Genomic DNA, 144,179 nt, shown 5'->3' with positions numbered 1-144,179 from the left:
TGGAGCTAGGAAAACAAGCATTTCGCTACAACCGCAATACCATCTGCTAGATATGTTTATCTGACTAATACAATTTGATTTGCTTTGTTTTGACCTACAAGACTGTTTGAATGGCAGCCAAGCTACTTGTACAGATTGTCTCTCATGTCTGCCAAGCAGTAAACTGGAGAGCAGATGGAGTTCCATCATCCAGGTCTAATAATTAAGGAATGTGATGTAATTATGAGGATTAGACTACATGTCCTGCGTTGAAGGGGTGTCCAAGGCATATAGCAAAAAGATACATGTAATCTTTAATGTGCATTTTCATTTCAAGAACAACCTCGTAGTTCTATTCAAAGCGAAAGATGACAGTTCGTATAAGGCTTCTTGAGTAAACAAAAACCACAGTTATGTGCCAAAGGGCTGCTTCTCCAAGAAATCACCAGCAGGTCAAAGTCACTTTTCTCCTACAGGAATTCCACTGAGCCTCCAGAGAAAAAGGGGAAAACACTCCTTTCTGGCTGTGTGCTTGGTGTTACAGCGCAGAGTGCCAGAGGGGCTCAGAGTACGGGAAATGTAGATTTACTGCATCGCAAACCCCCTGTCAACAGCTGTATCAGTCACACATACTCACCTCGCTGCAAACTATGGAAACCTGGGGGCTTGGCGAGTGCCAGGAAATCACTTTTCCCGAACGTTGGGATCTCCTGGAATATCTCTGGTAACAAGTGTCTGATAACAAGGTGCAAGGGTCAACCAGCAGAGTGAAGTACAACGGTAAAAGAAGATATTCCTGCTATCCTTCAGGAGATCCAAGCCCCACACACAGTGAATTAACACATGGCAGCAATACTGTCCACATGTTCTGCTTTGTTAAGAAAATAAGCTGAGGGTAGGAAAGCAAATAGACGAAAACAATCGTTTTCTGGGGAATACGTCCAATAAACTGGAAAACAGATCTCTTGAGAATAAAGTCAGACATTCACCAATACTATACAGGCCTATTAGACTATGTCTTTTTCTGGTCTGTGGGAACCTCAACCAAACTGGAGTGTAGAGTATGAACAGGCCACTCTACAGACAACCTAAAAATCTGTATTTAGGTCCATACATCACATCACAACACTGAGAAACAGACAACCCACTATGCTACACCACCTTTAGCATAATACGTCTCTGAATGGGCCTGTAAATTGGTAACATGCTGTTGTTTGCTGGGACAATAACATTATCACTGGTAATCGCCCTCAGTGCACAAACCATTAGAACGAGAGCCAAGTCCATCCTCCAGGTGCTTATTAGCGTCTTAAGCCTGTAATTGGCTGCTAGCTGCCTCCAGAGGAAAGCATTCAGCATTCCCCTTACTAAAGCAGAACACGCGGCCTGTAATAGGTCAGGGGGGGTTACAGGAATGACATTAGCACAGCAGGTCCCCAAACTCTCTCAGGCTGCACTTGTCTGGCTAAATAAATCATTTGGAAAGTGTGGCAAGATATTTAGGTCTAGCAAACCTATAATAGGAATCGTCAACGGCACTGGTCTAACAAGGAAAAGACAATTTCAGATCCTCCGTCATATGCCAAACATGTCCAACTGTAGCAAACCCTCAAATCCTGGGGAAGTGTTACAGAAATGAATCTACGTTGTACACAAGTTGCAGATGCACACTATGCAATTGCATTAATTCCATTACACACAATTAAATGACTAGCCTTGATTGTATTACCGTCCTCCTACAGTACAGTCTGTTGTTACACTGATTGCACAGTGATGTAAAATAGCTATCCCCACCCTTCTCCGAATGAAAAGGAGGTCCCATGGTAACACTCGGTGCCAAGTCCCTCTGTTTTTCATTAATCTGTCATCTTAGCCAAACAATCCATCCGAGGAGGAGTCAGACCTGGCCAAGTGCACAGCATCTGCTGTAATTGTTTATGAAAATATGCCCATGACCTCTCCACTACTCCCCTGAGCCCCATAAGAACAATACATTCCTGCTACGAAGGAAAGACAAAAGAGTGATTCCTTTAGCAGAGCTGACTATTGCACTCTTAGAAGAATGCTTGTAGCTCGTAGCACACACAGAGCTGGATCTGGATGCCTTAGCAGATTCATACGCAGTTTAAAAATAATCATTATGGCCCCTTCAGTTTCTCTGGAAACCGAGCCAAAAAGGGGATATCGAGGTTTTGTTGAATACCTGTTTCCGCGCCTGTGTGGGTGTCTTGGGATGGGGGGAGCTGTATTGGTAAAACAGTCATCATAGTCACTTTCCAAGCGACTTGAGGATGAAGGTACATTGAGGACGCCGCCTCTCATAACACACGCTGCAACATGATCTCACCGTGATCGTTCTTCCTAACCATCCCAAAGGGAAGGAAAATGATGCACTAAAAGTCAAAAGGATGAAATTAAACTGTGCCTTATGATCAAAGCTGCAGCTATAATCAGGTCCATTCAGGATCGGAGTGCTATTCCGTATGTGGCTTTTGGCTGGTTTTGCTACTCTCATCCACACAGTTAGCCCCGGGGCCTCTTCCACTGATGAGTCAGAGGGGATGCCGTCACATTAGGGCCTGCAAGGGACGATAGAAAATCCCCACCACAGGTGTGTGTGTGTGTGTGTATGCCCAAGTGTATGTATGTCTGAGTGTGCACGTAACATTAGGGCCCATTTGGGACGGCCAATCACTAGTACCGTCATCAAGGAACGATTGTGGATAATTGCCCAAGTCAGAGTCCTGCACACTGCTCTGCTCTCCTTCAAAAACAGAAGAGATGGGGGGGTAGAGTGAAAGGAATATGGAGAAACAGAGAGAGAGAGAGAGAGAGAGAGAGAGAGAGAGAGAGAGAGAGAGACGCTATGATCAGGATGTCATGGGGCCCCTGCCAGAGCACAAATCCATGTGGGACTGATTAGGCTGTTACACCAGGCTGGGGAACCCCACTGGACTGGATCAATGTCAACCAAGAGTGTGCTTAGCGGAAAATGCAAAGAGGACCCCAGTCTCTTTGCTGTGCTCAACACACACACACATGTAATGCACACACACTCACGCACACGTGCAGATACAGACATACGCACGTTCACTTGCACATGTACACATACGCACGCTGGTCCAGCTGCCTGCGTTAAAGCGAAGGGGAGTTCCCGTCAGCTGGCTGTAGTGTGGATGTTGACCTCAGTCTGATGCGTTCCTCTCTGGCAGCCCAGCAGCCTAACTCACCCTGACAACACTGCGGCTTAGGACAGCACTGACGTCTTCTACACAGGAATCCCTCTCCCCACTTTATTTATTTACATTGCTATTTACTGTGGTTTGGCATGCAGGCGCTGTGACATTTAAGCCTGTCAGTGCCATTGCGCCATAACAAGCTCAAAATAAATTTACAGCCGGAGCCTATTTGTAGGCCAGCCAATCTAATAGACGCAGAGTGATTGGAAAATACCCTGGTTCTGCTGGAAACCTTCTTCTGGCCACGCCTGGCCTCTTGAAGGATTTGGAATCGTGAGGGTGCCCCTGTTGTTACGAAGATGTGAGCTGGAGGAATGGACTGTGTGTCAAATCTCTTTTCCCGTGTTTGGGTCTGGCTCTCCCTGGCAACAGCAAAACAGGCATATTTTTTCATTGCCTCTGAGATCCTTAACATATGAGCCGAGCAAGGAAATAATGTGCTATACGTTTCCTGGTGGTAATTCATTTGCTGGGGCGTATATTCTTTTCGCCATCGAATGCGCAAGTTTGTGCGTCTCACGTGGATTTGTGCGTCCCTGTTCCTCGTTCATGTAGGAACAGGCTGAGATTATGATTTAGGGCATTGGCAGTAAAATCACTCAATAGCTTGGGCCTGCCTACAAAATGATGAGAGCCAATGATTTACACTTAGAAGCATAAAACTGTCCCATTAGCTTATCCTGGTGGCTAGCAGTGCCATTCTGGCCTCTGCTAATACAGCGGTATGTATAACTGTTCTAGGGCCAACCCTGATGGGTTCCTGTGGAACACAGAGTCCATGTACTGTACTGTACGGTACAGTTCTGGCGTCAGTGGCTATCCCTCTTTTACACCTTCACTCTGTCAGATGAGTCCCTATCGGCTGATCACAGATATCCTGTGTTAACACACGCTGCCTTCCCTGGGCTGGACTGTTTATGTTAGGGGGAATGGGACTGGCAGACAGCGGCTGACGCAGCTCAAGGCGTAGAGCTGGGCGTAGTGTGTGTGTGTGTGTGAGTGTGTGTGTGTGTTTGTGTGTGTGTGTGTGTGTGTGTGTGTGTGTGTGTGTGTCTAGAGCACATGCCCAGAGGAAGCCTGTAGGGAGAGATGGTACTCTCTATAGAACGGAAACAGCAGGGCCGCTGGTGTCACGTATGGAAGAGAGCTCAGGAGTCAAAGGTCAGGGGAGGAAAGGTAGAGCCACACCACAGTCCAGCTGTACACTCTCATTACCAGGTGCTGCTGCTACTGCTGAGCAAGCAAAAGCCATGAAGTTGAGCTCCCTCACGGATACGCCTGACATACAGTACATGTGGCCCTGAGCAATATCCGACTACCATATCAATCATTTTCATTTGACAATTAATTATTATTATGTTTTATAAACATGGTTGACATGGTCCTCATGAATCCATCCACAACACATCATCTCTCCAAATAGATTATATTCAGAAAGCAATGGTACCATCATAGGTAGGCTTTCAGCAATAATAAAATGTGAAGTGAAATATGACTCTCTGTAAATGAGTTATGATAACAACATTCAGCTTCGCTCAACGTAGGGCTTCTTTGACGAGGCATTTTGTTACTAAAGTACAACACAGACTTGTGTTGTTTGGAACCAGGGAAGACAGGACGATAGAAAGTGCCAAAGAGACGCCAAAAAGGAAGACAGACTGGCAAAGTTTAAATTTAAAGACAGACTGGTACAGTGAAAGACGTACTATAGTCTGTACTATGCTTTAATTAAACCTGCGTCCAGGAATAAGAACACTGTCTGGCGTTTTTTCCCCAAGAATATTCAAAGTTTGGATACAGAATTCAAACGTGAATGTCTCGGCCTAGGAATATGTGAGGATACATTTAGAGTTTACTGCTCTCTTTGTTTTATGGGAGGCCAGGATGACGTCAGAGAGGCTTAGGGATCTCACACAGTCAGCCATTTCTAAATTCAGTCAAATACAGAAGAGGGTGCAGCTTTTAGGTCTAGAGAGAGCTGGGGTGACTACTTCATCTAACCAAATGATCTTTAAATCTAACTGGCATTTCTTGAAAGAATTAACTTTCAACAAAAGTAGCCACTCATTTTCTAGGCCTATAGGAATCAGGAATGGAAATACCCTGTTTCACCAAGTCAACGTTTGAGTAAATCTATGTACTTTCTGATCAAACCCCCAGTCATAGATACACACAGTCGGAGTTGTGTTTGTTCTCACAGTGTTGTTACAGAGCACCTGTCCCTCTAGACTTCCTATGATGTCACAGTCTGCTGACCGCAGGCCAGAGTGGGTCTGGAGGAATGCAGCCAAGGTCTGGTCTGCTAAGCACCGTGACCATTCATATCATATCCCCAATAGGCTACTCACACCATACAGGAGAACACTAGACAGACAGGGCATAGCAGGTTAATGAGGAAGTGTATTGGATGGGTAGGGTTTTTTGGTCATTTGTTTTTTGGAGCTAAGTATCCTATATCACTGCTTTCACTGGTCAAAAGGGGTTGGAAATAACATGTTGGAGAGTGGATGGAAACTCTGACCCATCAGAGCCCTTTTCACCAGACAACCATGGATGCAATTTTACTGTGAGGGACAGTTTCAGGGTCAGGTGCACTTCAGTTTCAGGGTATTAAGGGCCTACTTTATAGTCAGCTGGGCACAGTTTGTACTGGGAACCGTGGCTTTGAGAAGTCATCCTCTGCCAATTTACCTAATAAAAGGAGGGCTTCTGCTATTTTCAGGGCCTTTTTGTGAGTGGCGTCTCCAGTCTGTCTGAAAGCTTTGGGGTGCAAAAAACTCTTAGTGGGCCTAATCTCCCAGTATTACAGTGGGGCAGTTTGGATCGGAGCGTCTGATTGGTCTATTCCTGGCCGTGGGGAGATGTTATCAGATGGGAAAGAGCGCGGGGGTTTGTTTGTGTGTGTCGGAGGGGAATCCTGATTGCTCAGTATTTACCTACAGTAGCTCCCTGGATAATTATAGAGGTCAATCTGACGGACTACTGGTTACAAATCACCATGGTGATCCCATCGGCTTTCAAGTTCTCTTGGTCATTGCAGAGCTGAGCTCCCAATTTCCCAATGTTGTGAGCAATGAAGGTGAAAAAAAGACATATTTGCTCTTAACACAGAAGGCCCTTCTAATAAGGTTAGTTCTATTGCATTTTAAAACACACTGGGTCTTTTATGTCACTTGAGCCCCTGGTCTTCCTAAAGCAAGCAGTTTGAAAGGGAATACAGTGGAAATCTATTTTGCGGCTTGCAGACTGGATTCTCTGAATTCCTGGGTGGAATAAGAGAGTGTTGTTAGATTTCAGCAGGCTCTACAGCAGGTAAATCTACATGTGGTTTGAGAACATTAACACTGGTTTGAGTTGAACTATGTTCATTAAGCTTCCCGAAGTAGCCTTATTGTTGCCTCTAATCATAAGAGCCCCCCCCAGCCATCGGCAATCATGTAATTATACACACGTGGATAGTTTTGTTAACCTGCACATTTTATCTGCTCCACATCTTTGTTAAGTAACCAATGGGTATCCTATTAGGGGCTCTGTGAAAGGTTAAAAGGTGCCATTAATGGACCTAAACTGACAATGGATATATTTTGTTAAGCTAACAGGGCATTTTCTGAGGGATTCTAATGTCAAATCCACATCCATCAATCTAATGCATATGGTTTCACAGAATAATGACAACATGGCTGGATTAAGACAAGTAAAAGACAAAGTATTTGTGGTTTCTCAAAAAAATGTGTCTCCATGTGTATTTAGGAGGTATGTAAAAGCTAGACCACACACACACAGCAGAGTAAACCAATTCCAACAGAACGCCATGAGAGATCGCAAATACATAGTTTCAAACTTAACACCGCTATACATAACGGGGTGGATATGACTCCAACATTGGCCTCTTTCCTGTTCTGTAAGTGTTCTTCGGGAGTTCCAGAGGTCCACCAATACCATTATAACAACCCAAAGCACCAGTGACTCATTCACTGAACAGAGAACAGACCACCTCCTCGATAACTGCCTGATCCCCCACTTCCAAATCCTCAGCAGTCTACTATTCTATTCCCCCAATATCATATTTCAAACTGGACTTAAACCACTGGCACACATCTGTAGTTTCTAAGCCACTGCTTTGCTGACTGGCTGGCAGTGCTGTGTGTTTGTTGGTTTCTGTCAAATCTGGGCCAAGCTGCAGTCATGGAGTAGAACTTATTTGATCAAACATTCCAATGGTACACCGAATATGGCCACCGGCACACCCACCAGACAGCGTCGATGTGAATTACTATGTCAGATCTATCCGTTTTTATTCTATAGCTGCGGTATTTTTGTCCATATGTCTGTCTCTATCTATTATTGTGTCTGTCTGTGCGTCTGCATGGGTTTGTACCTAGCCAATATCGTTGTCTGTGTCTATGTTCTCCCATTCCTCTTTGCCGTCCCGCGTGCGGTTAAACCTGGACTACAGCTCTGCCATCCCTCCCGATCTCCAAACCAAATATTTTCCCCTCCGCAGGTTTCCAGTTGGAGTCTGTGGGAACCAGGCTGGAATCAGCTCACCAGGAATGCACTGTCTGCTCTGCACACTCCCCCAGTTTATTGTCTTAACCTGAACACTCCACACAATACCCTCTCTCTCTGCCCCAACGTTATCCCCCTCACTCCCTCTTCTCTCACTCTCCATTTCTTTCCACCACCTCTCACTCTCTCTATCTTTCTCTCTCTTTCTCCAGGCTTTTCTACCCCTGTCTCTAGTATTAAGATTCAGATCTCTCCTTTGCTTCACATCACCACCGAGCCAGTATCAACAGGGGAGAAATGGAGGAGGTTTGGGGATTTTGCTTCTCATCAGCAAAACACTTCCTTGAGAGCAGTGAATGTGTGTGCGCAGGTGGGCTTCAGGAGACACAGACATTGACCCATAGGTCATATGACCTCACACACCGGCCTGAGTCAGGTAATCTGCCGAGTGCTGAGCACAACGTTCCTGTTATAAAAGGACGGCCCTTCCCAACCTCAAATGTAACATTTCTAACACAACCTGGCACTTTTTTCTTCCTTGTACAACATCACTTTGTAACAACTGTATTTCCAGTTTGCATGGCTAATACTCATAATTACAAGTGTTCATGACATGTTTCAACTCAGTGAACAGTGGCATTAGCTTCGAAATGAGTCATAACTATATCAGGAACATAACTCCTGGGGCTGAGGAACAATTACACAGCTTCATTCCCTTTTCTCTCCCTCCAACTGTCATTGTGGCTTTCATGCATTTTTCTCCTGTAATTTCCAAAAGGTAATTTCTCTGACTTTGAATGACTAAATAATATCATGCCTTCCGTGTGTCGAGCTTTGTAGTCAGTTTAGGTGTTTCAGGATGCACGGGACAAAATAATTGACACACCATGCAAAAGGATCACCCTGTTCTCATACCACCCTGTTCTCCCTGCGGGTCAAATAGCAATCAGATGGGTTATGACATGGTTTGTATTTTTTTTCCATGGCAGCAGCACGCTATCAAGCAGCACTAAGATTCTACCAGCTAAGTCGTTAGGCATAGATTTAACTATTGATCTGCTTTAAAAATATAGATTTAAAAAACGTTGTGCCCAAAGTCACATGAAAGTGATTTATTGCATATACTAAACACTTCCTGCTCCTAAAGCATAAATAATAAATGATTACGCTTCCCTTGAAATCAAATCATATTTTATTAGTCACATGCTTGGTAAACAACAGGTGTAGACCAACAGTGAAATTCTTACTTATACTTACAGGCCCTTCCCAACTATGCAGAAAGAAAGAGCATAGAGAAATGATAGAAAAGTAAAACGCATAATAATAAAAGTAATAATAGATACACAATGAGTAACGATAGCTTGGCTATATACAAAGGGTACAAAGGGTACCCGTCCCGAGTCAATGTGCAGGGGTATCAGGTAATGGAGGTAGATATGTAAATATAACTAGGAATAAAGTGACAGATAATAAACAGTAGCAGCAGCGTATGTGATGGGTCAAAAAGGTTAGTGCAAAAAGGGTAATGCAAATAGTCCGGGTAGCTATTTAGTTATTTATTTAACTAACTATTTAGTGGTCTTATGGCTTGTTCAGGGTCCTGTGGATTCCAGACTTGGTGCATCGGTTACCTCTTGCCGTACGTTAGCAGAAAGAACAGTCTATGACTTGGGTGGTTGGAGTATTTGACAATTTTTAGGGCCTTCCTGGTTTAGAGGTCCTGGATGGCAGGGAGCGCGGCCTCAGTAATGTACTGGGCCGTCCGCATTACCCTCTGTAGCGCCTTGCGGTCGGATGCCAAGCAGTTCCTATACCAAGCGGTATTGCAGCCAGTCAAGATGCAAAATCTTTTCTGCCTCCTGATGGGGAAAAGGCATTGTCGTGCGCTCTTCACGACTTCGTTGGTGTGTGTCCATGGTGTCTGGGCAGGGGTGTTGATGTGAGCCATGACCAGACATTCAAAGCATTTCATGGCTACGGGGCGATAGTTATTTAAACAGGTTACCTTGATGTTCTTGGGCACAAGGACTATGGTGGTCTGCGTGAAACATGCAGGTATTACAGACTCGGACAGGGAGAGGTTGAAAATGTCAGTGAAGACACTTGCCGGTTGGTCAGCGCATGCTCGCAGTACACATCCTGGTAATCCATCTGGCCCTGCGGCCTTGTGAATGTTGACTTGTTTAAAGGTCTTACTCACAATGGCTGCGAAGATCGAGATCACACAGTCTTCCGGAACAACTGGTGCTCTCATGCATGTTTCAGTGATATTTGCCTCGGAGCGAGCATAGAAGTAATTTAGCTCATCTGGTAGACTCGTGTCACTGGGCAGCTCTCGGCTGTGCTTCCCTTTGTAGTCTGTAATGGTTTGCAAGCCCTGCCACATCCGACGAGCGTCAGAGCCGGTGTAGTACGATTCAATCTTAGTCCTGTATTGACGTTTTGCCTGTTGGATGGTTCGTCGGAGGGCATAGCGGGATTTCTTTTAAGCTTCCGGGTTAGAGTCCCGCTCCTTGAAAGCAGCAGCTCTAGCCTTTAGCACAGTGCAGATGTTGCCTGTAATCCATGGCTTCTGGTTGGGATATGTGCCTACGGTCACAGTGGGGACGTCATCGTCGATGCACTTATTAATGAATCAATCTGTGCTAGTAAAAGAGTCCTGTAGCTTAGCATCCGCTTCATCTGACCACTTTTGTTATGTGTGCTTACTTCCTGTTGTAGTTTTTGCTTGTAAGCAGGAATCAGGAGGAGAGAGTTATGGAGGGCGAGGCAGAGCTTTGTATGCGTCTCTGTGTTCGGAGTTTGGAGATTTTTTTTGCCTCTAATTGCACAGGTGACATGACTGATTTCAGTTTCCCTGCATTAGAAATCCCCAGCCACTAGGTATGCCGCCTCTGGATGAGCATTTTCTTGTTTGCTTATGGCCCTATACAGCTCGTTGAGTGCGGTCCTGGTGCCAGCATTGGTTTTTGGTGGTACATAGACAGCTACGAAATATATAGATGAAAAGTCTCTTGGTAAATAGTATGGTCTACAGCTTATCATGAGGTATTCTAACTCAGGCGAGCAGAACCTCGAGACCTCCTTAATATTAAAGATTGCACACCAACTGTTGTTAACAAAGAGACACACACCACCACCCTCAAACTTACCTGATACTGCCGTTCTGCCCTTCATAGAAAAACTAGCTGGATTATTATCCATATCCTTATTCAGCCCATTTTCCAAAGATGTTAAATAGGAATGTTGATAAACTGCTGTCAACGTCTGACATAAACCAGCCAGTGCCGAAGCTGGTGTCCATAAAGTTAATGTAGTGGCTGGTTTATGTCCGACGAACCATCAAACAGGTGTTTTTTTACAGATACAACTTTTTCCCAATCAATCTTTTCCAGTAAGATTTTTGTTCTGCAAACATATCATTCAGCAGTGATAAAGTATAAATGGTGCTATTTATACTTTATCACTGCTGAATGATATGTTTGCAGAACAAAAATCTTACTGGAAAAGATTGATTGAGAAAAAGTTGTATCTCTAAAAAAACACCTGTTTTGGATTTTGGTGTCTGTCTTGTGTCTTTGAAGCTGTTTGTGTGAATGATATTACCACATCTTCCTCTCTTTCGCCTGGTACAGGTTTATTAACAATACAATCAGAGCAGTATAATGAATCAGGTTTCCCAGTGGATAGGTTTCCCTGTGTTCTCATTCCCATGTAATGTAATTCCTCACACACAGCAGTGGCCCTGGTTCTTTCACATTCATAATGCTGGAGGACTGGAATATCTGCTACCTGAGACACCAGAGGCCTTACTGCTGTCCTCCATGATAAGGAAATAATAAACATAACATGCACCCACTGACCAGCATTGACTTTGCTTATTCACCTCAAATAGGTCACAAAGTGCTTATACAGAAACACCGCCTCGAACCCCAAAGAGCAAGCAATGCAGATAAAGAAGCACGGTGGCTAGGAAAAACTCCCTAGGAAGGAAGGAACCTAGGAAGAAGCCTAGAGAGGAATCAGGCTCTAACCGGTGGCCAGTCCTCTTCTGGCTGTGCCGGTGGAGATTATAAGAGTACATGGCTAGATGGTTCTTCAAGATGTTCAAACGTTCATAGATGACCAGCAAGGTCAAATAATAATCACAGTGGTTATAGAGGGTGCAACAGGTCAGCTAATAATCACAGTGGTTATAGAGGGTGCAAAAGGTCAGCACCTCAGTAGTAAATGTCAGTTGGCCTTTCATAGCCGAGCATTCAGAGGTCAAGACAGCAGGTGCAGTAGAGAGAAAGAATTAGAGAGAGAGAGAGAAAGAATTAGAGAGAGAGAGAGAGAGAGAGAGAGAGAGAGAGAGAGAGAGAGAGAGAGAGTGATGGGTACAGAGATAGGGAGTGATGGAGAGAGAAATGGGTACAGAGATAGGGAGTGATGGAGAGACTTTTCCAAATCTTGCCATAGATTTTCAAGCCAATTTCAGTCAAAACTGTAACAAGGCCACTCAGGAACATTCAATGTCGTCTTGGTAGGTAATTGCAGTGTATATTTGGCCTTGTGTTTTAGGTTATTGTCCTGCTGAAAGGTGAATTTGTCTCCCAGTGTCTATCAGAAGCAGACTGAACAAGGTTTTTCTCTAGGATGTTGCCTGTGCTGAATTCTATTCCGTTTATTTTTATCCCCAAGAAAGGTCTTGTCCTTGCCGATGACAAGCATACCCATAACATGATGCAGCCACCACTATGGTTGAAAATATGAAGAGTGGTACTCAGTGATGTGCTGTTTTTGGATTTGCCCCAAACATAACACTTTGTATTCAGGACAAGATGTTAATTTCTCTTCCCAGGTTTTTGCAGTTTACTTTAGTGCCTTATTGCAAACAGGATGCAAGTATTGTTATATATGTTTTATTCTGTACACACTTCCTTGTTTTCACTCTGTTATTTAGGTTAGTATTGTGGATTAACTACAATGTTGTTGATCCATCCTCAGTTTTCTCCTATCACAGCCATTAAACACTGTAACTGTTTTAAAGTCACAATTGTTCTCATGGTGAAATCCCTGAGCCGTTTCCGTCCTCTCCGGCAACTGAGTTAGGAAGGATGCCTGTATCTTTGTAGTGACTGGGTGTATTGATAAATCATCTAAAGTGTAATTAATAACTAAATGTCAGCTTTTTTTACCCATTCTACCAATAGGTACCCTTCTTCAGGAAGCATTGAAAAATCTCCCTGGTCTTTGTGGTTGAATCTGTGTTTGAAATTCACTGCTCGATTGGGGGACCTTACAAATAATTGTATGTGTGGGGTACAGAGATGAGGTAGTCATTCATATGTCATGTTATACACTATTATTGTACACAGAGTGAGTACATGCAACTTATTATGTGAGTCTTCAGTCACATTTTTACTCCTGAACTTATTTAAGCTTGCCATAACAAAGGGGTTGAATACTTATTGACTCAAGGCATTTTAGCTTTTCATTTTGTATTAATTTGTAAAAATGTCTATAAACATAATTCCACTTTGACATTATGGGTATTGTGTGTAGGCCGTTGACACAAAATCTCAATTTACTTAATTTTAAATTCAGGCTGTAACACAACAGAATCTCAACAATACAGTGTCTTCACTTATTGCTCTATGTAAATTGTATACATAAACATAACTTTTCATCAAATAGTATTTGCAGCCTTGAAAACCTGCTCATAAATGATAGCCTATCTGTTAAATTAATTATCACCATATAACACAATAAAAACAGGGTCCAATGTAAACTTTTTTTTCACTGGCCCAGTATTTAAAAGCTGTGTAATATAATTTAGCAAAGTAAGACATTACTCCATTCTTTAAAATTGCATTGTATGAATATCATTCAGTTTTGTTTCCAGAGTATCATATGTCATTCTAAAAAGAATCTTTCTACATCTCAAAATAGGACGTTGCCCCTTTAAGACAGAGATATTGATCTGCCTACAGTAGGCGAGCCAGGACAAATGCTTTTTGTAGCTTTCTTTTAGCAGACTATCAACAGTAGCCACTAGCCAGCCCATTACTAGTATGTTCCCTATATATGTTATTATTAAATCAATTTCCCTAAAATAAAGAAGCTCAGTGAGTGGATTGATGAGAGCTTCTTTTTGGACATCTTGTGTGTGCCGTGTGAACGCATCAACTCATGTACTGCTCAAGTGCTCAAGAAATTGTGACTTGGGGGAAGCGTGTTTGAATGAACGGCCAATCATATTAGTCAAATACAAATACCTTTCTGCGTGTATTCTTCAATGGTCTTTAATGGTAAATGTCAAACTGGAACACCAAAGTGAGCTGAGAAGTTACTAATGTCGGACCATGAAATGCCTTCAATAGTAGACCTGTGGGACATAGGCTATACGGTAGATGACTTGATTTTGTGGTTGTGCCTGCCTTACACAATACCTACTCCAACCTCCTATACCTACTTTATACCTGTCCTCTATTCATCCCTGTGCCAGTGGCCTGTTTTGGGTCTGTGTGGTCTGGATTCATCCCTCCCCTCCCTGCTGGGATCTCCCAGGCTGCCCCAGGCTCTCTCTGTCTGGGCCGTCTAAGCCCTGGGGCCACCCTGACTCTCAGGGGTCAGCCTCCACACACTGTGGAGACAAGAGAGCCTGACAAAGCTCTGGAACTAAATAACAGCCAAAGCAAAGCTGCTGTCAAATCTGGGAAAATACCTACAAATCCAGTTCACCCGGAGAGAAGCCCCTCCTCCACCTCCCTCCCTCTAGAACCAGTCTGAGAGATGGGGGGGAAGGTCTGAAAGCCAGACAGTACTAAACCACCTCCAGAGCCATTCACAGTCTACAGGGCTTTTGAGTGGGGAGATTATCTTAAACAGGGATTGGATCCATCTTTTGGAGCTTGGACACTTTTGGGGACGTTTAGCCACAGAAAAATGATGTTACCTCCATTCTTCATCAGTCAGAAGACCAAATCAACACCTTGAGGTCCAAATAAAAGCTGGGAAAATGATTTAAGCGAGTCGTCTGGCTCACTGCATAGAAGAGCCTAGAAGTTTGTCATGTCAGGCTAAGCAAAAACAACTGCTCCTGACCCTACAAACACAGTTTTAAAATAAGTCACTGGGCAGAAATAATATGGTGCCCTGTTAAGAGAGCTGATTCTATTTCTGTGGATGTTTATGTTTGGATAGCTGTTTTGATCGGAGTTATCTATGCTACTGGGCTGAGAAACAGGGAGACGACAAGGCTGGACAGGCCGATAGTCCAACCTGCTGACAGCACAATAATTAGTGTTCATGATCGCCTGTCATGCCTGCCAACCAGGCTGATTAATAAAACAATAGACTAGACATGTCAATAGCCTACTCTCCAATCTCAATATCAAGAGTGATGAACTTGAGAGGTAGGGTTGACTTAATATACTGTGGAGGAATTAATGAGATCCATTGATAATATTTGTTACAGCACTTAGAAACTCAAATGTGTCAAGTCATCAAACAGATTGAGAAAGTTCTATTTAACTCAATGTTACATTTCAAAGTGAATCAAGCTCTACTATCAATCCCTACTATCAAGCCCTACTATCAAGCCCTACTATCAACCCCTACTATCATTCCCCACTATCAACCCCTACTATCAACCCCTACTATCATTCCCTACTATCAACCCCTACTATCAACCCCTACTATCAACCCCTACTATCAACCCCTACTATCAACCCCTACTATCAATCCCTACTATCAACCCCTACTATCAACCCCTACTATCAATCCCTACTATCATTCCCTACTATCAACCCCTACTATCAACCCCTACTATCAATCCCTACTATCAACCCCTACTATCAACCCCTACTACAAACAATTCCTTCTACACTACATTATTACATGCATTATACATTTTATAGTGTTCCTTCCTCTCATTTTTATTCAAACGTAAAGACTATACCATGCAGTGTTGCACAGAATCCAGCAAAGCATCTAATCACGCCACAATGTTCATACCTCTCATCTCTTTGTTCCAGCAGCATGCCTTTCATTTTAGGGAGCTACATCCTGTCTGTCTCCTTCTGTGGTTTTCTCTGCCTTTCATCCACTTTTATTATTATTTAGATGCACAGGAGAGAAAAAACACTAATAGCCACTGGAACGCAGCTTCCCCCCTCAAAATTGGACCCACTTAAAAGGAAAGACGTTAGGGTCTGTAACAGGAGACTGGTGCATTGAGTCCATACAGTAATTATGTGTCTACACCTGACTTGAGAAAGAAAGAGGAGACAAGGGGTGAAGAATTGTTTCCAGAGCCCACCAAGGTTGAAGCAGCAGGAGAGAGAAAAAAGAAAAGTATAGATAGAGAGCAACTTAAGAAAAAATGACTTTTTTTGCTGCAGCAGACAAGTTGCATGAAAATGTTTGCTCCACTGTCGGGTCCAAGCATAACATCTCCATATTACAACATTATGGTAATTACACTTATTTTGCTAAATGGAGCTATCACAATCAGTTACTTAGAGAGTGTATGATGATACTGGCTAGACGACTTCAACTCAGTGAGGCCATCCATCTTGGCTCTGGGTAATCAGAGAAAATAACTACCAAACAATACGAGTCATTGTGAACTTGTTGCTTTCCATCATCAGAAATGTGATATGGGACCATATTTCATCAGAACTCAAAACATTACCCCTTTCACAATTCAACCCACAAGTAAAGAATCCTATACGTAATTTCATTGCGCTCAAACTCTCCTTGAGTTCAATAATTATTTCAAACATGGCAAAAAAAAAACTTGATCATATTAGTCCATATCAATCAGTCAGTAGGACAGATTTATCAAGATTAGAGCTCAGAGGCAGTGTTGACTTAAATTCATGTGGTTGCCATATAGGGAGCTCACATTTGGCTGTCTCAATATTTACTCCATTTACTCTGGAGGTAAATTCCTTTCAGCACCACTCCAAAGCCAGAAAACTCTCCCACCTCCATCTTCTCTCTCTCTCTTCCTCCTTTGCTCTCTCTCTTCCTCTGGCTCACTCTCTCCACCTCAGTTAAAGCTGGAACTGCAAAATAAAAGCTTTGCCAGTTTCTGAGTGAGACCCAACATTCTCTAGTGAGGTTGAATTCCTCCAGCCCTCTGTATAGTCTGGGCTTCTTTCTCAGATGGAAGGGAATTCACTGTGGCAACCCAGGGCCCTCCTGGGGCTCCCAGCAGGTTTTAACAGAAAAGCCATTAACCAACAGGGTCCGGTATAATGGGCCCCATATGAGCTGAGGACAGTCAGTCTGGTCCTGGTCCTAGTTCATTCAGTTCACTGCAGTCCAGGGTGCTCACTGCAGGGATAGGCCTGCTGTGGATTGGATGTTGTATTTAGGGTATGGCGAACTAATGCTTAGGAGCTGTAATAGATCTTATCTTGGCCTCTTGAGAACACACAGGTAGGGGCTGTCTTCAGCACAGGCAAAAGGCCTGCTAATGCTCACAGGATTACTATGGGTTATTTACAGCACTGGTGGAAAAGTCAGCAGAACGTTGGAACGTTAGCTATAGACGATAAGCCAAGTTTGGGTGCTCTGAAAGCATCTAAACATTATGTGATGACTGCAATGATCCCGTTGTCCAAAGAATTTGCCCTGTTGCATGAGCTGTCCTTAACAGGTTAATGTCCTATTTATCTGAAGAAAATGAAATAAGGCCATAATCATCTACTCTCCTTCAGCTTGAGACAAACAGGGAGTTTATAACTGTCTAGGTACGTCCTACAGACAACGGATAACTCCAAGCAGAAGGTAATGTACACGATAACGAGACAAGACATGAAGCATTTAACTGCAAAACAATAAGAAATATCAAGGAGATCAGATTTAATCACAATGGCTCAAACCTGTCTAATCAAACATTTTGCATTTACCACATAATACATCCTAAAGCATTACCAAATTGATACAATGAAAAACACAGCACGGCCTTAGGATATCTGATACAGAATACGACACTGAATCCAGCACTGGGGCAAATCCATTGCACAGTCGAAGGCCATGGTTGCACTTAGAGTCCAGACACATTGAGATCTAGTGATGCACCACACAATCTCCATAAGCATTTAATCATCAACCCTAAACCATGCAGGTGTGATCTGCAGTGACTTGTAAATATTTATGTTTGAACACGTGCCATGTGACACATTCTGTGTAATCCTGGAGTGCTTGCTATGAGACTATGGTGGGAGTGGGAGAAAGGTATGGCTAATGTTGGCCAATGTGATTGTGGTTTCAGGAGGGCCTTGATAAAGAAACGCAGATTACTCATGGAGGAAGGCCTTTCTGAAGCCAACGATAAGTCTTTGAGAGCACAAAGGCTCAGGTGCAGTAGATGATATTGAAAGCAAACACTTACAAATGCTCACAAAGCAGGCACACACAGGCACACACACTCACACACATGAAAGCATGCACACACACACTCCCTGCCTCTCTCTCTTATATCAGTTACCCTTTTACCCTGCTCCACATTATTATGTCTGCAGCACTGTGTCCTGGAGGCTACTTCATCCTCCCACAGGACGCAGTCCACAGGACGCAGCCCACAGGACGCAGCCCACAGGACGCAGCCCACAGGACGCAGCCCACAGGACGCAGGACGCAGCCCACAGGACGCAGCCCACAGGACGCAGCCCACAGGACACAGGACGCAGCCCACAGGACGCAGCCCACAGGACGCAGGACGCAGCCCACAGGACGCAGCCCACAGGACGCAGCCCACAGGACGCAGCCCACAGAACGCAGCCCACAGAACGCAGCCCACAGAACGCAGCCCACAGAACACAGCCCACAGCTCCAGTTCACTTCAATAGAGTGTTTTACTGAGGACACTGTAGACAGATATAGTACCAGTCAAAACTTTAAACACACCTTTTCATTCCAATTCTTTTTTTGTTATTATTATTATTTATTTTTTTACTGTTTTCTACATTGTAGAATAATAGTGAAGACATCAACACTATGAAATAACATATGGAATCATGTAGTAACCAAAGAACTGTTGGTTGAGAGAATGCCAAGAATGTGCAAAGTTGTCAAGGCAAAGGGTGGCTACTTTTAAGAATCTCAAATATAAAATATATTTTGATTTGTTTAACACTTTCTTGGTTACTACATGATTCCATATGTGTTATTTCATAGTTTTGATGTCTTCACTATTATTCTACAATGTATAAAATGGTAAAAAGAAATGAAAAACCCTTGAATGAGTAGGTGTGTCCAAACTTTTGACTGGTACTTTATATAAATCTACCCTATAAGATGGATACACAGAAACACAACTATCATGCATGATCCTCTGCTTTCCAGGGACACATGTATAGACAATCTTCCCAATGCACTTGAGTGTTCCTGTATCCGAGAGAGGACGGAAATATCACATTTACATAAGTATTCAGATCCTTTACTCAGTACTTAGTTGAAGCGATTACAGCCTCGAGTCTTCTTGAGTATGACGCTACAAGCTTGGCAAACCTGTATTTGGGGAGTTAATCCCATTCTTCTCTGCCAATCCTCTCAAGCTCGGACAGGGTGGATGGGAAGCGTCGCTACACAGCTATTTTCAGGTCTCTCCTGAAAATGTTCAATCAGGTTCAAGTCCGGGCTCTGGCTGGGCCACTCAAGGATATTCCGAGACTTGTCCTGAAGCCACTCCTGCATTGTCTTCACTGTGTGCTTAGGGTCGTTGTCTTGTTGGAAGGTGAACCTTTGCCCCAGTCAGAGGTCCTGAGCGCTCTGGAGCAGGTTTTCATCAAGGATCTCTCTGTACTTTACTCCGTTCATCTTTCCCTCGATCCTGACTGGTCTCCCAGTCCTTGCAGCTGAAAAACATCCTCACAGCATGATGCTTCAACGTTGAGATGGTGCCAGGTTTCCTCCAGAAGTGACACTTGGCATTCAGATCAAAGAGTTCAATCTTTGTTTTATCAGACAAGAGAATCTTGTTTCTCATGGTCTGAGAGTCCTTTAGGTTCCTTTTGGCAAACTCCAAGTGGGCTGTCATGTGCCTTTTACTGAGGAGTGGCTTCGGTCTGGCCACTCTACCATAAAGGCCTGATTGGTGGAGTATTGCAGAGATGGTTGTCCTTCTGGAAGGTTCTCCCATCTCCACAGACGAACTCTGGAGCTCTGTTAGAGTGACCATCGGGTTCTTAGTCACCTCCCTGACCAAGGCCCTTCTCCCCCGATTGCTCAGTTTGGGAGTGCGGCCAGCTCGAGGAAGAGTCTTGGAGGAGGCCACTGTGTTCTTGGGAACCTTCAATGCTGCAGATTCTTTTTTTTATACTTCCGAATGCACATATGGGTTGAGATAAAGTGACTACGCAACAGAATAGATACTAAGCAATAGCAGTCAAAAGGGGGTCAATGCGGATAGTCTGGGTAGTCTTGGGTGGTCCCGTGTGGCTCAGTTGGTAGAGTATGGTGTTTGCAACGCCAGGGTTGTGGGTTTGATTCCCACGGGGGACCAGTATGAAAACAAAATGTATGAAATGTATTCACTACTGAAGTCGCTCTGGATAAGAGTGTCTGCTAAATGACGAAAAATGTAAAATGTAGCTATTGGGTTAAATATTTAGCAGTCTTACAGCTTGGGGGTAGAAGCTGTTCAGGGTGCTTTTGATGGTCGAATACCAAGCAGTTGTCATACCAAGCCAAGTGATGCAGCCAGTTAAGATGCTCTCAGTGGTGCAGCTATAGACATTTTTGAGTTTGGAGGGCCCATGCCAAATCTTTTCAGCCTCCTGAAGGGGAATAGGTGTTATCGTGCCTTCTTTCATGACTGTATTGGTGTGGACCATGTTAATTCCTTAGTGGTATGGACACCGAAGAACTTGAAGGTCGCGACCCGCTCCACTACAGCCCCGTCGATGTGGATGGGGGCGTGCTCTCCCCTCCTTGTCCTGTAGTCTAAGATCAGCTCTTTTGTTTTGCTGACATTGAGGGAAAGGTTGTTGTCCTGGTACCACTCTGCATGGTCACTGACCTCCTCCCTATAGGCTCTCATTGTTGTTCAGGCCTACCACCGTCAGCAAACTTAATGATGATGTTGGAGTCGTGTGCGACCACATGATCATGGGTGAACAGGGAGTGCAGTATGGGACTAAGCATGCACCCCTGAGGGGCCCCCGTGTTGAGGGTCATTATGGCGGATGTGTTGTTGGCTACTCTTACCACCTGGGGGTTGCCCATCAGGAAGTCCAGGATCCAGTTGCAGAGGGAGGTGTTCAGTTCCAGGGTCCTGAGCTTAGTGATGAGCATGATGGTGTTAAACGTTGAGCTGTAGTCAATGAACAACATTCTCACATAGGTGTTCCTCTTATCCAGGTGGGAGAGGGCAGTGTGGAGTGCAATAGAGATTGCATCATCTGTGGATCTGTTGGGGTGGTATGCGAATTGGAGTGGGTCCAGGGTGTCTGGGATGATGGTGTTGATGTGACCAGCCTTTCAAAGCATTTCATGGCTACAGATGTGAGTGCTACAGGGCGATTTTCATTTAGACAGGTTCCTTTGACGTTCTTGGGTACAGGGACTATGTCGGTCTGCTTGAAACAAATAGGTATTACAGACAGGGTCAGGGAGAAGTAAAAAATGTCAGTGAAGACATTTGCCAGATGATCAGCGCATCCTCTGAGTACGCGTCCTGGTAATCTATTTGGCCCCGCCGCCTTGTAAATGTTAACCTGTTTAAAGGCCTTACTCACATCGGCTGCGGAGAGCGAGATCACACAGTCATCTGGAATAGCTGTTGCTCTCATGCATGGTTCAGTGTTGCTTGCCTCAAAGCAAGCATAAAAGGCATTTAGCTCATCTGGTGAGCTCTCATCTGGTGAGCTCTGGGCAGCTCGCGGCTGGGCTTCCCTTTTTAATCCGTGATAGTTTGCAAGAGTCACACTGCAGGTTCAACCAAAATGTTTATGCTGTATAGGAGGTGTTAGCGAAATAAAAAAATGACAGAACCTGTTCTTTCATATATTGACACAAATCCACACCTATCCTGAAAATACAGTGGAAACATTCTGAGTGAATCTGCAGTTCTGTTTTTCTTTACCTGCAATTGATTGGATTGAGTTCTAACACTCTGCCTGCCCTTAAGGAAATACCCCATATTTGCAGTGAACATTTCTTGTTACTTTTGCCAACTCTGCTGTGTTCTGTTTCATTCCACATTTACAAGACCTTTCATGACATTTTGAAAGCTGAATATGTCTACACTGTAAACTGAACTATGTCCCTTCTAAAGTACAGATAGACCTTTCAGTGTGCAATGTGATTCACTGTACACAAAGGGGTTTACACTGCGACTCTTACATCCTATGTCAATTTCTGAAGAACTATCTAGATATTTCGTTTTATTGGAATTCCAGGTGCTCTTCTACACTATATATACAAAAGTATGTGGACACCCCTTCAAATGAGTGGATTCGGCTATTTCAGCTACAATCGTTGCTGACAGGTGTATACAATCGAGCACACAACCATGCAATCTCCATAGACAAAGTTTGGCAGTAGAATGGCCTTACTGAAGAGCTTAGTGACTTTCAATGTGGCACCGACATAGGATGTCACCTTTCCAACAAGTCTGTTGGTCAAATTTCTGCCCTGCTAGAGCAGCCCCGGTAAACTGTAAGTGCTGTTATTGTGAGGTGGAAATGTCTAGGAGCAACAACTCAGCTGCGAAGTGGTATGCCACACAAGCTCACAAAACGGGACAACCGAGTGCTGAAGCATGTAGTGCGTAAAAATTGTCTGTCCTTGGTTGCAACACTCATTACCAAGTAACAAACTACCTCTGTAAAAAATGTCAGCACAAGAACTGTTCATCGGGAGCTTCATGAAATGGGGTTCCATGGCCGAGCAGCTGCACACAAGCCTAAGATCACTATGCGTAATGCCAAGCGGCGGCTAGAGTGGTGTAAAGTTCGCTGCCATTTGGCCCCTTGGTCCAAGTGAAGGGAAATCTTAACGCTACAGCATACAATGACATTCTAGATGATTCTGTGCTTCCAACTTTGGGGCAACAGTTTGGGGAAGTGTGCGTAATGAAAGTTCCGGAGGGACTGGTCTTGAGGACAATCTCAGGAACACAGTGCGGGTCTATCAGGACCCGATGCAGCTGCCGAAGTCGCATCGCCGTCAGACGGGCCAGTTGCCGCTGCCGAAGTTGCGGCGGCGTCGGACGGACCAGTAGCAGTGGCGTCGGACGGACCGGTTGTGGCGTCGTCGGACGGGCCAGTTGTAGCTGTTGAAGTTGCGGCGGCGCCAGACGGACCAGTTGCAGCGTCGTCGGACGGGCCATTCCCGCTGTCTCCCTTAATGGTCCATTATTCTGTCACTCTGGTATAAATGATTCGGGAGACAGGCGCAGGAATGCGTAATAGTTTTTTTTATTAAGCCCAAATTACAGCGTAACGTGAAAAGGCACAGGGAGAAGACCAAAAAAACAAGTAACAAAACACAGGGTAGAAACCCCAAACAAAAGAGCGTGTACCTCGAATAAATAACACACGCGCACAATGATTAACACACGGGACGAGACCCGTAATCATCTGCAAAATCCACAATGGCACGAAAGCCAAAACACAGAGCACAGGTACTCACACGCACCAACGGACATTGTAACAATAATGGACAGCCCAATGGAAACCAAAGAGCACACTTATACAAGGTACTAATCAGTGGGAATAGGGGACAGGTGTGCGTAATGAAAGTTCCGGAGGGATCCGTGACAATGAGATGTTGAACAAGCAGGTGTCCACATGCTATTGGTCATGTAGTGTATCTTTGCTGCACATGCCACAGTTATAGTGTTAGTCCCAAATAAGGGTATTTTATGATAATATAACCTTTGTGCATACATTGCTACTTACATTACTTTCCACTCTATCCACGTTTCTATGAAGTTAACTAGCTCAACAGATCCCAGGAGATTGCACTGATCCTCTTATAAAAACCACAGTGGCAAATAACAAAATGGTTTTACTGCTGGCTTTGAGGAGTCGGATATCGGATAAAACTGCTGTCAGCAGGCTGTAGTCTGTTAAAAGGTCAAACGGAGGTTTAAAAAACATTGTTCTCTTCAGAAAGACCACTTTAAAAGAATACTCGGCAGGCCTTCATGTGAGTTCTTATCTAAAATGTATCAAGTGTTTGGGAGCAGAAGGATTTCTCATCATGAGAATACAGGTGTGCCAAGACCAAGTTCACTGATGAAATGTAAGATCTGTGTGGACTGGCTAATGAATAATAATCTGTGAGCAGGCCTTAGGCCTAGATTCAATCAGATCAAGCGTTAACCGGTGATGGTTGACTCTCGCATAGCTGATGTTTTGGCGGTGTTGGAGGTGTAACTGCATTGGAGCTGTCAAATCAGAGAGTAGCGGCTCTTGATCACTGTCACGAAGCCCCACCCATCGTACTCGAGTTAGTAGTTCCGAACAGAAAAGTAGGCTATATAGAAATAATTAAGCTCAAATTGAAAATCATTAAATGAAATAATAATCGAGGTAAAGATTACATCTCACATTCCAGTGTGCGAACTTGTAAACAAGGCTGCATGTGATTTCTCTTAATGTGTGCTGCCAATGGTAATGCCCGCTTTCGGTGTAATACCAGGAGTCGTTTGTGGTCACTTGGAGTCACTTGGTATAACATTGGGAGTCATATTCACCTGAAGAAAATTAAAACGTGTGGAGATTAAACCAATGCCCAACGGGCCAATGAATGCAGAGCCTGCCTTAGGAAACCTTGCCTTCCTGGTTATAACACCGGGGCTCTCATTAATTTCCTCAATTCTTCGCTCTTCCCCTCGCCTGAAGGAGACCATGTCACGCAATTTACAAACTTTTCAAGCACACGAAGACTACTGGATTCGGAGAGAGTACTCGTCACTGCAGATTTTGCGAGTTTTGGGTCTTTGTATGGTTTTTTTGTGTTTGCTAAAAGCGAACTATCTTCTGCTGTGCTTGTGCAGCTAATGCTTCCTTGTTTGGGTAGGATTTGTGTTTGCTAAATGCCTACCACTTCTTCTCTGCTTGTGTAGTAAGATGGCTAGTGGTAAGAGTAAGTTCAAAAACGGTAACCAGATGGATTTGAACCTCCAACAGTGCCTTAAGGCATGTGGTTTCACAATGGAAATTAAAGATACTCACAAGTGCTGTACGTTTTGCCTGGTGTGGAAACACACTCAGGTTGCCTTGACTCGGACTAGTTTGTGTGACTGGTGTCACCGGCTGAGTTCAGGCTCTCTTGTAAGGCCCTCTCTGTCATGTGGGGGACTGGGGTTCAATTCTCTGACGGGAATCCCAGCCAAGCCATGGCTAGCTGGCTGGGTTCTCTGCTTCCCTGAAGGTGTTCGGGAATCGCATTCTGGAAAGGATGTGGTGTCTCTGACTGGTTCTGTTTTTTGGGAGGAGAAAGAGATGGATGAGCTAGCTCCTGCAGCTTCATGTCTCTGCCGCGGATATTGCGTTGGGCTGCAGAGCAGTGGCACGGCGGTATGGCTCTCCTTCGCAACGGAGGTAGCCGAGGTTGGGGAAAGTTTTACCACCTGGGATGACTGTGGTAAAGCGTTGCTTGACTTTATTTTTTTGCATGAATATTTCTTGCTGCATTTATGTCATGTTGGGAACTTTTGCAATATGATCTTCCTTCTGGGAACATGCACGTGAACAACCGTCCTACTCTGGTTTATGACTCATAGACTCTATGGTGGCGGAAGCAGCACTGACACAGAGGAGGGTCGCATTCAGGCTCTGTCTGGCACGGTTTCAGCTGGGGCACTCAGTGCCTTTTTCGCATGTGCTACAGATACTGTGTTCTGATGGCCTCTATAATAGCTGTTGTTTCTCTGAGAATTCTGTTGATGCATCTGTTCCAGCGCTGGGTGATACCTACGCGTTTGGACACATCTCGCCATTGCCATCGGTTGGCTGAAATTGACGGCTATGGGTTTACCCTCTAACGTGATTATGACTATATACTCGCTGCGAGTGCCCTCTACGAGAGGGTTGTATACATACGTATAAATGGCAAGTGTTTAAGGGTTGGTGTCAGATTACAGGAGTTTCTCCTTTTCAGAGTTCTTTGGTGGATATTTTGATGTTCTTGCAATATCTTTTTGAGCAGGGATTTTCTTTTTCTACATTGAAAGCTTACATGGCAGCTATCTCAACTTGTCATGTAGGGATTGACGGCTCTACCCCAAGCTCTCATCCTCTGGTGGTGCGGTTCCTGAAAGACGTGTTGGCTCAGACCAGTGTCTAAGCCTATGGCACCAACCTGAGACCTGGCTTTGGTCCTGGACGCTCCGTGTGAGCCTCCTTTTGAACCTTTGGAGTCTGTGGACCTAGAGGTCCTTTCCTACAAGACTGTCCTGCTCATGGCCTTGGCTTTGGCCAAGCGCGATGGTTTAATCTCCACACGCTATCAGTACACCCTTCCTGTTTGTAGTCGGCGCCTGGCGACTCCAAGGTGGTGTTATGTCCTACTGCAGATTTTTCTCCTAAGACTATGCCAATATACTAAAGGGTTCTAGCTTTCGAGCTGTTCGCTGTCTCACCTCCTCCGTTTGCTTCCAGTGAACAACGGAGGTTGCATGGCATGTGTCCGGTGTGCGCTTTACACATGTACTGTATATGAATAGGACAAAGCATATCCGCATTGTGACTGTTTTGCTAATAAAGCTTGGGGTAGGGCACTTTCTAAGCAGTGTCTTTCTCATTAGATTGTGGAGGCTATCTCTCTGGCATGTAACAACAAAGGACAGGGGTTGCCAAGTGTTGTGCGTGTTCACTCCACTAGGGGTGTGGCGGCTTCTTGGGCATTGTTCAGGGGCATGACGATTGGCGATATCTGTACAGCAGTGAGTTGGGGTTCCCCCCATGCCTTTGTAAGGTTTCATCACTTGGACGTAACTGCTCCCAGCGTGGCTCATAGTGTTCTTATGGCTGGGTTCGGGAGCGGGTGTTAGGCAGCATGCAGGTTGCACATTTATCCGGGTTACCACAGTTCCCGTGTGGTATTGAGCCTTGGGCTGCCATGGCAGAGTGCATGTCACAGTTTCCAGGTTACTGTAGGTTTTTTGTCGGTATGAGAAGTGCACGTGTGTGCTTTACCAAGTCACAACAGGTGTTCTGTTGTTTTGGACTTATGGTTCCTTGTACGATTTCTGACATTTCAGGCTCGCAAGGTAAATATTGTACTTGGAACTATGGGGTCTATGGACTTGGGCTGTTGTGGCAGTGTGTCAGTGTGCATAGCCAAGTTACAGCATGTTCTGGTTCCCTATATGGTGCTCTGACAGTTCAGGCTTCTCAGGTAAGTATTAAGGAAAAAGGTGGCTTCTGTAACCCCTTTTTTTTGGAGCCGTTGGAACCGTGTGTGCTTGGGCTGCCGTGGGCTTCCTAGTTTGGTACCCTCTGAGCCGGCTTGGGACAGAGTTGTATGACCCCATAGTATGTTATACCAAGTGACCGACTGAAAGAGTACAAACAGTTATGAATATAACCAGCGCCGTCAGGGGATTTGGACTCGCTGAAGAGCGGTACTGAATTGAGGAAATGAATGCATGCACTGGTGTTCTAACCAGGAAGGCAGAGCTTCTGAGGGCGGGCTCTGCATTTAGGCATGTTTTTTTGTTTTCTTGCGGTGAATATGATTGGTTGTTGACTCCCCATAGTATGTTATACCTTGTTCCCTCCTTCAGTGAACAGTAGTTATATTCATACCTGAAAAACAGCTTCTATCTCAAGGCCATCAGACTGTTAAACAGCCATCACTAACATTGAGTGGCTGCTGCCAACATACTGACTCAACTCAAGCCACTTTAATAATGGGAAAATTGATGTAATAAATGTATCACTTGCCGCTTTATATGATTTATATTAGATAATGTTTACATAACCTACATTATTCATCTCATATGTATATACAGTACGCCATACCATCTACTGCATCTTGCCATCTTGATGTAATTAGATGTATCACTAGCCACTTTAAACAATGCCACTTTATATAATGTTTCATAACCTACATTACTCATCTCATATGTATATACTGTACTCTATACCATCTACTGCATCTTGCCATCCTGATGTAATGTATCACTAGCCACCTTAAACAATGCTGATTTATATGTTTTCATACCCTACAATACTCATCTCATATGTATATACTGTACTCCATACCATCTACTACATCTTGCCTATGCCGTTCGGCCATCACTCATTTATATATTTTTATGTACATATTCGTATTCATTCCTTTACACTTGTGTGTACAAGGTAGTTGTTGTGGAATTGGTCGATTATTTGTTAGATATTACTGCATGGTCGGAACTAGAAGCACAAGCATTTCGCTACACTTGCATTAACACCTGCTAACCATGTGTATGTGACAAATAAATTTGATTTGATTTGTACAATTTCACAGCTCTTACTCAGTTCCACCTCTGACACCGTCAAAACAACCACTATGCGGACGTCAGCTAAAGTGGATCTGATTGAATAGAGCCCTTACTCTATGTATGTTTCTCAATAAATTAACAAAGCGAGTCTCATAAGTGATCCATAATCAAACAAGTCTTTCCAATTACAAAAATGAAAACCTCTTAAAGAATTTGTGACAGTAGGACAAGGCTGTGTAAAAGTCCTGACAAAAATCCGTCTCGTCTTGAGGCTCTCCACACCCACATCTCTCTAACCAGTGAACTTGACCTCAACAGAGGGAAAGCAGCCCAAAAGTGGCCGAGCCTCATTTCAGCTTCACTATCTGCCAGCATAAAAAGCACACAACAGATCTGAGGAGAACATCTGCATTCCACAGAACCTTTCAGTTAGGGAAAGCCTTCCCATTCACAAACTATCAGGCCACATATCACTATTGCCGCTAGAAAAACACTACTGATGTGAATGGCCTTTGACAATGAACCTCAGACTGACACAGAGATGTTAAGCAATTATATTGTAATATCCTTCAACATAGCTGAAAACATACCAACCCGAAGGGCAAGCCAACAACACTATGCACTTGGGCTGCTTCAGAAGAAAAAAAAAGATTTGGACCTAGGCCTATATTTTCTGCACAATGTTGAATCAAGAACCATGTCAATCATCTGTAATGTCTATGTCACATAGACTCCAGTCTACACAACAAGTTCCTAAAAAATTGGTGTGTTTGCTTGAGCCTAAACTGTAATTTGACCAGAAACTTTTTACAGTTTGGCATTTGCAACTAGACTAAAATGTGGCCTTTTACACTTCATTAAAAAGAGCTTTGGCTCATGACTGGTTGAATGGCCCCCTATCTTCTTTGTTGTTTATGAGTAAGTCAACACTAAATTGCCACCGTCAGAGTGTGCCCTAAAACTGACCCTGGAGCATCATTTATCCCCACGGGCGTATTTACACAGAGCTAATGACAGATCTGAGTACAGATGAAACAGTACATTAGAGACACCAAGAGACCAGAGCTTTTATCACCTGGGGGGTAGGCTACACCACTGGACATCTACAGTACAGTAACTGAACATTTGAAAAGGATACTTTTGAAAGACGACTTTTGAAAGAGGAAAATGGCTGAGTATTACTTTTTGAAGGGTTGCCACAGTGGGATGTGTTCAAGTATTAGTGAACTGTAATTACTCTTTAGTTGTTTTGTGTGTTTGAGTCAGACTGTCTCACATTCCGAGTGGTTGCTATTATCTAGGGGGCGAATCCTAACTTGAGAAATGTGCAAAATGTGTGTAGAATGTGCACTGACGTCCATGGGAGATTTTAGTTTTAATTGTGTGCACATTTCTCAAGTTAGGATTCAGCTCTATCACAGAAACTTTTTAATTGTGGTTTCGAAAGCATTCCCAATACATAACATGAATATAGTGTTTTTCAGAAAAAGTTGGGTTTTCATTACTCTTCAGATGCCAAAAGATTTCCATGGTGATATATATAAAAGCCCAAGAATGTTGTGCACAAGTCAATCAGTCTTGGGAAAGTCTTGATATACGACTGTCTTTAGCTCTGACTCACAGTGCCTGCATCATTCTCCATCTGTTTTGCTTTAGAGGAAATATTGTGTTATGATGAGAAACTGGTTTAGCGTGTGTTGCAATTGAAGATTGTTGATGCAGTCGACTTGGGACAGCCAAATCCTAGATTAGTTATTGTGGTTTCGTCCTGGCCTAGGGAGAGAAATGTGATGTGTCACTAAATTAAATCCATTGCCCACCTCTGACTCACTAAATCTACAGTAAGACAACTACGATTCCTGGGGGGAAATGAATTTCAAGCAGAGCCACAGGAAAATGTTCAGGTTTTTATTAAACAACCAGTTATGAGAAACCCTTCAGCAGTATTGGGTATGACTTTGCAATAACCATACCGTTACATGGTTATACTGTTTCTACTTGCTAGTAGGAAGGGCCAAAACACAAAAAACATAATAACATGGATAGTCAATATTCAGGAATCCATTGACAGTAATCCAACATACTGGAGCACTTTATGATTATTCCCAGTTGCATGACTCTGGTCTGTGCTGAGCTGCAGCAGGAGGCTGATAGAGCCCAGGGAGATAAGAGTGTAGTCATAGAGACTGGTAGTGCTGCTCTCTTCAGTTCCTCTAGTCATGGCCAACGAGAACACATTATAGGCCAGCGCTGGGCTGTTCTGATCTGTACCTCCTACACTCATGTACACCACAACGTTCCAACGCTCTTTATCAGCTCAGCTGCTGTGGGGAGCTATGCTCAATCACACACACACACACACACGTGTGTCTGTATTCCCGCACGCACACACACACACATACACAGTCATGTATGGAGTCAGTATGGGGATTTACAATACTAGTTCATATACAACTACTTAACTGAGACTACACAGTAAGCCAGTGTCCTTCCCGCATCCGTCTACATGCAACACAGTGAACCCAAACATTAGGGGTCTATATAGTCACGAGGCTACCATGTTATTCTATCTGCAGATCAAAGAGGACAATCAGGCCCCTTTCAAACAGGTTGTTCTCCACAGATCATACATCACTACACTGTTTGTACGTTATGACCACACCCTTAAGAGCAGTGTGTGTGTGTGTGTGTGTGTGTGTGTGTGTGTATCTAGAAGTTCCTGCTGGGCTTCCTGGATAGAAATGGAATCGGTGGTGTTGTGATTGTGAGCGCTCTGTAAATATGTATCTACCACACCAGTGACTCACTGGATAAACAAGAGAGAGAGGCTGTTTTTTTACCCTGCGTGGTTCCCATCAAGCTCTTTGAAGGAATGTGATTGTAGATGGTGAAATATGTCTCAGCAGCTTATGCTTGTTTTAGTTCCGGATCCTTCTCTCTTTTTGTCTTGTCTAAAATCGGTTGTACATTTGAATGATAACCAAAACAGACTCCTGGTAACCAGGTAACACAGAAACAAGTTAGACATTTTACACCTGCGGTGATGGAGGACCTTTTTATTGATTGTTTTACTACGTGACGAACCATTAATGCCTTTGTTATCACCTATGCACTTCAACTTAGATAAGATTGTCTTAAGGGACAGCCATCTAATAAAAGTACATTTAGTTAAAGATCTACAAAACTCGGACTAACTAACTGTACAGCAGTTGGCAACGGTTCAGAATGTCTATTTCTAAAGTGTTTGATTTCATTTCAACTTTTGTCACAGTTAGAAAACACCAGAAAGTCTCCATCTGAATCCTCTCTTTATTCTAGTGTTTGTTGACCCTTGAATGACTCCCTTAGCTCAGTCAGAGAACAGTTTGTCAATGTCTCTGGTAAGGAGCACTATATCTCAGGGATGGCCTCAGTCTGATATCATCTCTCCAACACTCCAGCATGCTGTAAGTGTTCAACATACACCTTGCCAATTCAGATGTGCAGTCCTAAGTCTAGAGTTTAACGGTCCAAAAACAACCCTGGTTTACCATAGTCAAAGTGCTACAGTCAATAGTCTCACCAAGCACCCAAATGAGAGGATCACTGGAGAAAGAAGTGAAGGGAGAGAATCAAGTAGTAGCAGAGTTCTATTAAAAGAAAAGGTTTAAGTTGGAAGGAGTGGGAGTTACCTACCTACAACTGTCTTATCAGAGCTGCCAGGCTCCCTGCACAGTGTCTGTGTGTTAATTCAACCTGAAGTCTGGAAGCGGTTCTGCTCCGCTGCTCTGGAATGGGCTCAGTGCTTCAGCCCTTAGCCTGTAACCTGGCATGACATCCCCAGCCCCAGGCCTAGTGATGGAGCGTTTCTCCACAGCCATTTCACATGGGAACAGACCATGCAGGCCACAGCAGACTTATTCACTCTACAGGACAGGTGCCAAGCAGCTACATACCATCATAGCTGAGCACAGGAAACTGACAAGTAATACGTGCTCATAGGCTGACTGATAGGGACGGCCCTGGGTTAAAATGGTACAGCTCAGTGAATACTGTTCATGTGAGTCAGTGAACTGGTGTTGTGCTTAAATGATCCGGGTTGGTGGAATGTTGTTATCATATTAGTGTCAGATCAGGGGCTCTGTTTTCGGCTGGCTTTAAGGCCGCGCTACTGCCAAACGCACATTAGTTAGCAATTTCATCATGTAAAAACTGGAGCACTGCCATTTTCCAGCCCTAACGGCAGGTTAGGCCATCACAGCCATTACAACCTGTCTAATATCAGCTCGCTTGCACTCAGATGGGAGGGGTGGAAATATTTGAGGTGTGTAATTAAAAACATGATCCAAAGTGCTAATTTCAGGGATGGAACAAGAATAGCCTAATGTGCTTTTGGTGCCTGTATACTTCGTATTTAGATTTTTTTTTTTTAAAAGATGCTTTTCCCATTTTGTTTTATTAAGGCTTTTTATTGTCCTGTCCAATACAATCGTGATGTAGTCAAGACTGTTAATAAAGGGTTTGGCTCCTAAGACTGCTTAGAAATAAATCTTAATTATCAAAGATGAATTCAAATATCAAGTTTGAGAGGAGTAAAACAGTGAGCTGACATTCCCTTTTTATCTATGCATTTTGGCAGGCCCACATTATTTTAACCATGCAAGTCCCGCTTTGGACGTGCTTAAAACCCCCTCCATGACATAGGCTATCATGAATAATGCCCATCATGAAACAAGAGATGAGAACCTCGGTGAATACCAGTGAACCTCATATTTAGAAGTTCTGTAACCTGTAACAACTGTTTGTTTTCCATTTCATACGTTCAAAACCCAAGGCCTCCCTTAGGCCTACTATAACAAAGACTGGTTCAATAGCAGTGACTGTCTTTTTTATTCTGGCCATTTTATGATATCATTACATTTTACATGCATTTATTGTTGTTGTTGGTTTTTGAAACAGACTGGTCATAATGAAATGAAATGAAAAACTAGCAATCTTATTGGAATGATTGACCTTTCTGGTTTTATGGTTACAACGTTTGCGGTGCGCAGGCAATGCATCTTCTAAGATGGTTCTGATTATGTTCATAAAACATAGGCCTATTGGGGAGGGAGGAGGATAACGGTGAGTGGACATTCTCCCTTCCTCTTTGTATTGGATCTTTGTCCAGCTACTGTGAAAAGTACTCAGCAAAGATATTTCGGACACACCCCTGAACATATAGCGCTGCTGCGCTTAGATTATTACATAATGAAAAAATGCCACTGGACTGGACCACAGTTGTTAACATATATTTAATTCATACCATTCAGATGTACTGTATTTCTCTATGTACAGTATATAAACTCATCAAAAAAAGAAACGTCCTCTCACTGTCAACTGCGTTTATTTTCAGCAAACTTAACATGTGTAAATATTTGTATGAACATAACAAGATTCAACAACTAAGACATAAACTGAACAAGTTCCACAGACATGTGACTAACAGAAATTGAATAATGTGCCCCTGAAAAAAGGGGGGGGTCAAAATCAAAAGTAACAGTCAGTATCTGGTGTGGCCACCAGCTGCATTAAGTACTGCAGTGCATCTCCTCCTCATTGACTGCACCAGATTTGCCAGTTCTTGTAGCGCTGTCTTAGGCATCTCACAATTCCGACATTGCAATTTGTTGCCCTGGCCACTTGTGCAGTCCTCATGCCTCCTTGCAGCATGCCTAAGGCACGTTCACACAGATGAGCAGGGACCCTGGGCATCTTTCTTTTGGTGTTTTTCAGAGGCAGTAGAAAGGCCTCTCTAGTGTCCTAAGTTTTCATAACTGTGCCCTTAATTGCCTACCGTCTGTAAGCTGTTAGTGTCTTAACCTGTCTGGGCTAGGGGGCAGTATTTTCACGGCCGAATGAAAAACGTACCCAATTTAAACAGGTTACTACTCTGGCCCAGAAACTAGAATATGCATATTATTAGTAGATTTGGATAGAAAACACTCTGAAGTTTCTAAAACTGTTTGAATGGTGTCTGTGAGTATAACAGAACTCATATGGCAGGCAAAAACCTGAGAAAACTTCAAGCAGGAAGTGGAAAGTCTGAGAATTGTAGTTCTTCTTTTGATTCTCTATCGAAGCTACAGTGTCTGTGGGGTGACGTTGCACTTCCTAAGGCTTCCATTGGCTGTCTAAAGCCTTCAGAAAGTGGTTTGAGCCTTCTCCTGTCACTGGGCAGAGTATAGGAGCTCAGTTACTGAGTGGTCTGCCTGGCAACAAAGGGATTGGATATGCGCAGTCACGCGAGCATGCCGTTCCTTCTTTTTCTTCTTGAATGAATATGCTATTGTCCGGTTGGAATATTATCGCAATTTTACGTAAAAAATACCATAAAGATTGATTTTAAACAGCGTTTGACATGCTTCTAAGTACGGTAATGGAACATTTTGACTTTTCGTTCTCTCATTCCGCGCTCGCGCGTTATGACTTTGGATAAGTGATCTGTACGCACGAACAAAACGGAGGTATTTGTACATAAATATGGATTATTTCGAACAAAAACAACATTTCTTGTGGAAGTAGCAGTCCTGGGAGTGCATTCTGACAAAGATCAGCAAAGGCAAGAGAATAGTTCTAATACTAATTCTGAGTTTAGGTTCTGAGTGTCTGAATAGCTCACCGTGATGGCTGAGCTATGTACTCAGAATATTGAAAAATGTGCTTTCTCCATAAAGCTATTTTAAAATCTGACACAGCGGTTGCATCCAGGGGTAGTCTATCTATAATTCTTAAAATAATTGTTATATATTTTGTCAACGTTTATGATGAGTATTTTTGTAAATTGATGTGCACATTCACCGGACGTTTTGGTGGGAATACATTTTCTGAGCATCACGCACCAATGTAAAATGCTGTTTTTGGATATAAATATGAACTTTATCGAACAAAACATACATGTATTGTGTAACATAATGTCCTATGAGTGTCATCTGATGAAGATCGTAAAAGGTTAGTGCTTCATTTAGCTGTGTTTTGGGTTTTATTGACACATGTCCTTGCTTGGAAAATGGCTGTGTGATTATTTTTGTCTATGTACTCTCCTAACATAATCTAATGTTTTGCTTTCACTGTAAAGCCTTTTTGAAATCGGACAATGTGGTTAGATTAACGAGAAGGTTATCTTTAAAATGGTGTAAAACAGAAAGTTGAATTATGACATTTTGTTGTTTTTGAATTTTCCGCCCTGATATTTCACTGGCTGTGTCCCACCTAGCCCAAAGAAGTTAATGACCGTTCCACAGGTGCATGTTCATTAATTGTTTATGCTTCATTGAACAAGCATGGGAAACAGTGCTTAAACCCTTTACGATGAAGATCTGTGAAATTATTTTGATTTTTAAGAATTATCATTGAAAGACAGGGTCCTGAAAAAGGGACGTTTCTTTTTTTGCTGAGTTTAGATATACACACCCATAGCACTAACTGGGGCCTAACTGATATCCCTCCACCTTTGTGCAGTACAATGACCAAGTTCAGGTAGAAGAGGTCCTGTTCAGGTAAAGGTGTTTGAAACAGCTGTAAGGCCTTTTCTTCTGCACACACAAAAGGCTTTGTTCTGTTAGCATGGCCAAGATTAACATCCTTATCTTCTCTACTCTAGTTTCTTCAGCCACAGCGTGTCAATATTGACAGGCCACGTGGACCGTACAGTAATTCTTTTCACAATAGGACCTGAGTGGCGTTGCACAACTCTACAAACCCATCAATCAACTAGATTTATACTGAACAAAATATAAACACAACATGTAAAGTGTTGGTCCCATGTTTCATGAGCTGAACTAAAAGATCCCAGAAATGTTCCATATACACAAAAAGCTTATTTCTTTCAAATTTTGTGCACAAACTTGTTTACTGTACATCCCTGTTAGTAAGAATTTCTCCTTTACCAAGATAATCCATCCACCTGAGAGGTGTGGCATATCAAGAAGCTGATTAAACAGCATGATCATTACACAGATGCACCTTGTGGTGGGGACAATAAAAGGCCACTCTAAATGTGCAGTTTTGCCACACAACGCAATGCCACAGATGTCTCAAGTTTTGAGGGAGTGTGAAATGGACACGCTGACTGCAGGAATGTCCACCAGAGCTGTTACCAGAGAATTTAATGTTTTCAAACATTTCTCTACCATAAGCTGCCTCCAACATCGTTTAAGCAAATTTGGCAGTACGTCCAACCGACCCCACACCATCCCAGGATCTCCTTATCTGGCTTCTTCACCTGCGGGATGGTCTGAGACCAGCCACCCGGTCAGCTGATGCAACTGTGGGTTTGGACAACCGAAGAATTTCTGCACAAACTGTCAGAAACCATCTCAAGGAAGCTCATCTGCATGCTTGTCGTCCTCACCAGGGTCTTGACCTGACTGCAGTTTAGCATCTTAAATGACTTCAGTGGGCAAATGTGCACCTTCGATGGCCACTGGCACGCTGGAGAAGTGTCCTCTTCATGGCTGAATTTCGGTTTCAACTGTACCTACAGCGCGTAAGCTACGGGCAACGAACACAATTTCATTTTATCGATGGCAATTAGAAAACAATGACGAGATCCTTCCCACCAATATCCAGCAGCTTCGCACAGCCATTGAAGAGGAGTGGGACAGCATTCCACAGGCCACAATCAACAGCCTGATCAATCTCTATGCAAAGGACAGATATGCATGAGGCAAATGGTCACACCCGATATTGACTGGTTTTCTGATCCACGCCCTAATTTTTTTTAAGGGATATGCGATCAACAGATGCATATCTGTATCCCCAGTTATCTGAAATCCATAGATCAGAGCCTAATGCATTTATTTAAATTCACTGATTTCCAAATATTGTGGCAGACGGCAGGGAGAGGTGAGGGGAGTGGTTATTGAGGGGAGAAATCTTGCAGCCCGCTGGCTCGACCCCCGAGCCTTATATGGACTTCCTGCCCCAACGTTGCGAGGCTGTGGGTCATTATGCCAGGGAGTGCTTGGGGATAAAAGAGGATGTGACCTGCAAACAGGGGCAGAGAAAGGAGAGAAAAACGTGCGTTATGAAGAGTGGGAGAAGAGAGAACAATATCTATGAGATTACCCGTTGTGACCTGGACTGTTGGATTACCCCCCTTGTGTACCGAACCGGATTGGCTGAGGACTCGAGTTTGAGGATCACCTCTGGAGAACGGAACAGACAATGAGAATGGCTTGTGGCCTGTGAAGTAATTGGTGAATTCCCCCAGTGTACAAAAATCCCTCATAAACTCCCCATTTGCATTCTAGTTGTGCTACTGATGCATGTTTTGTTATTGAACTTGGTGAAGTGGAAACCCCATACCCTTGAGCCTGCTACATATGGTGGAGAATACGGGTAACCCAAACCAAGCTCAATAACTAAACACACGGAGCACAATGGAAGCATTGGTGAAACAGCTGGTGGAGGTGAACATAGCACAGCAGGCTATGCATCGGGAGCTGCTGGAGGAACAGCGTCAGCAGACCGCTCTCCTGTGAGCTGAACTCAGTCAGCTGACAGCTGCCCAGGCCGGCATAGCGGCAGGCGCAGCATTCTCTTGTCCCAAACCCAGTAGGTTTATGCTGAAGCTGACAGAGGCTGGCATTGAGAGGACAGCGGCTAGGGAGAAATGGCCCCATGAGCAATGGGCCAGCCTGTTAGCACCCTTCCTGTCAGGTGCGGCACAGAAGACCTATCAGGATCTGATGGTTGACCAGGCGACGAATTACGAGGTGCTGAAAAAGGAAATCCTGTGCCGGTATGGTTACACCCTGATTAGCAGGGAACAAAGATTCCATGATTGGGCGTATGATCTTACAGCATCCCCCAGATCACAAATGCATGATCTAATTAGGCTGGCCAAGAACTGGCTAACTGCTGAACCCCTGACGCTCACGACTACTGAGAAAGTGGTCATAGATACATTCATATGCACTCTCCTGTTCAAAGCTAAAACGTTAGCCAGCCAAGTTAACCCACAGAGCGCAGATCAGCTGGTGGAACTGATGGAAGGACAACAGGTGGCTTTGGAGGTCCTGCGCAGCAGACAACCATGTAAGGCGGAACCCTCCACTCTCCTGAAGCAGCGAAAAAGAAAGGAGGACCACCCACAGCCAGCTCCCCAAGACGATGCCCCTTCCTGAACCTGGACAGTAGGAAATGCTACGAGTGTGGTGAGCCGGGACACATCACCTGGAACTGTTCAAACCGCAATGTCCCGATGCCTCTGGCCTCAGCCAGTGAGGTAGCCAACGGGTGGCCCTGCGGCTTGCTGATAGCATGCTTGGCTAGGGAGAGTGGTCCTTCCCTGTCACCCCAGTAAGAGCCAATGGAAAGGACACCATGGCACTTGTGGACTCTGGTAGTATGGTGACCCTGATCCGGCCTGACGTTGCCAAGTCCCCAAAACCTGGCGGAGACCGTGGCCATCACGTGCATACTCGGTGAGACCAAGGACTACCCTACCACACTCCTCCACCTACAGACCATAAAGGGACAACACGCGGGACCAGTGGGAGTCGTCCCAAACCTGCCTGTGCCGGTCCTTATCGGGAGGGATTTCCCAATGTTCCGCCAACTGTGGACCAGTATGTCCGGAGATGTGGGGGACCGAGGGAACCAGAAGGGAGGAGGAAGCCGGACCTGTGGGAGAGGTGCCAGAAGGAGGGATGCCCGGATGTGTGGATTCCAGGATGTGGACCCCCAGGAATCAACCGAACCCCTCTCGGAGGGGGACTCTGTTGAAGCCCGACTGGAGGGAGAGGTGGCAAGTCTGAAAGACATGTTCCCAATGGACCATGAGGTGGTGCCAAAGCCAGCCTCTTTAGCGGGCCGGTTCGACATGGCCTAACTGGAGGATCCAACTTGACCAATGCTCTCCAGAAGGTGAACGTGGTGGACAGAAAGCCCGTGGAGGGGGTAAGTCAAATAACCTACCCCCACCTTCTTGGGGCTCACCTAGGGGTGGAGAATACCTTATACAGGATCAAGGCCCGATTTTTCTGTCCAGGGGTGAAGATAGCAATGGAAGAATACTGCCGCAGTTGCCCGGATTGCTAGCAGGTAGAACCAAAACCCCAATTTTTGCAGTCCCTTAACCTGTTAGGGCTAGGGGGCAGCATTTGCACGTCTGGATAAAAAAAATGTACCCGATTTAATCTGGTTACTAATCCTACCCAGTAACTAGAATATGCATATACTTATTATATATGGATAGAAAACACTCTAAAGTTTCTAAAACTGTTTGAATGGTGTCTGTGAGTATAACAGAACTCATTTGGCAGGCAAAACCCTGAGACATTTTCTGACAGGAAGTGGATACCTGATGTGTTGTATTACCTTTAAACCTATCCCATTGAAAAACACAGGGGCTGAGGAATATTTTGGCACTTCCTATTGCTTCCACTAGATGTCACCAGCCTTTACAAAGTGTTTTGAGTCTTCTGGAGGGAGATCTGACCGAACAAGAGCCATGGAACGATGATGTCCCATTAGACACCTGGCGCGCGAGTTCATGTTGGGTACCCTCGTTCCAATACGTTATAAAAGAGTATGCATTCGTCCACCTTGAATATTATTCATGTTCTGGTTAAAAAAGGCCCTAATGATTTATGCTATACAACGTTTGACATGTTTGAACGAACGTAAATATATTTTTTCCCCTCGTTCATGACGAGAAGTCCGGCTGGCTTAGATCATGTGCTAACAAGACGGAGATTTTTGGACATAAATGATGAGCTTTTTTGAACAAAACTACATTCGTTATGGACCTGTGATACCTGGAAGTGACATCTGATGAAGAGAATCAAAGGTAATGGATTATTTACATAGTATTTTCGATTTTAGATCTCCCCAACATGACGTCTAGTCTGTATCGCAACGCGTATTTTTCTGGGCGCAGTGCTCAGATTATTGCAAAGTGTGATTTCCCAGTAAGGTTATTTTTAAATCTGGCAAGTTGATTGCGTTCAAGAGATGTAAATCTATAATTCTTTAAATGACAATATAATATTTTACCAATGTTTTCTAATTTTAATTATTTAATTTGTGACGCTGACTTGACTGCCGGTTATTGGAGGGAAACGATTTCCTCAACATCAATGCCATAGTAAAACGCTGTTTTTGGATATAAATATGAACTTGATAGAACTAAAAATGCATGCATTGTCTAACATAATGTCCTAGGAGTGTCATCTGATGGAGATTGTAAAAGGTTAGTGCATCATTTTAGCTGGTTTTATGGTTTTGGTGACCCTGTCTTTGACTTGACAAAACATTACACACAACTCTTGTAAATGTACTGTCCTAACATACTCTAAATTTATGCTTTCGCCGTAAAACCTTTTTGAAATCGTAAAACGTGGTTAGATTAAGGAGATGTTTATCTTTCAACGGGTGTAAAATAGTTGTATGTTTGAAAAATTTGAATTTTGACATTTATTTGGATTCAAATTTGCCGCTCTTGAAATGCACCTGCTGTTGATGGAGTGCACCACGGGTGGCACGCTAGCGTCCCACCTAGCCCATAGAGGTTAATACCCTACCCATTATTTCAGTCCCTTTCAGCAGGATCACAATGGACCTGATGGGACCTCTACCCAAGAGCAACCGAGGGCACCAATATATTCTAGTGATTCTGGATTATGCCACCAGGTATCCGGAAGCCATTCCCCTGTGCACCATGGCCACCAAGGGAATCGCACGTGAGTTGGTCATGCTGTTCTCCTGAGTAGGCATCCCCGATGAGATATTGACTGACCAGGGCACCCCGTTTATGTCACGAATCATGAAGGATTTATGCAAGCTAATGAAAATAACCCAGTTACGCACCTCAGTGTATCACACTCAAACCGATGGCTTGGTGGAAAGATTCAGTCAAAACCTGAAGCAGATTATAAAGAAGGTGATGGAGGCTGACGGAAAGAATTGGGACCAGCTGCTACCTTACCTGATGTTCTCGATCCGAGAAGTTCCCCAAGTTTCAACAGGATTCTCTCCCTCTAAACTCCTGTATGGGAGACAACCCCGAGGACTGCTGGACGTGGCTAAAGAAGCCTGGGAATAGCAACAGTCATCCCACCAAACCTTGGTGGAGCACGTGTGAGACATGAGAAATCGGATGACAACCATGTGGCCCCTGGTATGGGAACACATGCTGGAGGCCCAGGAGGCCCAAGCGCAGGTGTACAACAGAGAGGCACAACGAAGGGACTTTCAGCCAGGAGACAAAGTGTTGGTGTTGGTCCTCACTTCAGAATGTACTATTTTGGCCATACGGAACGGGCCATACAAAGTCATTGAGAAGGTGGGTGAAGTTAACTATAGGGTCAGACAGCCGGGACGTAGACATATGACCCAGATTTACCATGTGAATTTGCTAAAGAAATGGAGTGCACGTGATGCATTCTACTCTATTACCCCGAAGAAGGCTTCCACATAGCCGGCGGCGGTACCAATGGGGGAGCAGCTGAGCCAAGCCCAGAAGCAGGAGCTGAGGGAGTTGGTCGGCCGAAACCAGGATGTGTTCTCCAGTGAACCATGACACACTGATCTGGTATAGAACAGCATCATCACCGAGAAAAAGGTGAAGTTGAGACACTACCACCTACCGGAAGCAAGGAAAGAGGCTGTCAGGACCGAGGTAAAAACGATGTTGGAAGCTGATATAATCGAAGAGTCAAATAGTGAGTGGTGCAGCCCCATAGTGTTGGTGCTAAAACCAGATGGCACCATTCGATTCTGTAATGATCTTAGAAAGGAAAATGAAATCTCATAGTTTGACGCCTACCCCATGTCCCGAATTGATGAATTCATTGAATGGCTAGGGACCGCCTGATTTATCAGCATGCTCAACCTGACAAAGGGTTATTGGCAGGGTCTCTTAGCTCCCGAGGCATGGGAGAAAACTGCTTCCGTCACCCCGGACGGACTGTTCCATTACAAGAATCTGCCCTTGGGCTGCACAGAGCCCCGGCCACCTTCCAGAGGTTGATGGACTGGGTTCTCCGACCCCATTGGGAGTACACGGCAGCATACATCGACGATATTGTGATCCATGGGAGCGAGTGGGAGATACATCTAAACCAGGTGAGCACGGTATTGCAGGCCTTACAGGAGGCCGGGCTAACAGCGAACCCAAAGAAATGTCGGCTCGGCCTACGGGAGGCTGAGTACCTGGGGTACGCGATCCCCATCAGGAGGGGATGTGTCAAACCCCAGGTGAAGAAAGTGGAGGCGATTCGGGACTGGCCCCGCCCCCTCACCAAGAAGCAGGTATGCACGTTTGTGGGGTTGACTAGTAACTACCGGAGATTTATTCCCCACTTTGTCTCCCTAGCCAGCCCCCTGACATGTCTGACCAGAAGCCGTCTGCCTGTCCAGGTGATGTGGACTGAGGAGACGGAGAAAGCCTTCCAGGACCTAAAGGGAGCACTGTCTTCTGGACCCGTGCTGGTGACCCCGGACTTCTCCAAACCACTGGTGGTACAGACCGATCCATCAGAAACAGGGGTGGGTGCCGTCCTATCGCAGCTACAAGAAGGTGAGGAACACCCAGTCACGTACATTATCCTGAAGCTGTTGCCGCGGGATCAAAGATATTCCACGGTGGAGAAAGAATGTCTAGCGATCAAGTGGGCGCTGGAAACTCTGAAGTATTACTTATTGGGATAGCACTTCACCCTCGTAACAGACCATGCACCACTGGTTTGGATGTAGCGCTCGGGTCACCTGCTGGTTCCTCTTCTTACAACCCTTTGCATTCTCGTCCACAGATCAGGTGCAGCCCATGGAAATGCCGATGTCCTCTCCAGGGGGGATGATCTTAGGGGACTGGATCTTAGGGGGGGGGGGGGGGGCAGATGGCAGGGAGAGGTGAAGGGAGTGGTTATTGAGGGGAGATATCTTGCAGCCCGCTGGCTCGACCCCCGAGTCTTATATGGACTTCCTGTCCCAACGAGACGAGGCTGTGGGTCATTAAGCCAGGGAGTGCTTGGGGATAAAAGAGGAAGTGACCTGCAATAAGGGGCAGAGAAAGTAGAGAAAAACGTGCGCTATGAAGAGTGGGAGAAGAGAGAACAATATCTGTGAGATTACCCACTGTGACCTGGACTGTTGGATTACCCCCCTTGTGTACCTACAGAAAATGTGTGGGCTGAACTGAAAACGAGTGTGCGAGCAAGGAGGCCTACAAACCTGACTCAGTTACACAAGCTCTGTCAGGAGGAATGGGCCAAAAGTCACCCAACTTATTGTGGGAGGCTTGTGGAAGGCTACCCAAAACATTTGACCCAAGTTAAACAATTTAAAGGCAATTCTACCAAATACTAATTGAGTGTATGTAAACTTCTGACCCACTGGGAATGTGATGAAAGAAATAAAAGCTGAAATAAATCATTCTCTCTACTATTATTCTGACATTTCACATTCTTAAAATAAAGTGGTGATCCTAACTGACCTAAGACAGGGCATTTTTACTAAGATTAAATGTCAGGAATTGTGAAAAACTGAGTTTAAATGTATTTGGCTAAGGTGTATGTAAACTTCTGACTTGTTTAGTCTTTTTTTTTTTTTTAATGTATAGTGCATACTGTATGTTATCGTGTGTCTGTGTATGCATGTGTCTGTGCCAATGTTTGTGTTGCTTCACAGTCCCCACTGTTCCATAAGGTGTTTTGTTTAATCTGTTTTTTAAATCTAATTTTACTGCTGGCATGAGTTACATGATGTGGTGTACGAGCTGTGTGCCAGTAGTTTAGGCAGACAGCTCGGTGCATTCAACATGTCAAAACCTATCATAAAAAAAAGTAGCGAGGAAGTCAATCTCTCCTCCACTTTCAGCCAGGAGAGATTGACATTCATAATATTAATATTAGCTCTCTGTGTACATCAAATGGCCAGCTGTGCTGCCCTGTTCTGAGCCAATTGCAATTTTCCCTAAGTCCTTTTTTGTGGCACCTGACCACACGACTGAACAGCAGTCAAGGTGCGACAAAACTAGGGCCTGTAGGACCTGCCTTGTTGATGGTGTTAAGAAGGCAGAGCATTGCTTTATTATAGACAGACTTCTCCCCATCTTAGCTACTACTGCATCAATATGTTTTGACCATGACAGTTTACAATCTAGGGTTACTCCAAGCAGTTTAGTCATCTCAACTTGCTCAATTTCCACATTATTTATTACAAGATGTAGTTGAGGTTTAGGGTTTAGTGAGTGTTTTTTCCAAATACAATGCTTTTAGTTTTAGAAATATTTAGGGCTAATTTATTCCTTGCCAACCACTCTGAAACTAACTGCAGCTCTGAGTGTTGCTGTAATTTCAGTCGCTGTAGTAGCTGACTTGTATACTGTTAAGTCATCTGCATACATAGACACTCTGGCTTTACTCAAAGTCAGTGGCATGTAGTTAGTAAATATTGAAAAAGCAAGGGGCCTAAACAGCTACCCTGGGGAATTTCTGATTCTAACTGGATTATATTTGAGATGCTCTGTTACTTGTCTAACTCTTTATCCACATTATAGCAGGGGGTGTAACGCCATAACACAAGTCTTTACAGCAGCAGACTATGATCGATAATGTCAAAAGCTGCACTGAAGTCTAACAAGATAGCCCCCACAATAATTTTATCATCAATTTCTATCAGCCAATCATCAGTCATTTGTGTAAGTGCTGTGCTTGTTGAGTGTCCTTCCCTATAAGCATGCTGAAATTCTGTTGTCAATTTGTTTACTGTGAAATAGCATAGCATTGAACTTGGTAGCATTGAACTTGGTGACATGGAAACCCCCACCCTTGAGTCTGCTACATTATGAACTGTAACTCAGTAAAATCTTTGAAATTGTTGCATGTTGCGTTCATATTTTTGTTCTGTGTAGTAAAAGCGTATTTCTCTGAGAAATTTTGTTCTGTGTAGTAAAAGCGTATTTCTCGGAGAAAGGCAAACATAAGCGTGAAAAGCCAGTGAGAGCCACACAGGTTTGGAAAATCAAACAGTAAAGTGGCTGTTGACATCAATGCCCCGACAGATAAAGGCCTTTGATGAAGATTTCTTGCAGGACAAGAGAGATGTGCAGATGTTATTTACCTTTGCCGTTAGCTGCCTTTCAGCATGTTTTTAACGTGTATTTAGACCAGAAGAACTGGCCCTACATTGTTATTTTTAGCGGCATAATGTGTGTTTTCAATGCACACTTCATTGTGATGCTGAGTAAACATATCAAACACACAGCAGTGTGTGTAGAATATTACCTCAGTGTCTTTGATCTGCACACACACACACACACACACACACCCACACTATGAGAAGACATACACACAATGCCTAGGAACCGAGCCAAGGTTGTGGACGGAGCTTGTGCTGGAGCAATCAACTATTGTCAAAGCCCTGAAAAAAAAAGTCAAAGGAAAAGGTCCCTCTATAGGCTACATTCCTGTCATTGTATTTCAAGCAAGGCTTTTTTTATAAATCTGCCCCCACAGCGAGCGGCGAGCGTTACTTCGGCCTGAGCTCATTGCTATTCTGAAGAAGAAAAAAAACAATTGGGAAGACGTCACCTCCACACACTATGACCAGCCTGTGTGAACCGTCCACTAAAGTAATACGCTTCAGTCATCCGTGGCCCACTTTTAGACCAATGAACTCAGACAACACAATGAGTCAGAACCCCTGAAGAAGAATGCAGTTCAGCAAGTGGAAACCTGATTCAAATTTGGACACTCAATAATGTATGAGAACGTGTTGAGGGAAAATGACAAAATATGGATTAAGTATAATTCATTTGCATCCGGCATTGAAAATACACTGAGTGTACACAAACATTAATTAAAGGACACATGCTCTTTCCATGACATAGACTGACCAGGTGAATCCAGGTGAAAGCTATGATCCCTTATTGATGTCACTTGTAAAATCCACTTCGATCAGTGTAGATGAAGGGGAGGAGGCAGGTTAAAGAAGGCTTTTTAAGCCTTGAGACAATTGAGACATGGATTGAGTATGTGTGCCATTCAGAAGGTGAATGGGCAATTCAAAAGATGCAAGTGCCTTTGAACGGGGTATGGTAGTAAGTGCCAGGCACTGATGGATTTTTCACACTCAACAGTTTCCAGTGTGGTTTAAGAATGGTCCACCACCCAGCCAACTTGACACAACTGTGGGAAGCATTGGAGTCAACATGGGCCAGCATCCCTGTGGAACGCTTTCGACACCTTGTAGAGTCCATTCCCGATTAATTGAGGCTATTCTGAGGGCAAAAAGGGGGGGGGGGGGGGGGGGGGCATCTCAATATTAGGAAGGTGTTCCTAATGTTTGGTATACTCAGTGTATACATGTTTGAAATAGAGAATAAATGCTTAGCTTGAGCATTTCTTCACAAACTCTCAGAGTCAGCCAATGCAGGCCTTGGGGCCTCACAGCTCCTTTGTTGTTGTCATAGTAATTTCAGTCCAAAAAAGGCACTCCTATAAGCATGTGAGGTGTCATGGTTTTTTCCACAAGGGCTGTGTGAATGCAAACTACATGTCTGTCTGCCATCAAAGGTGCATAAAAAAAACAGGCCCAGAGAGAAAAACAGTCTATGGTTGGTGGCAGAAGCAAAACACAGAACAAGGACTCATATTCAGCCAGGAATGAGGTGTCTTCTGTGGTTGCTACTTATAAAGTGGGGAACTTGAAGCCACCTGAGAAACTAACAGCACAGGACTGTGGAATGTCGGCGGATGGGGCAAAACCACAAATATTAAGGAAAAATGTGAATTGGCTGGTATTTTACAACTTGGGCTTCATGGGCAGTAACCTAGAAAATCAAAAGTAAAAAACAAGTTGTAATTATCCACACACTTACTGCACTCCTTTGACACACTTTGGAGTAAAGAACAGTGGACTGAACTCAATACCATACACACTAGCTTTATACTACATAACTGCAGTGTAGTTAAAAAAAATTGCCAAAAGTGTAACAGTATATAATGGATAAAACACCAGACTAAATTGAATCAACCGATTCTTAGCACAAGTGGCTATATGATAAAATATAACAGGACTATAACAGGAATCGTTTATGTTATGCTATAGTAACCATATTCTACAAGAGTTACCATTTCACTGTTACTACACTCTTCGGGAAAAAAAGGTGCTATCTAGAACCTTAAAGGGTTCTTCGGCTGTCCCCATAGCAGAACCCTTTGAATAACCCTTTTTGGTTGCAGGTAGAACCCTTTTTTGTTCTACATGGAACCCAAAAGGGTTCTACTATCGAGACAGCCGAAGATCCCGTTCAGAAACCTTTTTCCAAGAGTGTATGTTTTACAAGGAAACCATCCAAGTAGAGGGATTTTCCATGTGATAGTGTGTAAATGTTGGTATTGGCAACATAATCAAATCAAATCAAATGTATTGATAAAGCCCTTTTTACATCAGCAAATGTCACAAAGTGATATACTGAAACCCAGCCTAAAACCCCAAACAGCAAGCAATACAGAAAACCTGAGGCAGGACAAAGCATTGTAACCCCAGGCTTGACACTGATGCTTCACCTGCATGCTTCTATCATTAATATCAGTTACTGATGTTATAGAGCCCAAGCCAACTGTTGTGTTTACCATTCCCTAACATCATACCCTTTAGGTCACGTGTCAAACTCATTCCAACGAGGGCCGAATGTGTGCGTTTTTCGCTCCTCCCTTGGACTTGATTGATATAAGGAACTCCCCTCACCTGGTTGTCTAGGTCTTGAAAGAAAAAATGAAAAACCAGCATACACTAGGCCCTCCATGAAATGAGTTTAACAGCCCTGCTGTAGGTCATCAGGTGAAATACTGCAACTTCTGTGTGCATGCAGTGATAATAATAGTTTTGACTATGTGTGAGGACTTACTATCATGGGACTCGCAATTACTTGTAATTGTAATTAATAAAGTAGCTGCCATAGTAAGTCACAGCCATAGGCTGCAATAGGGAGCAGGGTCAGTGAGGTCGAGATATAAGTTCAAGGTGTGCTACATGTCTCAAAGTCAAGTTGTTGTTGTTTTGAATGTGTTGTGTGCTATGAGCCATTTGTCAAATAGCCTTTTCCATCTCATGTAAATTTGATGAGCAACAAAGCTTTTTTGAACTTTATTACATTGAGAAACAGCAGTAGTGTGGGATGGGGATTTTTTGAGCAGCAGCAGCTGAAAAATGAGCTCCTACAAATATTGAAATTTACGTGGTTTTTAGAGTGAAGTAAGAAGGAAAAAAGCAAAAGAAAACTGCAAGACTGAAGAGGAGAAAAAACAAGCAACAAACAAAGAAGATAGGCTTTTGAAAAATAACTATTTTTCATAAAATTGTAGTTATCTTAGCTAGCTGAATTGTTTACCAGTTGCTAAGCAGTTGCTAGGGACTCTTTTGGAAGAAGCTAGCTAGCTAATGAAGAACAACAAAGAATATCTAGTTAACAGAAGAAAAGAAAGAGAAAATCAGGACAGAAGAAAAAGGATATCAAAGTGAAACAGTTCTCTAAAGACACAAGAGACAATAATACAAGAAACAACACTTCTGTAGCTTGTCAACTATGTGTCTGTCTATTCCTGTTCTCTCCCCTCTGCACAGGCCATACAAACGCTTCACACCGCGTGGCCGCTGCCACTCTAACCTGGTGGTCCCAGCGCGCACGACCCACGTGGAGTTCCAGGTCTCCGGCAGCCTCTGGAACTGCCGGTCTGCAGCCAACAAGGCTGAGTTCATCTCAGCCTATGCTACCCTCCAGTCCCTAGACTTCCTGGCGCTGACGGAAACATGGATTACCACAGATAACACTGCTACTCCTACAGCTCTCTCTTCGTCTGCCCACGTGTTCTCGCATACCCCTAGAGCATCGAGCCAGCGGGGTGGTGGCACTGGAATCCTCATCTCTCCCAAGTGGACATTCTCTCTTTCTCCCCTGACCCATCTGTCTATCTCCTCATTTGAATTCCATGCTGTCACAGTTACCAGCCCTTTCAAGCTTAACATCCTTATCATTTATCGCCCTCCAGGTTCCCTTGGAGAGTTCATCAATGAGCTTGACGCCTTGATAAGTTCCTTTCCTGAGGATGGCTCACCTCTCACAGTTCTGGGTGACTTTAACCTCCCCACGTCTACCTTTGACTCATTCCTCTCTGCCTCCTTCTTTCCACTCCTCTCCTCTTTTGACCTCACCCTCTCACCTTCCCCCCCTACTCACAAGGCAGGCAATACGCTTGACCTCATCTTTACTAGATGCTGTTCTTCCACTAATCTCATTGCAACTCCCCTCCAAATCTCCGACCACTACCTTGTATCCTTTTCCCTCTTGCTCTCATCCAACACTTCTCACTCTGCCCCTACTCGGATGGTATTGCGCCGTCCCAACCTTCGCTCTCTCTCTCCCGCTACTCTCTCCTCTTCCATCCTATCATCTCTTCCCTCTGCTCAAACCTTCTCCAACCTATCTCCTGATTCTGCCTCCTCAACCCTCCTCTCCTCCCTTTCTGCATCCTTTGATTTTCTCTGTCCCCTATCCTCCAGGCCGGCTCGGTCCTCCCCTCCTGCTCCGTGGCTCGACGACTCACTACTAGCTCACAGAACAGGGCTCCGGGCAGCCGAGCGGAAATGGAGGAAAACTCGCCTCCCTGCGGACCTGGCATCCTTTCACTCCCTCCTCTCTACATTCTCCTCTTCTGTCTCTGCTGCTAAAGCCACTTTCTACCACTCTAAATTCCAAGCATCTGCCTCTAACCCTAGGAAGCTCTTTGCTACCTTCTCCTCCCTCCTGAATCCTCCTCCCCCTCCCCCCCCCTCCTCCCTCTCTGCGGATGACTTCGTCAACCATATTGAAAAGAAGGTTGACGATATCCGATCCTCGTTTGCTAAGTCAAACGACACCGCTGGTCCTGCTCACACTGCCCTACCCTGTGCTTTGACCTCTTTCTCCCCTCTCTCCCCAGATGAAATCTCGCGTCTTGTGATGGCCGGCCGCCCAACAACCTGCCCACTTGACCCTATCCCCTCCTCTCTTCTCCAGACCATTTCCGGAGACCTTCTCCCCTACCTCACCTCGCTCATCAACTCATCCTTGACCGCTGGCTACGTCCCTTCCGTCTTCAAGAGAGCGAGAGTTGCACCCCTTCTGAAAAAACCTACACTCGATCCCTCCGATGTCAACAACTACAGACCAGTATCCCTTCTTTCTTTTCTCTCCAAAACTCTTGAACGTGCCGTCCTTGGCCAGCTCTCCTGCTATCTCTCTCAGAATGACCTTCTTGATCCTAATCAGTCAGGTTTCAAGACTGGGCATTCAACTGAGACTGCTCTTCTCTGTGTCACGGAGGCTCTCCGCACTGCTAAAGCTAACTCTCTCTCCTCTGCTCTCATCCTTCTAGACCTATCTGCTGCCTTTGATACTGTGAACCATCAGATCCTCCTCTCCACCCTCTCCGAGTTGGGCATCTCCGGCGCGGCCCACGCTTGGATTGCGTCCTACCTGACAGGTCGCTCCTACCAGGTGGCGTGGCGAGAATCTGTCTCCGCACCATGCGCTCTCACCACTGGTGTCCCTCAGGGCTCTGTTCTAGGCCCTCTCCTATTCTCGCTATACACCAAGTCACTTGGCTCTGTCATATCCTCACATGGTCTCTCCTATCATTGCTATGCAGACGACACACAATTAATCTTCTCCTTTCCCCCTTCTGATAACCAGGCGGCGAATCGCATCTCTGCATGTCTGTCAGACATATCAGTGTGGATGACGGATCACCACCTCAAGCTGAACCTCGGCAAGACGGAGCTGCTTTTCCTCCCGGGGAAGGACTGCCCGTTCCATGATCTCGCCATCACGGTTGACAACTCCCTTGTGTCCTCCTCCCAGAGTGCTAAGAACCTTGGCGTGATCCTGGACAACACCCTGTCGTTCTCCACTAACATCAAGGCGGTGACCCGATCCTGTAGGTTCATGCTCTACAACATTCGCAGAGTACGACCCTGCCTCACACAGGAAGCGGCGCAGGTCCTAATCCAGGCACTTGTCATCTCCCGTCTGGATTACTGCAACTCGCTGTTGGCTGGGCTCCCTGCCTGTGCCATTAAACCCCTACAACTCATCCAGAACGCCGCAGCCCGTCTGGTGTTCAACCTTCCCAAGTTCTCTCACGTCACCCCGCTCCTCCGCTCTCTCCACTGGCTTCCAGTTGAAGCTCGCATCCGCTACAAGACCATGGTGATTGCCTACGGAGCTGTGAAGGGAACGGCACCTCCATACCTTCAGGCTCTGATCAGGCCCTACACCCAAACAAGGGCACTGCGTTCATCCACCTCTGGCCTGCTGGCCCCCTTACCTCTGAGGAAGCACAGTTCCCGCTCAGCCCAGTCAAAACTGTTCGCTGCTCTGGCACCCCAATGGTGGAACAAGCTCCCTCACGACGCCAGGACAGCGGAGTCAATCACCACCTTCCGGAGACACCTGAAACCCCACCTCTTTAAGGAATTCCTGGGATAGGATAAAGTAATCCTTCTAACCCCCCCCCCCCCTTAAAATATTTAGATGCACTATTGTAAAGTGGTTGTTCCACTGGATATCATAAGGTGAATGCACCAATTTGTAAGTCGCTCTGGATAAGAGCGTCTGCTAAATGACTTAAATGTAAATGTAATGGGGGGATCAGACCAGTGGTAAACTATGAATGACTCTTGATGATGATCCAACATGAGAGGCCAAACAGGGTTCATTCTGAGCAGGGTGAGAGTGTGAGTAACCCTGTCACATTAGTGTAAATACACATCAGTCTATCTGAGGCTAGTCACTAACCAGAGGCCATGGTTGTGTTTTTCTCCACTAATTGACCAATCACATCAAATCTTTTCTCATCATATCTTTTTCAGAGCTGATCTGATTGGTCAAAAGTGAAAAAAAATATTAGAATTGGGCTGCCTGTCTAAACACAGCCCATGTGTCTTTACATTCCCGTCTCCGTATGAGTCAGAACTCACCGGAACAACACCTGATAGATATTATCCATAAACATAATCAATTCATTAAATTTGGTAATATCTTAAAAATATAAGCTTGCAAGTTGTGGGTATGAACTATGAAGCATTAGTGACCAATTTATTACTAACAGTTAACAATTTAATATGAATAATTATATGAATAATACCAATGGGATATTTAGTGCACATTAAAATGTGATCAATAATTTTAATTCAGACACATTTTAATCAGTTATCATCAGTGGCGCAGCGGTCTAAGGTACTGCATCTCAGCGCAAGAGGCATCACTACAGCCCCTGGTTTGAATCCAGACTGTATCACATCTGGCCGTGATTGGGAGTCCCATAGGGCGGCGCACAATTGGTCCAGCATCGTCCGGGTTTGGCCGGGGTAGGCCGTCATTGTAAATAAGAATTTGTTTTTAACTCACTTGCCTATTTAAATAAAGGTTAAAAAATCATCCACAGAATGCAACCCACCATAGTGAAGAACAGTATACATTTTCTAAGTATTGTACCTTTAAAGGGCTCATAGCAAATAATTTCCTGAAATACAAAGGTAGCCTTCACACTACAGTGGTCTCTTTCTGCTATCAAGGAGGACCAGGGCCAGAGGAGCAATGTTAGGCTGACTGAGATGCTGAACACAGGGGATCCTGTGTTGGGAGACCTGCTGCATTGCTCACGAGTTTGTTTGAGTGGCTTGAACCACACACAGGAAACAGAATTCAACCGTTTCCTGATTCCAGGGCTTCCTGTCAACTTTGGGTTACAGGATAAATCGCAGCGATTCTTCTAGGCTTCTAACACATTCCAGTTTTATGGACAGACCCTGAGTATGTATAGCAGAAAGGTGCACAAGTCAAAAGGTACACAGAGGAGGTGTAAGGGGTTCTGAACTCTTGTGTTTCGTTGGAGACTGTAGGCCAACAAGTTTCGAGCACGCACGCACGCGCACACACACACACACACACACACACACACACACTGCTGATCATTTCACAGATTGTTCTGTGGTCTTGGTTCCTGTAACACCCACCTCAGTTCTACCACACAACAACAACTCACTACCTGTCACGCTCTGACCTAGGAGAGCTGTGTTTTCTCTGTTTAGTTAGTTCAGGGTGTGATAGGTAGGTGGGCATTCTATGTTTAGTTTTTCTATGTTTTGGCCGGGTATGGTTTCCAATCAGAGGCAGCTGTCTATCGTTGTCTCTGGTTGGAAGCCATACTTAGGCAGCATGTTTTTCCCTTTGTTTTCGTGGGTAGTTGTTTTCTGTTTTGTTAGATTAACCTGACAGAACTGTCGGCTGTCATTTTTGTTTATTTGTATTCAGTGTTCAATTTTCATTAAAATGAACGATGAGCACTCAACACGCTGCGCCTTGGTCCCCTTCATATGACATCCGTTACACTACCCATAAAGGTTGACTATGTGGAAGAACAGATCAAATATGATCAAACCACAGCATACACTCCCAGACGATAGCTAAACACATTATTAATGACAAACTTAGTAAATATAAATTACTGCGCTATAATAATATAAAATACTGCGCTGCATTTTATTGCATTTAAAAAAAAAATGTAACATTTTGTTACATTTTTTATACTTAAAAAAAAAAGTATATTATTGTTATTATAATATAATTCCTCAGAGTAATAGATTTTGTTTAACAAGTAATACAAATATATCTCAAAAAGCTAGGGGTCAAAATGATTGGTGATAACAACACTGAGCTGGTTTATGAGTTTGAGAACACCTATTGGGAGAGATCTTAGACCATTCCTCCATACAGAATCCTTCCAGTTCCTTGATGTCCTTCGTCTGCTCTTATCGACTGCCCTCTTCAATTCAAACCACAGGTTTTCAATGGGGTTCAAGTCCGGAGACTGATGGCCATTGCAAAATGTTGATTTTGTAGGCAACTAGTAATTTCTTAGTGGATTTTGAGGTGTGCTTGGAGATATTGTATTGCTGGGAGGCCAAGTTTCAGCCTCCTGGCAGTGGAAACCAGGTATTTGGCTAAAATATCCTGGTACTTAGTAATGTTCATGACACCATGGAACAATATGGGAAGCTGGACAATCATTTATAAAACATTACAGAAATGTTTTTCTTTCACTTCCTGAACACAGTGCACACAGATAAAATTATTTTAAAACATAGACAACAGCTGCTAGTGGACATGGTGGCAATGTGCAGGGAATGAAGATCCTGCATCTCTGTAGCCAATGAATCTGACCTGGAAGAGTTATAGTTGCTCATAGGCTGAGCGCCGGCTGGGGTCTTCGAGAAAGCCAATACTTTTTTAGGGGCAAGATGGAAGTCGAGGTTGGGGTGTGCACACACCACATCCCCTCTCTAGGTTCTTGGCCTGCACTGTTTTAGCTGAACACAATCAGAACTGTGGAGACCTGCTTGGAAGAGCCACCAAGAACGTCCAACAATAGCGAAATATATGGGCCTTCTGTCTGTGCTATTAGAGTGCAGTGCTCAACACGTGGGCTTGGGCTGAGGCACATTGCTACAACGTGTTTACTTTCGGACCAAAACACAGATTCTCATGCGGCTCCACAGGCCATGTGCCGATACACACCGCACAGTGCTATCGCCGTCGACGTTTCCGTAGAACTCACAAAGGTCACGAAAACACTGCCAGCTCACCAATGTGTTGTCCCATGGCACTTAACTATCAACAGGAAACATCTTTCACAGAACAGGAAGTGCTACTCTCTAATTGGGCCCTGTGTGATTCAGTGAGAACCTTCTTTCAGCCAATGGGAGAGCAGCTATTTTAAGGGGTATAAAAGGAGAGAGCATACTCATTGTATACAGTCATTCCAAGTTGTCCCTCTGCAAATCTCTCGGCTAATGTACTGTTTCTCCATTGCCTGTGTTTAAGGAAACGAAAGAGTCTGCTGGTAGCTTAGTCACTCTAATACAATGTTTGTCAAAAATAGTTCCAAAAGCCAAGATATGTTAGGCATCACTATAGTATGGTTTAATTTCACAGAAATCCACAAAATAGCTTTCTGCACTCCAATCGGACTCTATAACTTCATACAATGCAAGCAGATGTGCATACCACTGGTATTTGACTGGTGAGGGGCTTTATCTGATCATAATTCCAATACATTACAAGGCTCTTCTTTAAAGCCCAACGAGATGGCCCTTGTGACCCTCTCTGAACATGGTGGCAGCATGATCTGCTTAACAGCTGAACAATTATCAAGGTCCATTGAAGTCTTCACATGATAACGTTCAAAATTCAGTAACGATTATGGTATTTAACAACTATAGTCAAATCTATGCTAGGCCTTATATTATCCAGAGCAACAATAGGATTGTAGCTACAGTATCACTGACTATAACAACTTCTTACTGTATACTGTCATTTCAGAGAGGGTATGTATGGTGGTAATCCACATTTAATTTGGAGACCACAATGAAAACCAAAGAAGGATCGGATAAATCAAACGCACGCTGTCTCAGAGCCTGTTAAAAGCTGCAGGCGTCAGAGTAAGATCTGTATACACAAGTCTTTCAACACAAGCAGAACTATGATCAGTAAGCTGCCAAACTACTTAGAAATCACTTCATCCCACTGTAACTACACCCCATGGCAACAGCAAAAACTCTTTATCAAAGGGGGAAATCCAAGCGCTGTTTTATTATTATGTTTTGCAGGCCTCACCATCCAAACCTTGAGTGGAAAAGCACCCCGACGCTGCCAAAAATGCTAGTGACAGATTACGAAAGTGCCAGAGGGTATAAGGGGGGCTCTGACGAAGTTTTCCAATTAGCAAGAGACGCTGCCAAGAGACTAAGGGACTCGGAAGACGCCGGATACAAAACAATCACAACGTGCATGAACATTCCAAGAAAAGCACTGTTCATAATAACAATCACTGAGCGTTCCGTAATCAAGACGTGGCTGCCTTCCCTGCTGCGTCCTGCTCAGCTCGCAGCCTCCCAGTCTGTAAAACACACTGAAGTAGGCATCCAGGCCCAAAGCATACCCAGTACTTACAGTAATGACCAGATAAACACAATCTTAACACATACACGCTCAGATTGTGGTTAGGCCCTGGCTTCATTTGTTTAATCAGAATTGCCTTGATTTATTGGGTGCATTAGAGGCTCAGTGTTTTGTTTTGTCTTGTTTTGATATGTTTTTTTCTTCTTCATGGAATGAGTGATAGTGGGTGGGGACCATTGCAGGCTTTTTCCTATTTGCAACAAGATTGGGCTCTGTTCTTTAAAAGACTAACGTGGAAATGATTTATATTTCTCTCATATGTGATATCGGACAGGAAATACTATCAAAAGAGATATCAAGTCTCTATGTAGACTCAATTATGCTATTTAATAGGTCTACTAATACAAATAGGATGTGAACCTTCTCAATAATAACTCCAGGGTTGAATTCCCAAAGGTTTTTAGATGAGTCTCTCAAGAACCAAAAATAATGTGTGCCCTAAAATATATATATATATATTAGTTGTGAGTGGGTGGACCTGAAATACACTTGGTTCCTTTACTATTTATACAGTATTTTTACAAGCGGACTTCCAAAATGAAGAAAGTAAACAAAGATGAAAGCATAAGAGACCGTAGCTCCATTTTTTATTTAGAGGAAAGCTAAAGATACCCATATTTTTAGATGTACCCAAGAGCACAAGCACACATCACATTAGCCCACACAATAACACACACGCACACACAGTAGCATCCTCTGAAATACAATTTCTACTCAAAGCATACCTCATATGGAGAAGAGACCATCTGGGTCCAACATTATGTTCCAGGTTTAAAAATCCTGATATACCAGTACAGAGGATAAAACACAGATATATGCTTTAAGTACAGTCAGGAGGATATGGAGGTACAAGGGAATACAGTATGAAGTCCAGGTTTGATGCCTGTCAGTCTGGGGTCATCAGAATAGTTGGAACGACCCTCCTAAGGGATGTGACGGTTGCCTTGGTTGAGTGGAAAGCAGCGCGGGCTACTGGGACATTGTATCCCACTATATTGACCTACAACTGGGCCCAGGAATTTTTACTGAACTGACTAATCTTTGCCGACCCCTATCCCTGAACAGGGTCACTCTCTGTGACCTCCACTTCGGTACCATAACATGTAAAACATTGACCCAGGTTGTGCTTCACTGCGTATGTGTGTATGAGTGCACACGTGCCTGTGTGTGTGTGTGTGTGTGCCTGTGTGTGTGTGTGTGTGTGTGTGTGTGTGTGTGTGTGTGTGTGTGTGTGTCTGTCCACAGCGGTTCCCTTGTCTCAGTGTTTGGCAGTAGTCCATGCGCGATGTCTGGAGCGCTGCCAACTCTTCTGGCACGCGATTCCCTCCACACTCTCTGGTGGTGCGGCCATTGCCCCAGCAGATCTCTGACTTGGCCTCAAGGTTAAGGTGATGAATGTGCTTTAGTGAAATTGACAGCATCTAACAAGAGGGCGAGGCCCCATTCAGGCTCCGTTATTGAGCATCTAACAAGAGAACGAGGCCCCATTCAGGCTACATTGTTGAGGCAGACAATGTGTTCCCAGCAGCTTTATGTGGCATGTTTGGAGGCAACAGGTGAGAGATGCATGTCATCTCATACCATTTTAACAACTGAGGTTATAATTATCATTTATATAATGATATGCTAAATTACTGTAGCACATGAATCCATTTACATGCCTATGTGACATGTATACACTTTTGGTGGTCAACACTTAGATACAATTAGGTCCTTACAGAGGTTGTGAAAAGACTAGGACCAAAGCAATCCTTGATTTTACAAGGTCAGGTTTTTCTCTCTGATACTTACACACAAGAAAGTTTAAGAATGTACGCTGAGTGTCCAAAACATTAGGAACACCTTCCTAATATTGAGAAGGCCTCCTTTTGCATTCAGAACAGCCTCAATTTGTTGGGGCATGGACTCTACAAGGTGTAGGATGCTGGCCCATGTTGACTCCAATGCTTCCCACAGTTGTGTTAAGTCGGCTGGATGTCCTTTGGTTGGTGGATGATTCTTGATATACACAGGAAACTGTTGAGTTTGAAAAACACAGCAGCGTTGCAGTTCTTGACACAAACCGGTTCGCCTGGCACCTACTACCATACCCCGTTCAAAGGCACTTAAATATTTTGCCTTGCCCATTCACCCTCTGAATGGCACACATACACAATCCATGTCTCAACTGTCTTAAGGCTTAAAAATCCTTCTTTACCCTGCCTTCTGCCCTTCATCTACACTGATTGAAGTGGATTTAACAGGTGACATCAATAATGGATCATAGCTTTCCCCTGGATTCACCTGGTCAGTATACAATGCATTCGGGAATGTATTCAGACCCCATGACTTTTTAAAATGTTGTTACGTTACAGCTATACAGCTATAAAATTGATTAAATTGTTGTTTTTTTGCTCATCAATCTACACACAATACCCCATAATAACAAAGCAAAAACTGGTTTTAGAAATGTTTATATATAACATTTACATAAGTATTCAGATCTTTCCTCAGTACTTTGTTGAAGCACCTTGGCAGCGATTACAGCCTTGAGTCTTCTTGGGTATGACACTAAAAGCTTGGCACACCTGTATTTAGAGAATTTCTCTCATTCTTCTCTGCAGATCCTCTCAAGCTCTGTCAGGTTGGATGGGGAGTGTCGCTACACAGCTATTTTCAGGTCTCTCCAGAGATGTTTGATCGGGTTCAAGTCTGGGCTGTGGCTGTGCCACTCAAGGACATTCAGAGACTTGTCCCGAAGCCACTTCTGCGTTGTCTTGGCTGTGTGCTTAGGGTCATTGTCCTGTTGGAAGGTGAACCTTCACCCCTGTCAGAGTTCCTGAGCGCTCTGGATCAGGTTTTCATCAAGGATCTCTCTGTACTTGGTGCTGTTCATCTTTCCCTCGATCCTGACTAGTCTCCCAGTCCCTGCCACTGAAAAACATCCCCACAGCATAATGCTGCTACCACCATGCTTCACTGTAGGGTTGGTGCCAGGTTTCCTCCAGACGTGACTCTGGCATTCAGGCCAAAGAGTTCCATCTTGATTTCATCAGACCAGAGAATCTTGCTTCTTATGGTCTGAGAGTCCTTTAGGTGCCTTTTGGCAAACTCCAAGCGGGCTGTCATGTGCCTTTTACTGTGGAGTGGCTTCCATCTGGCCACTCTACCATAAAGGCCTGATTGGTGGAGTGCTGATGAGATGGTTGTCCTTCGTGAAGGTTCTCCCATCTCCACAGAGGAACTCTGGAGCTCTGTCAGAGTGACCATCGGGTTCTTGGTCACCTCCCTGATCAAAGCCCTTCTCCACCGATTGCTCAGTATTGCTGGGCAACCAGCTCTAGGAAGAGTCTTGGTGATTCTAAACTTCTTCAATTTAAGAATGATGGAGGCCTCTGTGTTCTTGGGGACCTTCAATGCTGCAGTAATTTCTTGGTACCCTTCCCCAGATCTGTGACTCGACACAATCCTGTCTCGGAGCTCTACAGACAATTCCTTCGACCTCATGGCTTGGTTTTTGCTCTGACATGCACTGTCAACTGTGGGACTTTATATAAACAGGTGTGTGCCTTTCCAAATCATGTCCAATCAATTGAATTTACCATGTCCAATCAAGAAACATCTCAAGGATGATCAATGGAAACAGGATGCACCTGAGCTCAATTTCGAGTCTCATAGCAAAGGATCTGATTACGTTTGTAAATAAGGTATTTCTGTTTTTTTATGGGGTATTGTGTGTAGATTGGTGAAGGAAAAAAACTATTCAATACATTTTTAGAACAAGGCTGTAATGTAACAAAATGTGGAAAAAGTCAAGGGGTCTGAATACTTTCCGAGTGCACTGTATGTCATGGAAAGAGCAATGTTTTTCCACTCAGTGTATGTTCCAGGAAGTAAATACTTTGTCTATCACTCCAATATTAGATCTCACTCTGAAGCACTGACAGCAGACAAGCCACAGGGTATTCAATAACTGTGATTGGCAGGCCTTAAACTGGATGACACTTACATTTGACCATCAAAATCACTCTCTCTCCGTCACCAAGTGTCATCTTCACTGTCAGCCAACCTGTTACCAGAGATATCTGTCTGCATTAGGCATCGTAGAGACTCATACCATGGCATACATTTTAAATGGGGAAGTCCAGTTACTCATCCTAAAGTTTAACTGGAGGGCAAAACTGTGTTCCAGCCAAGCCCCAATGTTCCTCAGAAAGGGAACTGATAGTATTGATAAATCATTACTCATGAAGACCAACGAAAAATATAGTTCAGCATGTCACAACAGGGGTTCCTTATAACATTTGCTGTTTTTCTCATCTTTGGTAATGAACACACTACACAAACAAAAGTGCTTTGGCACAGGTTTGTATAACCGCAAGTGCACAGATTCACGTCCCCATTTCTTCAACTTTACAAACCACAGTGGAGCATCACTTTGAAGGCAGGCAGGCTAGGTCACCCTGTTGTTCTGGGTTGTGGCAGGTGTGGCCTACCAGTGTGGTGTACAGAATACTGTGCAGATGGGCCCATCAACACTCTCTGCACACACCCAACTCTCAGCTTCTCTGTACTCTGCCTGCATGGTGAGGATCAATAGATTTCTAAGAAACAGCACCCCTGCAGCAAAAACATCACACATCTAGCTTCAGTTCCAAACACTGATTTGTACTGTAGTATCTCATCTCAAAACAAATTACTGTGATTTGTGAGGTACATTTTGTATGAATGAATTTTCCAACCAACATCAGTTCAGTTGACTTTAGTAAATAACAAAATTAAAGAAGTCTACATTCCTACCAGAGACGTCGTGCTTGTTATGTATGGGCAGCTTATGGTTCACAAACTCTATCAAGTGAGCAAATACATATGCTACTACGTATGATGTGGTAGAAGTGAACAGTGTTGTTACATGGAGGGGGTCATGTTGAGCTCACCGCCATCTGTCTGTTAACTATGTGGAGTGACTTCACTGGGACGTCAAGAGATGCTCGCACAGATAAAGTATGATGTAACATTCTGGGGGAAAAGAGCAAGAAAAATAATAGTGAGAGTGAGGAGGGCCAGATGAGTAAGGGAGGCGCAAGTGAGGGTTTGTTTTGTGAGGATATGGGTCGTCATGGTTACAGAGGGGGAAACCCACACAGCTGTTAGCAAGTGAGTAAAGTGTGGGGGGTTGTCTCCTCCAGGCTCCTGGCTGACGATTGGCTCTGAGGAAGGGGGGTCCAATGGCAGGCCCTCACTGGTTTCATCATGCGAGGGGCCCTAATGCGCTGCAGATGTGGAACCAACAGCTGACAGCCAGGATGGAGCAATCCCCATTCTACTCCTGCTGCTCTTCTCTCCCCACTCCTCACTCCCCAACCCTCTACTCCCTTCTCCCCTCTTAGCTCTCTGTGGGATGCCAATCCCAGGCTTTGTTTGCTAGGCCAATGAGCCCCGGATTCAGTTGTGTTTAAATGCTATACAGCCAGATGCTTTCACTCTCATACTATAAACACGTGTACAATACAGTCACAAACATCCACGTGTTTACACATCCAAAACACACTCACATATACAGACTTCCATATACATTTGTAAATGACTAAAAACACCTGTATACATGCAGTGTTTCTCCAACCCTGACTTGGGCAGGATGCCATGCCCCACTACCAACCCCGAGTCCCACCTAGTTTAGTTGCCCCTGACCAAATTACCAGTGGTTTCACTTGAAAACCTTACTGTGCAACACAGGAAGTTGTTTTCGGGCCTATAGTATATGCTCCACCTAGGGGGGAAGTATAGGGGAACACTGAAGTCCCTAACAGGTGGTCTGTGTAAGGTTAGCCATAGGTACTGAGAAATACTGAAGGCAGAGCACCCAACCAAGGTGTACAACCCAGAGAAGCGCACCTGTTGCTCCCTTTTGGCACATCAAGGCCTTGTTTGACTTGAACCAAGCAAAACAACTCTTACCTGACCCTTTAAAATTTCACAATACGGTTGAGTGCCAGTTAAAAACACAGTCAGTCCTCTAACCAACCATATGTGAAGCCTCAGGGAGGGAGAAGGCTCTGCGCGCTGCGCCCATACAGCTACAGTACAGATCCTCTCTCTGTACCAGCCTGTGGAAGCCTCCACTTCTAAGTGCTTGCATAACCACCAGCTGTTACACACAACAGTAAACACTGCCTCAGTGACTACAGGTCGTCTTTCTACTTGTCATCCTTTCCCATGCTATTACCAAGCTACTCTTCGATTTGAATTCTTCAGCTGTTTTGGCCTATTGGCCAGGCCGTTACTGTGAATGTGAACATGTTTTTAAATGACTTTCTTTGTTATAGAACGGTTGATAGCTAGAGAAACAAGCTGAGAGGAGCAGAGATGACTAAGGCTAGCCTGTGTTATTCCAACCTCTGGAAGGTTCTTTATAGAATAGTCTTTTGGTGCACCTACCACCAAAAAGAAAATACTTGTTCAGGAGATAACTGGTGTTGTCCAACAGTTCTACCAAGCTGAGATGAAAGTGTGAAAAATGTGTTGTAGCAGGTTAAGGTAAGTACGACATTTTCAAAAACAAACAAAATAGTTCCTGGCCGGGACGCCGAGCATAACTGCGCAACAGGGTTGCGGTCCAGTCTAAGGAATTGTATCAAAATTCCAATTCAAGAAATAACTAATCCTGATCAAATTAAATGGCACTCTTCAATAAATTAACTAATTTGAATTATTTCAATTCACCTGACAAATGGACTGCAGGCCCACTGCAGGTCTCCAACAGAACAGCCCCACTCCTATCCCAGCAGGTTCCATTCCAGATAGCTGGCATCCACAGGGTGATTACAGTTGGCCCTGTCCCTGGGCCCTTTCTGTGGTGGAGTACACTGGGTAATGGCTGCCTGTAAAGACTGGGGCTTTAGCAGAAGGGGGTTTGGATCCCTCACACTTCCTCTTGGGAGACCAGCTCCAAACAAAACAACAGGTGCTACTGGCTAGTCCCAAACCACTAATCAGCACTTTGCAATAAAATATGTTCCACTTCTTCTAAACCAGAGAGAGATATTTGACTCATTTGAACAGGCTTTACAACTCAGCTCAACTGATTTCTGTGTGGCTGCTCTCTCTTTCTCTCAGTGTCACCCACAAAGCAGCTTTCCTGCTGTCTGTTTACTCACACCATGAGTAAGACTGGGTCCTTGCACAACCTCAAAGTCCCGTTGATTTTCCCCTCTCTCTTCTCTCTCTTTTTGATTTTCTCTTCAACGGCACCTAGAGATTGTGCTGACTGTGTGGAGTTGATAAGTTAGAGCAGTGCAGTGAATGGATGGGTGGTATGGCTAAACAGGAGCCAGTGAGAGGAGGAATAACAATGAATTAGTGGCGAAGAAGGCTGGTAGAACAGTCCTAAAAAGGAACCACTGTCAAACATGCTTGTTTTTCTGCATGACTGTGGACAGCAACCTGACCACAGCTCTGGCTCTAGGGCATTACAACACTTCACTAAGTCACAGAGTCCATTCATTGGTCTACACATCCTAGCATCATAGGAAAACAAAAGGCCAGAAGACAAAACAGAGAACTAGGAATGTGATGGATGATGTTTTATTGATCCCATTTTAACAAACAGATGGACTTGAATCTCTCTTTCTGCTGGACCACAAGCATGTTATATATGCTGGGACCTCCTGGTTTTGTCTGCAAAAGAGACATCGTTACATTTTAGTAATTTAGCAGACGTTCTTATCCATTCATAGGGGCGGCAGGTGGTTAGTGGAGCGTTGGGCCAGTAACCGAAAGTTCGCTAGATCAAATCCCCGAGCTGACAAGGTAAAAATCTGTCGTTCTGCCCATGAACAGGGCAGTTAACCCACTGTTCTTAGGCCATCATTGTAAATAAGAATTTGTTCTTAACTGACTTGCCTGGTTAAATAAAACAATTAAACAAATCATCTTAAGTTAGCTAAATGAGACAACACATCACAATTGTATCATGCAAGGGGACTTCGATTACTCATTCTGGGTTAAAGGGTGAGGTTTTTTTGGGTGTTGTTGAGGGGCTGGGTGTAACAATATTGAGAAGAGAACAGAAAAAACAGTTGTGCTCCTGCAGTCAAACACGATTCATGTGCAGAAGAATCGTTGAGAAGGAAGTGGTTGTATAGTACAAGAGGAAAACAACATAGATGCATTTTTTTTACTTTTCACCTTTGAAAGAAAACAAATGTTGAGTTGTGCAACCAGTTGGATTACAAGTCTTAGTAGTGTCTTATCAGACCTGACTTTGACTATAAACTCAAGCTACTTTACTGTTGTACAAAAACAGCACCAGTACTCTGACTTGCATGGAATAAGGTACAAATCAAATCCTAGGCACTCAAAATAAATCTCAGACAACCAAACACTGGGTGTTTGCTTGGTTGCACTTTTGAAACCGTTTCACTGACAAATCTGGAGCTTGTTAACTCATTTTGAAAGAGGTAAAAGGCGTTTCAACAATAACTACAGTTGGGACTTAAGGTGTGATTATGACTACTGATTGTAAAGGGATTTTTGGCAACTGTCTATCACGTATTATACAGAAGTAGGATCTTAATTTATACCAGTTTTCTACAGAATAAAATAATCCTGCAGCAACAGGAAATATGAATTATTATGTGGATTATAATTAATGGACATTTTTGTAGGGGTTGACATTTTCTGTAGGGGAAATCAAGTCCGAAATGTCAAAGTGGAAACTAGGTACAAACTTCAGAAGCCTTCATAAACCTCAAATACACTACAAGTTTTAAATGTCCATTGTTTTCAGTAGGCATATTATCAATAGCCGTTACAGTCAGTCCCAGTTTTATTCTCTATGTTGGTTAGGTCAGGGTGTGACTAGGGTGGGTAATCTAGGATGTTTTATATCTATGTTGGCCTGGTATGGTTCCCAATCAGAGGCAGTGGTTTATCGTTGTCTCTGATTGGGGATCATATTTAGGCAGCCATTTCCCCACTAGTTTTTGTGGGATCTTGTTTTGAGTTAGTGCATGTTGCACCTCTGAAGTCACGGTTCGTTATTTCTTTATTTGTTTTGTTCAAAGTTTTTCTTAATAAAATATGTGGAACTCAGAGCACGCTGCGCCTTGGTCCGTCTCTCCACACAGCCGTGACAGAAGATCCCACCACAACAGGACCAAGCAGCGTGCCCAGGAGGAGATGGCCTCCTGGACTTACGAGGAGATCGAGGAGAGAATATCCTGGACTTGGGAGGAAATCTTGGCAAGATACAAAAGCCTGCCGTTGAAGCAGATGCAAGGAGAGACGGGAGGACAGCAACGACGCCGGGGTTCACGGCCACAAAGACAGCCCAAAAGACAGCCCAACATTTTTTGGGGGGGAGGGGCACATGGGGTGGTCGGCGGAGCCGAGGAATGAGCCAGAGACCATCAGGGAGTCGAAGGAGGAACTCGATGAAAGATTCCGGAGAGAGGTGGTGGCGATGAGAGAGCTGCAGCGTGGGCGTGCTGAGGAGCGTGATGCCAGGCCGGTGTCATCTGCACCGGTTTCACGCATCTGGCCTCTAGTGCGCCTCCCCAGTCCGGTACATCCTGTGTCTCCTCCACGCACTCGCCCTGAGGTGTGTGTCACCGTTCCGGTACAATTTGTGCCAGTTCTACGCACCAGGTCTCCAGTGCGTCTCCACAGCCCAGTACGTCCTGTGCCAGCTCCCCGCACTCGCCGTGCGGAGTGTGTCATCTGTCCGGGACAATTTGTGCCGGCTCTACGCAACGGAACTCCAGTACGCCTCCACAGTCCGATACGTCCGGTTCTGCTCCCCGCACTCGCCCTGAAGTGCGTGTCACCAGTCCAGAGCCTCCGGCGACGTTCCCCAGTCCAGAGCCTCCGGCGACGGTCCCCAGTCCAGAGCCTACGGCGACGGTCCCCAGTCCAGAGCCTCCGGCGACGGTCCCCAGTCCAGAGCCTCCGGCGATGGTCCACAGTCCTGAGCCCCCTGCGACGGTCCACAGTCCGGAACTCCCTGCGATGGTCCACAGTCCTGAGCCCCCTGCGACGGTCCACAGTCCGGAACTCCCTGCGACGGTCCACAGTCCGGAACCTCCTGCGACGGTCAACGTTACGGAGCCTCCAACGGGGGTCAACGGTCCGGAGCTTCCAGGCAAGGCGTACAGTCCCGCTCCAGGGCAGGAGCGTCCCTCTGCACCGGTGCCAAGTCCAGGTGCCAAGTCCAGGCACGGCACCCAGTCCAGGCACGGCACCCAGTCTTCCTCTGCGCCTGAGTCTTCCTCTGCGCCGGTGCCCAGTCCAGGCACAGTGTCCAGTCCCGCTCCAAGGCCGGAGCCTTCCTCTGCGCCGGTGCCCAGTCCAGGCACGGTGGCCAACTTAGCTCCATGGCCGGAGCCTTCCTCTGCGCCGAGGCCCAGTCCAGGCACGGCGTTCTATCTGGCTCCATGGCCGGACCCGTGGTCTGGACGGGGCCAAAGTCCCACACCAGAGCCGCCACCGATGCTGGCGGATAAACGAGCGGAGTGGGTACTGCCCCCCGCACCGGAGCCGCCACCGACGCTAGATGCCCACCCGGACCCTCCCCTATAGAGTCAGGTTTTGCGGCCGGAGTCCGCACCTTTGGGGGGGGGGGGGGGGGGTACTGTCACGCCCTGACCATAGAGAGCCTTTTCTCTCTATGTTGGTTAGGTCAGGGTGTGACTAGGGTGGGTTACCTAGGTTGTTTTATGTCTATGTTGGCCTGGTATGGTTCCCAATCAGAGGCAGCTGTTTATCGTTGTCTCTGATTGGGGATCATATTTAGGCAGCCATTTCCCCACTGTTTTTTGTGGGATCTTGTTTTGAGTTAGTGCATGTTGCACCTCTGAAGTCACGGTTCGTTGTTTCTTTATTTGTTTTGTTCATAGTTTCACTTAATAAAATATGTGGAACTCAGAGCACGCTGCGCCTTGGTCCGTCTCTCCACACAGCCGTGACAGATGGCTACAAAAGACCGATGAGACCTGTGAACTATGTCCTATAGCAGTGCATGCTGTTACCAAGCTCCCAGCTTTTGAATAAGAAAGACGTTCCCCTGCACACACACACAAGGAGAGCATCCCGTGATTATATCATGGATAACATACCATGATTATATCACAGAGGTACTTGAACGCTAACATCACAGCATAATGAATACAAGACTGTGGATTGATGATGTCAGAGGTTAAGATCCTACAGTGAAGGACATTTGATACCATATAAACAGCGAGAGATGGGGCCAAATACCTTTAACCATTTTAGATCAATACTGGAACAAGACGGGACCAGCTGCACAACACTGATCCAAGATAACACACAGCCAGACACTAGCTTAGCGACTAAGCCAAAAAATGCACAAACACAGCAATGGCCCTCTGTGCCTGAGAGAGAACTGTGGCGATTCAACACTCCTTCAAGAGGAGTTAAGTCATTGCTTGTTTACCAAGGTGAGGCAGATTAAGCATGCAGGGAAGAAAAAAGGCCTCTGCTTTCTATCAAAGAAGGAAAATAATCTCCTATCTGTGAATATTTCAGAAAGGAAACATTGATGGTTTCATAACCTCCTACGGCGTTCAAAGCCACACTCCTTAAAGCTAGTTTGTTGAAGAGGTGCACCGTGCACAAGAAAATGTGTAGGTTTGCTGAATTTCCCACGCCAACAAGTGGAACTTTAGTGGCTATTTCATAACTGCAAAAAATATCACATTAGATAAGAATCAACTTTGATTTGACCCCCTAATAAGTGATCAAAATGTAATAGGAATCAAGAAAGTATTTGGACTGGATTCTTGTTTTCTCACATACAGGATAAAACACAAACTGAGTGTGTCATGAGTCAGCGAGCAAGGCCAACTGTTTAACATGTCTCCTGCCTTGTTTTGATTTCATCTCATTCACCTTATAAGGCCCTGACATTACAGGACAATTTGGGGGCTTTATAGTCATAACAAACGTCAGTTACACCAGTAAGCATGACAGGACGGGTGTAGGCTACTCACTTTCATCTCTGGTGTGTTTTGACTTTTTAACTTCACAACCAAAACACACACATCACGGTGGCCGCCAGACATGCAACTACCACTTCACCAGACAGGTTGATTGAGTAGATCTTAGTGAAGTTACAGTAACACCATTAAGACAAGGTCTCTCCTCTCCTCCTCTGTGTACAGTACTGTCCCCTGTCCCGTCATCCAGACAGTAAATTATCCCCTAATCACTGATCTGGGACGGGCTCTGCAACAGGAAAATACTGATGCGTTCTAGATGAAAGAGGAGACCAGAGCTATGAAAGCCCCCAGAAGCAGGGAAAAGAGCATGTTTGGCTGTTTGAAGTCATCAAATGATGACGTTGATGTGAGCAGTAATGTGAGGCTGAGGTTCGACTGTAGAAGCTGAGTGGCTGCCGTCCGGCCCCCCATCTAGAGACTGCGTAATTACCCCCACTAATAAAACTGGCTGTCTACTGGCGGCATGAAGGCAACACGGACGCCTAATGAATTGCTCAGAGGAACACCCACCGCTTTAAACAGCGCTGCTACTGTAGTGACACCAGTTTGTGTGTGTGTGTGTGTGTGTGTGTGTACGTGCGTGTCGTGCGCAAACGTGTGGCATGTCCTGAGCATTCATTTTGCATTCCAAATTTCTACGTCCACCATTTGGCAGGCATGTTATTTGGACCTTCCACCGCTATACTTTGACTTGTCTGCAACCTCCATATCCTCTTTACTGAGCCATGGTTTCAGTTGAAACAGACTAGACAAGATCTGAATTCAGGGGAAATTTGGAGGGCTCTTCACATCAAGTGTGTGAAATCTCGATATCCAAATATGACTAGGCAGTGTTTTTATACATGATCTATAGGTTGTCACATCGAACACTAATAGCTCTAGATCTGCAAGTACCAGCATACATCTGTTCTATCAACACCAAAGCATGTCTAAATCTGCTTCTCACCCACAAATGTATTTCAAATCAATACGAAATATAACGTCCATATACTCAGTATTTCAACTTTCCAGCTCATTTTCGGTTCTTTACCACACTGATTTTTTGTTGTTGTTGGCATGTTGGATAAACCTATTGACCAGAGAAAGAAGAGAAGGAAGAAGAGAACCTTTTAGGAGAAAGACAACCAAGCATCCTGCCCCACAAAAAGAGATGCTTTCCTTTTTCTTACCAAAAGAGACAAACACAGACAGACTAACTGGTGCTTTACAGTTCCCAGGTTGTCATGTAGCACTGCTCCTACCCACTATTATACCCGGTCCAAATGTTCCATGGCTCAAAAACAATAACATGCCATTATGTGTGTGTTTGAAGCCCTAAAGCCACCCACCTGCAGCTCAGTCTGTTTTTATCCCATATGCTCCCTGTGTTTGGACTGTGAGACCACCCTGGAAAAATCCCCATTTACATTGTTACATTACCACGACATTGGACGTTTCCTGACCTGTGGCTATGGAATAGGATACCCACCAAGCAGTAAATTACATGCAGTACCAAGATGGTCTTTGCATTCTCACCTAGGCCCTATACACTCTTAGAAAAAAGGGTTCCAAAACAGTTATTTGGATGTCCCCATAGGAGAACCCTTTTTGGTTCCAGTTGGAACTCTTTTGGGTTCCATGTAGAACCCTCTGTGGATAGGGTTCTACCTGGAACTAAAAAGTATTATTCAAAGGGTTGTCCTATGGGGACAGCCGAAGAACCCTTTTAGGTTCTAGATAGCATAAGTTTTTCTACGTTTTGTCTCAAAACTACTAGCATAGCTACTAGCACAATGCTCTCTCAATGGTGGTGAGTGTGGGTTTGTGGGAATAGAATACACAGTGTGCACCAACTCAACCATTGGTTGTACTGATCATTCTGCTTTAAATAACATTCAAATTATGCAATTCTATAGGTAAAGTTCCTGTAAAGGTGTTCATGGCGGCTTTCTTCTTAACAGTGCCCATTTGTGAATTATCTGGTAAACATCTATGTGCACGAAGTGTGAAGCGTTGGGCGTGTGTCAGAAAGCCAGAAAGCCTGCCCACCAATAAAAGGGGCCCAGTTGTGAAACCCTTTCGCGGTTTGACAGACCACACATCCTGTATCTGCTGCTACACTGCAAACCTGGTCGCTCAAATCGCTGTTCGAAACACTGTTGTGTGCCGTGAAGAAGTGTGAAACGATGATACCAGAGGTTGCTTGGTCTGACCGAGCAGAGCTCAACCGCAGAGGCATCAGGATTCACCACTCACAGTGAAAGGCACAGGTTTAGCAAGCGAGCCTCTGTCACAGTTTCATTTTCTTAGTTGGTTCCAACGGAACGCCAAACGAGATTAGTCCCTTTTTTTTTGTTGCACTGTTCAACTGTTTTGGATGACACAGCATGTCTCCACAGACTCTGTTTGCCTTTGAGGTGCTATCTACATCTGAAAATGGTTCTTCGACTGTCCCCATAGGATAACCCCAGCTCTTCTTGACGTTCTCCTTTGTCCTCTCATCAAAGAGCTGTTTTCGCCCACAGGGATGACTGGATGTTTTTTGTTTGTCACAACATTCTCGGTAAACCCTAGACACTGTCGTGTGTGAAAAGCCCAGGAGGATGAACGTCTCTGGATCCGGCGCACCTGGCAACAATGACCATACCACGCTCAAAGTCACTTAGGTCACTCGTTTAGCCCAACGTTCCACAGTAACTGGATGCCTGTCTACCTGCTTTATATAGCAATCCACGGCCACGTGACTCACTGTCTAGGAGTGATCCATTTTCTTGAACAGGGGGAAATGTACCTAATAAACTGTCCAGTAAGTGTATATTAGAAGTGACCTAACTTGTTGCAGCTAAGTATAGATAGAATTTGGCGAAGGCCACAAACCGTGATAAGTCTAGTAAGGTGTAGAAGCTGATTGGCAATTAGTAGCAGCTGGTGCTTGTTGAGTTGCTAGGGAGCTGCGTTCAAGGGAACTAGTTAAAGTGTTGCGTTCAAGTCTGGTCCTCTCTCCTGAAATTCTTGTTCATTCTTAACACCACGTGTCAAACTTATTCCACAGAGAGCCGAGTGTCTGCAGGTTTTCACTCCTCCTTTGGTGTTGAGCAATTAAGGTCACTAATTAGTAAAGAACTCCCCACACCTGGTTGTCTAGGTCTTAATTGAAAGGAAAAACCAAAAACCTGCAGAGTTTGCCACCCCTGGTTAACACCATTAAAAGTGGAGTCAAAACAAGAGTCAAAGTGTGATAGGCCTACCTCTGGTACGTCAAACTGAAAAGTGTCTCATTCATAACTTAAACAACAATCACCATGCTGCACACATTGGAGAACAAACTGAATGAACTTTAGAAGAGTTATTCAACCATTTTTGGAGGAAAATAGAAGTCACATTTCTTTAAGTACTAAATTGCTATTAAAAGTCAATATGTTTTGGTTTCTAAACCTTCATCTGGAGGCGATGCATACCAATACCAGAGGCATCACCAGAGATCTCCAGGCTTCAACAACAGTTTCCTCTTCACAAGGTACAGTAGCTGTGTTTGTGAAGGAAAGAATAACATGGGGTGCCACACAAAGAGATGGGAAACTCTATGGCTCATCCACATGTGTCCAACAGAAGTGTGTCTGGCTTTTAAAAATACTTAACTCTGGAAAAAGCACACCTATCTGATCCCAGTAAGGATGAGGAACACCATGAGCGTAGACTTTCCCATGATGCCCTCCAAGCAGAGTATACTCCCAGAGACCCACCTGAAAGACATGGAATAACTAATTTGATGGGGACAGATGGTAAAGGTTGTTCCATTGGCTTTTACTTATGGTTTCACATCAGATTCCCTGATTCTGTCTCTGTCACCAAGGTTCCAATTCAATTCAGCTGTTATAAATCCTCAGATTCAAATTTGGCCATTTGAATCCGTTATGATACCTCACTTTGGTCTTAAATGACAAACTGAGAAAGAAAATGGATTGGCTGGAGTTTAAATGGAATGGACACAAGCTATGATAAGGTATTAAAGCATACAATTTTGAAGTGACACAGTTCACAGATATTGCTCAATTGAGCTTTATGACATGGATGGTGCAAATAAATGTAAATGTGAAAGTGCTTTCCATGGCAACAGGAAACAATACCCTTCTAGTGAAACCTGCTTAGTGCTGACTACAGTGATACATCTTTGACAGAGGTTAATGTTGTCCAACATGTGTAGATAACTATATTTAAAAAAAGACTTAATATACTCAAGGTAAAATAATACACTGTGAAATAAAGATCTCTTTGAATATATATATATATATATATATATATATTTTAAGTACAGTAAACCACAACGAACATCCGTGTTATGACTTGCTCTTGACTTGTGGCGTTTTGACACGAAGGAATACCTTGACAATGATAGGGATGACCAAGTAGGAAAATATTGTAATATCAAAGGATCTCTCAAGTAGCATTTGGAGGAGTATCCCACTAAAAGAATCAAGGAGTGTTGAAAAATTCCTCCTCCTCTGTGCCAAGGAATGTCTCCTTAATTTGTGGTTTGGTAACATCAGTTTTTTAGGTACAGAAACGCCATAGTGCATTACAAGCAGTAATCGTACAATGGTGAGTTCAAAGTGGGAATAAAAAATAACCTGTGTTTGAGACCAGGCTATAATATTTATACAGCTGGCACAGTTTAAGGCGACATGTTCGAGTGTGTGCGAGTTTGCGGTCTGAGTTGTGTATAAAAACCCTGTGGCCTGCCTCTGCTTTAGAAACTCAACTCTGCATTGTAACAAGTCGCTCTGTAATTCCCGCTCCTAAATAAAAAGGAAAGACTGTTTTTGGCAGATCCTCCAGCAATCCTGTGGTTTCGAGACTTTAGAACGGAGGGGAATCTAGAACGTTGAAATTACACGAACACTGCCAGGTTCAACTCCAAAACATCTCAACCTAGGATCTCAGTTCTCTCTCCGGCCTTGAACTCAGCATCATGGAAAGGATCCTATGAGGATCCCATGGAAAGGATCCTATGAGGATCCCATGGAAAGGATCATATGAGGAACCCCAATCTCATGTGTTTGCTGTAACACCATAGCATGGCGTGATCATCACTATGGGAGGAGGTCACACAGAGAAACTGACTGACTCAGCCAAACACAGCAACAACACAGCCCCCAGGCATGATGGCAAGATGTCTTGAACTGGGCCTGAAAAAGTTCCTACAGAACTTGTACATTATTGACACGCAACTCTGAGAGCAAACATAAGGAAAACTGAAAAAGAGTAAGTCTGTCTGTTTTCATTACTTCAATAGAAGGCCCCTTTTCACCACACGAGAATAAAAACATTTCCAACAGCCAGGATTACGGTATGTATCCGTGGCGCAACAAGACCTGTATGATTTGAAGTGTTAACAGCTAATGAATTGTCTTATTCTCCCCAGTGAATAACCAAACCAATTAGATCCATATGGACTCCGTAAAACAGGCCAATCATGGAATAAGGCCTTTCGTGTTGTTCTGGCACGTCTGTTTTTTAAGAGGAGGAGGTCTCTTTTAGTGTGCTGCAAAAACAGACCTACACTGTACCCACTGGACAAACACTGGTTGAATCAAAGTTGTTTCCACGTCATTTCAATGAAATTACGTTGAATCAACGTGGAGTTGATGTCTGTGCCCAGTGGGTAATGTTTATAAAAATGCCCCAGTGTTTGACTGAAGTTCAAACCAGATACACGTTTCTGCTCATTCAGACATGTTGTTAAATGGCCAAGCCTCCTGTTGAGTATGTAAACCCTCCTCCAGTACACCGTCAAATTATTTGAGCCTTTTATAAATGATCTCACACCTACTCACTACGTTGAGTGGCTTAATCCAGTAAAAAAAATATATATCCCCTTTAAAAACGTAATACCATCAAATTGCTAACAGACATGAACATCCTTAAAAACATCCCAGAGTTAAACACTATAAAAGATTACATGAGGGACTTTTCGAACAGACCATATGTTGTTTTTGACCAATTTCACATATGAAACCACTCACTCAACTCAGGCTAACAGAGAATAGTTGCCTGTGGTGGCAATAATAGAGTAGAAAAGACATTGGCTGATTCATTTCCAACCTGTTCTCAGAATGGACCATACATATTCTATAAAACCATGAATACAGCACTGTATAACAGTAATGAACCCACCCATCCAGTGAAAAGCACTAGTATGCATGGAATTCTCTCTCCCCTCTCCTTCTCTCCCTCCCATTATGCTATTCTGTGTTTTGACACAGGCAGACCTTCTCCAGCCTGCCTCAGTCACAGAAGAGGAATGTTTCTCTCTGTCTCTCTGCTGGCAGGTCGGAACCCCAGAGCATGACGGATTCCCCCAGGGACATAAAAATGTAAACAGGAGCAGCCAGTCTCGCACTTATCAGTGCCACTGTTTCAGACTGAGATACTCCGAGAGAGGTGATCTTTAACAAGGCCTGGAAGAGGCCCCAGCCGGCCGCTGAGACCCGCTCTCTCAGACTCTGTACAAGTGCCAGAATTTTGGAGAAGAAAATTAATCCCCCCCTCTTTTTTTCCCCTCTCAGCGCTATCGTTCCCTGATTCCCTTTGAATCGGCCCGCGTGTGAGCAGGATATGGAGCCAAGCAAGCTTCCTGCGTGGCCCGGAGAGGAAACGCAGTAATAAGCAAGGGGTGTGTGTTTAAAAATAACCCGCCTATATAAGAGGCGAGCAGGAGCCCACACACTCTCAGAACTCTCACTCGCTCTCTTCGGCACCGGCAGGGCTCTCTGGCGCTCTTTCTCTGTCCAGCGCTCTCCGGCTCCCTCTCCCGAAAGCACACAAGGAAAGCGGGACAGCCTTCCTGCCGTGCGGAGGGAAGAGGAGAAGGGGAGCAGGTGTTTCCAAGAAGTTTAACAAAGACAGAAAATATGCAATGTGGAGGCCCACTTTATCCAAACCAGGCATTCATAACTCTCAGACAGGGAGAAATTCAGAGCTGTTTCAAATTAGAAATAAGGAACACAGATAACATGATTCAGATAAGCCTCTTACAAAAATGCTTTCACATTGATCTCTTTTACTTTGTAGCCTACAAAGCCTTAGCTTTATTTTATTATTATAGCTTGCAAAACAGTAAAATCTAAAGATGTACAGCAGCTAAGATAGTAGACCTGAGGGCTACAACTCCAGAGTTGTACATCCTTCAAAACTATGGCATGGACACTGATTATCACGTGTAAACTATCTAGCCTTAGGAGGCAACCCTTTTTTAAAACATGGATATCAACGCTGACACAAAGTGACATCATGCAAAAACACACTCAGTCAAAATGGTTGGCCATGATGTATTGAGTGGTGCTGCTGCCTTGGGACACTAAAGTGCCCGAAAGTATGTACACGATCATCAGTGAGGGCTATGTGGACAGATGCAGGTGGTTATACACTATTTCACTTTAATGAACCACATCGTTTGGAAACAAAACACGCAGGACAGAGGAGATGGGACTCACTATTTAGGAAGATATATGTCTTCCACATTGATCGTACTATGACGTGCCAGGAAACTGCCTCTATGCCAAAGTTGTAAAGCACATGCTGTAACCTCACATTCATATGGCAACCAACTGGGAAATAGTGTTCAACATGCTATCCATTAATAACTAATACAAAAGGCAGTGTCTGGGAAGTGAATTACTGTACATGGGAATGTACTTTTTATTGCCTGGGTAGTGGCGATACATAAAAGTACTCAGCGGAGTATGTTATATTCTGTTCGGCTGTGCCAAAGCGAAGCAAATAATTAGCTAGCAAAATGTATCCTCCATGACTACAGATACATAACCTTAGGATGGCACTTGAATTAAATATTTAGAAGCACTCAAGTAGCCTTCCCTCTGAAAGTTATGAGCCTGCCTTAATATAGCACTTCTCACACATAACCACTGAGGACTGAGTCAAATTCCACCTAGTCATCAACAGTTGTGGCCTCTGTCTAGGTACTCTATCAGGGGTTGACCCAAAGGGCTAGTGAATAGTTCATACCTGCTGTCTGATACTACTATGTAAGTGCTGCTGAATCACACCATTCCCCTGTGGTCATACGAGTGGCCTCTCGGACAGCAGCCTATCGGGATTGGCTCTGTGATCTGCAATACTGAAATTCCTTATAAGCTAAACAGGTGTTCAGCGATAAAATGGTCTGACTGGACATCATTCTAAGGAAGCTAAAGGAAACTAAAGTGGAAACAGCTGGTAACAGCTGGTACCTGTACCTGTTAGCTATCAACAAAATGAATGATATCCATCTCTGCGCTCCTTTAGTAACTTTCATGGATAGACGTAAAAAAGGGAAACATTCCGAGTAGCCTATTTACTGCAATATTCTATTGTCATAGAGATGCCTTGACTTTGTGAGTCACTAATATGACTTCACATCACTGATGTTTCACATCAATCTAACCACTATACCAATCACAAGTTTGAGGTGACCCGGGAGACGTGCAGTTTTCACCAACCCTCTCATACACTGGAAACAATGTCTGGCCGTCGAACAAACCGCTTCCCTTGCATAACCGCTCTGAATCATCAAACAAGGGGAAATAGGATCAGGATATTCTTCAATGCACTCTTACTAATGCCGGGGGGGGACTGAAAGTGTAGAGAGGGGAGGTAGGTGTGTAAATAGCTGCAGGTCTACTGGGGACGATGTTCATCCATTAGGCCTAGAGTTCCTGTAAGACACGGACTCCGATACCTTTCTGTGCTGTGACCCACCGAGAGCCTTTTAAAAATGTCTTGATAGAGAGTCACAGTAGGTAACGAAATCTTTTCTAATTATGTTGGAATGTCACACATGTACGTGCAGCGTATGTAAACCACATCATCCCAGATTTCCAACCTATAATTAATACACAGAATGTACGTTGGCCTGAGGAAAGAACAGGTTGTAAAGTACAGATTAAAGCCACACCCATGTTTCTTTATGTCCATGGTGGTTGTTCACAATATAATTACTTGTGTAACTGCTGCTTCTTTCATGCTGTGGGGATACAGTTGTATCTGACAATCAGATCATATGCATATGGCTTTTATTCCCTTTTCTCATTTGTTGACAGACTTAATGAGGATTTTCATCCATGGTTGGCTGTATTTAAGGTTATTTAAACAGAGGAACGGCAGCAGTAACATGCATCTTAAATAAATAAGAATATTAGGCAGACATTTGCCACAGCCCAACTGTGAAACGCCAACCGGTTAGCCAAGTTGTACTGGCACAAAGGAACCCAAATTAGTACCAGTGCTTTGGCAATTTAATTGAGGTTCAACAGATAAACAGGCAAATAAAAAACTAATGGCAGTGGTTACTGGTGGTAGACTTCATGGCATCGGAATGACCTTATTTGGTTGACTGATTAGGGAAGCTCAGATGAATCATTACACGGCCTTTATGGTTAAGACCCAGAGGGATATGAATTATGTAAGGTGGATAGTAGAGGTAAGCCTATTCATGTACTGCCCTTCCTCAACTACTATGTAAACACACAAACAGATAGAAAGTGAGAATGGTTTGACACATGCACACAGTTGACACTTCACAGAAATAGAAACAAAAACACTTTGGTTCCATTGTGAGAAAAGAAAGGTATCATTCTCATCATTCTGGTGCACCTGCAACTAGCAGTGCACTATTATGAATGTAACATAAGCAGTATCAATTGACAAGCAGTGAGGACTAGGACATTTGGATAACAAAATGAAGGTCCACATCCTACTCAGGGCATGTCATTTGAGGATGATATTTGCAGTTTACCTTATCCTTAACTGAAGGCTGTTTGTGAAACTGGCGCAAGAGACCCGATACCAACGTGAATACCTCGCTGGACAAAGCAGGCTCAGCAGCTGCTCATTCAGCCTCATTATTTGCACCTGAATGGGGCTTCCTAGAGGCTAAACGCTTTTTTATCGCGTGTTTACGGGAGAGTTTGAAAGAGTGAAAAGATTCAGATGTAGGGCATACTTGGCGCCTGGTGGCTGCAGCGTTGTTTAAAGCCTGCTGCGCTGGGTGACTGGGTTTCTCACAGGCTGACGATGATAAGCAAATGAGTTGAGGAGTAGAGAGATGAGTTGGTCAGGTGATGGGAGAGCCAATTTATCTACCAAATTAAAGGTGTTATCATATGATAAAAGTAATATTGGGTTATCTTTCTATATATATATGTTGAGATATTTTACATTTGACTTGAAGTGTAATCGCATAACAACGTGTAGTCTTTTTTTACCTTTATTTAACTAGGCAAGTCAGTTAAGAACAAATTCTTATTTTCAATGACGGCCTACGAACAACTGCCTTGTTCAGGGGCAGAATGACAGATGTTTTACCTTGACAGCTCAGGGATTCGTTCTTGCAACCTTTCGGTTACAAGTCCAACGCTCTAACCACTAGGCTACCTGCCGCCCCAGTCTAGTATCAATAGCACAACACATTACTAAAGTCTCCATATAGCCTATCCTGTAATCACACTCCTAATAATCTATTAGTCTACAACTGAGAGGATAACGCACTGTTTCCAACGTCTCCATAACCTACCCTTTAGTATACCTCTTTCAACACGGAGTGCGTTATGCTCTATGCTGCTCGGAGAACTACCCTGCATGTGTATGCGCCTTGGACATGTCTTTCATGTGTTTGGAGATTTAAAAAAAACGCGTGTTTTGGTTTTTGTGTATGTGTGTTATATTGGGTTGAAGGAGAAGGTATGTAATGCATTGGGATGTAGTAATATTAGCCTATATTGAAATACAATGCGTAATATTTGCGTAATATTATATCCAAAATGCGTAACTTTGACTCTCGTACGGTGCGTGCATCTTTCGGTATCATTACCCTATTCGTAATGTGTTAATTGCTTACTATTCTTTTTTCAAGGGGGCGGACTTTGCCAAGCGCAGCATTACGGTTATACTTGTTAAACTCGTTTCTGTGCAGGAGGGGCTTGTATAGAGGTGTCTTTAAAGCTCGCACGAGCGCAAGAGGGAAAGCAAAGAGACTACAAGCGCTCACTGGGCTCACTGGCTTTATATAGGGCTAAATTTAGGGACGTGTAGTGCGTGTTTCCGCCGCTTCGTACAATTGGTCCAGCTTTTCAGCTGCAATATTTATAAGGTATAGGAACTCCTACCAATCAAACTTTCACATGACTCTGAAACAGTACTTGAAGTGAGAAGTAGTGGTTTATACTGCTACAAATAGTTTCTCGTGTGGACTCCAGTCTACATCGTGTTTGCTAATATTTTTAGACAGAAATAACGTTTTTTATTCAAGAAAATTACGACGTATAGAAATGGCCTTACCCGGGACCATTTTACCATCCATCGCTACATTTGCGAACCAAAAGGAAAAATGCTGGGAAAATGTAAGTATATTGGATTATGTATTTAGAGATGTTTGTTGGTTGTTTTACATGTTGTTGGTCAATTTATGTAATAATAAAGAAATAGCATTTCAGTCCAGATGTAGAATCAACCCATATTTGTTGGTAAAGTTTGGCAATTAAACAGTTAGCCGAAATATATATAGAGTTGTATTTTTTTATATTATAATTTCACTAATGGTATCCTTTATTATTTCAGAGGTGGAAGGGAGAGATGGACAGGTCTGTGCATTCCAGCTGTGCTGTGGTGGAGAGCATGGACAACTGCATGGGCAGAAAAGACGAAGAAGAGCTCGATAAATTCCTGGATCTGGAGTTTATTCTCTCTAACACCACGGGCACAGACAACACTCCATCCTCCGGGACGGGAGTAGAGTACAGGCTAGGAGAGCAGAACAACATGTATCACTCCGGGATGCAGTCTAGCTACCCGCTGCCCGAGATGAGCAGCCCACCTCCACCTTACAACAGCCTGATGGCTGAGCTCCTGCGCACTGAGCTTGACAGCAGCTTCTGCCACCAGCTTTCCGGCAACAGCATCCATGGGAGATTTCTAGTCAGTTCCTCTGCCTTCCCAAATCAGGACTTTGTAGACAACATCAAGGTCGAGCCATCCATGGACAGTTACGGACCGCTTATGGGCATGGTGCCACAGAACTGCCCAAAGATCAAGCAGGAGGGGAACGTTTCGTGCATGATGTCCTTCGAGCAACCGAGACTGGCCAACTCTCCACAGGCTGCGGGGAACATGACACCGCCTCTCAGCCCAGACGACCTGATGAGCTCCGAGTGTCAGCCCCAGATGTGCCACTCCATGACTTTCCCCCAGAGCTACCGCTCCGCAGCGGGATACCCTCACTCTCACCCGCCCCAACAGATGCAGCTCCCGTACCAGAGCGCACACCAGTTCGGGATGTATGAAGACGGAATGGGTATGCAGCCCACCAACCAGAGAGTGCTACTCACTCCACCGTCCTCCCCGCTGGAGATGATGGACTCAAAGCCAAAGAGGGGTCGGCGCTCCTGGCCAAGGAAGCGCACTGCGTCTCACACTTGCACTTTCGCTGGATGCGGGAAAACCTACACCAAGAGCTCGCACTTGAAAGCGCACCACAGAACGCACACCGGTAAGGAATATTCCTCATTTTCTCTTTATGCTTATTGCAAACTTGAACTACTTGGCTCTATGTGTTGCAAAGAACTGCGTTTTATGTCAGTATACTTATGGTATTTTCCATTTTGTAATTCAACAGGTGAAAAACCATACCATTGCAGTTGGGAGGGTTGTGGCTGGAAGTTCGCCCGCTCCGACGAGCTGACACGCCATTTCCGTAAGCACACTGGCCACAGGCCGTTCCAGTGCCACCTGTGTGAGCGCGCCTTCTCCAGGTCCGACCACCTCGCGCTGCACATGAAGCGACACATGTGAGAAATCACATACGATTGAGGACTATGCCAAATTATCCAAGAACAACATCAATTAAGATGTCTCCAAAATATGTATTTCGTATTTTAGTTTATTTAAATTTGGGGGGGGGGGGGGGGAATAGGAAAACAGCATGAGAACATAAAACGTGGTCCGACTTGACCAATTAACGAATTCTATATACAAATACTATTTTTGAAATATGTAGCTGGTACTACTTTGTTATTTTTTATCGAATAATATTTCTATAAAAAGGCTTTAAACATGCATTACACGGTGTTTGCATTTGTGAATTCAAGTCAACATATGAGGCTGGCCCTATACACCTCTGAAGCAACTGGAATCTGACAATTACATTGTTTAACATGATGTGTTTTGATAGCCACGATAGTGCCTTTTATTATATGCATCCTACGAGTGCCATATTTTCTAATGGCAAAAAAAACAAAGTTTATGTAAGTGTTATAACTGTAAACAGAACATGAAATAAGCTTTAAGACAATGTTTTGATCTAAAACTGCCTTTCAGTCTTCAGAGGCTAGAATTGAATGTTCTGTGTGTGCATTTATCTGTTGAATAACATTATGTCAGGGTCTTTAAAACTATGGAAATAGTTGTCCATCTCAACATGACAAAGGGCTAAACGTCTTGTGACTTAAAACTGTTCTGTTTGGTTTTCTGAGGAAATGTATTAATGCCATGTAAATACATTTTTATATAATGTAAATAGTTTATTTTAATGTACATATTAAACTAATTGAACAACATTATTCTTGACTTTGAGTGAAATCCTTGTGGCTTTCTTGTCTATTATCCTGACAAAGGAAAATGGAACAGCCCTGACATCTGTGTATCATCATCACACCACACTGTAACATGACACCAGTCATAAACTCCTCAACAATACTTCCTGTATCTTTACATCAACCATAAGCTATAGTTGTCCCTGTGTGAATGGCTTGCCAGCTATCCTATAGGCCAGTTCAGGCCTGAGCAGTTTACAATATGAATGTGAGTGCAATGTTTTCCATCTGTCACAGGGCCACTGCCAGAGTCTTGTGGCTCATACAGCCTATAAATACAAACATTACATTTACATAATTACAGAGACTTAATATAGATGTCCCCTCTCTGGGTCTGGGCACAGGGGCACACCGCACTGAAAGAGAAAGGAACCCTAGTCCCTGCCTCAATGAGAAGACCCAATGGGACAGGGTGGAAAGTTCAGTGGGGCTTAGAAGAGAGTGACATGAAGGTTACACATCTGTTAGCCTGGATTTGAGTCTCACAGTGAATGTACATGTTCCTTAAATATTCTATAGAATCAAACCTTTCACTTCAAGTAGTTCCTGAGTTAGGCTCTATTGTCTTATTTAAATGTTGATAAAAGCATGAAACAGTATTAAGCAGCTATCACTTAAACATGGTTGCACATTCTTGAAAGTACATTTTTAGGTTGGTATGCTATCCAGAAACGAAGCACCTCCACTCTGGAAGGAGCAAGAAGTTAAAATCACATGAAGTGGCCCAGAGTACAACAACATTTTACCCATGATCCATCTCTTAAACAGGGGCCTTCAGCCTGTGTATTTGGGTCACATGACAACATTCCTGCACAATAAGTCAGGTGTAGTTAGGTGCCTTCAGAATAAACGCTTCTTTACTGTGTTATGGGCCTAATTATGTACTTTGGCTATGTATAAAAACAGACAGAGAGAGAGAGAGAGAGAGAGAGAGAGAGAGAGAGAGAGAGAGAGAGAGAGAGAGAGGGAGAGGAGAAATGGGCCACCTTTGTGAACTGACAAGCTCACAACAATGTCTCTACATTGGGTCTATGGGGAAGCATAAAAGACCACTTTTTCTTCAAGTGTTACAACTTCTTAGGGACCGTATCGTCTTCTGGGTGCCCATGCCAGTTTAGAGAAAAGAGGAAGTAAGAGTGCCACTATGATTAGCCAATTTACTCAAGTGAAAAATTAAACATTCTCATTTCACTTTTTGCTCAGAGTGTAATAATAACATCTAGAAGTGAGTGTGGGAAGATTGAAGTGTGAGTTAGGGGACAGAGGTCATGTATCCAGATGTTTAATGCATTCTGTCATCCATGCAAGCTGTCTATCGATAAACAAACAAAAAAAAAGACTGTGTATTCCACAGGCTTTCATTGCTATCTGGTTTCCCCTTTAGATGGCTCAAATTACAGGCTTACAAAAAGGAATTTCCTTCATTACAATATGTTTACATCTATTCCACATCACATATAGAGCACATCATTGTCATTCAGAATTATCTCTGAGTCTGATCTAACGGATGGTGTTTTTCGAAAGTGCATGCCTTGCTTTTGAAACTCCTTTCGCCACAATAACACTCAAGTTACTCTGCTCCAGATTCAGCCGAAAATGTATCTGTATCTCTTACTATGAAACCATTCATAACACACAGCGTTCACTGGCTCTTTGCCATGGCACACCTGAAACTGCATGCTAGAGATCAAAATCAAAGAACATTTAAAGGAAACACCAACATAAAGTGTCTTAATAGGTTGTTGGGGCACCACGAGCCAGAACAGCTTCAATGCACCTTGGCATAGATTCTACAAATATCTGGAACTCTATTGGAGGGATGCGATGCCATTCTTCCACAAGAAATTCCATCATTGGTGGTGAAAAAACTCTGTCTCAGGCACCGCTCCAGAATCTCCCATAAGTGTTCATTTGGGTTGAGATCTCGTGACTGAGACGGCCATGGCATATGGTTTACATTGTTTTCATTCTCATCAAACCATTCAGTGACCCCTTGTGCCCTGTGGATGGGGGCATAGCCATGGTAGCCCAAATAATGGCCAAAATAATGGCCTGCCCAGCATTGTTATACACAACCCTAAGCATGATGGGATGTTAATTGCTTAATTATATCAGGAACCACACCTGTGTGGAAGCACCTGCTTTCAATATACTTAGTATCACAAGTGTTTCCATTATTTTGGCAGTTACCTGTATGTAGGCCTATTTAAAGTTATTTTATATTAGGTATACTTTAGTCTGAAGTGAGCACTTTCAGCATTTCTGCCAGGTCAGAGCAACTATCCATAAACATGGTTGGCTGCATTTAGCTGTAGTTTATCATGCATAAATGCTTTACACAGAGTATCTTCACAAGCAACAGCATAATTGTATACAATTCTACAGGGGATGGTTCCATAAAAAAGGTCAACAAAGTAGTAAGTCCATAGAGAGGACATGGAGAAGACAGCTTTTTAAAGCTCTACAGTACAAGCTATAGACACATGTTTGAGTTTTATATTAAAGCTCGGAAAGGGGGAAAGAGCATTGAGTGCTGAAAATGAAGGGAGAGTGAGTGAGTCAAATAAGATGTTATTTGTCACATGCTTCTTAAAACACACAAGGGGTAGACTAACAATAAAATACTTACGGGCCCTTGAGTGAGTGAGTGAGTGTGTGGAGATCACTATCACAGCTGGCCTCCAATGGGCAACCCGAGCACACACACATTTCAGTTTCCAGTAATGACGATCGACAGTATATTCACCAAGACTCTGAGAAACATGATAGTCCTGGCCTCCATATTCAATGTGAAGAGCCGACATCTCACATCGACATCCTGTCTGAGTCAAATGTACAACATCAATCATACCAGGAAAGAGTTTATCTCAGTGGATTCCTAGACTTCACGGCAGCCAAGGGCCAATTACCACGTGGGGAAAAGTGGGAATGTCATGGGATGAGTACACCATCTACTGGAGCTGTTTGGAAGCTCCTCAGTGGAAGACACTCATCCGGTCTATGGAGGAACAACATGGATTAACTTTGGCACTGGCTAAAGACAGGCCTGTGTAGAGTGATACTATATGGAGAGTGAAGGAGTTGGGTCTTTTCCCAACAGACACATGATATGACGGGTCACCTTTCCTGAGGATCGTTATGCGCTTGAGGTCGGAAATACACAATTCCAATTGTAAGGCACTTGATATATACAGTGGGGGAAAAAAGTATTTGATCCCCTGCTGATTTTGTACGTTTGCCCACTTACAAAGAAATGATCAGTTTATATTTTTAATGGTAGGTTTATATGAACAGTGAGAGACAGAATAACAACAACAAAAAATCCAGAAAAACACATGTAAAAAATGTTATAAATTGATTTGCATTTTAATGAGGGAAATAAGTATTTGACCCCTCTGCAAAACTTGACTTAGTACTTGGTGGCAAAACCCTTGTTGGCAATCACAGAGGTCAGACGTTTCTTGTAGTTGGCCACCAGGTTTGCACACATCTCAGGAGGGATTTTGTCCCACTCCTCTTTGCAGATCTTCTCCAAGTCATTAAGGTTTCGAGGCTGACATTTGGCAACTCGAACCTTCAGCTCCCTCCACAGATTTTCTATGGGATTAAGGTCTGGAGACTGGCTAGGCAGCTCCAGGACCTTAATGTGCTTCTTCTTGAGCCACTCCTTTGTTGCCTTGGCCGTGTGTTTTGGGTCATTGTCATGCTGGAATACCCATCCACGACCCATTTTCAATACCCTGGCTGAGGGAAGGAGGTTCTCACCCAAGATTTGACAGTACATTGCCCCGTCAAATGATGCGGTGAAGTTGTCCTGTCCCCTTAGCAGAAAAACACCCCCAAAGCATAATGTTTCTACCTCCATGTTTGACGGTGGAGATGGTGTTCTTGGGGTCATAGGCAGCATTCCTCCTCCTCCAAACACGGCGAGTTGAGTTGATGCCAAAGAGCTCCATTTTGGTCTCATCTGACCACAACACTTTCACCAGTTGTCCTCTGAATCATTCAGATGTTCATTGGCAAACTTCTGATGGGCATGTATAAGTATTCTTGAGCAGGGGGACCTTGCGGGCGCTGCAGGATTTCAGTCCTTCACGGCGTAGTGTGTTACCAATTGTTTTCTTGGTGATTATGGTCCCAGCTGCCTTGAGATCATTGACAAGATCCTCCCGTGTAGTTCTGGGCTGATTCCTCACCGTTCTCATGATCATTGCAACTCCACAAGGTGAGATCTTGCATGGAGCCCCAGGCCGAGGGATATTGACAGTTCTTTTGTGTTTCTTCCATTTGTGAATAATCGCAACAAATGTTGTCACCTTCTCACCAAGCTGCTTGGCGATGGTCTTGTAGCCCATTCCAGCCTTGTGTAGGTCTACAATCTTGTCCTTGACATCCTTGGAGAACTCTTTGGTCTTGGCCATGGTGGAGAGTTTGGAATCTGATTGATTGATTGCTTCTGTGGACAGGTGTCTTTTATACAGGTAACAAGCTGCGGTTAGGAGCACTCCCTTTAAGAGTGTGCTCCTAATCTCAGCTTGTTACCTGTATAAAAGACACCTGGGAGCCAGAAATCTTTTTGATTGAGAGGGGGTCAAATACTTATTTCCCTCATTAAAATGCATTTTTCTTGATATTTTTTTTGTTATTCTGTCTCTCACAGTTCAAATAAACCTACCATTAAAATTTTAGACTGATCATTTCTTTGTCAGTGGGCAAACATACAAAATCAGCAGGGGATCAAATACTTTTCCCCCCCCCACTGTACAGTATGTTTATATTCATTGATATATGTTATATGTCTCGGTTCATTTAATAGAAATGAAGGATACATTACATAAAAACATACATACCAACATCAGCTGTGTTAAATGGTGAACATCTCCCCTCCCCAGCTGCATGTAGGCCTAGCATTGCTTCAGTGCATAGACCAAATGATAGATTTCTCAAAGATAAGCGTCAGACTATGAATTACATGGAGTGAGAGAGTACTGCAGAGGGTCCATCTGGACTGTTTTAGCCAGCATTCCTCCCCTGACAGTCAGTCCTATTGGGTTTGTTTTTATCCACAACATCCCTGGGGCAGCCCTGCTCCGGAGCAGCAAGCCCCACTCTGTCCCTCACAACAGCTGATTAAATAGACTGGGCTAAGGGGACTGGGACTGCTGCTCCTGCTCCTGAGGACCAGGGCTAACTATGTATTAACTATAGCAGATTGGTTACAGGAGGGGTGGTTCTCTTAACTGTTTTCCTAGCCATTCCTAGTTCTTGGAGCTGAGGCTGAGAAACACTATGGCCACCAGCTAGCTAGCTGTCAGAGAGTTGGGGTCTCTGTGTATCAGCCCCAGCAGGGAGAAGGTCCCCTTACAGATACCTCTGACAGCTAAGGACCCCCAACTCCCCTAAGGGTGTGTGTGTGTGTGTATGTGTGTGTGTGTGTGTGTGTGTGTGTGTGTGTGTGTGTGTGTGTGTGTGTGTGTGTGTGTGTGTGTGTGCGCGCACATGTGGAGTGTAAACATTCTCCAACATCATGAGGCATTAAACTAGCACTCCAAGCCCCTCCACAGCTGGAAAGGAATATCCTATTATTTCCCAGAAATCTCTTTAAAAGGGGGGGGTGTGGTGCCACTATTTGCCTGGTGAAAACACTTGTGTTGAAATATGCTGCTAGTGACAACATGACTACATGTGCAACCTTTCTGCTCATAAAATGTCAAGTGCTTGCTAAGAAAACATTTCAATTCAGTCACTCTCTTTGTAAAAGTAAATGTCAACACTAGCAAATACCCGAAAAAGAAGGCACAAATATGGATACAAACACTGAAGAGACAATTTGTGAGGCGATCATATCTTCAATAAGTCTCCATGACCCATTTTCCTCCTTAAAAGCAATGGCCATTTCATTTCCACACTACCATTAACATAAGGTAAATAAAAACGTACCTAGGAATTTCCTGTTATTTCATACGGACACAGTTAACATTCCGAAACACAGGACTTGCTTAGGTTTCAAGTAATATGTCCAAAAATGTAGTCTGTTGACGCAGAATTATTTTCACACTTGCAGCTGTTTCCTTGAAATATAGACGACTGTAATTCACTGCACATTTTACTGCCTGGTGTTGCTTTTTTGCAGGTCTGGCGTTTGGGGGACCATCAATGAGCATCTTGTCTAGAGCTTCAGATGTAGTATTTAGTAGTTTGAGGGAGTCTTAATTCAAAAGGTCAGGAAGTATGAACCAACACACCTGGGGGGGTAAATAAAGTCTATGAACCTTTCGTTTGTTTATGTAGATTTACTGTACATACCAGTACTAGATCATAGCAGACTGAGGTTGACATGAAACAGCTAGGCTATTATTATTCATTATGGATCCCCATTAGCTGTTGCCAAGGCAGCAGCTACTTTTCCTGGGGTCCAGCAAAATTAAGGCAGTTTATACCATTTTAAAAACATTACAATACATTCAAAGATTTCACAACACACTGTGTGCCCCTACTCCACTACTACCACATATCTACAGAACAAAATCCATGTGTACGTGTATATATAGTGCATATGTTATCATGTGTGTGTATGCATGTGTCTGTGCCTATGTTTGTGTCCCCACTGTTCCATAAGGTGTATTTTTATCTGTTTTTTTTAATTAAACTTTACTGCTTGCATCAGTCACTTGATGTGGAATAGAGTTCCATGTAGTCATGGCTCTATGTAGTACTGTGCACCTCCCATAGTCTGTTCTGGACTTGGGGACTGTGAAGAGACCTCTGGTGGCATGTCTTGTGGGGTATGCGTCAGTGTCCGAGCTGTGCCAGTAGTTCAAACAAACACCTCGGTCGATTCAACATGTCAATACCTCTCATAAATACAAGTAGTGATGAAGTCAATCTCTTCTCCACTTTGAGCCAGGAGAGATTGACATGCAAATTATTAATGTTAGCTCTCTGTGTACATCCAAGGGCCAGCCGTGCTGCCTTGTTCTGAGCCAATTGTAATTTTCCTAAGTCCATTTTTGTGGCACCTGACCACACGACTGAACAGTAGTCCAGGTGCGACAAAACTAGGGCCTGTAGGACCTGCCTTGTTGATAGTGCTGTTAAGAATGCAGAGTAACGCTTTATTATGGACAGACTTCTCCACATCTTAGCTGCTGTTGTATCAATATGTTTTGACCATGACAGTTACAATCCAGGGTTAATCCAAGCAGTTTAGTCACCTCAAATTGCTCAATTTCCACATTATTTATTACAAGATGTAGTTGAGGTTTAGGGTTTAGTGAATGATATGTCCCAAATACAATGCTTTTAGTTTTAGAAGTATTTAGGACTAACTTATTCCTTGCCATCTACTCTGAAACTAACTGCAGCTTTTTGTTAAGTGTTAAGGGTCATTTCAGTCGCTGTAGTAGCTGGCATGTATAGTGCTGAGTCATCAGCATACGTTTACTCAAAGCCAGTGGCATGTCCTTAGTAAAGATTGAAAAAAGTAAGGGGCCTAGACAGCTGCCCTGGGGAATTCCTGATTCTACCTGGATTATGTTGGAGAGGCCTCCATTAAATAACACCCTCTGTGTTCTGTTAGACAGGTAACTCTTTATCCACAATATAGCAGGGGGTGTAAAGCCATAACACAAACGTTTTTCCAGCAGTAGACTATGATCGATAATGTCAAAACCGCACTGAAGTCTAACAAAACAGCCCCTACAATATTTTTATGATAAATTTCTCTCAGCCAATCATCAGTCATTTGTGTATGTGCTATGCTTGTTGAATGTCTTTCCCTATAAGCATGCTGAAAGTTTGTTGTCAATTTGTTTACTGTAAAATAGCATTGTATCTGGTCAAACACCATTTTTTCCAAAAGTTTACTAAGGGTTGGTAACAGGCTGATTGGTCGGCTATTTGAGCCAGTAAAGTTTTTTTTTATTATTCATAGGTAGTTAAATGACTTTTGCTTCCCTCCAAGCCTGGGGGCACACACTTTCTAGTCGGCTTAAATTGAAGATATGGCAAATATGAGTGGCAATATCGTCCGATATTATCCTCAGTAATTTTCTATCCAAGTTGTCAGACCCCGGTGGCTTGTCATTGTTGATAGACAACAATAATTTGTTCACCTCTTCCACACTCACTTTACGGAATTCGAAATGACAATGCTTGTCTTTCATAATTTGGTCAGATATACTTGGATGTGTAGTGTCAGCGTTTATTGCTGGCATGTCATGCTTATGTTTGCTAATCTTGCCAATGAAAAAATCATTGTAGTAGCTGGCAATATCAGTTGGTTTTGTGATGAATGAGCCATCTGATTCAATGAGTGATGGAGCTGAGTTTGCCTTTTTACCAAAATGTATTTTAAGATGCTACAAAGCTTTTTACTATCATTCTTTATGTCATTTATCTTTGTTTCATAGTTTAGTTTCTTCTTCTTTTTATTCAGTTTAGTCACATGATTTATTAATTTACAATACGTTTGCCAATCAGTTGTGCAGCCAGACTTATTTGCCATTCCTTTTGCCTCATCCCTCTCAACCATACCATTTTTCAATTCCTCATCAATCCACGGGGATTTAACATTTTTTACAGTCATTTTCTTAATGGTTGCATGTTTATTAGTAACTGGAATAAGCAATTTCATAAATGTGTCAAGCAGCATCTCTTTGCTCCTCACTACACACCACGTACCAACAAAGACTCAACAACATAGGAATCATTACAAAACCTTGCAACACTGATGGAATCCCTCAGATTCATACTAAGAAAAAACAACATTTCCACTACCTGTATGGTATGTACAGTGGTATGTACAGTTTTGCAGAGGGTTCAAATACTTATTTCCCTCACTAAAATGCAAATCTATTTATAAAATTTCTGACATGCGTTCTTCTGGATATTTTTGTTGTTATTCTGTCTCTCACTGTTCAAATAAACCTACCATTAAAATTATAGACTGATCCTTTCTTTGTCAGTGGGCAAACGTACAAAATCAGCAGGGGATCAAATACTTTTTCCCCCCACTGTATACTGGTTGAAATTAACACAAAGGAGATTTTGAACAGAGCCTAGACAGACAGGGGTATCTATTTGTACATTTGTATTAAGACAACAAACCATATGATATACTCTATAAAACATGTGAAATTAAACGTGATGTCCTAATATAAGTACATAAGTAAAATCAATGAAATTAAGAGAAAAAAACACAAACCCGAGACCTATTCATTTAACTGAAATGTTTATTCTAGTAAACAATGACCATGTACAGGGGATTAGCATTTCAAATAAATCCAAGCGTTTGTATTTTTGCATATATCCTGTTTTAAGTTACACACATTTTTTCACTTCTCATGAAACAAATATAACAGACATAATATACAGTTTGTATACATCTTATACAATGCAGAAAGACAGCAGGATTATTTCTTATTTTCATCTACAGAGGGACAGTCAAAGGCAGGCCAAATGGAAAAGGAATGCACCAAGCTTTAGAAGTCAGATCAGTTGTCAGAAAACCAGAAAACCAAAAGAAAAGCCATCTACAATCTGTTTGGCTTGTACAATAGATATACAGGCCTCTGCATGTATCCCTATATACACGATCAAACTCGAACACCCGAACAACGAGAAAATAAGAAATAAAATCTATTGCACAATGGCGGTATCAAAGACAAAATACAGCATGAGTGGTAAGTACGTAGAGAACACTAGGTAGTGGATGAGAGAACACTTGGGCTCTGTTTCGATACTCTCAAAATGCATCCTTCCATCCTGCCTCCCTAATCTGACATGATTAGATGGGTGATTGGGATACATCATGGAACCCTTTCTTTCACCAATCTAATAGTGACAGATCAATGATAACTTCAAAGAATGGAGTAAGAAAGGATGGGTTTTTAAGGTATAAAAAGGGGCATGAAGTGACCAATGAACAGGGAGCTGTGGCCTGGTCTACGGCCAACCAAGCACCCTCACTGTGGATTTCCCCTAAACCGAGGACACATTACAGGAGTTCTGACACAGAGCATTCTGGGTAAGGGCGGGAGTGTTGGCATTCCAAGCTTCGGGCGTCTGACCTGTGATTAAAACACCACAGGTAGGGTCGAATGCAGACGACCACAGGTTACCTCAGCTATATACAGCAGCCAGGTTAAAGGTCAGATCTGTACCAGAACAGGTTCTTCTCATAGAATATTATTACACTGTTGTAACCACTACAGCAAAGAAGTTTGATATGTAAACATAAACAAATAAATATCAGGGAGAGATGGTTGCATTTTCCACCTAGTGGCAGTGTTCATGGTCCATACTGCGGAATTGTAACTTAAATAATGTCCTTCCCCAACCCAAAGGGGAACGTAGCTTTAATAATACATTTTCACAACATATGGCTCAGGATAGGTCTTTTCACTCAGACTACTCCAATAGTAGGGGACAACAATGGCATTACATGGAAGCTTATTAAAGGTAATGGACACATGTACAGTAGGACACATATAGTTCAATACAACAGGAGAACATAAAACAAAGGGGCAATGAGTGCAACTGTCATTTTCATATGAGCTACTATTATCATCATCTCTATTCAGTTCAATTCAAAGCTTAAAGGGCAATTCTGCCACTTTTCAACCTCATATTCATTATGTCCAGCACCATACCACTGTCTACATATGTGAAAAGGACGCGTTTCTATGATCTGTGGTTAAAAAGTTAAGAAGAAAGGTCCTAAAAAATGCTTCTCTGTAGCTAGGTTTCCATCCAATTGGCGACAGATTTTAATGTGAATACTCAAAAATCTGCATAAAGAAAATATGCGCATTTTCCCACTAGTGGTGTGTTTCCACCAAACGGACTTGTTGTGGACAAAAGTCAGTACGTAATGCACATAAAATGTCATTTTTTCATTTTAAGTGTACTGAATAAAAATCAAAAGTTGTATGTGTTTTCATCGCATTTTTAACTCTTCTGATAGTTTTGTCAAAAAAAACTGTTGCGTTAAATAGCAAATTTGCCCACTCTGGTCTTGGCACGAGCGCTCTAGCCAACAGCTCGCAGATACAGTGTGGGTAGGCTAGTTTACATAATGAGATTATTATGGATAACAGCGAGAATATTTTTACTTGTCAAACGGCAGACAAGCATCGAACATCATGTCACCAGAATAAGACCCTCGATATTTATTGGAAAGGAGCATCAAGACCACCGTGGCGTGCACTTTCACCACCCTGTGAAGTTTATCATAACTTATTTCATCTGTAGTGCCGTTTTGACATATGTAGACACTGGTATTGCACTGTTGATAATGAAAATGAGATTGGAAAGTGGTGGAATTGCCCTTTAAGTTTGAAAGTGAAGTAAGAACCACAGGTTTAATGTGCTAGGCAGTACCATCAGCAAGAAAATCAAGTAAAAGACAATGTGGCTAAAATAAAATAAAAGTTGTAACAAACTATGACACACTGTAGCGCAAACCGTTGAATATTCACGTTATAGCTGTGAAACTCACGTGACCTAATGAATTTGCATATCATTGATGGTTAGCCCGAAGAAAACCCCAGGCCATTTCTAACTTTCTTTGACCTCTCTGCAGCGTGTGCTTGCAGGTTTACCCATTTTTGCAGCGCTTACAACTAGAATTGTAATTAACAATATTGTTTCAGTCCTTTAACAAATACTACATAAAATAATAAAATAACACTTATCACATAATTAAATTAAAATCGTACAAATCTGCAATTAAACCCTCTATAATGAAACATAGTAAAACTTTAAAGAATTTCCCTCATCTAGTCTTTTTTGTGGTTGTTTGATGTAAATCACAGCCTTTTGAACTTACTTAAACTGTCAGAAGAGGCACAACTAAGTATCCATTCCTTCTCCCTATGTTTGCTCAAGAAGCACTGAAATATTGTAAAAAACATCTACTATCTCACACTCGGCGAGAAAGAAAATATATCTGTACAATTTGTTCTGGTCCAAACAGACCTCTCTCTCACACAACACTTACAGTAACCAGTCAGGGAAGCACCCAGCACTGCTCCCATGGCTCACCACATTCACATAATAAACCAATACTCAAATAATGTCTCCATCTTAAAAAGCAACCCGCCGTAACCTTTAGCTATTCCCTTCTTTACGTCTGTCAGCGCTCCAGTCGGTCAAGTGAGGGGATCCACGCTCCCTCACCAGACAGACACATATTCTGCTCATCTTTACATGTTAAGCCAGCCTCTACAGTGCATTTAAACAGTGCATCACTTCCTTCACAAACCATGGGTCATCATCCGTTCCCCTCCCCACCTATCAATTAAAAACAGTAAGAGAGACTGTGATTGCTGGCTCCCAGCCCCACTCCAACCTCCCACCGTAAAGTCAAATCCAGTTCCGTTTCCACATAAGTTCTGTTCTGATATTGTTTTGCTTTGAGAGTTTGTCGGTCTGGGGAATGTGTGGCGAGGTGTGTGTATCTGTGTGTGCGTATCAGGTGGAGTGTGTATGTGTGTTGTAGTGGTGGTGTGTATCTGCAAGCGTATGTCTGTGTGTGTGTGTGGTTGAGGAAGCAGTCATGTCTTGGGGCACATCGGCCCTGAGGGAAATGGCCAGCTATGGGTTCTTCACAGTGTGTGGGGTACGGTTTGTGAGTTGTATACGAATGTGTTATGCGTGTGTGTGTGTGAGTGTCTGTGTATGTTTATGTACTAGTAACGCTAGTAAGAGTATGTCTATGTGTCTGTTTGTCTATTTGTGTATATCTCTATTTATGTGTGTCTGTGTGTGTCCAGTCCAGGTCACCCGTGGGACATCTCGGCCTTGCTGAGAGCGATGGCCAGCTCTAAGTCCTCTTGCTCCTGCTGCCGGAGTCTCTTCAGCCGCTCCCGCTCCGCTCGCTCACTCTCTCGCTTCGCCCACTCCAGTTGCTGGGCCTCATTTCCAAACTACAGAGAGAAAGAGGAGAGAGGCATTTAACAAAGGATTCATCCATCACACCATGTACAAAGCACACGTTAGGAGGTGTTTTGCCAGAGTATTAGATTTGAGTGAACCTTATCCTGTACATTAAGAGTAAACTTCCATTTCTGCCTGATTACCGTAAGAGGACATAGATGACTGTAGTTTACTATTATAACTATATCATGTACACACACATATTAACACACACAAAAGCATCAACACACACGCACAAAATATACCCACTACACAGACAATCTAACTGACCTATCCCTATCGGTACTTTAATGTTCAATTTATGTGTGTTCTGCAGTTGGAGGAAAGGTGCTTCTTATTGTTAAACCCGAGTGGGGTTTAATATAAAGTGGGCGAAATACAAAACAAAGCCCTTTTCAATTTGACCGCGTTATTAAACATTCTTACCTTAACTTTTTCTGGTCCTGCGAGAGAAAAATGAATTACAAAACACCAAATAAACAATTCACTAATCGTGTATCACACCATCCATTTTACACCGAGCACACTACGAAACAGCATCACCACAAGGTACAACTAACTATGAGAAGGCGACATGGAGGACCGTTTCCGTTCGTTTCCCAAATGAAAATGAATGAGCAACTAAAAGCATATTTGAACAACATGCAAAGACGACATGTAGAGAGAAAACGGGAAGGACAGAAATGACATTTTTGATTCTCTGTTAAAGTGATAGTATGAGATCTAACCTAAATCAAGTAGAGCTAGGAACTCTCCCATGCATATCAGAACGCACACACATTCTAAGATACTGCTTTGCCACCCTTAGATCTGATTCAAATGAGGCCATTCAATTCTTGGAATCATGCTGACCAAAATAAATATGGAACTGAGTCCATTGAGGCATTTAATAGCTATATTTGTTTCCTTTAAATATTTATAATTCAATTCAGGGGCCAAGTTCATCTGGTATTTTTCTAGATAATATCTTCAATGTGGAACACAATACCTCTTTAGTTTAAAAAATGTATGGGCAGTTGACTCTGTTACAATAGTTTTAGCAACTTTGGGAGTAGTTTGGTACAAGTCAGAGATGGTAAAGCAGGATCTATGCTACCAATGTCATGCAGCAGACCAACACTAATTGATTGAGCAAACTAAGCCTAAAGAAAAGACAAAACACTGATACACACTAATACTGTATCTAAACACTAGTAGGACATACATGACTGACACACAACATAGGCCTAAGGGGTAAGAACTCAGGACTGAGAGCTGAGTAGTGATACTACTGCTTCCCGTGTCAACAGATCCCACCGCCAGACCAGTGGCTTGGAGCTGTCAGTCACTAAACCACACAGGATGGGCTCCCCTTTCCGGCCTAGCCTGGCCTAGGGTACGCACCGACTGTGTGACTGTCTGGCTGGCTGACTGCCTTACTGAGTGACTGTCTGACTGGCTGACTGACTGAATGCTGATGCCGGAAGCTGAGATGGAAAAGGTCAATATTCAGATACGAAGATCCTGAATACATCCTGGATTATTGCTACACTGTGTGAGACACCCATTGGTTGGTTGAGACAGACAGCCCAGGCCATAGCACCGCACTGGCTGGATTATTCAACCCTAACCTTAAAGAGCCGACTGGCTAGTTGAATAATACTTCACACGGCCAGAATCCACTTATTGGACTGGTAAGAGGTGATGGAAATAATACTTGTCATTTGTGCTTGTTTTGGGAAGCCTCTAGCATTCTACATAACAAACCACATGGCAAAATATAGATATATATATTTTTATGTTCCAATCGCGGCGTACACATCAAACCACAAAAAAGGGCTGACACCCTTTCCTGCACGAGCACCGGGGACCACTTCTGCAATGCAGCTCTGCACTTGACTGCACAATACCGAATGCATTGTAGGTGGTGTGCAACCAACTACAAAGCATAGGTTGAGAACCCCCCCCCCCCAAAAAAAAAAAATCATAACACCGTATAGATAAGTGAGTCTTGTGGAACCTTTGACAGGCTTACACTCAGAAAACAGCTAGACGGCAAAAATGTGTGGGAGTTCAGTCATCATTTTAGATATGAAGTAGGGTTGGATCACACAATGAATTAAAGTGATGATCAGATGATCAGTGATCATGAACAGTAGTTATTGCTAGTGATTATGCCATAGCCAACAGTTAGCCTACATGGTGGTTCATTTGCCATGGGTCTGAGCAGGAAGATGCCTGGCTCTGGTCTTTGTGTGGAGTGATGGTAGGTCATTGGGAGGCCAGGACGCAGAAAGATGAGCAGATTAACAGCCAGGGCCTTGTGGTTAGCTCCTCTCTAGATCCTTCAGTTAACGTTGTGGGAACTTAAGCAGAGGTAGTGGCTAGGTATATAAAGACTGGTCTGGACAGAGAGAGAGTATCACTGAGCTCAACTTACAGAACTGAAGTCTGCAAAACCCAAGGAACAGTCTTTAGAGGCTTTACTTGAGGGAGTTGGCGCAAAAGGATCTTTGCCACTAAAGGGGTCTCCGACCCCCTTTTTACTCTGAAAGGGGTCGATGACGTCACTGCCGAACGGCTGGAAGGGGTCGCAGGTTTTGGTCGAGTCGCCCGCTCCTCCAGGCATGTTGACGGGGGTGCTTTTACCTAAGGACATTAAGACAGTAAGGACAGTCATTTCCCCTGCAGAAGAGACCACAGGGTGTGTGGTTATGAAGTCAACTACAATTATTAGGTGATGGTTTGATCACTTTCACCACGGAAATTTGACGTTTTTTCTGATCAACGTCTGCTCGCTACAGCCTTCCAACCCCCACAAATGCTGCCCCCCCCCCCCCCCCCCCCCCCCCCAACTCCACTTCTCGTCTCACGAGAAATAGAGCATTCTATCATGAAAAGCTTTGAAAACCACAGCAGTTTCAACTACACTCGTGGTGCACCAAAACCACACGCAGCTCAACTAAACAAAATAGAGAGCACACAAACAATGTATAGATACAAAATTGTGCTGAAACAACATGCCAGCATGGTATGAATTAAACACGCATTTAATTAATGACATGGGGAAATATACTGCATAAACCCAGTATCAAAATACATGCCGAGAGCTATTTTCTCTTTTATGTTGGGTTTTATGGTGAGCAGATGGGTAGAGTTCATGCCCGCATTACCAACACAGGATTCAGATTCACAAGTTCATCAGATCTCTCCTCAGTGTGTGATATCGAGTTTTTGTCAGGACTAGATGCTACATGCCTAGGGCCAGGAGTTTTTAATGACCACATGACCTGCCCAAGAACAACTAACTATGGCCCAGAGTTATACCTGTTTATGTCCGGAAAAACTCCTGGCCTTAGTTATGCCAACTCATTGTATTCTCTATCTTAATTTCCACATAGCTTAAATACATCAATTATTTCACTGAACCGAGACTACTCTAAAATGAGCCCATGTAAACATGGTAGAGATGTTTCCGAGCTGTTTCTCTGTAGGCCAGCCTATGCTGGCAGAGTCAGTGGGCCGTGGGAATGTAGTACTTACTGGTTGTTGTTGCTTCTGAAGGTGTTAACCACGTTGTCAATCGAGCTGTTATTTATACCAGGCCTGCCAAGGTTAGCAGTTCACAGGCCCACTGAACAGCCAGGCAATCAGTTTCTCTCTTTCAGTAAATGGCACATGCTCTTCACCACAAACCGTCAGCCCCACCCAGCTCCAAAATACCAGCACATTATCAATGCTGTCTATCAATGTGATGCACAAGGCACATCTCAGAGCCCCACAAATAACGTTTCTGACATTATTCTCATAACATATATCCTATGTCCTATTCATGATTGACTGTATCTCGCAGCACAGATCTAAAGTGTTGCTATGTAATGAATTCAGAAACTACCTAGAAAAAATGAGAGATATCTACATCAAACTATCATTCTATGTCGTGACCTTTCGCTTGTTGCAAATTCTGCTCAACCCCTCTAATTTGGATACATAAACCCAGGTGTGAAAGCAGTTTAGATATGGCATTGGCCAGGGCACAGAGTGTGACCAGAGTCGGGCAAGAGGTTGCCAGAGAAGCCACACTGCTCACCCGAGTGTGTGCACACAGTGGAAACAGAGGAAGTGGGGAAGGGTGGAGCTGAGAACATCGGGGGATCTGGTGTCAGCATGGCCAACCACAGATCATCTGTGTATTCCTGAGGCATGTTGCTCTGTGTTCTCACTGCAGCCTGGCATCAGGGTTGATCTCTCAAGCAATAGTCATACAGTCATACAGTTCTACTCATCTAACACTAATCTCAAGCAAGGATTTTACAGATAGGGGATGATTAGCGACAATTCATTTTTTTTCTTTTTTTTTTCGAAATCTAATGGAAAAGTAAGTAAGCACACAAACCACACACACGCATCAAAGTTGCGACTACTATGCTATAACGTGTACAGTGTACCTAGGCTACAGTGAAATTACACTGCATATTGCATACATGGTTTTACCATAAAGCGGGGCCGCTTTAATAATAATAGGTGGTGAAATCTTGATTATCGTGGCCCATTCAACTTCCTTTGTGAGGTTTAAATGGTGAAATAAGACTTTCACTCAGTAACTTTATGGCTAAAAAGCACATTGAGTGGCTTCTATGTTGAGCAGAGTTACTGCACAGGCAACAACAAAATGGTTCTGTTTATTCAATCTTCAAAAGGAGAATGAAAAGGACACTTGTTTGGCAGAGATGATGAACGTATCTGTACCCATGAAGTGCCTTTCCTGTTTACAACCTAGCAGAGCTCACGTTGGAGGAAAAAAAAAGGGGTTTCAGGCCAGTCAAAAACAATGTTTCGGAGCTGCAGCGAGCATTGCTGTTTGATCTATGACTAGCATATCCTACTTTCATCATGCAGAGGTAAGAAGGCAACACCAGCTGAGTTTAGGCTTCAAAGATTATACAGGTCCCTTACAACAGCTTCTAGTGAACTATGTTCTAACAGTCAGAAGACCGTATTCACACCCCTTTTTCCACCTTTTGTTACGTTACAGCCTTATTATAAAATTGATTAAATGAAACGTTTTCGTCATCAGTCTACACACTATACCCCATAATGACAAAGCAACAACAGGTTTTTAGAAATGTTTGCAAATGTATTACAAATAAAAAACGGAAATACCTTATTTACATAAGTATTCAGACCCTTTGCTATGAGACTTGAAATTCAGCTCAGGTGCATCCTGTTTCCATTAATCAACCTTGAGATGTTTCTAAAACTTGATTGGAGTCCACTTGTGGTAAATTCAATTGATTGAACATGATTTGGAAAGGCACACTACTGTCTATATAAGGTCCCACAGTTGACAGGGCATGTCAGCGCAAAAACCAAGCAATGAGGTCAAAGGAATTGTCTGTAGAGCTCCGAGACAGGATTGTGTCGAGGCACAGATCTGGGGAAGGGTACCAAAAACCTTCTGCAGCATTGAAGGTCCCCAAGAACACAGTAGCCTCCATCATTCTTAAATGGAATAAGTTTGGAACCACCAAGACTCTTCCTAGAGCTGGCCGCCCAAGAACCCGATGGTCACTCTGAGAGAGCTCCAGAGTGTCTGTGTGGAGATGGGAGAACCTTCCAGAAGGATAACCATCTCCGCAGCACTCCACCAATCAGGCCTTCATGGTAGAGCGGCCAGACGGAAGCCACTCCTCAGTAAAAGGCACATGACAGCCCGCTTGGAGTTTGCCAAAAATCACCTGAAGGACTCTCAGACCATGAGAAACAAGATTCTCTGGTCTGATGAAATCAAGATGGAACTCTTTGGCCTGAATGTCAAGCGTCACGTCTGGAGGAAACCTGGCACCATCCCTATGGTGAAGCATGGAGGTGAAAGCATCATGCTGTGGGATGTTTTTCAACGGCAGGGACTGGGAGACTAAGATTGAGGGAAAGATGAACGGAGCAGAGAGTACAGAGAGATCCTTGATGAAAACCTGATCCAGAGCGCTCAGGACCTCAGACTGGGGCGAAGGTTCACCTTCCAACAGGACAACGACCCTAAGCACACAGCCAAGACAACACAGGAGTGGCTTCAGGACAAGTCTCGGAATGTCCTTGAGTGGCCCAGCCAGAGCCCGGACTTGAACCCGATCTAACATCTCTGGAGAGACCTGAAAATAGCTGTGCAGCGACGCTCCCCATCCAACCTGACAGAGTTTGAGAGGATCTGCAGAGAAGAATGGGATTAACTCCCCAATTACAGGAGTGCCAAGCTTGTGGCGTCATACCCAAGAAGACTCAAGGCTGTAATCGCTGCCAAAGGTGCTTCAACAAAGTACTGAGCAAAGGTCTGAATACATGTAAATGTCATATACCTGTTTTGCATTGTCATCATGGGGTACTGTGTGTAGACTGATGAGGAAAAAAAACTATTTCATCCGTTTTAGAATAAAGCTGTAACGAAATAAACGTGGAAAAAGTCAAGGGGCCTGAATACTTTCCGAACGCACTGTATGTGATAAGCCATGCCATCCATACTCACAACGTTCTTCTGTGTGTTTCACTAGAAGAACAAAACAAAAGAGGGGAACACTTATAGTGAGGTGACAAAGACCACAGAGGGGAAAAGACAAAGGGATAGTAAACAATTACAATTCTATAACACAGATGTCGGATCATAATTTGATCACTCTTTTGTTGCTGAGAATTTTCCTGCAGAACAGGAAATACAAACTTGTAGTGTATTTCAGTTATAAAAAGGATTCTAAAGTTTGTAATTCCCACTTAGAAATTTCAGACTTGATTTGCCCTAACGGAAAATGTATCAACCCCTACAAAAATGTCAATTAAAGGGGAATGGAAACACTTCAGGAAGTTAAGCTGAGCAAAGCGATGTATTCAATCCACTAATAACAAACATGCTTGTAACATAGAAACATCTTTATTTTAAAGTAATTTGATCTTGAACAACGTTTATTAGAGGTATGGGTTGCTCCATCTTGAATTTCCATAGTAACGACTGTTACTAGAAGTGAGCAAATTGAGTTTTGTCATGGAGACTGAAAGTGAATGCTGCCACCGGGAGGCCAAAACGAGGCAAGGTAACTAGCTAGCCTACTTGATTTAGCTCTTCTTTTGTCTTTTTGATGTAAATGTTTTCATTGACAACTGTACAAAATAAAATAGAAGAGCATTTATCATTCGGTATGAGCTAGACCTAGCTAAAACAAACTGGCTAGGGATTAGATTTAGCCAGCTAGGCAGAAGAGAGGGCTGCTGCAGGAGCTACGATCCCCATATAGCTAGGTAGCTACAGTAATTATTAGCTAGCTAGCTAACTACATAGCTAGGTATCTTTGATATATTATGAGTCTTTATATCTGTGATAGCTATGATTCCTAAAAATAGAAAGCCTTCTGGCTGTTGATTGCAAGAATGAATGTACCTAAGCCTGAAGCCTAACCCCATAGCTAGCTTTAATAACTTTTGAAAGCTCTGATTGGTAGTCAACTTGGTAAATTATCCTGGTTCTTTGCTACTTACAGGCATACATTATAATATTATTTCAGTTATTTTACGTTTTCTCAAATGTGAGTGAAAACCTTTGGATAATAAAATATAACTTTGTCACCTTGCATGCCGATTGATAACTTGTACAATTCCCTTCCAGTCATGATACCCTTTTTAATTTGCAGAAGGTTCATCGCTACTTGGGGAAGACGAGGACAAAGAGGATGACATTGAAATGGAGGAGCCAGAGGAAGTTGGAGCCACCACGTGATGCTGCTGCCTCTCAACCAAGCTTTTTGACTGGGAGGTAACTGTCAATGATGTATTACTGTTATGTACTAATAGGCCTATAAATTTGATATTTTAAATCCTCTCCCTCTCTCTGTCTCTGTTTGCAGGACACTGTGGTGGACTGTCAGTGCTCAGACCTTTTTGAGAAGATTGACATTATAGACATGTCACCTGTGCACCAGGCAGTCAATAGCTGCCACCACGGTGGCAAGGATAGACAGGGGCTGGAGAGACTGGAGAACATGCTGCTGAGGCTGCAAACAGGGCTGCGGGGAAATCACACCCTCATCCTCACATGACACATAAACTCAGCAAAAAAAAGAAGTGTCCTCTTACTGTCAACTGCGTTTATTTCCAGCAAACTTAACATGTGTAAATATCTATATGAACATAACAAGATTCAACAACTGAGACATAAACTGAACAAGTTCCACAGACATGTGACTAACAGAAATGGAATAATGTGTCCCTGAACAAAGGGGGGGGGGGGCAAAATCAAAAGTAACAGCCAGTATCTAGTGTGGCCACCAGTTGCATTAAGTACTGCAGTGCATCTCCTCCTCGTGGACTGCACCAGATTGCCAGTTCTTGCTGTGAGATGATACCCCACACTTCCACCAAGGCACCTGCAAGTTCCCGGACATTTCTGGGGGGAATGGCCCTAGACCTCACCCTCTGATCAAACAGGTCCCAGACGTGCTCAATGGGATTGAGATCCAGGCTCTTTGCTGGCCATGGCAGAACACTGACATTCCTGTCTTGCAGGAAATCACGCACAGGACGAGCAGTATGGCTGGTGGCATTGTCATGCTGGAGGGTCATGTTAGGATGAGCCTGCAGGAAGGGTACCACATGAGGGAGGAGGATGTCTTCCCTGTAACGCACAGCGTTGAGATTGCCTGCAATGACAACAAGCTCAGTCCGATGATGCTGTGACACACCGCCCCAGACCATGACGGACCCTCCACCTCCAAATCGATCCCGCTCCAGAGTACAGGCCTCGGTGTAACGCTCAATCCTTCATCCGATAAACACAAATCCGACCATCACCCCTGGTGAGACAAAACCACGACTCGTCAGTGAAGAGCACTTTTTGCCAGTCCTGTCTGGTCCAGCAACGGTGGATTTGTGTCCATAGGCGACGTTGTTGCCAGTGATGTCTGGTGAGGACCTGCCTTACAACAGGCCTACAAGCACTCAGTCCAGCCTCTCTCAGCCTATTGGGGACAGTCTGAGCACTGATGGAGGGATTGTGCGTTCCTGGTGTAACTCGGGCAGTTGTTGTTGCCATCCTGTACCTGTCCCGTAGGTGTGCTGTTCGGATGTACCGATCCTGTGCAGGTGTTGTTACAAGTGGTCTGCCACTGCGAGGACAATCAGCTGTCCATCCTGTCTCCCTGTAGCGCTGTCTTAGGCATCTCACAGTACGGACATTGCAATTTATTGCCCTGGCCACATCTGCAGTCCGCATGCCTCCTTGCAGCATGCCTAAGGCATGTACACGCAGAAGAGCAAGGACCCTGAGCATCTTTCTTTTGGTGTTTTTCAGAGTCAGTAGAAAGGCCTCTTTAGTGTCCTAGGTTTTCATAACTGTGACCTTAATTGCCTACAGTCTGTAAGCTGTTAGTGTCTTAATGACCGTTCCACAGGTGCATATTCATTAATTGTTTATGGTTCATTGAACAAGCATGGGAAACAGTGTTTAAACCTTTTACAATGAAGGTCTGTGAAGTTATTTGGATTTTTACAAATTATCTCTGAAAGACAGGGTCCTGAAATAGGGAAGTTTCTTTTTTTGCTGAGTTTAAATAGATCTACATACCATACATACAGTTGAAGTCGGAAGTTTACATACACTTAGGTTGGAGTCATTAAAACTCATTTTTCAACCACTCCACAAATTTCTTGTTAACAAACTATAGTATTGGCAAGTCGCTTAGGACATGTACTTTGTGCATGACACAAGTTATTTTTCCAACAATTGTTTACAGACAGATTTCACTTATAATTCACTGTATCACAATTCCAGTGGGTCAGAAGGTTACATACACTAAGTTGACTGTGCCTTTAAACAGCTTGGAAAATTCCTGAAAATGATGTCATGGCTTTAGAAGCTTCTGATAGGCTAATTGACATAATTTGAGTCAATTGGAGGTGTGTACCTGTGGATGTATTTCAAGGCTTTCCTTAAAACTCAGTGCCTCTTTGCTTGACATCATGGGAAAATCAAAAGAAATCAGCCAAGACCTCAAAAAAAATGTGTAGATCTCCACAAGTCTGGTTCATCCTTGGGAGCAATTTCCAAACGCCTGAAGGTATATCACTTTCATCTGTACAAACAATAGCACGCAAGTATAAACACCATGGGACCACACAGCCGTCATACCGCTCAGGAAGGAGACTAGTTGTGTCTCCTAGAGATGAACATACTTTGGTGCGAAAAGTGCAAATCAATCCCAGAACAACAGAAAAGGACCTTGTGAAGATTCTGGAGGAAACAGGTACAAAAGTATCTATATCCACAGTAAAACGAGTCATATATCGACATAACCTGAAAGGCCGCTCAGCAAGGAAGAAGCCACTGCTCCAAAACCGCCATAAAAAAGCCAGACTACTGTTCGCAACTGCACATGGGGACAAAGATCATACTTTTTGGAGAAATGTCCTCTGATCTGATGAAACAAAAATAGAACTGTTTGGCCATAATGACCATCGTTATGTATGGAGGAAAAAGGGGGAGGCTTGCAAGCCGAAGAACACCATCCCAACCGTGAAGCACGGGAGTGGCAGCATCATGTTGTAGGGGTGCTTTGCAGCAGGAGGGACTGGTGCACGTCACAAAATAGATGGCATCACGAACTTATTGTGGGAAGCTTGTGGAAGGCTACCCGAAACATTTGATCCAAGTTAAACAATTTAAAGGCAATGCTTCCAAATACTAATTGAGTGTATGTAAACTTCTGACCCAGCGGGAATGTGATGAAAGAAATAAAAGCTGACATTTCACATTCTTAAAATAAAGTGGTGATCCTAACTGACCTAAGACAGGGAATTTTTACTAGGATTAAATGTCAGGAATTGAGTTTAAACGGAGTTTAAATGTATTTGGCTAAGGTGTATGTAAACCTCTGACTTCAACTGTAAGTACTAGTAATGGGTCTCTTAGTCTTCACCCAGTAGACTAAATGTTATTTGTAATATGTTCTAGTGCATATATGTGTTTAATATACTATCCAGATGAGAAAGTGTCCGATCACAGAACATTCCATAGAATTCTAGAAAAATACCACCGGTGACTAAAATGGCTGTAACTCATTCACAGTAAAAGGTTTTACTATTCTGATCTCAGATGATCAATCCTTATAAAATAAGGAAAACTCAATATGCTCTAAGTTTTTTCCATTTTCATTAGGAAGTTGTGTAAATGGCAGTTGTTTGAGAAAAATGTCACGTTTACACCCACTCCCCCCTACTCCGGCACTCGACGTCGCCAGCTGTCTCATCATTACGCACACCTGCCACCATCATTACGTGCACCTGTGCCTCATGACTCTCACCTGGACTCCATCACCTTCCTGATTACCTCCCCTATATCTATCTCTCTCCTTGGTTCTTTCCTCAGGCGTTATTGACTCCGTTTCTGTTTATATGTTTCATGTCTGTACGCTACTTCTTGTTTAGTTACATGTTTAAAAAAATAATTAAATTCACTCCCTGTACTTGCTTCCCGATTCTTAGCGTACACCTTACAAAAAAACATTTATGATACACATCTTTACAGGTGTTTTTTCTTGACCGATTACGATTTGATTGATGTGGTTCTATTGAATGTCATATCATTTGAACGGGCCGTTTCTTATCTTTCAAAATATGTACCATGTTTTCATACATGTATATGGTTTGAAACATGCAAAGTATGTTCATTAATGTATGCAGAGGTCATGGTCTCAGTAAATTCAGGAATTCGAAAACTCTCCTACCGATGATGCAACAATGCCATTATGGCGAGTTACAGTTAGCTGGATTCTAAAGCCTAGTGTTTCCATTCCCTTTCATTATAATCCACATAATAATTACAATTTTTGTTGCTGCAGGATTATTTTTCTGCTGTAGCAAACTGGTTCAAATTAAGATCCTACATCTGTAAAATGAAATGGACCTATTTTGCAAAGAGTAATGCTGCTACAATAATTCATGTAAAACAGTAAATTAATCTATATGATGACATGGCACAGTGAAAGTTGCAGCTGAATCACCCAGTGGTGCAGGGCGTTGTATTATTCATAGTGAAACCTAGGTTGGTGGCATATGTCCTTTGTTAACCCACTACCTCCGCCTCATTAAATAAAATGTCTCCTTTCCCTCGCTGTGTTTCTCGTTCTGTCTCTCTGTGGCACAACAATTCTCTTCGTCTCTCTCTCTCTCTCTCTCTCTCTCTTTGTTGTACAATCACTCTCCACCTCTATTCTCCCACTTACTCCATCCCTCCACTTCTCCCTGTTTTCCCTCAGGCCTTACTCACCACTGGGTGGTTTGGGTCTGGGTAGAATGCTCTTCTTGGGCGGCAGAGCTGGGCCGTCCTGCTTCCTACTGAAGGGGTCGTCCACGAACCCAGACTGGAGAGGGGGAGGAAAGGACGGCGGGAGAGAGAGGGAGAGACAACTGTCAAGTGCCAACTCATATCAAGACTAATGTATGTGCATTGAAGACGATGAATCAGGAAATTAGTAAAAATACACAAACGGTTCTTTGTGCACCCCTCGGTAGGAAATATGCAGTCTACTGAACGAATAGATGCTATACAGTTCATAGTCCTTGGTAGTAGTACCTGCTGGTATTCTGGAAAGCCTCCTCTTCCTTCCATCGGGTCTCTGACCTTTGACATTTGGCTGAAGTCTGCGAACCCACTGTTACTGCCAAATGAGCTGTTACTGCTTCCAAAGGCAGTACTGCTTCCAAAGGGGTCGAGCGTGCCAAAGAGATCTGAGAAAATGTCAACATGAAACATTCAAGGATGTGTAGGTTATCGAGAACAAATACACAAATATTCAAAAGGATTCTCCATGATACACATGACTGATATGAGCTGTGCGTCCAGTCATTGCTCAAAGGTTGGCACACTGTTGCATCAAGATTTCACTGTTTGACTCCTGAGTGTATGTATATAAACCCTGTACAGTTTCAGTCAAGAAAAAGCTTGAAAATAGGCAAGACAAAATGAGCTGGTGAAAAAAGAGAGAATTTGAAGTAGTTGGCGTGACACCTTTTCTCTCAGCTCATCATGGTAATAAGCAAACTAACATGAAAATCTGATCCTACAAACATTTTTACATTTAAACTTTATTTAACTAGGCAAGTCAGTTAAGAACAAATTCTACCCCGGCCAACGCTGGGCCAATTGTGCACTGCCCTATGGGACTCCCAATCACATCTGGATGTGATACAGCCTGGAATCGAACCAGGGACTGTAGTGACGCCTCTTGCACTGAGATGCAGTGCCTTAGACTGCTGCACCACTCGGGAGTCCAAACATCCAACAGCCACAGTCAACCCAGTGTTCTAGCATGGCTATGGGACTTCAATACTGCATGGCGTAATGTGTTTATATGGACTACAGCAATTTCCTAGGGAAAATAAAGAGAGGACTTTCTTGTGCAACCCGGTAGAAATGAAGAGTTGATTGAGAATGGGACCTACACACTTCCACAGTTACAGATTGCTCTGTCCAAGGCCTCTCTAGGCTACAGTATTTCCACCCTTTACAGTTACAGATCGCCCTGTCCAAGGCCTCTCTAGGCTACAGTATTTCCACCCTTTACAGTTACAGATTGCCCTGTCCAAGGCCTCTCTAGGCTACAGTATTTCCACCCTTCCACAGTTACAGATTGCCCTGTCCAAGGCCTCTCTAGGCTACAGTATTTCCACCCTTCCACAGTTGCAGATTGCACTGTCCAAGGCCTCTCTAGGCTACAGTATTTCCACCCTTACACAGTTGCAGATTGCCCTGTCCAAGGCCTCTCTAGGCTACATTATTTCCACCCTTCCACAGTTGCAGATTGCCCTGTCCAAGGCCTCTCTAGGCTACAGTATTTCCACCCTTACACAGTTACAGATTGCCCTGTCCAAGGCCTCTCTAGGCTACAGTATTTCCACCCTTACACAGTTACAGATTGCCCTGTCCAAGGCCTCTCTAAACTACAGTACTTACACATTTACACAGTTGCAGATTGCCTTGTCCAAGGCCTCTCTAGGCTATTTCAGATGCCACAAGCCATCCTCTGGGCCCAAGCCACAATGCATCTCCTGTTTTTACTGGGACTATTTCAAGTGAATTTTAAGTGATCCATGTGCTGCTTGGAATGGGAACCTTCGTAAAAAAAATAATATATATAACATCACACAAGAACCTCAACTGTTTCCCAATCTTAAAACCGTTTAGGGTCATTATTTCACCCATCTTATCCATACAAATTCTATCTGAGGCATTGATGTCTTTGAACACTGATATTTGTTAACCACCACACTTCCTGGCATTATGGGAGATTTTTTTTTTTTTACTGAGACCTATGCTAGGCCTAAAAACGTGAGAAAAACAAGGATTCAATGGTTGAAAACGGATGTTAAACATGGGAACTCTTTTCACAGCTATTTGACACCTGCGCTGCTGTTAAGACAGCTCACCAGCCCACAGGCCTGTAGGCCGATATAGTCAACACAGCAGGCTTTGCCAAAAAGGTGTGAAAAGGAAACAAATGCATTGTGGGGGGGGGGGGGGGGGGGTTAGAAGAATAGGAGAAAGACATTTGAGCAAGTACCTGGTCCTGGGCCTCTGGTGGATTTTGGGCTAATGGATATGAAAGGGTCTGCGCTGGTTGTAAAGTGACTAGTCTTCAAGAACAAGCAGAAAGAAACGGTTACATACATATACACCCATATATAAACTGAGTTTAATATAAATATATCCAAACACATTCCAAGGGTCAGAAAGTGCCACAGTACCTTGGTGGGGAGCGTGGCACTTTTACTGAAGGGTTCTGCCTTGACGGTGGTCTTCCTAAAGAAGTCTTCCGACGAAGCCTTGAAGGGGTCCGTCTCTTTGAATGGGTCCCCCCCAAAAGGGTCTGGGTGGTGAGAGAGATCTAGGACAGCTCAGTGTAGCAGGCTGTGGATCAGACTTGACCTTCCCTTCACATAGGCTAGACTGACGGTACCCTATCCTTGGCATAAGGACGCGATGTGAATTAGGTTCACTGTAGTCTGGAGCATCCGGACCGTAAGTCATGCAGTAGCTGAGATAATGCGAGTCCAATTTGGTTAACCTCTTCAGCAGGGATCATATCATCCAGTTAGTCACTATGTTCAATGTTAATTCCCCTTATGACAGTTCCATTTATTGTCGGTAAGGAAACTGTTTGGAAATGATGCATATTCTTTTAATCAGTTTTAAAAGTGCTGGGTGTTTAACTGTCCTTGGCTTTGCTATTGTCAACATTGAGAACGTAGGCATTCTCCATTACGCCAGACAAATGCAAGAAGTGTCTACAGACACTTGGCAATCACCGTTAAGATAACATTCAACAGCCAGCAAATATTTTCTATCGAATGTATGTGGTATATTACAAAGAGAGAGAAGTGGGACGTTGAAGGTAGCCCGGTTGGACCCTGTTTTTCAAAGTTCCAGAATGTCATCAACTTAACAGGAGGATGGCATTGTATGGAAGTCCATGTATAAGTTTAATTGTGTGTGGCTCTTTCTGGTTATGAATAAATAAATACCTGCAGCTGCTGGTAGTGATGGCTGCTTTGCAAAATGGTCGTTTTGGAAGGGGTCACCTACAGGAGAGGAGTTGAGATGGGGGATGAGGGGGAGGGGGAGGGGGGGGGAGGGGGAGAAGACAATCAGAGGCTATGGCACAGAGGACAAAAGCTAAAATGTTGGAACGGGGAATCTAAACACAGAAGGATCAAAAACAAATTATAGAGCACACTTAAGGCAAACAAAGACAGAACTGCAAAAACAACGTCTTAGCCAAGCTGCAGAGGAGTCCACATTGCTTCTGGTGAAACTACAAATCATGTCGGGATAGGGAGGATGGGAGCCCTGTGGGAACATTTGAGCGAGGAGGAGAGGAAACTCAAGCAGGACTATCTGAGGAGAGGAGGAGAGGACGGAGGAATGACGGGGAGAGATGAGCGATTGCAGAGGTCATTGAAAGAGAAGGAGAGCAAAGGGAGAAGAGGGAGAGGAGAGAGAATCGGCACCTTTGAACGGGTCTGTCTTGAAGGGGTCTTCGGAGTGGAAGGGGTCTGTATGCATCTCCTGAGGGACGCTACTGAACCCAGATGTCTTCACCTTAAACGGGTCCTCCTGAGAATTGGAGAAAAACATATCTGTCTGTTTTGGTTCAGGAGACCCTTGGTTTATTTACACTTAAAACGTTGCCACCATCTCCAACCATTTTCCCCTCAGAGAGGCATTAAGGAGAAAAACCAACGCACGTCGACTCCATTGCTTATTCAGTCGGCCGATAAGTCTTGCCGAGCTGTCAAACACGACAGCTATCAAATCAAAATACTTGGTGTTTCAATAAGGGCCCACTCAGGTTCAAGTGGAGGAATGTGAGTTCAACAACACTAACAGAGACCTTGACGAGAGAGGAATGTGTGCCTGAAGAAAAGCCTCCACCGTTGCTGCTCCCAGACTTGACCAGACCAGAGAGCGCCCCGGGGCTTGAGTTTCACTTTAATAACACAAAGGGAATTTTCATTCTTCTGCAATTTGCCCATTCTGTGTCTGCTGCGCCCCACTGCACTCAGCTGGTCCCAATGAAAAAGCCCCCACTCCCCCCCCCCCCCGAGTCGGTAGGAAAGAACCATCTGTTAGGGCCCACATTCTTCGGGGGGGGGGGCGGGTTTCTCTAGAATACCTGCCTTCACGTGCCAGGCGAGCCCTGGCTATGAAAACGCTAACTTGTTATGTTTCATTAGCAGGACTTCTCCTCGTTTCAATAAGAGGCCTGTCCGTGATCCCTGTATTCACTCCGCCATGACATCCAATGCTGCCCAGAATTAGGGCCAAGAATAAGCGCTAAGTGTTCGAGCCCTTTCAAAACGCACAGGTAATAAAGCTTAAGACGGAATAACAGAGGGCTGCCAGGTAAAATAACAGCGTGCAAGACTATTTAAGCCAAGATAATTACATTAAATAAGATATAACCAAACTATGGGATTAATATAAACCACTTAAGATTCTGCATGCCTCGGAGCAGCTCGTTTGAACGGAACATTTCTGACGCTAAACAAGGGAAGTGATACCTCTTTTCTTTACAGGCAAAGGTTTAGCATATTCCACTTATCGTTTCTCTTTATCTGATCATCTCCGGTGACACACAAGTCAATTTCACACCCAGGCCAACAGCCGACAATGAATCATCATGTTACCATGATCTGCAGATGTGGCTGAAATGAACTACACCTTAGCTGCCATCCATTGTTCAAGTCCAAATGTACCAGTTCTCCACTAGACACCAAGCATTCAACCTCAATTGACCTCTTTTATATACACTACACGGTCAAAAGTATGTGGACACCCCCTTCAAATGACTGGATTTGGCTATTTCAGCCACACTCATTACTGACAGTTGTATAAAATCGAGCATACAGGCATTCAATCTCCATAGACAAACATTGGCAGTAGAATGGCCCGTACTGAAGAGCTCAGTGATGTTCAACGTGGCACCGTCATAGGATGCCACCTTCGCAACAAATCAGTTCGTAAAATTTAGACCCTGCTAGAGCTGCCCCGGTCAACTGTAAGAGCTGTTATTATGAAGTGGAAACGTCTAGGAGCAACAACGGCTCAGCCGCGAAATGGTAGGCCACACAAGCTCACAAAACGGGCCCGCCGAGTGCTGAAGTGCGCAACGGGTAAACGTCCTCTGTGCTCGGTTGCAACACTACCGAGTTCCAAACTTCCTCTGGAAGCAACGTCAACACAAGAACTGTTCGTCGGGAGCTTCATGAAATGGGTTTCCATGGCCAGGCAGCCACACACAAGCCTAAGATCATCAGGCGCAATGCCAAGCGTCGGATGGAGTGGTGTAGAGCTTGCCGCCATTGAGCCCTGACCTCAACCCCATCGAACACCTTTGGGATGAATTGGAACGCCGACTGCCAGCCAGGTCTAATCACCCAACATCTGTGCCTGACCTCACTAATGCTCTTGTGGCCGAATGGAAGTCCCAGCAGCAACGTTCCAACATCTAGTGGAAAGCCTTCCCAGAAGAGTGGAGGCTGTTATAGCAGCAAAGGGGGGACCAACTCCATATTAATGCCCCGTGATTTTGGAATGAGATGTTAGACGAGCAGGTGTCCACATACTTTTGGCCATGTAGTGTATTACCTCTACATGCTTCGGAAAAACTCTGGGTCGTAGTTACAGGGCCCAGAGTTTAACCTCCTGAGCAATGTGTTCTCCTCACCATGGCTCCGAAACCTCCATTCTCACGGTCGGGGAATCCCTCGCTCATGTCAGCCAGGTTGGTCATGCTGCCTCCGTGGGTCCCGTTCAGGTTGCTGTTGCACTGCTCAATGCTCTTTGTCATCTCCTGCTGGCTGTCCTGGATCTGAGACAGCTTACTGCGAGCCTGGAGGAACAGCGCAGCACAACACAGTAGGTTAATGTAGGGTTTCTTTCAACAGAGGATATTATGGCTGTTCGGGCAACAACAGTTATATATGTGAACGCGTGTGTTCGTACATCAGGTTGTGATGACTTTCATTTGAATGTGTCTTTGAGCGACTCCGTCAAAATGAGCCACCGTCCCTTTCCGTTCAATATAGTGGCTTAATAGCTTTTCTAAGGAACGGAGAGTGAGTGCATATTATTGCAGGTGATCGTCGAGGAAATGATCAGCCGGCGTTGCTCTACTACCCACTCAATGGCCTTTTGGCCGCGGTGTTTCATAAGACAGTACGCACGGCTCCGACAGGGCCTGAATGGGACCAGTCATTTGTGAAGAGAAACCCTCTCACAATATGGCCTCGTGCACTGCACCCTGGGAGGAGAGTCTCAGTGCAGGCGTCACATGGTTCCGTTCACATTGCAGTGGCTACAGCTGATTGCGGGTATTCCCCTTAGCTCCTCACAGACGGTGGTCTTGGACTACAATACGGCAATCTCAGTATGGTTTGAATTCAATGAGAGAAGAGCGCTGAATGAGGATATTAGTCAACATGATTCGGTGCTGCGGGGTATGGAAGTAGCTAAGCGCTGCTATTTGTTCATAATGAGAGTAGATCGGACTGGATTTTCTCTCACGTTCCTCAACGTAACGTAAGGGAAGCCCCCCCTCCTATAAGAGAGAACACAGCCATCTATGTCTCCGCATCCTTCCTCAGGGTGATGCGAGAGCGTGATGTGAGATCTGAGGTGTGGGCTGGGGCTGTGGAAGTCATGCCAGATATGATGATTAGTGTGGTGCAGAAAGCGGAGGTAGTACATTTGATAGTGAAACTGCCACACCCAAATCTGACAAGAGGACAGATATCTCCAAATGAGGGGTTAACTATGATGACATGCACTTTAAAAACAACTTCACTAGAATTTCACTGAAAATGTGTTAAGTACTTCTTCATTTCCCAGTCTGTGCTGAATATCTTCCAGAAGGGAAGACCAAGCACATATTGAAAGTGGTCATTCGCATCAATTCGTGATACAAAAACTCCCCCTGGTGGTCACACTAGGAAGTGTCTTGCAACAGGTCCTCTCACATCCCAGGCATGTTAGCCTGAGTCACACTCACTATAGGACAAAACCGAGCCATGCCGAGCTGAATTGGGCTGGCTTGGTTATGCATCCACCATAGCTGTGCTGGAACCACGCTGGAATGGACAATGTGATGACAAAATATCAAACGCCAGGATAGCTCGGGTTGGCTTTATAGCGTGAATCAGGTGTGATGAGTTGTACTTAACCCTAACCGCAACAGGACATCACAGTGTCTGGGACTTCTGCATGTCTGGCTGGGGGCATGTCTGTTGCCTCTCCTCTCCTTCTACCTGGTTCTCTCTCACCTGGTTGATCTCATCCTGGGTGGCTTTGAGGGACTTGATGATGGTCTCCAGTTGGAACTTGCCAGCCGTTAGGCTCTGTTCCAGCTGGCTCTCCTCCAGCTGCAGCTGGTTCAGGTCTGCCTTGGCTCGACTCAGCTCCTCTTCTTGGCTCTGCAGGTCAGTCTCCTGGGAGTGGATCTGGTTCTGCAGGGATGAAATCTGAGGTAGAGAAAGAGATTGACAGCAAGAGACAGTAGGAGAGACAGCGAGGGAAAAAAAAGAAAGTGGAGGATGAAAGCGATGCCTACAGATTGATAGTGAAGGCTGTAGGGGTGTAACGGTGCAACACATAAACATAGAAAACACTGCATTGTAGGCTATGCCTCTTGAGTAAATCTGAGCTGAATTCTCTCTCTCGGGCTATTCCGTTCAAACAAATAGAGCCGATGCGAACATTGTAATCAAAATTCACATTTTAATTGGGGCATTTCAAAGTGTTCTTTTGTGAGGTCGAAGCCGGGAACGACCACTGAACAAAAATAGAACCGCAACATGCAACAATTTCAAAGATTTTACTGAGTTACAGTTCATATAAGGAAATCAGTCAATAGAAAGAAAGAAATTAGACTCTAATCTATGGATTTCACATGACTGGGCAGGGGCGCAGCCATGGGTGGACCTGGGAAGGTATAGGCCTACCCACTTGGGAGCCAGGCCCAGCCAACCAGAATTATTGTTTCCCAATAAAAGGGCTTTGTGCACAACATTTGAGAGAAATAAGCTTTTTGTGCATATTACAATTTTCTGGGATCTTTCATTTCAGCTCATTAAACATGGGACCAACACTTTACATGCTGCGTTTATACTTTTGTTCAGAATAGTTCTGTACGATGGCGATAAACCAGAATGGGAGGATCCTCTATCATAGTTGAAATCTTCCGTTCGGGAACATTTTGGCTTCCCTGTAGGTTCCAACGGCGATGGACGGAGAGTTGCGGATAAAACATTAACAGTATGATGCCACGCTCAATGACAATAGCCTATGCAGCTGCCAACACCTCAAATATGTTTACATCGACATTGTCCCAGTATACCGTAACAAGCAGGAAACGCTAAGATAACACAACAACACAACAACGTCTCCCCTCTGCATTCATGCAGCCCTCGGCAGCTGATTCTGACCGGGCCCAAAAAAATGACAAGAGCGATAGCTAGGCTATGTTTATATTTTGTACAGTCTTTGGTTTCTAGCCGCAGATATGTGCCCATTCTCTGTGGTTGATGATAGCTGGTTTCAGGCAGCGCCTTATCCGAGTGCTCCAGCCACGTTTACGAACTTCCCTCTTGCACCCTTTTCAGCAAACAGGTAGTGGCCGCTCTATATAAGCAAGCCAAAGACCAAGTTTCAAATGAATTCAAATGTGTTGCGCTTACTTATTAACAGTGACAGCCCATCGCATTACCCCAGAGCGGGAGATGTACCCCCTTTATGAGAGTCACCCGTGCTCATCTGGTATTGAAGGAGGCAGTGTCATGGAAGTGGGAATTTACCACATACGAGTGGGAGAAATCCTCTTGAACGGCCCTCAAACTGGTCATTACTAGTGGGAGACTTGTCTATCATCCTGAGCACCCACTTCTCTCACATGCTGACCTCTTGATGTCACCTACTAAGGAAATGCCCTCTATAACAGTATTTTCATCAGTTAAATGCAACAACAAAATATTATTTATCAAAAGCAATCTATTAATGTGTTTTTTGAACTCTATAATTTGTTTACAAGCATGATAGCTATATTGCTTCCACGATTACTACCGGACCACTGTCAAACCCCTCTGCTTCCCATTATCCCTTACTCTCACCATTTGGGACTCCTCATTGCACTTGATCCGGACGTCGTTGAGCATGTCCTCCAGCTTGGCCTTCTGCTGGTCCATCTCCTCCAGCCGCTCCTGGGCCTCCTGCTTCTGGGCCTCCAGCTCCTGCAAGCTGCACGTCTCTCTGTCCAGGTCGTTCTGCATCTCCTGACGAACACGCAGACACACATGTAATCAGCACAACAATGACAATCTGGGAAAAGAGATGGGAACTCTGAACACGGTGCTGCACTACCTCGTTCCATTTAGAGTAGCAGTATACGGCATTAAAAAACACATGGTATTTCAAAACCCACAATTCCCCTTTTTCATGAGGAAATGGTACCTCTGCTCACCTGCACCTCCGAGGACTTGTGTCTGATAGCCTCCTCTGTCTCTCTGATGTCCTGCTCAAGGGTGTACTTCTCCCTGAGAGAGAGGAAAACACACCCATCAACACACAGGGTAGGAAAAGACAGCCGCCCCCCCCCCCTCCTCCCTCCCTCCCTCTCCTCTTCCTCATCCCTCTCTCCCTCCAGACACAAAATGACGACAAAAGAAAAAGGACAGACTGAGACAGCCAAGAGAGGGTTACCTGAGCGCACTCCAGTGTGTAAAAGCAAGAGTGCTGACGCAGCATGAAGAGTAAGTGGTGAAAACAAAAGATTGATCAAATACACACATTTTAAAAAAGAGGTTGGAGTGGGGGATGAGGTGGGATGAGAGGGAAGGACTCATCCACACCCGGCTGTTACCATCCTTCTCCTTTGAAGTGTCAATTTGATCACCTATTCGACTGTGTTCCATATGCAGTATCTACTAGTGTTGCACGGTATACCGGTACCACGGTAATTTCACGGTACAAAAACGGCACGATACTTATGTAAAACGTTTTAGAACCCCGTTTCATATGAGACGACCATTTCTCGGCCATACAGATCTAAAGAACCCGCTTGTGCCTGTTATAAAATGTTTATAAAGTCCGCTTTGTTGAGAAATTCTGTTTGAAAAAAATGTAAGCAACAGCAACTAGTCTCTTGTTCTCTTGGTTCAATAACGTCTACTTCACGTTCATGTGCATACTGTGATCAGCCAGCCTCATCCCCTTCCAGCCATCACTCCCCTGCTTCTCTCCATCCACTCTTCCTGCACATCTGTTCCTACATCCGTTTTTTTAAATATCATTTTGGCGTGGTGGCGAGCGGGGATGCAGCTCAAACGGTTAAAAACAAATGACTCACATTGCTAAAGCTACCTTTTTTTTCTTCCTCTGAGATTGCGCGAGCATTTTGATATCATTTCACAGGCCGTTTTAAACTAATCCCAGGCCCATGTATTATTGTTGTGATAACAAACAGCGTTGTGCAGTCATGTTACCTGGCTAGCTAACAACCTGGTCACTTCCCAGCAGGTCTAGGCTAATTTGATTGTCACAGAAAGAAAGGAAGAGGGTTTGCTACTCATGAGATCTGCTTCAAAAGGTAGGATTCATACAAGCCTAAACTATATGACAAATATATCTCTTTCTGGTGTTCCTTACATTCTGTTTGGTGCCTAACATTTTTAAAGTTGGGAGCAGTGTGTATGTTGTTTCTGGGAGAGAGAGAATGGAGTGTGTGTGTTCATAAGGGAGACAGAGGGAGTGTGTGTGAGAGAGACAGAGGGTGTGTGTGAGGGAGGTAGAGAGTGTGTGTGAGGGAGGGAGAGAGTGTGTGTGAGGGAGTGAGGGAGGGAGGGAGTGTGAGAGGGAGAGTGTGTAAGGGAGGGAGAGAGTATGTGAGGGAGGAAGAGAGTGTTTTGAGGTAGGGAGAGTGTGTGAGGGAGGCAGGGAGGGAGAGAGTGTATAAGGGAAGGAGAGAGTGTATGAGGGAGGGAGAGAGTGTGAAGGAGAGAGAGAGTGTGAGGGAGGGAGAGCGAGTGTGTGGGAGAGAATGTGTGAGGGAGGGAGAGAGTGTGTGAGGGAGACAGAGAGTGTGTGAGGGAGGGAGAGTGTGAGGGAGGGAGAGAGTGTGTGAGGGAGAGAGTGTGAAGGAGAGAGAGAGTGTGAGGGAGGGAGAGCGAGTGTGTGGGAGAGAATGTGTGAGGGAGGGAGAGAGTGTGTGAGGGAGAGAGTGTGTGAGGGAGGGAGAGTGTGTGAGGGAGGGAGAGAGAGAGTGTGTAAGGGAAGGAGAGAGTGTATGAGGGAGGGAGAGTGTGTGAGGGAGACAGAGAGTGTGTGAGGGAGACAGAGAGTGTGTGAGGGAGGGAGGGAGGGAGGGAGGGAGGGAGGGAGGGAGGGAGGGAGGGAGGGAGGGAGGGAGGGAGGGAGGGAGGGAGGGAGGGAGGGAGGGAGGGAGGGAGGGAGGGAGGGAGGGGGAGAGTGTGGGGGAGGGAGAGGGTGTGTGAGGGAGAGGGTGTGTGAGGGAGGGAGAGAGTGTGAAGGAGAGAGAGAGTGTGAGGGAGGGAGAGCGAGTGTGTGGGAGAGAATGTGTGAGGGAGGGAGAGAGTGTGTGAGGGAGAGAGTGTGTGAGGGAGGGAGAGAATGTGTGATGGAGGGTGGGAGAGAGAGTGTGAGGGAGGGAGAGTGTGTGATGGAGGGTGGGAGAGAGAGTGTGAGGGAGGGAGAGAGTGTGTGAGGGAGGGAGAGAGTGTGTGAGGGAGGGAGAGAGTGTGTGAGGGAGGGAGAGAGTGTGTGAGGGAGGGAGAGAGTGTGAGGGAGGGAGAAGAGAGTCTGAGGGAGGGAGAGAAAGTGTGAGAGAGTGAGAGAGTGTGTGAGGGAGAGAGTGTGTGAGGGAGAGAGAGAATGTGTGATGGAGGGTGGGAGAGAGAGTGTGAGGGAGGGAGAGAGAGAGTGTGTGAGGGAGAGAGTGTGTGAGGGAGGGAGAGTGTGTGAGTGAGAGAGTGTGTGAGCGAGGGAGAGAGTGTGAGGGAGGGAGAGAGTGTGTGTGAGGGAGAGAGTGTGTGTGAGGGAGAGAGTGTGTGTGAGGGAGAGAGTGTGTGAGGGAGAGAGTGTGTGAGGGAGGGAAAGTGTGTGAGCGAGGGAGAGAGTGTGAGGGAGGGAGAGAGTGTGTGTGAGGGAGGGAGAGTGTGTGAGTGAGAGAGTGTGTGAGCGAGGGAGAGAGTGTGAGGGAGGGAGAGAGTGTGTGTGAGGGAGAGAGTGTGTGTGAGGGAGAGAGTGTGTGAGGGAGAGAGTGTGTGAGGGAGGGAGAGTGTGTGAGTGAGAGAGTGTGTGAGCGAGGGAGAGAGTGTGAGGGAGGGAGAGAGTGTGTGTGAGGGAGAGAGTGTGTGTGAGGGAGAGAGTGTGTGAGGGAGAGAGTGTGTGAGGGAGGGAGAGTGTGTGAGTGAGAGAGTGTGTGAGCGAGGGAGAGAGTGTGAGGGAGGGAGAGAGTGTGTGTGAGGGAGGGAGAGTGTGTGAGTGAGAGAGTGTGTGAGCGAGGGAGAGAGTGTGTGTGAGGGAGAGAGTGTGTGAGGGAGAGAGTGTGTGAGGGAGGGAGAGTGTGTGAGTGAGAGAGTGTGTGAGCGAGGGAGAGAGTGTGAGGGAGGGAGAGAGTGTGTGAGTGAGAGAGTGTGTGAGCGAGGGAGAGAGTGTGAGGGAGGGAGAGAGTGTGTGTGAGGGAGGGAGACTGTGTGAGTGAGAGAGTGTGTGAGCGAGGGAGAGAGTGTGAGGGAGGGAGAGAGTGTGTGTGAGGGAGGGAGAGTGTGTGAGTGAGAGAGTGTGTGAGCGAGGGAGAGAGTGTGAGGGAGGGAGAGAGTGTGTGTGAGGGAGGGAGAGAGTGTGAGGGAGGGAGAGAGTGTGTGTGAGGGAGGGAGAGAGTGTGAGGGAGGGAGAGAGTGTGTGTGAGGGAGGGAGAGAGTGTGTGTATGTGTGTTAGCTGAAGAGTAAAGGTTTCATGCAGTGTTTTCCCCTTTCTGCCACAATGACATGCAGAAAATTATGCATGTATATCCCTTCCTCCCATTCCTCCAGCCAAATCACAGGCCTGTGGAAGTGTGAATATCCATGACAGGTTTTTTGTATAGAACATGCGCATAATGTTTGGAAAACGGGGCCGGGGGTTGAACCGGACGCTAGGACACTAGCGTAGTACCGCGATACTACCGTGATACAGTACTTGGCCTGCTATCGTATGGTCAGTAAAATGACTGGCATCATGACAAACCTAATATCTATAAGGTGCCTGTTTCAAATGGAATGCTCACTTTAATTTGTTTAGTAGATAGTCAATATATTTATGAAAATAACACAAGAGTATAGTTGCTCTGTTTATTCCATTTAGGTTGAACTATTGCTAAAACTGCACTGACTTAATCAAGTTGTTGAGTGATGATTGACGAACAAGGAAATGAAAGGTGGAACTCATACAGGGTGATATAAGCTAGAAATGACAAAGAAAAATGACTAGACATCTGGAAAACCACATCCTTTAAGACTTTCTGTGATATTGTGTGTTTTAAGATTCTGGATTTGCTAGATCTTTGTCAGTAGCACAAACAAGGCACAAGCAACAGTGAATAAATTAAATCCAAACTATTTTGTGATCACTTTGAAAGAAAACTACACATTTCATATCTCCCAGTGTTGTGAATTACCTCTGCAGCTGAGCCATCTCTTGACTGATGTCGTCCAGCTCCTTGATTCCAGTGAACTCTGACCCTGACCCCACAGAACTGGAGCTGTCCTGTGGATGGCCGGACCGAAAGAGAAAGAGAAGAAGAGAAAGAAAGTGAGCCCCATTCTTCAGCTGACCTGAGAGAGAGCCAGAGTTGCCACGACACCAAACCATCCAGGCCAAACCATGGTAAAGAGACGGAGACAACAGGGAAGGAAGCACCACAGAGGGACGGGCGCCGGGGCGAGGGCGAAAAAGGCCTGAGGGGAGTTGTCCACCGCCGCCACGGTCAGAAAACTCAGGAGGTCAAGTCACACCACCGTTCACAGTCACTGAGTTCTCACAAATGCTTTGCATCTCTTTGGGTTTCTGTCTGGCGAGCCATCGAAAGCATTTGTCGGGTTTTCGCCAGTTACCTACCCAGAACTTGAACATTATTTGCTGATAGAGAGATATAACCCAGAAAGCGGCATTCAGCAGCGTTTAGGTTAGGGTAAAGAAGAAAACAGTGTGCGGTAAGCTCTTGGTGGGGTCTAAGCACCAGACTAGAGCAGGACAGCAGCAATCAACGCAGTCACAGAAAGAGAGGTTTAGGGGCCTCCAAACACACAAAGCACATCACCTCACAGAGCTCCAGGTTGCAAACCACATAAATATCATTTCACAGCAAATCAATCAATTAATAGTTATTGTCCATCAAGAAGATACTCTCTCCACAGCACAATACTGTAGTTACATAACATTCCCCGGCTGCCTAGGGGCAATGTCTTTGTTATCAGTGTCTCAGATGTAGGATCTTCATTTGAGCCAGTGTGCTACAGCAGGATAATAATCCTGCAGCAACAGGAATTGTGAATTATTATGTGGATTATAATTACTGGACCTTTTTGTAGGGGTCGATACATTTTTCGTAAGGCAAAATCAAGTCCGAAATTTCAAAGTGGAAATTACGAAGTTCAGAAGCCTTTTTAAACCTCAAATACACTACAAGTTTTAAATGTCCTGCATTGCAGGAAAGTTCTCCTGCAACAGGGTGATCAAATGAAGATCCTACAACTGTGTAGTCCCTTCACTCTTTTAAACCATGCACCTGTAAGCAGGGCCATTGGAAATTCCGACGCATTTTCAACAAGCTAAATATGGGACTCACCCGCCTCATCTCAGACAGAGCAGCCACCTCAGAGCCCACGGGAGTCATATACCCAGACATACTCTGTGGATAGAGACAAGAGATGAAGAGCTACTACTGAACACAAGAATGATTCCTAGCCATGAGACACACTGAGTGTCAATCCCAGACATTAACACGCCATTAGACCTCCCTAAACTGTCATTTGTCTCAAAGTGTATGAACAGAAAGGAAGTTGTACTCTATATATGCTCCCAACAATTGAACAGGTAAACCTAATAACCTTTGTCACAAAGTGGAAATACAAGCACTTTAACTGTGTCTCCACACGAAAATAGAAAGTGTGTGTGTGTGTGTGTGTGTTTTCCTACATTATCAGGACCAAAATGTCTCGACAAGGTAGAAAAACAAGAATAATCCAAGTCCTGAATTTGTTCAAATGTTAGGTTAGGCTTAATGGTTAGGTTTAGGGTTAAGGTTAGTGTCAGAGGTTTGGGGGTTTTGATTAGGTTAAGGGTTAGGGAAAATAGGATTTTGAATGGGAACAAATGTTTACTCCCCAAAAAGTCCTTGAAAATTCACATAAAAGCTCTGTGTGTGTGTGTGTGTGTTTGTGGTCTTATGCATGTGTGTGGTGCGTGCATGCGTACATGGGAGGGAGTGGTACACACTGGCACGGGAGTGCCCCTCTCCGAAGGGGGGACCATTTCAGGGGTCAGGGCCTGAGGAGGGTCCATGCCTTTGCTGACTTTCTGCTGGATGAAGTGCATGGCCAGAGCAAACTGCTCTCGCGTCAGCTTCCCCATCTGCCTGGTGTCTGCCAGGGCCCTGGACACACAACAATAACAACGTGAGTAATACAGTCAACTTCAGTCAGGTAATCAGGTGGCATCAGTCAGTCTCTCCTACCATATGTGTGCCAGTAGATTCTGGGGCAGCCCTGAGTGCATGAAGATGTCCTTGACTTCCATGCCGCTGACAAAGCCATCTACATCCAAGTCTGTCTTCAGGAAGATGTCGTCATAGCGCCCTCTGTCTGTCACCGGGACCACCCAGTTCACTGAGTGCTGACGTGACACATGTTAAAACACATTACACACTAAAAAGTTAAGAGATTGCTTTGTTGCCAATCAAGATAGCTTGCTCAACGTATGTGTGTGTTCACCTGTGCAGATTTTAGAGAATGTTTGGGGGAGAGACTGCCGGCGCTGTTGAGGGAGTTCATGCTACCGTGGGAAGGGGTGGAGCGCAGACTGTCCTTGGGGGGCGGGGGGCTGGCGGGCAACATGGGCACCATGCCAGGAAGGGAGCCCACCAATGACTTCTTTCTCTTGTTTGGAGGGATGAGAGAGGAGGGGAGAACAGAGGGGACCGGTTCCTTCTCCAGGGCCCGGTAGACCAGGTGCATGGCCTGGAGAACAGAAGGAAAAGATGAGGATGGAAGTTACACTCATTACTAGTGATAAGAGATGTTACTATCTCATACACAGGCAAATATGAGCTGTGAAACACTTGTTTATTCAGATCTATTCATTCCACAATTTACTGGAGTAAACCTTACCACCGCAAATTCATCTCGATCCAGATGTCCATCTTTATCAATGTCACTGAGATCCCAAACCTTTCCTAACACGTCCAGAGGTAGTTTTGAGTTGGTTAGAACTGGTTTTACTTTGTCACCAGAGAGGAGTCCACTGACTGGTGCAAGGCTTTCAAATATGCCGTCGAATTTACCCTTTTCTTCAGGCTAGAATAGGAAATGAACCAAAATAACAATAAGCCATTGATAAGCAAAGGTAAACTCATGATTCTCAGAATTCTGTTCTGTGTTTTCGCACAATAAAATAAAAAATGTCTAATATACAAAAATGTTAGTATGCTCTCATCAAACAAACACATGGTCCAGGGTGATTTCTACATGACTCACCCTCACAGCCCAGTGGGGTTCACTAGAGATGGATGATGTGCTGAGAGATGGGCTGCTAGTGTCCTTCTGTACCACAACAACCAAAAAACAACCTTCAACTTTAACACTTACTTCACAATCTCCCAACCAAACACATCAAATCAAATCAAATGCTATTGGTCGCCTACACATGTTTAGCAGATGTTATTGAGGGTGTAGCTAAATACTTGTGTTCCAAGCATAAATTCCCTCATCACAAAACTATCATGAAACCTGTGTGTAGTTAGGATTGTACTCACAAATTTGGGGGGAGAGATAGTGAGGTTCAAACTCGAGAGGCTGACGTCTTGTCCGCTCTGTGCACAGGCCACCAACCGCAGAGCTACATAGAACCCCTATAAGAGAAGATGGGACAACGGCATTGTTTATGGGTGTACAAATAGCAGCTCAATTCCCATCAAGGGTCCCAGTATCAAAGGCATCGCACACATGGAGGAAATGATTAATTTTCTACCTGTTTGTCCAAGAACCCTTTCCCATCTGGGTCTGCCAAATCCCAGATCTGAGGGGAGACAAACACAAACAAGAGGATTAGGCCTAACTTAGAAAACATCCAAGTAACGTCTCAACGTGCAATAATCATTAGGGAATGTGAACAAAATAAATAACAAGCAATCTGCATAAAAGTCCCAGTTAACCAGCTGAGACAGGCTGCATAAATGTGGATCAAAGCAGAGCTAGTATGACAAACAAAAGGTAACAATACAAAATCTGGGTACAAATGGTGCTGAAACAAGTGCACTCCCTAAAGGTTCTGATATATAAAAGACATTGATCTGATCAGACCAGGCAATGACGTAAGATGTGGTTATCTTTTCCAGTAATATTCCTCTGGGGGTACTGAAGCATGCATGCATGTAAGTAGATGGTCGTATTACTCCTCGATGACATAGACACTCTAATAAACATGATTTCCTGCTGGTCTGCTGCTTTCAGAGCAGTTTATCAGTCTAAAGTGTCAAGGACTGTTCCTTTGGGTATGCCGCTGCCCAAAGCTTTCAGTGGGCAGCAACACTACACAGTACCCACCTTTCCCAAAGTGACATCAGGAAGACCCGATTTCTTCAGGAACAACGCAGCTTCCGTGGGCCCTACTCTCCCTGTGTTTCCTGGGTCCACCTTGCAAAAACCACACAGCAAACCAAACTGTCAACATGTTTCTATCTACACCTCCACTATACTGTTGAATGTGTTTAGTGTTGTCTAATGCGGCCACTGAAAAATAAAGAAGTTGAATTCTCCTCAATCTATGTTGATATGACTAGCCTATGTAATAAGCAAACTATAAAATGTGTTTTACCTGTCTATAAAAGTTCTCGTACACAGGGTTCCCACTTGACAGCTGATTGGGAAAGGTTTTTCAGATTAGTCATATCATTTCAAATAGCTGCTGGAAACCATTGTCTTAAGTCAAATAGCGTGATACACCCCACCAAACCTACCACTGACATCTGGACTTCCCCTTTAAAAATCCACTTAAGGGTTTATCACAACCAAAAGCCAGAGAGGGATTTCCTGTCCCATGTCATCAAATATTAATGTCATCTAATAGGCTTTAAATCTTTTGAGTACCTTTTGAGGAGCTCTTTAAAGCATAACGTAACTTGTAAGATGGCAAAAAGCCTATCTTTGTCAGGGTTGAATTCAATGAAAAACTAGAAAGAAGCATCATGTAGCTAATGTGATTGAACCAAAATTGGTCCTCTGTGACTCCTGATGCAAACTCTGAGGTTGTGATTCCCAAAATTGGCTGAAACAACACATAGCTTGTGTTTTGAAAAACTATCTACAAGTTAGGACAATACATTGCGGCATCTTACTGAAGCAAAAAAACAGCCAATGTAGCCAGCACCGTGAGCACACAACCTGATCAATCATCATCCATCTTCACATAACCACGTTATACCCTAGCCATTTGGTTTCACTACTCACTAACTAACGTTACACACCTATCGCCTTTTAGTACATTCTTATATAGCTACAATGGTATTACATGAACTGTTCGTGTGACTGTGTTATTACACTGATGCTGTAGTAGTCAGACCGTTTAGCTAGCTAGTATTGTTAAGCACTAACGTTACAATACGTTGGTCTTTCCTGGTTGCATAACTCTTGCGCCTTTGTCTTGTGTCAAAATGTAAATGTTAATAAAAAATTCCTAGAATTATATTTCATCTAACGATCATTAGCTAGCTAGCTAACTTGTTCATTTTTGCAAGCAAGCTAACCGTAGCTAGCCCACTAGCCAGCTGGCTAGTCTACGGTACTATCTGCAAGCTTATCGTTACTGATAAGGCCTTGTCCCATCCAGCTAATACTAGTAGCAAGCTAGCTAAACACCCCCTTCTTTCTTTCACATTAGATTAAAAGCACACCACTAAAAAACTGCAGCTCGTTCATCGGCATGCACAACAGCTTGACTGAATGTCCTCCGCCTATTTACCTAATTCCTGTTACATTACCTGGGTGAGAGATGTGTGTGCAGCCATCTTCCCTGTTGCTGCGGGAACGCACACAGAGCACCCTGCAGCTCCTAGACAACACCACCTCCTAGTGGACACGCTTGCGACGTGCAAGGCCCTGATGAATGACGTGAGTTCACTGACATGACAGTCTCATTCAATGTGTGGAAATTGTCATATTGTTTCCAGATACAAGGCCTTTTGTAGTCAATGACACCATTTTAAAGCTCTGTAAAAGCTATTTATTTGACATAACGCTGAAATAATAACCTTAAATAAACCTTCAAGTGGTGCATTTAAGGCTAAAACCCTTTTGCTTTATTGTAGTTTCAAAGAAAACAAAACAAAAAAAACCTAAAAGTTAGATGCTGAAATCATCACTCCTGTGGTTCCACAGCATGCCATAGCTCAGCTAGAGCCTCTGTTATAAACTCATGCAATTAACCAACCTTACATATCTCAGAGCAACAGTCTTCACATTAAAGTGCCTCATTTTTCAAAAGCAGAAATCAACTCCATGTACAGTCAGATACTCTGCTGGGTCAATCTTTCCCATCTACACACAAGAGAAAAATAAAAACTCATCTACGTAAAAACAAATGACATATTGACTAACAATAGACCTTTGAAAGCTGTACATGACTTTGCACAAACAAACAATTACTCTTCAACAAAACGAGACAAACCACGAGGCGTGAAAGAGTAATTACATGGATAAAAAACTTGCAGCATGATTTCTTTTGATATAATACATTAAGGATCAGGGGCAATCAAAACACACACAAAAAAGTGTCCAGAGAGAACAGAATCCTGTTATATGCTTAAAGTTATTATAAAATAATATTAGGGACATGGCTCAATTGACTTTCAGCTTCAACTAGCCTTCAACTGTTGCGCAATGATATCGAAAAAAATAACAACTATGTGGCTAAAACTTCCTTTTGTAAAATCATTTGGTACCTTACAGTGAAAGTACACCGGGGCACATCTGGAACCAAATCCAGTATTACCTACCATGTCTCATTTTACAGTGTTATAACATTTCAATATGATGACAAATCAATCACAGAACATCTTTCTTTTACAAAGAAATGTTCCCTTTGTAACAGTCAAATAAAGTGACAAAGCAACTCTCCAACATTAATATGACACTTCATTGGCAAAATATCCCAGTTCCATTTGTCTGAAGAAGACAAACATATTGGAAAAGTTGGACAGTAATGATCAGCTGAGAGAAATAAGAAGCTTTGTGGAGACAAATAATAAAACAACGGAGTGGCTGCGGATTCTGGACCCCTCTTCCCAACAGCTAAAGGTCCCGAAGCGTTTGCATGTGTGCGGAATTCTCTACTTTACGTACAGTCTCTGCTCTACTCATAGAGAACAGGCTACTCTCTGCTCTGGTGAACGGGGCTTTATTAATAAAGTTAGATCAAAGCTGAATCAATGTCTGCAACATCACATAATGACAGTATTCTACATAACAGAACCGAATATAATAGCATAGTATAACGTTACTGTAAGACAAAAAACACAAACCTAATTTCGTATGAGATTTTAAGATGATTGTGGGAAGGGTTGGATTTTTCTCTCATGTGGCCAAATCACAAGTGTGCGCCACTAGGCATAATATTTGCTTTGATTGAAACTAAGCACCATCTGCTCTAAAATTCAATCACTGTACATATTTCTAAACAACACTGTAAGCTATTTCTAAACAACACTGTACATATTTCTAAACAACACTGTAAGCTATTTCTAAAAAACACTGTACATATTTCTAAACAACACTGTAAATATTTCTAAACAACACTGTAAATATTTCTAAACAACACTGTACATATTTCTAAACAACACTGTACATATTTCTAAACAACACTGTACATATTTCTAAACAACACTGTACATATTTCTAAACAACACTGTAAGCTATTTCTAAACAACACTGTACATATTTCTAAACAACACTGTAAATATTTCTAAACAACACTGTACATATTTCTAAACAACACTGTAAGCTATTTCTAAACAACACTGTACATATTTCTAAACAACACTGTAAGCTATTTCTAAACAACACTGTACATATTTCTAAACAACACTGTATAAGAAGATCTAAATGCATATCCCCATGAAACTGATTGAGATCACAAGGTTGGTATGCAGATGCTGCATGGGCATTTCAGCGGTAAAATTTTAAGAATTCACAATTGACAGTGAGAAATGTGAAGGGGGGTTCTGTATTAGAAGAGCTGACTGTGAGTAGAGTAAAGAATCCCACACATGCGCAGAAGCTTCGGGACCTTTAGTTGTCAGAAAGGAGGGTCGAGAAATGTCGGATTCGCAGCCTCGGCCTATAAAACAAACAACACACTTGAGTTCCATGGCCATTTTGCTGGTTATGTCATTTTATCACAGGACACTCAATTATATTTTCCCAAGAGATGAGGCTCACATAACAAATATGAATCAACCAGCTAATGTATGTTTGGGGTTTTATTTGCGAGGGATTGAAAAGCAATATATGGTGAGGGCAAGCTGCCACTGTAACTCTATAGATGGACACGGCACAAGGAGCAGTAATAGCAGCAGTGAGAGAGAGAGAGAGAGAGAGAGAGAGAGCCCACGGAGATCTAACACTCAGAATGGAGAAGGCCTAGCTCACAGTAACAACACATCACGTCTTTGTCCAATGAAAAGCATCCTGGAAGACCAGTCACTTTGGGTAACCTTTTCCACTCCTTCCTTCAAAAGCACATTCTGGAGCACTATTACTCATTCTCTAGCCCTCCATTCTTCCCCTTCATGCCAACGCAGGCACGTTCACTCGTCATCAAATGTTTGTTGGAGCAGAAAATTGGCAGCTAGATTCTCGTTCTTCTCACATGCAAAATATGCTTGAATGACAAGTCCCTCTGGAAATCCCAAGGCTTTTAACTGTAATGAAAACACATTGGCAACAGTCAGCTCAGAAACACATAACCAATAACACACAGGGAGCTTACCAATAGATAACGTAATATTTAATGAGTTAAATCATAATTAGTAACCATAAATAATCCTACCCTCTCGATGGCCTCCTTCTCTTGTGGGGTGACCTGGATGTAGTTAGTCTGTGGCGCCCCCTGGGCCTCAGCTCCCTCCTCTACCATCTCTCCTCCTTGAGGCTCGTTCAGCATCTGCACAAACCTCTCCTGGTGCTGGGTAATTTGCTGCAAAGAAAGAACGTCTCCCTACTAACCCTTACGAATACAAATAGGATTTCCTTTTTAGTAGGCTAAAACAAAACAGAATCTAAACGACAGAATATCCCCAGCCTTCCATCAGTCCAGCTTGTGTCTGGAAAGCCAAGCTGATAAGCATGGCTACGTGGATGGAGAGAGACAGTATGCAGACACTGGGATGTCCGGTCTCCCCACTAACCTGCAGCAACTGGGGGTTATCTCTGCCCAGCTGCTGGAGCAGGGCAGGAAGAAGAGCTGGGTTTTTCTGGATGATCTGTCTCATCTGCTGGAATTGTGGCTGGTTCCTCAGGAACTCGAGAGGGTTCCCACCCCCAGTACCGCCACCAGTAAGCCCACCAGTTAGCCCACCAGTTAGCCCACCAGAAAGCACACCAGTCAGCCCACCAGACGAGGGGAGCTGCTGGGTTGAAGACACTGCGCCTGTTGCAAAACAAGAATGGGCACAAAGTTCAAAAACTTCTATGAAACAGAGTACTGAGCTGACAGCAGGGGCTGGCCTGCCCATTAGGAAGGATTAGGCGGCCACCTAGGGTGGCAGATTGACGAGTGCTGCATTTTCCAAACTAAACTGACCAAGACACACCTCCAACAACACATAACACCAGACATAATTCTGCCTAAAAACGATGAAAACGTATATATGGTGCCTTCAGAAAGTATTCATACCCCTTGACTTATTTCCCCCAAAATTGCGTTATAGCCTGAATTCAAAATGGAGTACTTTTTGTTCTACCCATCTATGCCTAATACCCCATAATGACAAAGTAAAAACATATTTTTTGACATTTTTGCAAATGCATCGAAAATGAAATAGAAAATAGAGACTTTACATAAGTATTCACACCCCTGAGTCAATAAGTGTAGAATTACCTTTGGCAGCGATTACAACTGTGAGTTTTTCTAGGTAAGTCTCTAAGCGCTTTCCACACCTAGATTGTGAAACATTTGCCCATTATTATTTTCAAAATTCTTCAAGCTCTGTCAAATTTGTTGTTGATCATTGATCATCATTTTTACCCATCTACCTAAAGGTGCCCTTCTTTGCAAGGCATTGGAAAACTTCCCTGGTCTTTGTGGTTGAATCAGTGTTTGAAATTCGATTGAGAGACCTTAAAGATAATGTGTGGGCTACAAAGATGAAGTAGTCATTCAAAAATCATGTTAAACACTATTATTGCACACAGAGTGAATCCATCCAACTTATTATGTGACTTGTTAAGCACATTTTTACTCCTGAGCTTATTTAGGCTTGCCATAACGAAGGGGATGACTACTTATTGACTCAAGCCATTTCAACTTTTCATTTGTAATTAATTAGTAAACATAAAAAAAATGTCTCCCCCTTTTTCTCCCCAATTTCGTGGTATCCAGTTGGTAGTTATAGTCTTGTCCCATCGCTACAACTCCCGTACGGACTCGGGAGAGGCAAAGGTCGAAAGCCGTGCGTCCTCCGAAACACAACCCAACCAAGCCGGCCTGCTTCTTGACACAATGTCCACTTAACCCAGAAGCCAGCCGCACCGATGTGTCGGAGGAAACACCGTACACCTGGCGACTGTGTCAGCGTGCACTGCACCCGGCCCAGCACAGGAGTCACTAGACTAGACGAACAGTGAAATGCTTACTTGTAGCCTACAAACTGGAGACCATATTTATGAAAATGTTATGGGACAGACCTTTTATTTTTTACATCATGCACATCTCTGATCAAATAGTCTAAATGGTGCCCTATCAAATAAAAAACGTGTTTTGATTTGAACATTACTTTGCATGGTAGCCCTTTCCTGCAGTCAATGACCAAAAGCGCCCTCTTTGGTCTCATGGGTGGAATATTATTCATATTTTTCATAATTTTATAATTAATAAATAATTCTTGTTTTTTACGACAAAAGTTTTGTTATATTTCAGTCTTCTGTGATTTATATGAAGTCTAATATTGGGATGCGAACTCAAATGTAATACATTTCAACTCTATATCTGACATGGTACAGGTGTCTTCTTTTTTTAAGGCCATAACCATGTGTGTGAGGTGTATACTTTAGTTTCAAAGTAGATTTGTTTAAGACTACCGAGAAACACTGTGTGTGACCCTGATTTAGCCCACTGCACTAAAAGGTTAACAAACACCACATCCTAAAAACAGAGCAGGTTAAAATAAAATGGACAATATGGAATAAAATGAAGCTATTCACGACTGCTGTCCGAGAGTTTCACTCCGTGGGCTAAATTGTAACGAATCAGTCATTTCAATTGTAGGCCTATTCGTCTGATCATAGCGAAGAAAACACTTCTGAGTTTCCCGCTGTGTAAACACATTGATTCTGATTGCAAATAGGTGCAAAATAACTCCTGATAAATTTGGGTAGATGATATGCAGATCTTAAATAGACAAAATGATTGGTTTTAATTAAGCCTTGATTAGGAATCAGGACTAGGCTAAATAAAGTAAATGCAACTGCCTGTTTTACAAACGGTACGACACCGTAGGCTACACTATTCTAGTTTTGCGGGGAAAGGAGGGCGTCAACTTTTTTGTATCGCCTAAGGCGGCAGAACAGCCAGGACCGGGCCTGGCAGTGTGTGTCCAGAGAAATGATTGGTTGGTATGAGAGCGACATAGGCCTGGTAAAAGAACAACAGAAGAGGGGGGGGGGGGGGGGGGGGTCTCACTGGTGGCTGCTTGTGGGGGCTGGGCTATATCTGTGGCTGGAGCAGAGGCTGGGGCAGGAACTGGGGCAGTGGGATTGAGGTTGGCCGGAGCTGTGGGTTGGAGCGCTTCCACTGGCGGAAGGTCAGCCTCGGACGGAATCCCCTGGAGGATGTGGAGAGAAGAATTTATGATCCCTCAGGAAAATGAAATAATACTAATGAAGTGCATTTATATTGATTGCTCTTTTGCAAGTGATCAAAGAGCTTCTCATTGTAATGGACATAGATGGATAAACACACCGTGAACTGTGTACAGCTTTGGGACTGAAAATCCTTTTGTATTATGTGTGCATACTGCTGTCAGATTGTCAGTAGAGTCTGGCACTGAGTTTTCAGATGGAAAAGAATGTGATGTAACGTTGGAATTGTCTCCACTGCTTCCAGGTAATAATACACTAATTTACCATGAAATCACTGATAGGAGAGAAATTCACCATTAGCAGGTACTCCACGGCTCTGTCTGGGTTGTTGTAACTGGCTCGCAGCGCTGCAATAACCTGCTCCCTTTCATATCCCATAGACATGATTTCAGACACCAGATTCTCATACGCTTGTCCTGTCACTGGCTCGCAGCGAGAGAGGGGAATAAGATACAGGGTCATAAATCAACGGGAAGACGAAGAACGATATTGTGATGTGAAAGATTAGACTAGACTCTTCATTACCCAGTATTGATGCTGCTTCTTCCAAGAGACTTAAGTCATCAACAAGGCTGTTGAGAGAAAAAGCATTGATTAAAACAGATCCCATTTATTTAAAAAAAAGCATTGATTAAAACAGACATTTATTAACAAAAAATATGCTAGCCATCCAAAATATGTTATCATATGTCAATACCTAGAGGAGGAGAGGGCTGGCGCTGTGGTGAGGGGCAGTTCGAGGTGCTCCCCGTGAGGCTTGTCCTCTGAGGGTGAGACAGGGACGGGGCATGCTGCTGTGGCAGGTGCTGCACTGGCCCCCAGAGCTTCAGGGGGAATAGAAGCAGGGGCTGGTGCAGGGGATGGGGGTGTGGAGGGCTCCACTGATTTTGTGGGGTTTGAGGCAGGGGCGGGTGTGGGTGTAGGGGAGAGGGTTGAGATCTCCATGGGGGCAGGAGAAGTAGAACAGGTAATGTCTGACAGGGACAGCCCAGAAACAACAGGAGGTGCAGGGGCGGGAGCAGGGCTAGAGGCTGGGGCTGGGGTTGCCTGAGGAGAAATCTGTGGAGGAGCTGGAGGTTTGGGCTGTAGGGAGACAACAAAAAGGACTGCCCAGAGATGACCACAGTGACTACAAACAACTATCTCATCTTTAGATAATACAAATGATAAACTCCTGCTTTTACTATCATTAACGCTGTAATGACAGTATTATTATCACATTAATGGCTGTCTTGTTTGTCCTTTATTAAGGTTTACTATAAAGGAATCATTTCCATATTATCCTCACATATGAATGGTTACCAAACAATTCATTCAAACAGTGTTGAAATCTTACCTTTGTAACCATGACCACCACAAAGTTTTTCTCATCAATTTTGTAGTCTTTTAAAGGTATGTCATCATTCAAGATTTTGCCTATAATAACCCAACAAGAAGAACCTGTTAAATTAAATATATAGGCTACAACATTCCAGATGTGTCGGATTCATATTCAAGATTACTCCAACAACGCAGTTAGAGAGAAGATGCCTCGCTTACCTGCATAGATGAGCTTTTGCCCTGCAGCTGGATAGCCAACCTTCCCTTTCTCAACCTCAATCTTCTCCTTCAGGGCTTTTACCTGCCAATAACAGAATGACAGAATGACACGCTGTTACACAGGACTAGAGATAGAGCCCATTTAGTTGTATCTCTATGGGCAGGACATTCTGATCATCTCTACTGAACCTAACATGGTGACACATGATATGTCTCATCTCAGTCATAAAGCAGAGGATTATGGGATTTGGAGTGAAAAACTGTCATTCACGTTCAGTCATTACTTCACCTTGTTGTGAGTGCTTCGAGGAAGTATACAGATACATTCATTGACAGATGCATTTCAATCGATCTACATTCCCTTATGTGATAGACCATTAATGTATTTTTAATGTTGACATGCACTACACACATTAATGATACAGTAATAAACGTTCCCGTTTTAAAACGGAGCTGTAGAGTTGCTAACCACAGTGTTGTTGCCAGTAATGTATTCTACCTGTCAGTCAATCAGCGCTAAAGGCCTAGAGAAAGAGTTTATAACACAGATACCATAGCTTGTGCACAGCCATACTTAAGGCCTTTAGTGGGCACTTTCAGTACTACTATTTACATCTAAAGGTTACACTAAAGCAATCCTGATCCCGTGGATCCTCGGGGTATGCAGGCTTTTGTTCAAGACCTGTGCTACTGCTAACACACCCGATTAAACAAATCAGGGTCTTGCTAATCAGGTGTATGTAGCTACACCTTTTTACCAGGTGAGTTGACAGGGAAAGCGTTCTCATTGACAGCAGTGCTATAGTAGAACGCAACTCTTAAGGTAGAAGAACCCTAGAGGTTACTGCTAGGTGAGGTATTCTGGTAGTTGCATTCTAAAGGGGAAACATCGCCTGTAAATTAAGCCAAGTATATAGAGCAGATGAATATGCAAAGCAGACTATGTGCTGACACTAGAAAAGTATTGAAAACAACTGTCATAATATTGTGTAATTATCTTTTTTTTTTAAATAAATTGTAATAATCGATAGCCCGCTAATTGGGTATGGCGTTATTTCTATAGAGAAAATGAATAGTTGTAATGTAGATGATATCAAATGCATATTTGTATTCATCATTACTATCATTATTATTCTAATATTATTAGTCTACTCATTTACTGTTATTGCTAGAGGTGGGTAATTTAACAGCCTCAATTATACAAAACATAAATTCGATATAGGCCTAAAGTGTATAAACAAATACACACCTTTGTCATAACAAATGTACAGAACGCCCCCCTCCACCCGATTCCTACAGTCCAGAATTAGGGGTACACGAGTGCGCCTCCGAGGTACCTATACCAGGCTCGTGAAATCTTGCATCGTCATTCATGAGCATACAGCCAAGTAATCTCTGAAGCGCAACGAAAATCGCGATTTGACACCAACACCAAACAGTTACAATGTGACATGAACAACGAAAACATGATCTAAAACAGCACCCCCCTCTCCTGATTAGATCGCATTGGCCAAGGCCCTGGTTGCTCCTAGCCCCTCTCCCCCGGCCTCAAGCGTATTTACCGGAGTCACTAACTTCCACTACTCACCGTTAGTTCTGGATCTATTTCGATGTTAAACGTTTGCTGCTGAAGCGTCTTCAACGTTATGGACAACATCTTCAAGACGATTCCCGATAATTGCCAAGTGCTTCTGTAACCGTGTTCACACCCGTTTCTGTACTGTTGCTTTTTCCACAGTAGCCTACCTAGTTCTGTGACTCAGCTATCTCGCTGTATTGGTTGTGTTGTAGTGTAGTCAGACGCCATCTACTTGCGGCCTGAGACAAGACATACTGCTAGGGGGTATACTGTACCTCGTGGATCTAAATTCCACCCATCGATGGCACGTGCATGTGATGGTTTACCCAATATCAAATACCTTCTGGTCCCACCTCTTAAAACAAAATGACTTAGTAAATTATTTTGGGGGATTTAAAAGAGCATTTAAAACATGACTGACGGAGAAATATTCATTCTTTAAAGTATCAGTCAGGGAATTGTAAACTTAGAATGGAAACAAAGAGTTTTATATATATATGTTGAGTAATGTCAAAATTGCATGCATTTAAGTATCCGTGTATGGATTGTCCCAGAATACAGTTTAGGCGAAAAGGCCAGTGTCCTCAGGATGGGAAAACACACTCAAGCATGGTCAAGAGTGTCTCTACTCATTTAAAGGTTTTGCTACTGTGTCAACTCTACTTGCCTTAGTAGTATCTCGGCCTTCAGGCAAATGTCCAGATCAGCATCACAAGACACATTTAGAGATATCCACTTTGATACTGTTGACAGAGTGTCTACAGTAGGTCTTCAACCCCATTTTAGAAATACTAAGACCAACCCATATCACAAAATCAGAAGCCATCTAACTTCTCTAGAAATACTTACAGTATTGTTGAAAGAAAAAGTTCATTTATTTACTGAAACTCAAAGACGGTGTGCCATGGGGACAGTCGCATGTTTTGAGAAACAAACAAAAAAAAGACTGAGTCACAGTTTAGATCCTTAAGTCTCATACGGTCATCTCTGCAGCTGCCATACAACTAAAGCAAGGCCTGTGGGCCAACACGTACAACACAGAGCATGGGCATGGTGGACATACAGAGGATGATTGTGGGAATAAATTAAACAGAGGTTAATAATAATGTATAGTACAGTACTGCATACAACTGTATAAAAATAAATCATTTAGAAAAAAAGTAAAGAAACGACAACTGATATGCCCCTGATTTGTTTCCCAACATAGACAACATCTGGTAAGACTGATGACAAATATGGGGAAATAATCATTTTCTTTGACACTGAAGGGATGAACTGATGGTAGCTGATGATAAAAGCAAGGGAGCCGGTGGCAGCAGCACCTAGAGCAACTGTAGGACACATGGACATGATAGACCACATTCTGAACAAAGGGGAAAATATCTTAAATTAAACTGACAGAAACTAAAAACTTAAACCCAGTTCTTCAACCCTAAACTCTTTCAAAAAAAAAGTGAACCTCTAAAAAAGGCAAACATTGCCTGCCCCTTTCCCACCCCTACACCTGAAAAATAGGTTTCCACATGAGTGCCAAGTCCATAGGGTATTACTCAATGTGATGATGCACAGCAGTCACTCCATCGGCGAGGAGATAGGGCAGGACAGACACGTTCTCTATCCGGTTTCATTTACAACTCGTCCTTGTCCTTCTTGGGATCTTCCCCTTCCTCCTCTTCCGTTGGGCTGTCATCGTCCTCCTCCTCTGGCTCATCCTCATCTTCATCCCCCTCATCATCAGCAGTGTCCTTGCTCTTCTCCTCCTCTTCTCTCGCTTTCCTCTCCTCCTCCTCCTGTGCATCCTTCATTTTCTTTTCTGGATCCTGTTTTGCGAAGGAGGAAAATGGGTCATTGAGAGAGAGTACTGTGGGACTGGTGTATTTCTGTCTTCCATTTGAAAATGAATATCAAACTGAACTCTTACTAACTTATGAAAAACAGAAACTTATTCTGAAATTAAAAAAAAAAATCCTACCTTTGTAGCTCCCCATGTCTCGTTTCCAAACTCCTCAGCCTCTTTTATATCATCACCGATCAGGAAGTTGTCAAAGATGGTTCCAGACTTCACCTATAAAAGAGACAAACAACTTTAACATCAAGCCCATAATTACCCTTCACCAACAACATTCACATTCATTGTCTGAGGTCTAACATACCTGCCACAGGTCCAGACCCAACACTCCAATGTTGTCAAACTTGTAGATGGAGGCATCGGCTGTGTACTCAGGGTTATCGATCTCAGGGTGCACCCAGGCACCTTTGTACTCAGGGTTGTCAATCTGCTTTGCCTTCCACTCTCCCTGGAAAGATAAGGCCAGATATAAGACTACCTGTGGTGCACTAGCTGTATAATGCAGATTTAAATCATGGAAGGAAAACACTATGATAGTTTAATTCTTATGAATAAGTTATTTATAAGTATATGCTATGCATACATGAGTATTCTAGAACGTATTAACATAACAAGTTTAATAAGCATTTATAACTTTATTCATGAAAGTTATATTTAAGTGTTATCAGCAACTGGTACAAACTCAGTCTGTACCTGGTACTCTGGGTTGGGAATCATAGGAGGCTCCCACTCGCCATCCATGTCCACATCCCAGTCATCAGGGATCTTAGCATCAGGGTCAGGGATGTTCTCGGGCTTCTCCCAGTCCTAGAGAGAAAGTTCAATATTAGTTACAACTTGGTCAGTGACAGAACTAAACAATGTGCTTTGGACAAAAGAGATCACTCCTGAAACTAAACCAGGACACAATAAAGGTAATTCTCATTGGCCTTAGTCCATTTATCCACTGGATATCATAAGGTGAATGCACCAATTTGTAAGTCGCTCTGGATGAGAGCGTCTGCTAAATGACGTAAATGTAAATTTACTGTTAAATGCAGGGAGAAAGACCATTTGTTAAACACAATGGGTCCATACTGTGGCAAAATCAAATGTGATACCTATCAACTCATTATAGGCTGTGCTGATTCCATTTTGTGGCCTTTATGTAAGAGTAACTAGCCTTGGGGAAACTTTGGCATCATCTGTCCATTTTACAAAGTGGATTGATGGAACTGTGTTTTTTGACTAGATGCACTGGGCTGAAGAGCGAAACAGTACTGCCTGGACACCAATGAAAACAAAAAGTACCCCACCTCTTCATTACTTTGTCATTCCCAGTAGCAGTACCTCTCCTTAGATGTTACTGTGGACTTTGCATAACATTTCTCAAACCTGATTGTGATAGGACTTATATCCATGCTGGCTTATGTTTGATCAAATCTCTTCATTCAAAGACGCTCACCTCTGGCTTGGTGTCGGTAGGGTCGTCGATTTTGGCCCTGTCGTCCCAGTCCTCTGGCTTCTTGGCCTCAGGGTCCTTGACAGTCTTTGGGGGCAAAATGTCCCAGTCATCCTCCAGAGTGCCTGACTCCACCTTCTCATTGTTGATCTTCACCTCGTATGTCTGGTCCGGGTTCAGGATCAGAGTGTACAGATGTGTCAGCTCGTCATCCTGAAAAGACAACGGGGAGAACAGCAGAGGTTAGAGGTAAGGCCTGGCAGGTAATATGCAGTAAAGGAATGCAATGCTGAGGGATTTAAAATGGCACACCTTGCATTTGATTTCTTTCTTGATGAGGTGGTTCTTGCCTTTGTAGTTGAAGATGACATGAACCTTCTTGGTGCTGTAGCCACAGATGTCAGGCCCTGTGGGATGGATGGGTAAAGAACTTAATCTATTGATTGCTAGGTCAATAAAATACAGAATCTACCAGTAAAATTCAGGCATTTCTAAAAATGTCTCACTGAATGAATGTCTCTGCTAAATGACTAAAATGTAAATGACCGAGGGTCACGAAAATAACAGAGAGGGATTCATCTCTGACTAAAAGTCACTCCTCAGTCAGAAAAACTAGTGGTGCTCTGCACACACACTCACCAAACATGATGTAATACTGCGAGTCCCCGTGCATAGCTGCCTGGTCTAGGTCTGCTGGGAAGATTTTGACATATCCGCCCCCACAGTCAATCTTCTGCTCGTGTTTGACAGTGAACTGGACCACCAGGGACTTTCCCTCGTTGCTGAAGGGTTCAAAGCGGCTGGAGAGAGCATAGAAACGGGCATCCTGGCTGGTCTGGAGACCTACGAGACAGGTAAGACACATTAGCATCAGTAGGTTTAATTGCACCCAGGTATAGGAAGTGAGTGATGCATAATGATACAGTACTGTGTGTCATGTGGATTACATTTTGATTAGGGTTGAGACTAGAGAATACATTTTACATTTAGAACAATCCACAATCTAAGGAGCCATTTGCAACCATTTGGCATATGCAAACTCAGACTTAGTGAAGGATCTGGAAAAATCACCATATTGAAACATCTTGCCGTGATCAAACTACAATATATTCCCATTCAGCTCACCTTTATCGGCCTCAGCGTCACCATAAAACTTCCCAGCAGTCAGTTTCCACTCGCCATAGTCTGACTTGTGCTCTGATACAAGCCACCGACTCTTCCATGCATCTGAAAACAACATTTACAATCTGATTAGTCAAGATCTAGGGAAGTCTCTCGAGTGGCGCAGCGGTCTAAGGCACTGTATCTCAGTGCTAGAGGAGTCACTACAGGCCCTGGTTCGTTCCCGTGTTGTACCACAACCGGCCGTGATCGGGAGTCCCATAGGGTGGAGCACAATTGGCCCAGCATCGTCCGGGTTAGGGGAGGGTTTGGCCAGGGTATGCCGTCATTGTAAATAAGAATTGGTTTTTAACTGACTAGTTAAATAAAGATCACATGATTGAATAAATACTGCAGGCTGTCAAAGAAGCCAAGTGAAAGAACTTCTTATGATCAGATCAGTGCACTGCTGAATCATATACTTTGAGAAGAAAAACACAAATTTGTTTCCCTTTGATACTATTACAAAATGTATTTTTCTAAATAAAAGAAGGTGTGTGTCTTCTACACAGTGATCGCTGTAAAAAGGCTGACCATAATGATATTTTATGATATCCATTCCCTTTAAAGATGCCCTGACGAACAGGGTGTACAGCTCATGTTCCACATTACAGAAAAGTTGTTTCAACAATAAAAATGACATAATGGAGTCCATAGCCTGGATATTGACTATTCCACACATAAAGAACATAGATGGTTGATTAAAATATCAAATTGATCTAGACAAGAGGTACGGTATGGGCCCTTGATCCCCAAACCATTTTCTATCATATAGAAACATTTTAAGAATGATCAGAAAAGCAAAAGGCACATTTACCTCCATCCTGAAATTGTTCCTTGAAGTATACAGTAGCGTCAATGGTGACAGCTACCGATGCAAAAACTGCTAATATTGCCACTGCGACCCTCATGCTTTCACCGTACCGCTGTACAGGTAAACTGTGTGTGTTGCTTTTCACGGAAAGTCGGTTATAAACGCTGAAGGAAACAGGTAATATGATCATTTATAATTCCCTATTCCTGCACAGATGGCCGTGGCTCATTGGACGAGATCTTGTCCAATGAAATGAGACCACGATTTATCTTTCGGAAGTGCTCGGATTACACATCGGCTCGAGGCCGAAGTAGTCCCTCACCACCGGTCTGGCGTCAAATTGCCCAATCCCAAATTTTAACCTATAACAGCTGACCCTGGACCAGCGGTTAGAGGCAAATTCTAAAACTCCTCCACATCGAAGAGCGGGCCATATTTGAAATCATTTCTCTGAATTTGCGAGGAGCAATGATAGTGGACAGAAAATATTGTTTTATGTTGTGGAAATATGTAAGATTGTGGATGAACATTAATTTATTTTGGGAACCAAGTGTGATTATTCAAATGTGCATTGTGTCCAAATGTTTCCCTAAAATCCTAACAAAATACAACTTTCCACACCGCAATAAAGTAAATTAAACGTCATACACCCTTGCTCAAGGTTGACACACACACCACGAAATCATGTAACACAATAAAGCCTTTCTTGGTCACTAACCATAAAACTCAGACGTCATGACTTCATAGGGATAATCTCAGTTGCATCCTCCTCGTGTCCGCTCTCCTCGCCTCCTTCTTAAACCCATTGGATGAGAAAGTCAGAGGTCCCGCCCCTCTAACCTTCTCCTCTAATGGGTTTTGAGGAGGCGAGGGGAACGGACGCACGCAAACTGCCTTTTCTCATGCAGGTTTCCGTAGAATGTGCCGACGCGTACAGATTCTCCATTATTTTCACCAGATACACTAGGGGCCGCTCTGAAAATGAAAATAAATGTATTAAAAAATGGAAGGCAGTCGGGACAATTCCAGCCAAGGAGAGTTAAGATACGCGCATAAACAACAGCCACAAAGTCAAAATTGGCTAGGCCTATCGTAAAAATGAATGAAAACAAAAATTCGTTTTTTGGTTTTGATTTAAGGTTAGGCATAAATTTAGCACTGTGGTTAAGGTTAGGTTTAGAATCACATTTTAAGAAGAGAAACGATAGAAATAGGCGGCTTTATGACTTTATGGCTGTGGTAACTAGTGACGACCAGGCCCAACTCCGATATAGAGTGTTATTTCTCAAAGTTGCCTGGATGTCATGTGTCCTACTTATATCAGTGCACTCGTAACAACCTAATCATTACGAAACTTATATTCGATCAAATAAACCACACTTAGGAAATAATACATTCCATGTTTTATTAACCAAATTCGACACTCTTTGACCTCCATACAAAAAACGCCACCTGCTGGAGAAGACCGATTTTGGGCCCAATGATCTCTCTGGTAAACCACGACTCGTCCCATGGGTATGAGGGTCGCTGTTTACTGAAGTTGGACACAGTGTAATTGCTACAAGGTTAATCTCAAAACGGATACATCTAATCAGGTGGATACATTGTAACTACGCAATTGTGTACGTGTTGTAGCCTACATGACCCAGTGTACTGTACATTTAGGCTTCTTACTAGGCTAAGTAGCTAATTTACTGGATTTTCTTTAACTGCCACGATAAGCATAGCTTTGCTGTTTCCAAAATTCTCGATTCATGCATTTATTATATGATCAAAACGACGAACAACTAAAATGATAAGCAGACAAAATGTATTATTGAATAGTTAGCTAGTTGAACCAGCTAACATACACTTTACGTATATACAGTTGAAGTCGGAAGTTTATATACACCATAGCCAAATACATTTAAACTCAGTTTTTCACAATTTCTGACATTTAATCCTAGTAAGAATTACCTGTTTTAGGTCAGTAAGTATCACCACTTTACTTTAAGAATGTGAAATGTCAGAATAATAGAGAGAATTATTTATTTCAGCTTTTATTTCTTTCCTCACATTCCCAGTGGGTCAGAAGTTTACATACACTCCATTAGTATTTGGTAGCATTGCCTTTAAATTGTTTAACTTGGATCAAACGTTTTGGGTTGCCTTCCACAAGCTTCCCATAATAATTTGGGTGAATTTTGGCCCATTCCTCCTGACAGAGCTGGTGTAACTGAGTCAGGTTTGTAGGCCTCCTTTCTCGCACACACTTTTTCAGTTCTGCCCACAAATGTTCTATAGGATTGAGGTCAAGGCTTTGTGATAGCCACTCCAATACCTTGACTTTGTTGTCCTTAAGCCATTTTACCACAACTTTGGAAGTATGCTTGGGGTCATTGTCCATTTGGAAGACCCATTTGCGATCAAGCTTTAACTTCCTGACTGATGTCTTGAGATGTTGCTTAAATATATCCACATAATTTTCCTACCTCATGATGGCATCTATTTTATGAAGTGCACCAGTCCCTCCTGCAGCAAAGCACCCCCACAACATGATGCTGCCACCCCCGTGCTTCACGGTTGGGATGGTATTCTTCGGCTTGCAAGCGTCCCCCTTTTTCCTCCTAACATAACAATGGTCATTATGGCCAAACAGTTCTATTTTTGTTTCATCAGACCAGAGGACATGTCTCCAAAAAGTATGATCTTTGTCCCCATGTGCAGTTGCAAACCGTAGTCTGGCTTTTTTATGGCTATTTTAGAGCAGTGGCTTCTTCCTTGCTGAGCGGCCTTTCAGGTTATGTCGATATTGGACTCATTTTACTGTGGATATAGATACTTTTGTACCGGTTTCCTCCAGCATCTTCACAAGGTCCTTTTCTGTTGTTCTGGGATTGATTTGCACTTTTCGCACCAAAGTACGTTCATCTCTAGGAGACAGAACGCGTCTCCTTCCTGAGTGGTGTGACGGCTGCGTGGTCCCATGGTGTTTATACTTGCGTACTATTGTTTGTACAGATGAATGTGGTACCTTCAGGCGTTTGGAAATTGTTCCCAAGGATGAACCAGACTTGTGGAGGTCTACACATTTTTTTATGAGGTCTTGGCTGATTTCTTTTGATTTTCTCATGATGTCAAGCAAAGAGTTTGA

General features: G+C 43.8%; 4 protein-coding genes and 1 long non-coding RNA gene across 12 annotated transcripts; 2 read left to right on the top strand and 3 right to left on the bottom strand.

Moving 5' to 3' along the window:
• The first annotated feature begins 79,156 nt into the window (after positions 1-79,156).
• On the top strand, positions 79,157-81,779 carry klf2a (Kruppel like factor 2a). The gene is made up of 3 exons (XM_014216213.3): positions 79,157-79,565; positions 79,783-80,710; positions 80,837-81,779. The coding sequence occupies exons 1-3, from the start codon at positions 79,494-79,496 to the stop codon at positions 81,010-81,012; spliced, it is 1,176 nt and encodes a 391-aa protein (XP_014071688.1). The 5' UTR covers positions 79,157-79,493; the 3' UTR covers positions 81,013-81,779.
• A 9,248-nt stretch (positions 81,780-91,027) lies between these two features.
• On the bottom strand, positions 91,028-126,648 carry LOC106613682 (epidermal growth factor receptor substrate 15-like 1). Of its 7 annotated transcripts, none has more exons than XM_082956790.1 (26): positions 126,570-126,648; positions 125,408-125,449; positions 125,137-125,226; positions 124,562-124,609; positions 124,347-124,442; positions 124,069-124,134; positions 123,703-123,888; positions 123,307-123,552; positions 123,051-123,208; positions 122,792-122,969; positions 122,163-122,225; positions 120,993-121,081; positions 116,780-116,852; positions 116,430-116,591; positions 114,588-114,785; positions 112,994-113,158; positions 110,775-110,880; positions 110,289-110,345; positions 109,512-109,651; positions 109,328-109,400; positions 107,341-107,495; positions 107,035-107,128; positions 101,254-101,274; positions 97,171-97,379; positions 95,178-95,194; positions 91,028-94,741 (listed from the first exon to the last, which is right to left on the bottom strand). In XM_082956790.1, exons 1-26 carry the CDS (start codon positions 126,594-126,596, stop codon positions 94,672-94,674), a joined length of 2,829 nt encoding a protein of 942 aa, XP_082812916.1. In that variant the 5' UTR covers positions 126,597-126,648; the 3' UTR covers positions 91,028-94,671. The 7 variants fall into 7 exon arrangements, with proteins under 7 accessions (XP_082812916.1, XP_082812915.1, XP_014071678.2 ...); XM_082956789.1 differs by having other exon boundaries at positions 97,218-97,379; XM_014216203.3 differs by lacking the exon at positions 95,178-95,194.
• Positions 98,936-106,879, top strand: LOC123724387 (uncharacterized). The gene is made up of 3 exons (XR_006756910.2): positions 98,936-99,108; positions 102,407-102,528; positions 102,620-106,879. It is a non-coding gene; the product is annotated as an uncharacterized LOC123724387 (long non-coding RNA).
• Positions 126,649-126,796: 148 nt separating the features above from the next.
• LOC106613684 (lysine-specific demethylase RAD23A) lies at positions 126,797-136,046 on the bottom strand. 2 transcript variants are annotated; one of them, XM_014216211.3, is made up of 10 exons: positions 135,791-136,046; positions 134,203-134,284; positions 134,000-134,079; positions 133,361-133,746; positions 133,189-133,235; positions 132,958-133,085; positions 132,485-132,626; positions 129,993-130,234; positions 129,635-129,781; positions 126,797-129,506 (listed from the first exon to the last, which is right to left on the bottom strand). In XM_014216211.3, the coding sequence occupies exons 1-10, from the start codon at positions 135,857-135,859 to the stop codon at positions 129,393-129,395; spliced, it is 1,437 nt and encodes a 478-aa protein (XP_014071686.2). In that variant the 5' UTR covers positions 135,860-136,046; the 3' UTR covers positions 126,797-129,392. The 2 variants fall into 2 exon arrangements, with proteins under 2 accessions (XP_014071686.2, XP_082812920.1); XM_082956794.1 differs by lacking the exon at positions 135,791-136,046 and adding an exon at positions 135,452-135,658.
• Positions 136,047-136,634: 588 nt separating this feature from the next.
• Positions 136,635-141,301, bottom strand: LOC106613685 (calreticulin). Its single transcript, XM_014216212.3, has 9 exons — positions 141,050-141,301; positions 140,197-140,298; positions 139,711-139,914; positions 139,384-139,478; positions 139,075-139,284; positions 138,324-138,437; positions 137,935-138,078; positions 137,754-137,846; positions 136,635-137,601 (listed from the first exon to the last, which is right to left on the bottom strand). The coding sequence occupies exons 1-9, from the start codon at positions 141,234-141,236 to the stop codon at positions 137,410-137,412; spliced, it is 1,341 nt and encodes a 446-aa protein (XP_014071687.3). The 5' UTR covers positions 141,237-141,301; the 3' UTR covers positions 136,635-137,409.
• Between the last annotated feature and the right edge of the window lie 2,878 nt (positions 141,302-144,179).

The sequence above is a fragment of the Salmo salar genome, chromosome 10 (genome assembly GCF_965601325.2).
Source record: "Salmo salar chromosome 10, fSalSal1, whole genome shotgun sequence".
Lineage (NCBI taxonomy): Eukaryota > Metazoa > Chordata > Actinopteri > Salmoniformes > Salmonidae > Salmo > Salmo salar.
The sequence above is the reverse complement of the archived record's forward strand: the minus strand, read 5'-3'. Positions and strand labels throughout refer to the sequence as shown.

Bases quoted from the DNA above. Each gene is read 5' to 3' on its own strand.
- klf2a (XM_014216213.3), top strand. From the start codon at position 79,494: ATGGCCTTACCCGGGACCATTTTACCATCCATCGCTACATTTGCGAAC. The intron at 79,566-79,782 runs GTAAGTATATTG...TTATTATTTCAG, and splicing joins AGGAAAAATGCTGGGAAAAT to AGGTGGAAGGGAGAGATGGA. The intron at 80,711-80,836 runs GTAAGGAATATT...GTAATTCAACAG, and splicing joins GCACCACAGAACGCACACCG to GTGAAAAACCATACCATTGC.
- LOC106613682 (XM_014216203.3), bottom strand. From the start codon at position 126,596: ATGGCTGCACACACATCTCTCACCCAG. The intron at 121,082-122,162 runs GTGAGTCCCATA...GGCCATCCACAG, and splicing joins CTCTGTCTGAGATGAGGCGG to GACAGCTCCAGTTCTGTGGG. The intron at 114,786-116,429 runs GTGAGAGTAAGG...TCTCTACCTCAG, and splicing joins GCAATGAGGAGTCCCAAATG to ATTTCATCCCTGCAGAACCA.
- LOC106613684 (XM_014216211.3), bottom strand. From the start codon at position 135,859: ATGTTGTCCATAACGTTGAAGACGCTTCAGCAGCAAACGTTTAACATC. The intron at 134,080-134,202 runs GTAAGCGAGGCA...GGGTTATTATAG, and splicing joins GCAAAAGCTCATCTATGCAG to GCAAAATCTTGAATGATGAC. The intron at 132,627-132,957 runs GTGAATTTCTCT...CACATCCTCCAG, and splicing joins CCGTGGAGTACCTGCTAATG to GGGATTCCGTCCGAGGCTGA.
- LOC106613685 (XM_014216212.3), bottom strand. From the start codon at position 141,236: ATGATCATATTACCTGTTTCCTTCAGCGTTTATAACCGACTTTCCGTG. The intron at 139,285-139,383 runs GTGTGCCATTTT...TTGTCTTTTCAG, and splicing joins AGAAAGAAATCAAATGCAAG to GATGACGAGCTGACACATCT. The intron at 137,602-137,753 runs GTAGGATTTTTT...TTCGCAAAACAG, and splicing joins AGACATGGGGAGCTACAAAG to GATCCAGAAAAGAAAATGAA.